This window comes from Sturnira hondurensis, unplaced genomic scaffold (assembly GCF_014824575.4).
Source record: "Sturnira hondurensis isolate 20B ecotype Veracruz unplaced genomic scaffold, ASM1482457v3 Scaffold0006496, whole genome shotgun sequence".
Lineage (NCBI taxonomy): Eukaryota > Metazoa > Chordata > Mammalia > Chiroptera > Phyllostomidae > Sturnira > Sturnira hondurensis.
In genome coordinates, this window is record NW_028079127.1 from 12058015 (window position 1) to 12202193 (window position 144179).

General features: G+C 42.2%; 1 protein-coding gene, 1 long non-coding RNA gene and 3 pseudogenes across 3 annotated transcripts; 2 read left to right on the forward strand and 3 right to left on the reverse strand.

Moving 5' to 3' along the window:
* Positions 1-21556: 21556 nt before the first annotated feature.
* Positions 21557-37620, reverse strand: LOC118989589 (glutaryl-CoA dehydrogenase, mitochondrial-like; annotated as a pseudogene).
* A 3968-nt stretch (positions 37621-41588) lies between these two features.
* Positions 41589-54342, reverse strand: LOC118989364 (KRR1 small subunit processome component homolog). Of its 2 annotated transcripts, XM_037049477.1 has the most exons (10): positions 54062-54342; positions 50488-50660; positions 48980-49114; positions 48646-48771; positions 48473-48556; positions 47393-47449; positions 46070-46240; positions 44018-44095; positions 43827-43920; positions 41589-42375 (listed from the first exon to the last, which is right to left on the reverse strand). In XM_037049477.1, exons 1-10 carry the CDS (start codon positions 54144-54146, stop codon positions 42236-42238), a joined length of 1143 nt encoding a protein of 380 aa, XP_036905372.1. In that variant the 5' UTR covers positions 54147-54342; the 3' UTR covers positions 41589-42235. The 2 variants fall into 2 exon arrangements, with proteins under 2 accessions (XP_036905372.1, XP_036905373.1); XM_037049478.1 differs by lacking the exon at positions 48646-48771.
* Positions 54343-79004: 24662 nt separating this feature from the next.
* Positions 79005-79098, reverse strand: LOC118989696 (uncharacterized; annotated as a pseudogene).
* A 30490-nt stretch (positions 79099-109588) lies between these two features.
* LOC118989590 (ribose-5-phosphate isomerase-like) lies at positions 109589-110412 on the forward strand (annotated as a pseudogene).
* A 1410-nt stretch (positions 110413-111822) lies between these two features.
* On the forward strand, positions 111823-117021 carry LOC118989636 (uncharacterized). The gene is made up of 3 exons (XR_005067029.1): positions 111823-111833; positions 113190-113194; positions 116940-117021. It is a non-coding gene; the product is annotated as an uncharacterized LOC118989636 (long non-coding RNA).
* Positions 117022-144179: the final 27158 nt, after the last annotated feature.

A 144179-nucleotide genomic window follows, 5' to 3' on the forward strand; every position in this document is an offset into this window, starting at 1 on the left:
AACCTTGGAGAAATCCTTTGCCTCAAGTCCTCCATGAAGGTCCCTCTCAGTTCTGAAATTCTATTATTCAAATCTACATAGAATTGAAAGTCCAAAGTGCCTTGGGAGGAATTTAACTATTGTATGTTAACTGTTGCAGAGGAATTTCCTTCTAGCCTACCTGCGTTAGTTTATATTGCTGCTATAACAAATTACCACAAATTTAGTGGCTTGAAGCAACACAAATTTATTATCTTACAGTTCCAGAGACCAGAAGTCCAAAATAGACGTCAGTGGGCTAAAATCAAAGTGTTGGCGGGGCTGCATTGCTTCTGGAGGCTCTATTTTCTTTCCTTTTCCAGCTTCTAGAAGCTGGCTGCATGTTTTGGCTATGGCTGTCACCCCATAATTGCATCACTCCAGCAATATAAACAATATAAAATCAAATATTTAGGAAGAGTTGGAAAGGAGTTGGAAAGGAGGTAAATAAAGTTTGCTGTACATCTACTTCTCTGTATAAAGGAATTATTTCTCCACTCTGTTGCACATAGCTATGCAACATAGCTGTGCTCCAGAGTTTAAATCACCACCATTTGAGAAAATGGCCATGTATTTTAGTTTAAATTATAAAATCTAAAGAGAAAGCAACTGTATACCTCAGTTTTTATAAAAGTCTACTTGTCCAATTGAGTTTGTCTAAGAGGGCAGGAACACAGAATAAGAACAGGGCTCACGAATTCTACTCTTGAGTTTGGAAAAGGTGGAAAATGGTCAGAGAAAGATGGTTACTTTGAGCTAAGCAGACATGGTAAAGGTTGTCTAACACATTCTCCCATTGGATGACATAGACAAAAGCCTGATGGTTAGGGAAAATCCATAATCCATAAATATTTAACACATGCTATCATACTAACTTACTCCAAATAAATAAATGTCATTATCACTGTAGGAACATGACTTTGGTTCTAATGCACTACAAGCCATGCTTTAACCATGTGGTCCCCAGACTTTTAAAAACTCTCACCTCTATTAATATAATATTTGTAAACATGCAATCATAACATACATAAATACATACATTTTATTAGGGCATTTCATATTACCATTTTATATATCATGAACATACATACAAATATAACATTTTATATAATGAAATAGGCAAGATTTTTAAATGTCTTGCTAATCATACCTCATATCATCATTAGTGGACATAAATGCATATTTCAAATAGTCTTCTTGAAATTTTGGGGCCCACTCTTGTCACATCTGATTACATTGTCATTGTTTTCATCTTACTGTGGGACTCACAAGAATTCGTACTAGAAGCATACAAATGTTGACTGCTGTTTTCTTGTCTTTCATTTGTACTTACGTTATTACTATTAGTTGTGAACCAGGGTTTCTCAGGATACTTTTTAAGACACTTGGGCATTTTGTGATGGTTAGCTTACTTAAAGATAGAAAATAGATTTTTTAAAATATTTTATTTATTAATTTTTAGAGAGAGAGAAAGGGAAGGAGAAAGAGAGGGAGAGAAACAACAATGTGTGGTTGCCTCTCATGCTTCCCCTACTGGGGACCTGGTCTGCAGCCCAGGCATGTGCCCTGACTAGGAATCAAACCAGCAATCCTTTGGTTCACATCCTGTGCTCAATTCACTGAGCTACGCCACACAGGGCTAGAAAATAGATTTTTTAATCTATATAACTGGGCTCATAAACTGCCATGTATCATAATACAGTACAAGTAAAGTATGTTAAGTTCCTGTTTGAAGGACTCCCTTTAAAATCCTCTCCACCGGGGGAGAAGTCCCTCTCTTTTTTCTGGATCACACAACAGGGGGGATTATGTGGGAAGCGAAAGAAGCTAATGATTCAAATCTCCCCAATTCATGGGCTCCTTGCACAATTGGTTTGAGACCACTGTTCCTTTCCACTCCACTTTCTTCTCTGTCGTACACCCCTGCCTCATGTCAGTTGGGGGCAGAAGTGCACCAGGCAGGCATCTTTTTGAATCTAAGTGGAAGTTGAATGAGGGGGTACATTTAATTTGGGTTTAATGGAAAGTATTTATGTGGAAGTTATTGTTAGCCTTTTTGTATAGGAATGCTTTCCAGGAATATTTTTACAGCCAGTGGGATGACTCGTAGTTTCCTCAATCAATACAAAGATGCAAGGCCAGAGGTCATGTCATAACCTAAGCAAGTTCTACTATGCTAGGCACTAGATATGGGTAGTGGAAGAGAAACGAAGTTTGAAATCACTGAATAGTATCTTAAATCAGATACTATTCTTTAGAAAGTTAGTCTAAAGAGACAGGCAAAATTGCAAATGGAAGATATGCTTCTCATTGATGCCCAAGTCAGAAAAGAAGTCTCTGCTGGCAGGTGTACACTAAATAATGATTTTTCTGTATATGAGAAAATCACAGGAAATTTAAATTCCTGTTTCTTTTCTTCTAAATAACAATTTGCTTTCATACCTTCTGTATTCATAAATTTTTGTTTTTTGTTTCAGAAAGCTCCCAAAATATAGGCATATCAAGCCTCAGAAAACTGAGATTCATACCTGCCACAAATCCTAGTGTCATAAAACTACTTGATGTATGAATTGAGTGAGAACACTAATATCAGTTCATGTAATAAATATTAGCTAAGTTTAATTTTTCAATTTTTAGCTAAAAATATAAAAGTACATTATTGAGTATCTTTCCCTCTCCCAATAAATATATTTATATACTCCATCTATTTGAATGATAATTGGTTAACAATTGACAGCTATTCGGTTTTGCTAAATAAGAAAGACTTCTTTGCAGGCCCAGAAAAAGTGGGGCATTACACTCTCTCCTGCTCTTCCTTGAATCAATCAATTCCACATTTTAGGTATTGCAGTTCCTACTACGAAATTCTGTTAGAATGAACCATATAAAATTAAAATTTTATAGGTCAAAATGGTTGAACATTGACAATTTTATAGGTTCACCTTGGTAGACATTTAGGATGGATTCAGCTGCAAGTAATAGAAACAAGACTTAAATTCACGTACACAATAAGAAAGTGTATGGTGAGGGTATCAGTGAATTCACAAAATTGACTGAATGACTTGAGAATCAAGTTTGGAAAACCGGCAGAAACCAAAGGAGGCAACACTGAGTCTGGATCGAGCTGCAGAGATGAACAGTAATGAGAGCGAAGTATACACACTGTATTTTGCTGTGTAATGTGCACCCACATTTCTGGCTCAAACTGTCAGGAAAAAAATCTGTTGTTTTAATTTTTAAATTCAATTTTGTATTCATATTTAGGAAAGAAAACAGTTATCATATTCCCGGGCACTATTTTGTATACAGATATTGTTAGTGCTTTCTAGAGTTACGCTTTTAATACATAAGCATAAATAAAAGAATTAAAAATATTATATAGATGTGGGATTAGCACTACACATGTATAAAATGCACCTTTATTTTCCCCTCAAATATTTGGGCAAAATAAGTGCACATTATACACGACAAAATATGGTATTAGTTAATTATGTGTTAAGTTTCTGCATGGCCAGTAAAGTGATTAAATTGGTCAATAGCACATATAAATTTTTATAAAATGTCACCTCATCAATCAAAGTCAAGAAGGAATGTTTCATCTCAAGAGCTAGGTAAGCTATTATGGAGCAAGAGGTCTGACTAGCAAGCTATTGTATCCCCAACTCCATCTCATTTTCATTATTACCTCCTAAAATGAAGGTAATCCTGCTACTCACTCATTTTTTTTTCTCTATGCTGTCTCCTTAAAAAACCAACTTCAGATGGTGCTCTGGGAGCAAGCTCGTGTATGTTTCCCTTCCCCCTCTTCTTCCCCTACAGGCATGCGTTTCTTAAACTCTACGGGGTCCCACAAGACTTGCAAACAGGGCAGCAATGTGCAGCTGCAGCTCACCCCTGCCTAACCCTCTGACCCTGTCTCCAAGGCCTCTTTTTTCTGTGACTTCTCAGCAAGCCGAAGCAATCCCAACTAGACACTCTGCTGTTGCTTCTTCTCTCCTAAGCACTTCTTGTTTCACTGTCCCCAGCTTTAATAAATGTACTCTCAAGTATAAATAAATAGATAAATAAATAAATAAATAGAAACGTCCTCAAATACATGGAGACAGGAGTGGAAATACCTAAGGTGAAAATACAAGCTATCTCTGCACCAGGTTCCAACAATGTTATGACTGACCTTGTAAGCAAGCAGGCCTGAGGTAAAGAACATAGGTAATGATGGTGATGGTGATGATTATAAACCCTTATATCACATTATTATACTGTGAATAACAACCACATTTTCTCACCTTTGTGTTTTCACAGAATCTGGAAGGATGCCTTAGTTGTATAAAGTATTCATTCAGTGAGCCCTGGCTGGGGTAGCTCAGTTGGTGAGAGCATCCTTTCTATGCATCAAGGTTTTGAGCTTGAACCCTACTCAGGGCACCCTACAAGGAGCAACTAATGAATGCATCAATTAGCAGAACAACAAGCCTGATGATTTCTCTCTCCCTCTGTCTAATCAATACCAAACTTTAAGTAGTTAATAAACTTTGGCTGAATTGAATTGTTAAAAATCAATGAACTTTAGAGCTGAAAGGAGCTATGAATCCAACTCCTCTACTTTGTTTACCAACAGACAAAAAAACTAATTCTAAATAATTTGCTGGAAGTGCAGTGATGGTCATACCACATAAATCTTTGAATAAAAGCNATCAACGTTTTGAGCTTGAACCCTACTCAGGGCACCCTACAAGGAGCAACTAATGAATGCATCAATTAGCAGAACAACAAGCCTGATGATTTTTCTCTCCCTCTGTCTAATCAATACCAAACTTTAAGTAGTTAATAAACTTTGGCTGAATTGAATTGTTAAAAATCAATGAACTTTAGAGCTGAAAGGAGCTATGAATCCAACTCCTCTACTTTGTTTACCAACAGACAAAAAAACTAATTCTAAATAATTTGCTGGAAGTGCAGTGATGGTCATACCACATAAATCTTTGAATAAAAGCAATTGAAAATAATATATAGCTGTTTACTAGGTAGGGATGAAAACAAATGCAAATTATTAAAAAGGCTGGGCTCATTTACTCTCAAAACTCTTAAACTTTCCTTTAAGTATTTCTCAAATACTTTCTGCTTTGCTATTGTTATCCTGACCCAGGCCCTCATCTCCACACATTATCAACAAAGATAATGTAGTCCAATGTGCTAATTTTACAATGGAGGAAAGTGACTTGCTCCATATCATAGTTTCAAGGGACGCATTTTGTTCCCAAATGAGCCATTTTCAAGTTTTGCTTAAAATGGGAAGGGATCCTCACTTACTGGCAAACGCTTTGTTGCCTTAATTTTCCTAGCTTCCTCTGTAGTTAGGATAACATTGTGATGTTATCCTCTGATGTTAGGATAACATTGCATGGTTCTGGTCAATGCAACCTAGTTGGAATTCTGCTAATACAATATGAGAAAATAAATAAAGAGTTATGTTGTTAAATTGTTCAATTTTATTATTGCTAATCTCTTACTGTGTCTAACTTATAAGTTAAACTTTCTCCCCATACTGTTGCTTGTTCTGCTTGAATGTAAATGTGATAGCTGATGGAGTTTATGACAATCATATTGTAACCACAAGGCCGTAAACATGTTGGCAAGAGCAAGCATGATAAAGTTGGTAGAACAGATAGAAAAAGCCTGCGCTAAGGTTCTGTTCTGAAGTACCATAGAACTATTGAATAACTTCAGACATTGTTAGAAAAAATGTGTTAAATTGTTATATACGTTAAATATGTTATTCAAAAACTAAAGGTAACCTCCAAAATCAGATATAATATACAGCCTTCACACCAGGGAGGAGAAAGGTGGGAGACAGACATTTTTCACTAATCTAACAGGACAGGAAAAAAAGAAAAGAGAGAAAAACAGAAGTATAAAAAGAAAACACAGAATAGGATGGTACTTTGTGTCCAAAAAGTCAGGACACACCCAGTGCATAGCAAACTAAACTAGCCAATTAAAAGACCTACATTGTCAGAGTCAATATGATCTTGAAATTATACTACCGGAAACATGCCTCACCAAAGACTCACAGAAGGGTTAAAAACAAAGGGATACAAAAAGGTGTAGCAAGCAAGTACAGGCCCAAATCAAGCTGGCATAGCTATGCTAATATCAATAAAAGAGAATGTAAGAAAATTTAACCATTAATAAAAAGAAAGATAGCAATGTATCGTTAATGAAAGGTTAGAATACATAAAAAATTATAAGATTAAAAAAGCACTGTGTGGAGGCAATCACTATTAACATGTCAGGTACATTCTTTGAGTATTTTCCTTTGCTTTTTTGCCTAACTGGAAATAATTATGTATTTTTATTCCATTAAAAATTAATATATGATGATTATAGAAAAATTTAGACAATGCTGAAAAGAAAAGTGAGAAAATAAAAATTTGCCTTATACAGAGATAATTCTATTTAATTTCATGTATGTCCCCCTAGATATTTTGAGGTATATGTATATATTTGTTTTTAAAACTGGCATCATAATAGCCCTGGCCAGATGGCTCAGTTGGATAGAGCATCATCCCAATATGTGAAGGTCGTGGGTTTGATTCCTGGTCAGGACACATAAAAGTATCAACCAATGAATAATACATAAATAGGGGAAATAACAAATTGGTATTTCTCCCCCTCTCCCTTCCTTTCTCTCTAAAATCAATAAATAAAAAAGTTAAAAATAAAATTGACATCATAATAGGTATTTTCTTTTTACCCAAGGATACAATGTAAATATCCTTCTATAGCAATAGATATTCCTTTGTATCAATTCAATGCACATAAAATATCCATTGTGTGACTTTACCCTAATATTTCTTAATGCATAATTTTACAGAGTTGAAATTGTATTGTGTATCATCTTCCATCTTGCCTTTTTCATTTACTATAAAATAAGCAATGTGTCATGTTATTAAGATTTTTCCCAAAGATAAATATGAATTGTCAAATAATATTTTATGTCTGTGTATAACTTAGCTATTGCTCTATCTTGAATATTTAACTTCACGATTTTCCACATATAGATGCTGCAAATGATGATCATTTTTCAGAACAATTTTTTTAAAAGATTTTATTTATTTATTTTTAGAGAGAGGGGAAGGGAGGGAGAAAGAAAGGGAGAGAGACATCAATGTGTGGTTGCCTCTTGCATGCCCCTACTGGGACTTGGCCCACAACCCAGGCATGTGCCCTGATGGGGAACAGAATCTGGACACTTCTGTTCGTAGGCCAGCACTCAATCCACTGAGCCACACCAGCCAAGGCTCAGAATAATTTTTTAATAAGACTTGAGTTCCCTATATTTTCCCTTTATGCTATTCTAAATACAAGAAAGTCATCTGTAAAGCATTAATTCAATGTATGATTAGTAATTAATATTTATATAATTAGCATATTTCCCTGAGTATATTGAATTTATGATTTAATAATGTTGAATTAAATGTGCTGATTATAATCTTCATACTGTAATGTCTTCTCAGGAAATCTATGCAAATAGGATATTTATTTCTGTCTTATGAGATGTGAGCAGCTTATTACAATTTTTAGGTGTTATAGACGTTTCTAGTTCTCTTTGCTTTTTAAATATTTCATGGGTCAAACCTGTGGTTTATTTGATGCTGAGTCTTTGGTGACATGATCCCCCAACCACAACATTGTTCTTCCCTGAATCCCCGCTTCCCTTAGTCATAAGGACCAGCTGTGCTAGCAGGAAAGGTCTGTTGCCGGAAGCTTGTCATGGGAGTCCAGGGAGAATGCCAAGCCCAGAGTTCCATGCAGAGCTGGGCTGAGTGAGCTGGGGAAGAGAATTCTGAATCTACACACTGAGGGTGAGGGGCAGAGGCAGGTGTCAGAAGCCAAAGAATTGTGCCAGGAATGGGAATGCCAGGGATAGAAGAGTGCAGAGAAAGATAGATTTGGTGAAGGGTCTGCAGTCTGGGCCTGACCATGTACCTGGTTGGAAGCTCTTACCACTGGCTTGATGGCGTTTACCTTTATGCAGCGCAAGGCCGTGTGTTCAAATAGTCAGGAGCAGAGCTCTCACCAAGGGGACCTCTTCCCACCCCTCCCACATACTTCCTTCTCTGGGTTCAGTAGTATTACAGCTTCCCTATATTAACAAGTAGATGGTTCTTGTGCTAGTTTCCTATGGCTGCTGTAACAAATTACCACATACCTAGTGGACTGAAACCGTACAGATTCATTAACTTACAGTTCTGTTGGACAGAAGTCTGCAATGGACTTCACCGACCTAAAATCAAAGTGTTAGCAAGAGCTGTATTCTTTTCTGGAGAATCTGCTCCATGCCTTTTCCATAAAAGATCAGCCTCAAGACTTAAAAAATGTCCAGAGAAGACCTTTGGTTGTATGATGACTTGCACAAAGGCCCTCAAGCCTGTAACACAGAAGTCCCTTCTGAAAACTAAACAGCCCCCGGTGCGGCACATTCTACAAAGCCTACCTCAGATGTGGCCGTAAGACAAAATGTGGGGTCATGGAGAGGAAGGGACAAGGATTCAGGAGAGAGGTCTCCACTCCCCTCACCCGCTCACTGCCAGGCAGCTAGAATGGCACCTGCCAGACTGGGTAACCGAGGAACTTACTCTACTACAAGGGAATCTTTGCAATTACTGCTCCACAGGACGTGATGATGGCTATGAATCAGAGGCTGCTGTGTTTTTCCCATTCTTGTCTTTTACAGATAGATATAATGTGTGTGTGGGTGGGTGGGTGCTATTCCATTGCTGCTGTACAATTTCTAACAGGAAGATTTGAGGTAGATAACTTGCCTTTTAGTTTATAGGCTATCAGACAACGAGGAATGATATGTGGTTCTCATAAAGAGGACCGAGAACTAACCAGAGATTGTGAACTTTGAGGTTGATGCAGAAACTGGATGGGACTTCGGTGGCTTCTGCCTCCAGAGAGTAAACAAATGTGTGGGAAGAAGGATGCACATGATATTTGGGTACCTAGGAGGACAAAATGGGCCAGAGATTGAAAGTTGCCCCTCAATATCTCTTCTCTTCTTTCTCATTATTAGAAGTCTTTAGTTTGGCACATGGCTACCCAGAAGGCTGATATAATTCCCAGCCTTGCCTTCAACTGGATAATTCACACATCAAGCCCTGGGCAATGGGATCTGAATGAAAGTGATGTTCGTGACTTCTGGGCTGCACCCCTTTTTTTTCTTTAAATATTTTATTTATTTATTTTTTAGAGAGAAGGGAAGGAGGGAGAAAGAAAGGAAGAGAAACATCAATGAATGGCTGCCTCTTGCACATCCCCTACTGGGCAACTAACCTGCAACCCAGGCATGTGCCTCGACTGGGAATTGAACCAGTGACCCTTTGTTAGCAGACCAGCACTCAATACACTGAGCTGTGCCAGCCAGCGCTGGGCTGCATTCTTAAAGAGAGTGGCATACTCCTTTCCTCTTTCCCTTCTTTCTGGTCAAAGTGTGACATGATATTAGTCACCTGGGACCACTGAGACCAAGAGAGCACCACAGGAACATTGGGACAACAAGATAGAAGGAACGTGGGCCCCTGACACCATGCAGGGATATATTGGACTTTTACATGAAAGAGAAATACCTTTTCTCTTGTAAAGTCAGTATTATTTTAAGTCTCTATTTATGTAGCAAAATATATATGTAGTGTGGCTGAATATATCTTAATTTCACAAACATGTTGAGGTGAGGTGCTTTTAAAAATTTCTTATGAAAAATGTCAAATGTACACAAAGGTAGAAAGAATAATGTAGTCATTTTGTGTGTACTCACCTACAGCCTCAGCAACTACCATTTCATCTATCTGATTTAAGCTAAACCCACATCCTCCACCTTCTTTCCACTGGAGTGTGTTGAAGCAAATTTCAAATAAATCATTTCTTCTGTTAACATTTTAGCATGGATCTCTAAAAGATAAGAATTCTTTTTTTTAAGGAAGAGTGCCAAATGCTTTTGAGTAGAATAAATACAGATTATCAATCAGACGGTTGAGCATATTTCTGTAACATTCAGGACAAAGGTCGGTCCTGAAGGCTCATCGATGGTATTTAAGGACTTGGTAGTAGATGAGATAACCTAGGGAAAGTGGTCCTCTGAGTTTGAAAAAGAAAAATTACATCAGTTTAGATAAGCACAGGTTTCTTTCGCTGGTGTCAGGTAGCCTGGGAAGTTGTGAAAGGTAGAATAAGTGCGCATGGGTGGGAAGGTTTTATGAACATCGTTTTCACTACCCAAAATTCATTTCTCATCTTGTTTTTCTTTGGGGTAGAAACTACAATCTCAAGTCCTAAAAAAACAGTTCTTTGTTCAGAGGTGGTTCACACATCTTAGTCACAGCTGATGAGCCCCAAGGACCGTTTACTGAAGCCTCTTGGTTCTTTAGGAACTACTTGCATCTGCTTGGGCGGTGTGGTGTGGTGGGATGTGCTGAAACTGCTACGGCCCTTCTGTTATTGTGAGAAGATCCCCGAGCCACCCCGAGTGTGGAGACTGAGGATGAAGCCAACACCGAGTGCAAAGAGGGAGAGAAACCCAGTCCTTGACGAACTGGTTTGTGCTGCAGGTTCAAAGCCTTTATAGCCAGCCTTCACTCTGAATCTTTAAAAAAATAAAATAAAATAAAACAAAGCAACTTTTTTTATCCTCCCCAGAGGACATGTTATCATTGTTTTTTCAGAGAGAGAGGAAGGAAGATAGACTGGGTATCAAACCCACAACCCTTCAGTTATAGGACAATGTTCTCACCAACTGAGCCACACCAGCCAGGACTTGACACTGAATCTTTGTGTTACCAATTTGCCATTGTTGTTTAGATCATTTCGAGTTGGATTTTCGGTCTCTTGTAATACAATGTGTTCTCTCTGGTAGAGCAGGCCATGAGGTCAATGTTTTTCAAGACCTGGAGGAACCCCAGTTCTAGTCACCTCAGCTTTAGCCTGGGCAGGTGATATGTTTACACAAGAAAAATAATTAGCCCACATCCTCTACTCAATATATTTTCTTGGTGTTCAGTAGCAGTAAAAACATATAGCCTTGTGGCAGATAGGAGAGTTGCCTGCAGGCTTTCCCTAGTAGCTTATGGCTTCTATGGGAACTGGCCAGTTGCCGGGAGCCATGGTCGTGCTTAAAGGTATGGAAAAACAGGAGATTTTTTTCAGCTGCTGTGGAAAAAAGTATTCTAGGTAAAGAAATGCAGTGAATTACATGTACAGTCTGCTTTGGTTATATGATAGATCTTGCTACTCTCTGCAGAAGCACAGTATGGAGTGTTGTTCTATAAGACCTACCTACTATATGCAACCAGGTGAACAGAAGGATGCAACATTATATCTTCTCTAAAAATATATTATCAATTCATTTTTAGAGAGAGGAGAAAGGAGGGAGAGAGAACATGGATATGTGGTTGCCTCTCCCACACCCCCAACTGGGGGCCTGGCCTGAAACCCCAGCAGGTCCCCTGACTGAGAACTAAAATACATCTTTTTGAACCATATTCTTCACAACTGCAACGAAACTGGTGTGGGTAGTTTGTAGAGGTGGCTCCTTCTCTGACAAAATGTTGGGGGGCACTCATGGAAGGCTGGAGCAGGAGATGAAATGTCCCACGTTGATGGGAGATGACCTCAACCTTCAAGCTCGTATTGAAGTCACAGGGCCATCCTTACCTGAATGTGGTTTCATTCCACAGCACTGACACTTTGAGTAATCATTCAGCAAAGAGTGCTCAGTGACAGAGGATGTGGACAATTACTACTGTCACCCCTAGATGATTTTCTTGTATGTGGAAGGGGGAATCTCTTTTCCTTTCTGCGTTCCATTGAGAAACAGTGGCAGACATGAGGACGATTTGCCAGGAGAGCACTCACACTTTTGACAAGTGATTTGCCAGAGAAATGAGCTGAAGTTATGTATCTCTTATTAGGTAAACAGAAGACAGCATATGAATATTTCAAACAAGCGTATTTTACACCTATTAAACTTAGTTCAGAGTACTACAATTTGTTAAAACTCCATAGACAAAGGCTGATAGAAGTTCAGGCTTATTTGCATTTTTAGTGGTCTAGAACCCAGCATTTAGGGAAGCCAGACGGGATTTATTATTTAATTATAAAGTATTTGTGAATATTGGCATTAGAAAAATCAGGCATCTTCTTTAAAATCTAGATGCTAGGATAGTGGAATAACTACTTTTGCTAGTGTTGGGATGGAGAGGGGCAGCTCTCTTAGAAAAAGAGCAAAAATCTGGAGTGGTAAGGTGAACTCCTGGAATAAGAGTACAGAGCCCCCTGCTGGCAAAGACGAGCAAAGGAGAACAGAGAAAAAAATGAATGAATGAATGAATGAATGAATGAATGAATGAATGAAAGCATTCACCCAAACTACCAGAAACAATGAAGTAGGTCAGAACGTGAAGGTTTAAGGTTGACATGGTAGATGAGATCTCCTGTCACGATGGCAGGAGAGACTGGAAATTTGCAGGATTGGAGGACCTTGGTGTGTCCTGTAAAATTGACCCGATTGGCACAAACAAAGATTTGCTGAGGACTGAATAGGAGTCAGAAAAGAACTTGGACTAGCAGCCTCAGATCAGAAAGTGGAGAATGTTGGTTTGCGAAGGGAGAAATGTTGTAGAAGTTGCAATCCATGTCCGAGGGGCAAGTTTCGCCAACAGTTTCTCTGGAGTTAGAAGGAGTTTTTGAGATGGTATCACCTAGAAGTTTCTGGCCAGGAACTTAACATGTGCATTCATCAAATATCTACCTTCACTCACCCGCCCCAACTGCCAGGCTATTTATGAAAATGATTAGGGTATCTGGCTTTGCAGTGACTAGGGGACCCAAAGAGTTTGCTATTTGAAATGGCTGTCCGCTGCTGCGGGGACCCAAACTCCTGAACCACCCTTGGGCCTTCTACTTCCTCCAGGGCAAGGACTGTGGTATTTAAAAAAAAATTTTCAGCTCTGACCCTTCCTAATACAATGGCTGGCTAGTGGAAGGCATATCATTTGGCGATGCCTCAGATGGGTATTGACTTATGTATTCATCTACTTCTTACTTTATTTCTACTATGTTTTCTTTCACAAGAGGTTTGGAAATCTTAATGGAACATATATGATCAAATAGAAAACATGAACAATAAATGAAGCCAGGATCTTTAGAAACATATATTATAGGCAAATACAAGTCAACAGAGTGGAATGAGTTATGCAAGCAGTAGTACCCCATGCAATTAATTATCTGAGCCACAGAGTCAGATCTGAATTTTCTGCTGAAAGAAAAAAGTGAAGGCCAGTTATGAGTCTCTTAATACAAAGGCAAAAGTTTGTAGTTTCTCAAGAGTTTACTGGAACTCAACTCTAAAATAAATTTCTGGTGCGCAGCTTTATATCTGGGACATTGAATGATATGGTAATGTCCTCAATGATATTCTGACAATGAATCTAATAGGGCTTTTCTAAAGCTGTGTCTTATAGCCTGAAATTTGAGACATGTCCCATAGTGTAACAGTTGAAAGGAATTTTATGGGAGACCCCCAAAATTAAGACTTAAGACCGAAACTTTCTAAAATTTTAGCTAAATCAAAAAATCCAACTAGAAAATCCAGAGGAGTTCAAGTCCTTCAAACAATTCTCCATTAAGATCACCTCTCTTGCCCTGGTTAGTGTAGCTCAGTGGATTGAACATGGGCTGTGAACCAAAGGGTTGCTGGTTTGATTCCCAGTCAGGGCACATACCTGGGTTGCAGGCCAGGTCTCCAGTCAGGGCACACAAGAGGCAACCACACATTGATATTTCTCTCTTTCTCCCTCCTTTCCCCTGTCTCTAAAAACAAATAAATATAATCTATTAAATTTTTTTTTTAAAAGTAAAGATCACCTCTCTTGCAGATCACCTCTCTTGCCCTTGCCCATGTGGTTCAGTTGATTGGAGCATCATCCTATACCCAAAAGGTTGGAGGTTCGATTCCTGGTCCAGGCACATATGGTAGGCAACCAATCAATGTTTCTCTCTCTTTCTCTCTTCCTCTTTCTCTAAAAGAGGTATTTTTAATTTTTTTTAAAAAAAGATCATCTCTCTAAAGCAGACTTTTCATAAGGGTTATTGGAGTTTATATCTTCTCCCAAGCCCTGAAGAGTGATTATTTTCTGTTCATTTAGAGTAGGAACATACATTATAGTTATCAAATAAGATTTTTGAAAGGGTATTATGGAAATTGAGGTATCTAACCAAAACCTTTTGCAAGATGGATGCCTAGCTAGCCCTCTGTTCTGGTCATCTATTGTTGTTGACCTTAAGTAGAAAACCAGATATTTCTCCAGAAAAATGGGTTTATTTGGGAAGAACAAAGAATTGCAATCCAGGACATGCGGTATAATGACAAATCATGCCAAGTCCAGAAAAACAAAGGAGAAAACTACTCTTTTATGAACATGGGTGGGACTATTGTAAATGAAGAGTCCATTGCAGGTAACTGAAAGTTCAAATATAGTAGCTTTTCATTGGTTGAGTTATAGCTGAGCTATTACTGAGCAAGGAGAAATCTTTTCTTCCTTCTGCTAAGATGGTAAAAATAGAATCCCTTTCTATGGGAGATGCAAGGTGCATCGATTTCTGTTGGGGTCAGCAGTGTACGTTGAGTGAAGTTTGTGAGATTTCTCTCTTTTAGCCCCCAGACTATTTTAAGTGAGGTTTCTGTTTTTTAATTTTCACAATGCCTAGCAAACTACTTTAAGACTTAGTGACTTAAAACAGCAATGGCCATTATCATTAACTTTCTTGGTTATGGGGGTTGACTGGGCTCAGCTGGGCAGTTCTTGCTCAGCTTTCCTCATGCAGCCACAGACAGCGACTGGGACTCTGATTATCTGAAGTTCTGCTCACTCACATATCTGGTACCGGGCTGAGAAAACCCAGTCGGCGAGGGGCTGGAACAGCTGGGCTCCTTGGGTAACTCTCTCTGTGTAGCCTCTGCCTGTGGTCTCTCCAGCAGCATGGCTTCAGGACAGCTGGACTTCTTACATGGTGGCTGAGAGGGAGAGAGAAAGAGAGAGAGAGAGAACTAGGTGGAAGTCATATTACCTTTTCTGACCCACCCTTGGAAGTCATGAACTGTCATTTCTACCATGTTCTATGCATTGAGGCATGCTCAAAGTTCTGTCCAGCTTCATGAGTAGGGCATGCAGAGTCCAAGAGGTACTGAGGGGAAAATATCAGGGTTTGGAAGAGCACATGGGGCCAGAACTACGGTTGCAGCCATTTTTGTAAAATACAATCTGCCACACCCTCCACATTCCAGAGGCCCACTAAGAGAATACCTATAACCAAGACAGAATCATATTTTTTGTTTTTTTGCTTGTTTGTTTAAAACATGTTTTAAAAAACATGTTTTTATTGTTTCGAGGCACTTTTCAGCTACATTTTTTAAGATTTTATTTTTCAATTATAGTTCACATTTGATATTACTTTGCATTAGTTTCGGGTGTACAGCATAGTGGTTGGACAACCATACACTTTACAAAATGTCCCCCCCTGGTATTTCCAGTGCCCACCTGGCACCATACATCGTTATTGCAATATTATTGACTGCATTTCTTATGCTGTTACTTTACCTCTGTGTGACTATTTTTGTAACTACCAATCTGTACTTCTGAATCCCCTCACCTTTTTGGTTTAGTCTTCCACCCCTCCGGCAACTATTAAAATGTTCTCAGTATCCACGAGTCTGTTTCTACAATATTTTGTTTGCTCATTTATTTCGGTCTTTAGATTCTACATGTAAGTAAAATCATATGGTACTTGTCTTTCTCAAGACAGGATCATTCTTAAGGACTTATTCTGGGCCTTCAATAAGTGAACAAATTCAAGTCCCCCAAATTTTTATCACACAGCATAGATGAGATGACTTAGCATTTTCAAGGAAGCTTTTACCAATCACTCACCGCAGACAAAGGGAACGCTGCGTAATGTTCTCAAGAAAGGCCCAATTTTCAGCAACATTGAAGCCAATCTCCAGCTGGGAGGGGGGTGGGGAATGCAGCCCAGTCATCTAATAGTTTCCTTTCAGTCAAAGAGCAGTGTAAGAAGAAAGGAAGAAAGTGTGAGAAGGAGGAAGAACATAGTGCTGCTTCAGGCCCCTCAGTGCAGTTGTCTGGTTTGTCAGGAGACAAATCTGTCAGAAGACTGATACTAAGATGTTAAATGCAGCTTTGCGTAATAACCAGTAACTAGGATTTAATACTGTGCTCAGAAGTTTACCCTGGAGTCACTTTTGTCTAGTTGTAAAGGCAGAGAAGAGGGAAGCTGCTAAAAAAGAAAGAAAGAAGGAAGGAAAGAAAGAATAAAACCAATTCTATATTCACTTATTTAAGTTTTTAAATTATGCCCATTTAATTTCAAGAATGTGAGGTCACTAACAATCTATTGCATTATTCTTGATATTTTTTCATTAGATAATAGTAGAGTATTTGTGTCTGAAACTCTATGGAATATTTATTTATCCCCAAACCCTCTGTGTGACATATTTTAAGGAAGAATGAAGCATAACACTTGGATCTATATTTTAGAGGAAGTGATTTAGAACAAGCTTTGAATAAGTTTCATAGCACAAGGTTTTTACCTTCTGCTTTATTTAAATTAAGGCTTCAATGTCGTCTTAGGATGATACTAGCAGGAAGAAACGGAGGCCTCCCAGTTGTCAACCCAGATTTGTGCATATTTGTGTCTCCAGATCTAGCTTCTTTCTTGGCTCTGGCAGTAAATATCGAAGCTTCAGTGTTCACCAAATTTAGGAAATAGGTTTAAGGTTGAGGAGATTCTGCCTATTCTTTCTGCGTTGTTTTTACACACCACTGCACCAACGCAAGTCATGATCAGAGGAGATCCCAGGACTCCAGCCTCCCTGAGTGGTGGACGCCCTGAGCCGAGGACTCCTCAGACGACCCTTCTTCAGGGGCGGTTCGGAGGGAAATGCACTCCAGGTGGGGTAGGCAGACCGGGAACCGCTGTTCTCAGACCTTCTGGAGTGGGTGTGGCAGATGTTGCTTATGGATTACTCAACAGTTTCTTGAGAACAGAACCCCCTAGTGGTTCTTTAAAAAAAAACTTTTATAGATGTTATTTATTTATATTTAGCGATGAGGTAGAGAGGAAGGGAGAGAGAGAAACACTGATTGGTTGCTTCTTGCATGTGCCCCCACTGGGGACTGAAACCTCAACCAAGGTATGTGCCCTGGTTGGGAACCAACTGGCGACCCTTCACCCTGCGGGATGACACCCAACCTAGGGGACTCTATCCTAGTTATGTTGACATATCCAAAAGTCATCATAGTCATTGACAAGTTTTTCTGTTTGCTTCTAGACAGTTTATTGTTTATCTTGTTCTTTTAGTTGTGTAATCCATCTCGGGATAATTTTGTGCGTGATCTAAAGCAGGGGTCAAGGCCAAATAGGAATAGGGCCTGGTTTGAGGCAGCAGTATGCTCAGAGAAGATGGGGCTTGGCCTCTGTCCTGAGGGATGAGTCACAGGCTGATACAAGCCAATCGAGATAACTCTGTTCTTTTCATTTTTTGAGCAAGTATTTGTTGACTGCTTACTGTGTGCCAAACATAGTCTCGGCTCTGAGAAAACAACAATAAACAATACAGGTACTGTCCCTGCTGACATAGAATCCCCCTTTTGCAAGTCATTGGTTGGAAATTAGATGTGTGAACCAGTTCTGGGCAATGGGTCTGAAGGGAATTATGCTGTGGACATCTGTGGAAGGTGTTTCTCCTTTTTTTAAAAAAATATTTTATTTATTTATTTTTAGAGAGGGGGGAAGGGAAGGAGAAGGAGTGGGAGAGAAACATCAATGTGCGGTTGCTTCTCATGTGTCCCCTACTGGGGACCTGGCCTGCAACCCAGGCGTGTGCCCTGACTGGGAACTGAACCAGCAACCCTTTGCTTCACAGGCCTGTGTTCAATCTGATGAGCTACACCAGCCAGGGCAAAGGTGTTTCTCCTTAATACAAGGGAGACTTTGAGAGTCTCCCTGCCTTGCCCATAGGAGTACATGATAGCTGGTGCTGCAGCAGCCATGTCCTAAAACTCAGGACACCCAGAGAAGGACACCCAGAGAAGGACAGAGAAGACAACTCAGACCCCTGCAGTCTCTGGGTCCATTTATGAACCAATTCTATAATGGCCTATGTTCACGTTTATTAGGTGACATAATTAAATATCCTTATTGTTTAAGCCATACTGAGGGATTCGATTACATGTAGCCATACGAGGTATATAGACAGATTTCTTGGCATGACACTAATGCTCTCTAAGACTGTGCCATGACTCCCATCGGTTCCTTCCATCATCCGCTCCAGCCTTAATTCTCCTTCCATGTGAGACACACGCTGGAGACTTCCAGCTCCCATTCCAACTGGCTTTGGCCTTTAATAACCAAATCAATCCCTTCTTCCTAGGTCACTCTGCCCCCAAATTTCCACCTTGGAACTATACCCACTTCAACATTGCTTCCACACCCATCTTTCCTTCCTACGTTGACTTCCACCTCCCCAACCTCCCACACGCCAAGCCCTAAGTGAAGAGGTAGGCATTGAATTACGTGGTGTTCAGGCCAGAGTGGGTGCAGTTTTGATGAAATGTGATGCTGAGGGGGAGCAGAAACTAAAAGCCTTGTACAGAAGCTAGACTACAGAGACCGAAGTGGACGCACAGCAGAGCTGAGGGAACATGCTGTCTCAGAGACAGAGACAGACAGAGACAGCTGCCTGATCATTTCGAGTTACCATATGGCCTGACTATACTTAACTGCAGTTGAGTTCCTTGGAAGTCCTGTCTTCTCATAAGAAAACTCTTTCTTTAAAATTTAGCCATGTTTGTTTCTTACAAACAAATCACCTAGACTATGTGGTTTTGCAGTCCCCAAAGGGAGACTTACCCTCTCAAGTGTACTATTCCCTCTGTTAAAGAGTGTTGCCAAGTGTTTGGGAGTTAAACCAGGTCTCTGTCTGTTAAGTACACTTCCAGATTGTCAGCAATGCCTTCTGCAGAGTCTAGCTTAGGATTCTGAAACAGGGAACAAATCCAGTCTCAGGGTGGGTCCCACATTTCCTAGAGTTCCTTTTCACATTTAACTCTTCTGTCTTAATTTGGGTTGTTCTTCTCCAAAGCACAGCCTGGAACATGGACTCAGTTAAGGAGGGAAAAAGCAGAGCGACACAGGGTGGGAGGGAAAGGTAAGTGATGCATTGTGGGGCTGGTTACAAACGCAGATGACTGGGTCTCAACTCGCTGAAAACCCGTGTAGGATGTGCCCCAGAGTCCACCTGCTCTTTCTACCATTGGTTGCACTTTGTGCCCAGGGTGTTAATTCCCCTTTACAAATTTTGTGTTATTCTGTACAAGGAATGGTCAAATTCCTGTGGCTTCAGAAACACCCCAGAGACAGAAAGGCTGAGAGTTACACTCGGGGTGGGCACTGGCAGTGAGCATGGGAACTGCTCTCCTGCAGCCGAGGTCACAGGTGGGCTGCGGGGGATGTGTCAGACATCTTCTGTATCCTCTCTTTGGGAAAAGGGCTTTATCATTAGACCTGGTTGCGGGTTCTCAAAATCATGGACCCTGAAAGTATATATGGCAATATTCTGTGACAGAACTACTGTCTGCCAGCCCAAAATCCATAGTTTCTTCTTCCTGAGTATTCTGCTGGCCTGTTTCCCAGCCTCCCATGCAGTTAGGTGTGACCAACTCACTGAGTTCTAACCAATGAAATGTAAGCAGCAACAAGGGGTGTCACTACCAGGCCTGGCCCTTAAAATTCCTCCCAGGCACACTTCTCCAGGTTCTGTCCATCTCTGCTGGCTCAAAGCTGAGTCCCAGGCGACTTTCAAAACCACACGTTCAAGACAGCAGAGCCTCTGCCAGCCTGGGTCCTCGCACGACTGTGAGCAACAGAGCGCCTCTCACTCCCCCTCCTCCCGTTTCTCCAGCCTCACCTCCTTCACCTGGGACTATCTTGCTCTGAGAGAGAAATAAACTTCTATGGTGTTTGGGCCATTATACATTTGGGGGTTTCTTTATTACAGCAGCTGGCCTACCCTAACTCATCTACCCACCACGACACCTTACCATCGCCCAGAAACAGAAGTGATTTTCCAGGTGTCTCTGAATCATCCTATTCATAAAATACTTGAAAGTTTAGGAAGACAATTATAAAAGTAATACATGGACATGTAAACAATACAAGAGGGTTTAAAATCAAAGTAAAATCAAAGTAAAAGTCTCCTGTCTTCCCCCTCCTCCTATTTCTAGCCCCGTTCTCATTTGGTAACCGTTTTTAAACTATTTCTGCCTTTATTTTTCTGACTCTTCTATATAATCTCCTCATCTTATTAATGTTAAAAAATATTTAGTGGCATCCTGCTGGAAAAAATGAGTAGTTAACAAAGCTTTTGTTTTTTTAATGTAAAAAAGTGAAAAAAGTGTCAAAGAAAACTAGGCCAAAGAAATTATGTGGCGGTTGAGGGACCTCATATCTGTTTGAATTATGTGAAGAAGAAGCACCGTGGTGATGTGGGGCAAACGCAAAATTCGAAACCACATTTGTGTGGATTTCAGCTTCACCTGCTTGTTTACAAGGTTAGGATGCTGTTGTGGGATGAAACAGTGCCTCTGCAGGTGTTTTGCTATAGGTTCATCTCCAGGAATATTCATGGGGTCTTCACATACCACCATACTACATGGTGGGTACCAACTAATCTTATTGCCAAATCTTGTAATTCGAACTGTCTTGGAGGGTAACCTGTGCGGGGTGAAGTGCCTTGGACGTCTGTTATAGGCTGATCTTCTGCTACTGAAAAACAATTCCACTTGAGCCAGCACCTCTCGCTCCACCCAACAGAGGGCAGTACGAGACAGAGTGTATTTGCTTTTAGAAAGGAAGATCTTTGTTAGAAACCAAACCAAAGTCAGACTTGAATTGCTGTCAGCCTATCAGTGTTGGCCAAAAGCCCAGAAGTGTATAAAATCATCCTTCTCAAATGACAGATCATCATAAAATAAAACGAATTCCATATTAATTTAGAAATAATCAGGCTACATATACAGACACATTATTCAACCACCAGCTATCAGCCATGAGAAGATTATGGCCCTGTTGGTAAGAAGTTCCTATATGAGGAAAAGAGCTCATTTTCTCATTCTTTGTATTATGTTCAATGGATCCTTCTGCTGATTCATGTTACTAAACAAACGACATCATCTGAAATGTACCACAGAGTGTTCTTTAGTGCAGCTCTTCTCCTTCATCTGACTAAATGGTCCACTGTGGAATTTGTTCAGATTGAAAAAAATAACAAGCTCCTGTCTGACTACTCAGTAATGGAAATTTTTACAGAGAAGGGAAGGGAGGGAGAGAGAGAGGGGGAGAGAAGCACTGATGTGCAAGAGAAACATTGCTTGTCCCTTGCATGTCCCCAACTGGGGAATTGGCCTGCAACCCAGGCCTGTACCTTGACCAGGAATCAAACAGGTGATATTTTAGTTTGCAGGCTGGCGTTCAACCCACTGAGCCACACCAGCCAGGGTTCTTCTTATACATTAATTTTTTAAATTTATTGATTTGAGAGAGAGAGAAACATCAAGTTGTTGTTCCACTTATTCAAGCATTCGTCGATTGATTCTTGTATGTGTCCTGATTAGGGATTGAACCTGCAATCTTGGTGTATGGGGATGATACTCTAACCAACTGAGCTACCTGGCCAGAGCCTACTGGAAGTTTCCTTAAATGCACCATTCATTCTCATTTTTTCTGCAGGTATTGCTAGAGCTTTCTTGATTGGCAATCTCATCGACCCTGTGGGTTTACATATTTAAGTAGAAAAGGATAACAGCATCCTTCAAATATCTAGAATTTCTTAGGTATAAGTGTTGGGAAAGGTAGTTGCCTTTTTAGGCAAAGCTCATCAGGAGGCAGTATTGTGAGGTGGTTATCAGATAGGGCAGATCTGGTCTCTGACTTTCTCTCTGCTGCTATTTATGTGGTCATGGCAAGTCACTTTGCTTCTCTGTGCCTCAGTTTCCTATCCCAAAAGTACGGATAATGATAAAATGCCCATGTCACAAGGTTGGTGTACTTGAAATATGGTAAACACTCAGTCAATACTGTTTCATTTTGTGTCAGATATCATTTTTGAGTAAATACCTAACAAAGGTCAGCGGCCAGCATCATTATCTTGAGCTATAACTTCAGTGAATATCAGTTATTTAATATTCCAACCAGTGTTCAGTCCTCTACTACCTGCATCTGCACACCTAGGGCTGTCCACACACTAGTGCTTGTTTCTGCTCTGACATGAATTTTATAGTGTTTGTCATGACTAATTGTCCTTGATAGGAATAGTCAGTCAGTGCAGACTGGAGAAGGCCAGGATGGGACCGTAAGCAGATTCATGGTTAAGCCTGCAAGTCTGAACTGGGAATAAGCTCAGGGGACCTCTGTTTAAGACTGAATTTGGGACATCAGCTTACATGGAAGAGGGAGGTAGGGGTGAGGGGAGAAAGAAGTAAGGTGATACCATTAGCCAATTGTTTATACTGATTCAGGATCCTGGGTACCTAGGACTTGAGACAGGCAATCAATAGGACTTCAATCACCAATACTGGGACATCTTTATATACAGCTGGCATTTAAGATAGTCATCAATTGATATTAGAACCTCAATCATGGGGACCCTGGGATTTAGAAGCAAGCAATCCAAGATCTCTGGTGGGCTTTCTTGTCCAGTGCTCCTAATTATATTGACCATATTGCACACCTTAATTCAGTCAACACAGAGCTATAATCCTCAGTATTCTTGGAATCAAACAAATAGGTTGTTTGACTTCGAGACCAGCCATACCCTTCGGCAAAAAGTATTCTGTGGGCTCTGGTTATTTTTAAATCACAAAGTAAATGAGAGTTAACTTGGTTCAGAAAATTTAGAGAAGCTTTAGAATGTTATAAATTAGATGGAAAATAACTGCTGTTGAAATATCTTATTCCTTTAAAACAAGAAAAACCTTACAGAATACTTAGCACCAGTCCTCTCTAAGAGCTTTCCTGTGCAGTGACGCAAATGTCCCAAGCACAGGAAAAGTGTGCTGTGGGCAAGAAGCTCTGAATTCCCACACTGAATTTCCTCCCCTTGTTTTCTTCTTTCCATTCTTCCCACCTTCCCTCTCCTCCTTCCTCCCTCCTTCCTTCCTTCCTTACATTTATTTATTGTAGTTCTTAGATGGCTTCAAGGTGCTCCTGCTGCAGGAAAATAGAATAAGTAAGCAACCAGGATACTTTTTAGCCTCACAAATCTGACTTTTACTAGGAAAAGAAACTGCTTAATTAGGAGCAACTACTTTATCTTACAAAATCCTCCCTCAATAAAGTAGCCATCGAGCAGTTTTCTAAGTTCCCTCTGGTAGATGCTGGCCTGTGAAACTAAAAGCCTTCCTGTGACATTTTAAATGTCACTCAGAAAAGCTGACATTTTAATATTTTTTGTGTGTGTAAAAAAGCTTTACATTCATTATCTCCTTGGAGCCTGACACCAAGCTGGTGAGGGGCAAGGCGTGTAAGTCTAGCCCCACTTCCATTTTCTGTTTTACAAGTGAAAGACTGAAACTCACCTTACGTGGCTCTGTGGAAAATGCACGAGTCAGAATCAGGACCCGTTCCAGGGTGCTGGGGTTCACAAGTTCTGCTTATCACTACTGAACTGTGAAAAATTTCAGTACCTCGCACTTATTATGGAGTACTGTATTAGTCTGGGTTCTCCAGAGAAAAACAGAACCAATAGGAGATTTGATATGGAGAGATTTATCATAAGGAATTGGCTCACACACTTATTAAGGCTGAAAGATCCCGAGTTCTGCAGCCTGCAAGCTGTAGACCCAGGAGAGCCGATGATGTAATTCTAGTCTGAATCGCAAAACCTGAGAACCCGGAGAGCTGATGGTGTTTCATTCCAAGTCCGAGCCTGAAGTCAGGAGCCCAGTATCTCAGGGAGAGGACAAATTCCTCCTACTTCACCTTTTGTTCTATTCAGGCCTTCAGGGATTGGTTACGGACCACCCCCGTCGGAGAGGGCAATTTGCGTTACTCACTCTAACAAGTCAAATATTAATCTTATTTACAAACACCCTCCTGTACACACCCAGAATAATATTTCACCAAATGTCAAGGTACCGCCCCGGCCCTGCCATGTTGTCACATACAATTCACCATCAAAGGACCCACACAACTGTGTGTACATCTCAGGGCTAGACGCTCCTGGTGCCACCCGTTCTGTGTCACTCCCTGGAGGTCAGCAACCCAAGCTTCCCCTTGGATCCCGCATGACTGACCGTGGAGGATGAGTCGTTTCATCTCTGCGAGTCTCAGTTTTCTCAACTGAACAATAAGAGGGTCAGGTTTGGATGACTTTGTAGGATACCTACAGCTCTAAAATGGTGCTTCCGTGATTCTATAATAGAAATCTAAGACTTAAAAACGGATGCAACTTCCATTTTATAGACATGCAGACTCTTTATTACTTTTTTCCTCCCCCTCATTCTGCCCCAAGGTCCAGTGTAAGGCACTTATCACCCAGATGGGAGGTCAGAGGGCACACAGGGAACTTGAGGGGAGGGGAGTCGCTGAGTGAGACACCAGTTTTTGCCGCTCCCAGAAGCAAACAGAGGTTGCTTCTGTGTTGCTCTCTTTCCTCTCCCTGCTCCCTGTCAAGAGAAGCCATTGACCCAGGGAAAGCAGAGTCCATTCCCATTAATGGTTAAAAGTAGATTGAGAGATAAGTGGATAAAACTACTATGGAACATTCACACAATGGAATTCTACTTAGCCATAAAAAAAGAAGAAAATTTTACCCTTTGCAACAGTATGGATGGACCTGGAGAACGTTATGCTAAGGGAAGTAAGCCAGGCAGTGAAAGACAAATACCATATGATTTCACTCATACGTGGAATCTAATGAACAAACTGAACTGATAAGGAAAATGGGGACAGGCTCCAAGATGAAAAACAGATGACAGCTAGTGGGGGAGGTGGAGGGTGAAGGGATTGAGCAAAAAGGAAAAAGGACTCATGGACATGGACAACAGTGTGGTGTTTGCTTGGGAGAGGGGGTATAAAGGGACTAAATGATAATGGGAAAAATACAATAAAAAATTAAAAACAGTAGATTGAGAAACTTAGTGCAAAGAGTCTCATCTTTTTAAGGAGCACATTTGAGTGACTTCCAAAGGGAAAATTTGAAATTTAAAAATCAGTGTCTTTCACCTCCCATCATAAAAATTGGCTCCATCTGCTCCCTTCCTGAGCAAGCTCAGAGCACAGTGGCTCCCTGGGAAGGCATTCAGGACCACCCCGCTCCCAGGTGAACTGTGTTCACTTGGGTACCTGGATCCCTGCGGTTGCCCTTTCGAGGATCTGAGTGTGAGTGTCATGAGTACCTTCATAAATGTTCACGGCTTCCAGGTTCATGGCATGTCAGATCACGATACTAGTCAGAAATCTCCTTTCTCCCAGCATGTCTCAGGTGTGGTGGGTGATATCCAGGGCCTTCCCACAGTTACTCCATTCCAGCTGGGAGACCACTTCTGGGGCGGCCTTGTCTTGATCTTTCAAGCGGCTAACTACAGGCAGGCCTGAAGGCACGACATGATTGCAGTGAGCATGTCCTCCAGCTTCTTCTGAATCATCCAGTTCCTGCAAGGACTCAGCAAGATGCCAAACTGTGTCCTGCCCGGGGTGTACTGCTGGGCTGTGTGAAAACAGAGCTGAGCAGCTCCAAGCACGTCCCAGGCGAGGCCTTACCGGGCATTATTTAGGCAGCCAAAGGGACAAAGCAGCACGTTCTTCTTTGGTCCCTCCACACCATTCATGACAATCACGCCCATGGCTGAGGCCCTCAGGGAGAACTTACTCCTGATCTTGGGGGCTGAGAGGCCCCACAGCATCCCCTTCTCTAGCAGGAAGCCCTGAATGCAGTTATCTTTGCACTGAGCCCACACTACAAACAGGCTGGCCATAGGCGAGTTGGTCATCCAAGTCTTGGCCCCATTGAAGGTAGCTCTTGTTAGACAGGTTGTGTTGGGCTCTGGTCTCCACGCTGCCAGGGTCACTTCCATGGTTGGGCTCTGTGAGCTGGCAGCAGCCCAGGAGTCCCCTTTGGCCAGCCTGGGCAGGTACTTCTGCTGCTGCTTCTCACTGCCATGTAGCCACTGTCCACTCGCTCCAGCTCCCGGGCCAGGAGCCCATACACCATAGATGAGACTCCAGCGCAGCCATACTCGGGTGCCTTCCTGCTCCCCTCACAGGCCACTCAACTTCTGTTTTGTTCACAGCTGTGTTCTGGCTTCAGGGAAAACGTGAATAGTACAGGCACTCACCCATCAAGTAAAATGCAAATGAAGGCAATAATGCTGTGTGAATGAGTCCATAAACAAAAACGTGAAAAAAATGTCAAAAACTATACTGAGCACCATGATGTATATAATATTTGCGAATATATTATTTATATATAACATAAAACATAAAATATATATTTTATAATATAAATATATAAATATATAATATATAAATATTTATATAATATATAAAATATATTATATATTATATAAATATATAAACATATATTTATATTATATATATTTATATAATGTATATCATAGTATTATATATAATTCTATATATAATTTGTATATTATTATATATAAATATATAAAATACTGTCCTTGCACCAGGGATCTTACCACCTGTTGGAGAGATTAGCACATAAGAAATTCTGCTATGATTTAGAGTGAAGTACAGACCCAACAGAGAGAGAGGTCAGTGAGTAAGACTTCCCCTGAAGTAGGAAGTAGGACTTGGGCTGGATTTAAAAAACAAAGCAAAACAAACAAACAAAAACATGGAAAAGATTTGGATGCACAGAAGCAAAAGAGGACTTTCTGGGCCAGGGAAGAAACCCAGAGCAGGATAAGCAAGACTCATTTGCATGACAGTGAATGAACCAGACAGATGTGTTTGGGTAGGTGGGGCAGCCAATAGAACAAGGCACAACAAACGTAGTATTTGAGGAAGGTGTCAGCTGATGGCAACGAGAGCATGGATGGAAGGGGGGTCTCAGAAACTACTTCCTCTTCCTGATTGCCTAATACACGTGTCAGGCTCTGTGGTAGGATTGTATATATATTTTCTCGAATCATTGCAACAATCTAAAAGGTAGGTTTCATTGTCTTTCCGTTTTACGGATAAGAAAACTCAAGTTCAAAGATACTAAAAAAGTCCAAGGCCAGTCAGCTAAGGCCACAGGCTCAGGAAAAATTCTAACCCACTTTGGCAGGACTCTATAATAACCCTTTATTCTGCCATCTCACACTGTCCCTCCCAGAACCAGGAAGCTGCTGCTAGTGCCAGTCCCTCAAGTCAGCTACAACTTAATCATTTGGTGGATTTTGCCCTTGTAGCAGCCAGTTGAGCAATTGATTACCTTGCCTGGTGGTAGTCTGATTTAGGTTGTTCTATATGTCTAAATAACTCAATCAGCCACTTTGTGGTTTGTCTTAAGGACAAATCCTGATCCAGTGTGTGGCCGGCAATGTGGTTGGGGGCAGAGAAGGCAATCAGACTGAGAGCTGCTCTCCTTACTGACTCCCAGAGACAAACTGCAGAGGCAGGCTCTGTGAGTGGCTGCTGTAACCACAGACCAGAGGACAGTCCTTTATTCTTGCCTAATATGGAAAGTCCTGGTCACGCGCCAGTTGTTTCTGTAACACCTGCACGTCCATGGCCTTGAGCACAAATTAAAAACCAAATTTTAATTCAGACATTCAAGTTATTTACAAGAACTGCTCTATAAGAAGACGAGAGGGAGGCACAGAAGCTATGTTTTATAATTCACACGTGTCTTCTGTTAGTTGTTTGAAGAAATCAGAAGAGGGAGAGTCATGTGTGTGTTTCAGGGTGGAGGAAGGGATCCTATTTCCGCATAAGAATTTCTTTTAAGTTATATTATAAAGGCAAGTCATTGTATAAACCTTAGTTCTTGAAGACCTAAGTCTTCTCTTTCTTTAAAAATAGAGATGGAGGTAGGAGGTGGGGATGGCTGGGCTGGGTTGGGGGAGAGTGGTGGGGGAAAATGGAGACAACTGTACTTGAACAACAATAAAATCTTTTAAAAATAGAAATGGAGTTGATACTTCACATTCCCACATCACTGATGTAGTTCAACCCAGACGTAAACAGACTGGTTGCATCACTGCTATACACCCAGCTGGGACCTTCCAGGGAGTTAATTGCAGTTGTGAATTAATCACTATTCTAACTGAGCCGGGCTTTTAATTGCCTCTTGAAGCTTCTCATTAAGTGTTCTTGAATTGGTTAATGTGAGGACACCATCAATGCAAATTATCATTTAGCAATATGCTATGAACATGCACAACTGGTTTTATTCTGCACTTTCTTGTGTGGGATTTTAAATGTGGAGAGGTCATAAGCAACCACTTATTCTAAAACTCTGTTTTCACTGTTTATTATGGTTCATCTTTGCGAGTTCTGGGTTTCTGTCAGGATCTCCTTTCCCTTTCACACTCTGGAATCGGAGATGAAAGCCGTAATGGTTTGGGCGTAGCTGAACACTATCCACTACTCGAAACCCTTATCTCTTGGCTCCTTGAACACCATTTCCTACCTTATTTTTTCTTCCTCTTTCTCTGAAAACATTTCTTAGCCTCCTTGGTAGTTCTTCCCGGTCCTAGATGTTGGGGTTCCACCAGGGTTTCATTTCTAGCACTTTCTTTTCTCACTCTACTTACTCTTTCCATTGGATTTATTGGCATACAATATATATTCATTACTGATTTGAAAAACACGGATCCATAATGTTTTTCTAATTAGTAATGAGTATTTACTGTATGCCAAGCACATTACGAAATGCTGAAGCAGCAGTTGACCTTGGAGAAGCTTTACATTGAATGAAGATGATAAAACACGGTGGGAAGTACCTGGCATCCTGGGAGAAAACGATCGAGTGGAAGGGCTCTGGAAGGGGTCTGGAGTGATTCTAGATTTCGAAGGTGCTTGGAGATGAATGCAGGTTAAGTCTATGTTCAAAGAAAAAGGGGATTTGGTGTCTGAAGGAAGATGGGAGCAGGAACCATGGAAGGAAATCACTCATGTACAAGATTTTAGAATGAAGATGATGCAGCAATGAAACACGTTTGGAGAATCCAATAGGGTTGGGGTAATGCCTTACATGAAGTGAAAAATTGACTGGGCACATAGGGTAATTCCATTTTTTAAAGCTTCCTATAAATTTAGAGGGCATTGTAGAGACATGTTGAGTTGCCATGTTCCAATTAAAAACATTTTCCTGTTGATATGATTGGGAAGATTTCATAAATATGCATTGGTTGCTTACTAATATATTTTACAAACAAGCACACAGAGTGGCGGGGTACACAAATTATTTCCAACACTTCTTCGTTGTGGTGGGAACCTGGGCACGACTCTTGTGCCCCAAAAATATTTGCTGAAACACTGCACTTGGGAACAGGCCTCTGCTTTTCGCAGACAGAAATGTTAAGACAAGGACTTGCACTGGGATGCACCCCAGAAACACTGAGTCTTGCAGAATGTAGTGTGTTCAAAAGACACCCTGAAGAGATGTCTCAGTTTGGTGTGGGCTTCTATTGCTGACAGAACTACGAACCCTGTCGCTCTCATGCCATTTCTCACAGGGCCACCAGCGGGCAGTGCGAGTTGGCTGGGACAATGACACTCAAAAGGTCTCATACTAGCTGGCCTTCTTCAGAAGGTGTTTTGTGACCTCGGAGGATTTCCTGAAGGAAAATTTACTTGGAAGCTCTTGAAAATCTACTACCAGTCAATACCAAATATAGGTCGAGCCACTGAAAGGAAAATGTTCCTTGTAACTAAACCAGACATGAAAGTGATGCGTCCAACCCGTCTCTGTTCACTTCTGTCCTTTTAATCACCTTTTTAGCCATGTATAAGCCTCTGGAAAAAACAAAATTGACCCTCTGTGTAAAGCATTAGAGATGACTGTCCATCACGTGGCTGCTTCTTTCTGATATGAATCTTTGAGTAGCAAGTGACCTGTCTACTCATAAGATTGAGGAAATGTCGCTGACACTCTGGGAAGCTTGTTGAATATGTTGCCCAGATCTCTGTGGAGGTCTGTTCAAGTGGGAAGTCTTTCAGCACAGCCAAGGTTGGGTCCATAGTCTGTATTACCCCCAGCACTGAGTGAGTCTGTTTGTCCTGGGACATGTGAACCAAGTCCTCAGTATTCTAAGAGTATCAGGGTCAGAGTATGAACATGGCCATAATGGCTGCATAAGAGAGATAAGGTTATGGTTTTAATGACCCAGCATCGTGCCTATAGCAGGTCCCTACTCTGTGTGCCATGGTTACCACTGCCCACTTGTCTGAGAGCAGAGTCCACACCCTGGTTGTGGAGAGTTTCAGGACCCCAGCCCAGCACCTGAGCGTGAAGACGTGTCACGTACTGCGCAGTGAGTCAGTTTGGGATGCAGATCACAGGCTGGAGACTGTATTTGAAATTGAGCCACTCTGGAGCTGTTTGGATGTGAGATTGTGAAGACCAGGCTGCTGTGTGGTCTGTCAGGCCCTGTATACATGTTGTCCTTCCCAGCACACCTCAAGCCAGGACAGACCTGGTCCCAGGGATCTCCCAGAATCACCGATCCGCTTTGCCTTCTCTTGCTTACTCTACACTCCCCCTGCCTGTCCTGGTAGGTGGTTATTCTCTTTAGGCTCCAAGGTACTCCGCCAATCCCTTCGAAGAGCCCTCCCTGTGCCACCTCTGCTCAGCCTGTTGTCACGGTGCCCATGGTTTGTTCATGATTGCTGAGTCACCTAGGACTCCAGGGGAAAGACAGGTCCTGCTCTCTGACCATAAACACACACACACACATGCAGAGTGCTGGCTCAGATGACCACCAAAGTAGGACGAGATGTGACAGATTCAGGACCTAGCAGGCACATTGCTGCAGGTAAGAGGCCCATCAGCAGCCCCAGTTCCGCTCTGCAAGCCCTGTCCTGGGTTGTACCAGGTCTGTCTGGAAAAATTCCAGCCCTTGTTAATATAACAACAATGGTTTGCAGGTCTTCGATGTAACCTGGCAGCCAAGGAGAGTGGACTGGAATGCGCATGTGTGAACAATGATGACTTTGTCAGTGGGGGTGGTAGATGCTGTTCAGTGAGCATGTGTACCATGTGGCTGTTGCATTCAAAATGAATGAGTGAATAGAGCGATGAATCTGCATCAAATGTTGCATTAAGCTCAAACATTCCTCCATGAAAACTATTTGGATAATTCAGAAGGCTGCAGCTGTGGGCAACTGGTGATTGGCAGCTTCATCATGACAATGTGCCCACTTTGTATCCTGTTGTCTGCAGTTCTTTTGCGAAGCATCAAATTGCTCAGGTGTCTCAGTCCCCCATAGCCCAGATTTGCACCCTGTGACTTCTGGCCTTTCCCAAGCCTAAAATCACCTTCAAAAAGGAAGAAATTTCAGACCATGGATGAGATTCGGGAAAATACAACCAGAGAGCTGATGGAGATTGGGAGAACTGCATGAGGTCTCAAGGTGCCTACTTTACAGGGGACCGAGGTATCATTGTCTTGTGTGCAGTGTTTCTTGTATCTCGTATCTTCTTCAATAAATGTCTCTAGTTTTTGTATTACATGGTTGGCTACCTTCTGGACAGACCTTGTAACTTGGACAGGACACCAGGTAATGAACCTGTTCTTGCTCAAGGTGGGCCCTGCGTTCATGTCCCTCTTCCTGGCACCTAAATGGGACTCTATAAAAGCTCCCACAAAGGGCTCACATAGGTAGCCTGGCCTGCATTGGCCTGTCCTTTGTTGCCTAGTATTACCTTAGGGGATTCTGGAAAACAGCCAGAGATTTTGAGGACAAGGGTCTAGCTGACGTCTTCAGCATTACAGAAGGTCCCCATGGTGGAGTTTCCAAAACCCAGGCCTCTGGGAATTCTCAAAACAGCAAGACCACATCTTTCTCTGTCTGTGTCTCTTGCCAAGTAAGAGAACTGGCTATGGGGCTGTTACTAGAATGTGGGTGCTTGGTAACAGGGGTTCCAAGTTCTGTTGCAGTCAGTTACCAAGGAAATGACTTCACTTCCTGAAGTTTCTTTCCTGAGTCTGATCCTTGAATCACAAGGATCCAAACACTCCTCTCAACTCCTGACTTCTAAGCCCCCTTGTTCCTGCATGATCGTATTTTCACATATCGTCCCCAACGTTCCTTTCTTCACAGCTGCCTGGGAAGGTCTGGTGCAGCCAGGGTCTCAGCTTTGAAACAGACTTGTGTTCAGACTCAACCCTCATTCTTTCCTCTTCTGGATTCTGGACAAGCCAGGGTGTCTCTCCTGGACTGTGTGTCTCCTGTCTGCACAGTGGTGATTATTTTCTTCTAGCTTGTACTCTTTAGCGATGTCCCCAATCATATGTAAAATACTGCCTATAAAATTGTAGGGGAGCTGTCACATGTAGTAGTGCCTCCAACCTTTAATTTCTTCTTGTTAAGTCTGGTATATGCTCCTCTTAGAATCTTAAACCTAGTCCTCTCATCGAGTGTGTGTGTGTTTGTGTGTGTGTGTATGTGTGTTTGAGGCCAATGATCTCTATGTCTAAGAAAAACAGCCTTACCTAAGGAAGAATAGGTTGTGGCTTCCCAAAGCATTTGGATTTCTGATTTTTAACACCAAACCTGTGGGAGGGGACAGAGCCTTAACCTGGCAGGTCGGAACAAACCCTTATCTGGGGTCTGCTTGTCACATTCCCTGTCCAGGCCCAACTTCTCTGTGGGCCTCAGTTTCTGAAGTGTGGGATGAGGAACAACATTCAGAACTGCCTACGTGTGAGCTCAGCATAAAGGGGCCCCAACCGAATCGGCACTGGGTGAGGAGTTGGCGGGGGGTCATGCTCTCTCCCTGTCTGCGCAAGGTTAAAGCAGCACAGCCTTTCCCGAGGCTTCTGGGAAGCCTGGGGCCACCAGTGCTCCACTTTGCTAACACAAGGCAGGGTTCATACCTGGGTCGGCACTCTGACCTGTCTGTGGTTCTGGGCGAGGCATGGACCTTGCAAGCTCTCCCCTGGACTTCTCAGCACCTGCCTATGGTCCCCATGGGATGGTTGGCACATCCTCTTGTAATTGTCTCCCCTTGAATGCAGACTGGTTTATGTGACTATAAAATACATAGCAAAATAATCCAAAGTCATTTCCAAAATCCAATTATAAAATGAGTCACGGCCAAATTGGTCAGTCACTCAGACCTGCTTTCTCTCTAGAACTTTCTCAGACCCGTCAGCCTGGGCAATGAGCTTCCATGTTGCGTGTTGCTTACCTGGTGAGAACCACGCAGCCTCAGTCTAAGGCAGATGAGGAGAAAGAGGAAGTCAGGTCTTCAATTGACACCACCCTGCGAGTACCCGAGTGAGCTGAGACCCTGAGTGAAGCCATCCTGCCCCAGCTGAGCCCACAGCCCCAGGGAACTGAGACCCTGGCAGAGGCGTCCACTGGGCTGTGTCAGGTTTCCTGTCCAATGAAACAGTGAGAGAATGTGTGTTCGTTGGTTAAGAAACCAAGTGTGGGGGGATATTTTTACATGGCAGTCGATCACGTGCACGACTGTACCCATACCAGGTCCTAACTCTACTCACTTCTGTCTACTCCTTTCCTCTTTCCAAGCTCCCTACATCCACAGTGGCCTGCTTTCTGATTTTCTCTCATTCCAAACACATTTTTCTTCCCAGTCTCTGCTCAGTTGTGGACTTTTCCCCAAGTTAAGTATTCTATGACCTGTTTAGGGATCTGGTTCTTTTTTTTTTCTTTCTTCCTTTTTTTTTTTTTTGGCCATGCAGCTGAAAATATAGCTTTCACCTCAGTGGAGTTTTTTCAGACTCCCACACCTGAGGGAGTCCCACAGTCTGGTGGCAACAACTACTGCATTCCTAAGTGGCACCTGCTCCTTTGGGTTGTTTTTGCTCAGTGGATTTGTCCATTTTCCCCTCCAGACTGTGATGGACAAGGATGTTCCTTTAGCATGGGCCACTGTTGATTTATTTCAGCATGAGAACATTTCACAAGCTCAGGGCACAGTTGCTGAAGCAAAAGATAAGATGACATCTGACTACTAACCAGGGCAGATATTAGGAAAGGATCAAAAATAAATAAATAAAGGGCATACCTCATGCCAGAGTGAGAGAAGGGCACCAAGGAGCCAGGTGACACTCCTCTTTGGTCCAGCTGAAACCACTGCCCCTGGTGGCGAGTGCTAGCACTGCACCCCTAGCAGGGAACCCAAGAGTCCAGCACACTGGCTTTGGGAGTCTCCAGGTATGGGCTCTCCTGGTCCCAAAGGGACAAAACAGCAGGACCTGCAGAATCCACTGGGTTTTGAGGGTTATCTTAGAAGCTTCCCCTGTCTCCCTTCTGTCCGCATTGCTCTGGGATGACTATTCCTTCAAGAAGCCTTCTCATCAGGTCCAGGGCAATGAATCAGGCCCTATTTTCTACATCCTTGCCCTCGGACTCAGAAAGATCACCAGAGCTAGAGAGTGTACTCCATATCTTTCAGAGTCTAAGGTGAAAAACCAACAGTGACATTCCTGAGCCTGTGGGACTCTGGGGTTTTACTGCAAGCTCTCCAACTTTTATGGGAGGAAACATGGTTTTCTACTCTAACCCCCTCCACCCAAGGGTGGTAATTGTGTCAGACAGGATTATCCTAGTGGCTTCTACCTACATCTGTGGATTTCAGATACCAGGATCATGCCTTCCACGGCCATGGGCCCCACCCAGGCATAACCGGGGGCTGTGGGGGTCCCCATGTGCATGGTCCTTCCTTCTCCCTGCTCCCCATGCTGCGGACCCTGATCAGATCCTGGGAGAATGGAGGCTGCTGTCTTGAAGCAAAGCCGCTTCCAACTTCTTTCTCCTTTTGTCTTTTATCAGTTGCCAAGGCTTCACTAAGACTGAACTCATGCCTTAAGGTCCCCTCCTCCTGTGTGAGTGGTCGTGTGTGGCCATGTGTACCAGTGTAGATTCCCAGTGGAAGAGGTTCCACCGGGGGTGTACTGGGCTGGGGTCCACATGGCTCTTGTTTGCAGAGCTAGTCACATTGGCAAAGTTCCACCCTGCCCTGGTGGCCTTTATTCTCCCTTCATCTAATGATTTGAGTGGACTTGACCTCTCTGTGTGACTCTCAGGGCTTCAGTTTTGTCATTGAAAGTAGTAGATTATACAAGGAACTGCTAAAACTTGAATCCAGCCAAAGGTGGTCCAGGGTTGCAGCTCCTTGTGATGGCCTTTGTGGGGGCGCCAGGAGCACCGTCTGTCCTTCCTGCAAGGCCTGCGGGTGCTCCAGTAGCTCTGTGAGCGTTTCTGTTCTGCACCCAGTGAAGGATTACCTGCCTCATTTGTGGGTTGAGAGTTGTTCCCTCCCAAAGAAACAGTGGCTCGGTGGCTGCTAAAGGATGGCGTGGATGTGGAGTGGGCCACGGCTCAGGGTCTTCAGAACCTATTGCATCCATGGCAGGGGGCAGCCCTGATCCCAAGGATTTCCCAGAATCATGGACCTGCTTTGCCTTCTCTTGCTTACTCTGGCTTCCCCCACTGTCCTGGTATGTCTTTAGGCACAAGGGTGCCCCTCTGACCCCCTTGAGGAGTACACTCGATCTTCCAATCCTGCCCTGCCTGCTGTCACCATGCTCTTGGTTCCAGCACTGTCTGGACTGCTTAGTCACTCACAACTGCGAGTAAGAGACAGACTCCGTTTTCTAAATGTGGAGACCCAGACCCAGACACACACCAGTTGGCTTAGAACTCCCCAAGAGGGAATCAAGGTTACAGCTGGTGGCCCAGGAGGGGCACCGGCACAGGCTTTGGGGATGAGGGTTCAGCCTGCCTCTGCAGCCTCTGGGAAGGCTCTCATGGTGCAGCTTCCTAAAGCCAGAGCCCTAGAAATTTAGGGAATAGCAAGACAACACCTTTCACTCTCAAGTGTTCCTTGCCAAGTGAGCTGGCTGTGAGGCAATTACTAGAATGTGGGCACCTGGTAACTGGGGTTCCAAGTTCTGTAGGCGTCAACTATCCAGAGGTGACTTCCCTTTCTGGAGTCCCCTTCACTGAGTCTCCTTCTTGAATCACAGCTGTATAAAGTCTGGGCTCCCGACTGTTCAGTTCCCCTGTACAAGCAAGACCATACCTTTACTTAGGGGTCGTCAACCCCCCTCTCTCCACAGTCTCCTGGGGAAGTCTGCAGCCACAGACCCACATTTGAAACAGCCTGTGCTCAGACTCAACCCTGCTTCTTACCTCCTCTGGATTCTGGGTAAGCCATTGTGGTTTTTGGGAAACCATAGCTTATCACATGGTCCGTCTCTTGTCTGCACAGTGAAAGTTATTCTAGCTTGGGCTCCCTGGGGATGTCCACAGTCACACGTGGGATACTGCCTATAAAAGGGGAGGAGCGCCCTCCCAGGTAGACGGCGCCCGAAACCTCTACTTCCTTCTTCTTTGTCACCTTGTGTGTGTGGTCTGGGAGGGGCCGGGCAGGGAACCCACACTTTTACCAGTGTAAAAAAATACAATTCTTTCAAACTGCTCTTTTCCTTGCTCCTGATTTGTAAACACTTAACTCTCATCTTTGGGTGAAGCCACGCTTCATTGACCGGCTCTCTGAGCCAGTCATTTCTCCCCAGTCCAACCATTTTTTAATTTCACTCACATCAGTTTTGCTAAGAGAACTTGGTAATGTGTAGTCCATGTGCAACAGATCTTTTATCAAAATATGAATATATTATTTTTTCCTTTCATGTTGCTACAACACTAAAAAGCATATTATTATTATTTTTCCAATTTAGGCTTTACGACACAGGAGTTAAAACTGTAGTCTTTAGAAACAATAGACCCAGGCTCCAGTCAAGATGGTAGAGTAGGTGAATGGTGTACTTGCCTCCTCCCACAGCCACATCAAAGTTACAACTAAACTACAGAACCACCATCGATGAGAATGCCTGAATTCTAGCTTATCTAAGGATACACAGAGGAAGCCACATCTGGACTGGTAGGAGGGGCAGAGGGGTAGAACTGGCCAGTCCCACGCCCACATGTGGCAGTTAAAAATCAGGAAGGAAATCTCAGCTTCGTAGGTGCGCCCTGAGGAGCAGGAGTGTCCCATCCCCACAGCAGGCCTCCCAGCCCTGGAAGAGAAGTCCCCACGACTTCTGGCTGTGAAAGCCAGTGGGGACTATGGCTGAGGGAAATGGAGGGCTTCTGGAGTCCCAGACGTTTCTCTGAAAGGGCCCGCATGGACTTACCTGGACTCTCACTCTGATGTCCAGTCCTGGAGCAGGAGCTCAAAAGGTACCGGGGACAATAGGAACTGAATGGTCTTAGCTTCAGGACAAGGGCTGGGTGGTCAGCTTCCTTAGTCAGAAGGGCTGGCATTTGTCAAAGCCTCCCCTTGCAGCACAGGCAGCTGCCACATCTGAGTTTCCACTGAACTAGCACTGTTCACACTGCCCTGGTGATTCCCCAAGATCCCACTCCACCCAATTTGTGGGCCCACCCAAGCCATTTCTACCACACAAACAGCCTGTTTTGCCCTTGCTTCCAACTTTCCTAAATCTCTCAGAGTCATAGACCACAAACAAGCAGCATCTGGACTTGGTTTACAGCTGACCCTCTCCTGGGCACCTCTGAACCAAGCACAAAAGGTCGCCAACTGCAGATCACTTTGTACCTCATACCAGGTAGCCCCTGGCAGGTGGCTGATCTTGGTCTGTACCTCTCAAGAGGCCTCAGAACCAACACATTCAGTGGCCAGCTTAAGACTACACCAGAGCACCACCCAACCACCTCCACAAACAATACATCGAAAGGGCAGACTCGCCAGGCACCAGAGCTCTGCTAAGGCACATCCTGCTCCGTAGGGTCAGCCCTGCAGAAAAGTAGTCACGGCCAGTCCTCACTGCTAATTAGCATGAGGGTCAATCTGTCCTACTGATGCGCCAGCTGCAATCAAGGCTCAATTGCAACAAGAGGATATGCACACCCCACACAAGGGACATACCCAGGGAACCAGACTCAGGTGATCGGGGTGACTGCACCACTGGGCCAGCCCCCCAGGACACCTACTACATTAGCCTCTCTACCATGACTGGGAGAAGGAACACCTCTACCTAATACATAGAAACGAACACAGGGGGGCAGCCAAAATGAGGAGATAGAGAAACATGACCCAATGAAAGGTGTTTTGACCTATTTCCTCAATAATAAATTGTAGATGATAAACCTCTTCACGGGTTCGGTGAAGCAATCCAAAGAAAAACAAAATACGTGTGTCTAGAACATGAACTTGGCACACTCAAATAGTTTTCTACTATCCCCAAACTCATCCCCCTTGTAATCCCAAATCTTGAGTCTACCCTTGGTGCTTTGGTGTTATTTTTTTTTTAAACCCAAATTTTTAGCTGGCATTTTTATGCCCATGAACAATCCTTATCTGCTTCCTTAAAATCAGTGATTCGGGCCCTGGCCAGTAGCGCAGTTGGTTGGTGTCATCGTCCCAATATGCCCAGGCTGTGGTTTTGATTCACGGTCAGTACACCTACATGAATCAACCAAGAATGCATAAATAAGTGAAACAACAAATGGATCTTTTTCTCTTTCTAAAGATGAATCAGTAAAAAAGTAAATAAAATCGGTAATTCAAACTGAGACAATTACTTTAAATTATATAAAAAGTAATTTAATTGTTGCTATTGGTTCGTCTTCTGTCTTTCCCGCTAGACTAAATTCCAAGCATATAGGAATTATGCCTATTTAATTCACCTTTGCAGCCAAGGTTCCTAATCTGGTTGGCAGATAAGCACTAATAGAGTGAATGTTTCCCCCAAAATCAAAAACAAACAAACAAACAAAATCCTTCCTTTAAAAAATTTAGATAATTAGTAACACAATGATAACAACAAGAATATTGATGAAGTTTTAGATTTTGATGTAGGAGATACTGCCTGAGATGCTCTCTAATCTTTGGAATACGATTAAGAAAACTAAGTCTATAATCCAACAATAAAAAGGCCTTGGGCTCTTAAGAAAGATGAAGAGGAAACACATGTTAACTTGCATGGGGGTAAGAATTAGATAAAAGACTTTATTCAGAGTCCCCCTCTAACAAATCATGGCAAACACTGGAAGAAAGACTCCTCTGTGGTCTCCTAGGTGCTGCTGGCAGGTTCAACAGATCCCCATGGAGGCCAACCAGGGCGGTTTTGTGAAATGCGCTGGGCACACTGGATGGTACACGGGTAGGTTTTAGCTAGTGCATGGTTGTATTTGTCTCAACACTCAAGTTGATATTTAACATTTACACTACATATGTAAGGAAAAGTGGCACATCACATTCTAGACTTGGAGGACCTAAGTGCCCAGAAAAGTTAAAGGAGCAGCAGCTTCACAGTAAGACTACAGAAAAAGCCCGAAGACAAGTATGATGTTGAGGGATGCTAGCAGCGCCCAGAGGGTCAGCTCCTAGTTGGTTCCACCACAGGAATCTGACAGCAGCTGGAGCAGAACTGGCGCAAACGCGTCTAATAAAAAAAGCACCAAGAAGGCTAAGGCGGATGCGGAGTTCTCTTCCCGGTGCTCTGAGGGCCCCACTCTGAATGCAGCCCAGTGGAGGGAGAGGAGTGATTATGCCTTTACGGCAGCCACACACCCTATCGATAATTTGATGACATTCCGGAATGGATGAGATGCCACTGTCTCTTTATTGCTGCCTGACCATTTTTCTAAGAGAGGAACTTATTTTCAGAAAGGTATTTTAGTTAATTGCTCACATTGCTCTAACTGGTGTGGCTCAGTGGGTTGAACATCATCCTGCAAACCAAAAAGTCACCAGTTTGATTCCCAGTCAGGGCACATGCCTGGGTTGCAGGCCAGGTACCCTGCTGGGGGTACGAAAGAGACACGTGATGGATGTTTCTCTCGCACATCAATGTTCCTCTCCCTCTCTTTCTCCCTCCCTTACCCTCTAAAGCAAATAAAATCTTTAAAAAAAAATTAAAAAATAAATAATGGCTCACACTGAGTACTACTATTTAATTCTTTATTTTAAAATTCTAATTGTTTAATTTTAATTGTATTCATTATCTGCTAGATATGGTACATAAAATGCCTTTCCATTTACAGTAGTGATACAAAGTTTGTATATGAAGTTTACATAAAATGTTGCTTTAAAAAGATCAACTTTGTGCAGGTAGTACAATAAATTCTTTAAAAATTAACCACTGAAAATCACTGCAATGAAGCCAAAGCAACAGTAAATGGTTAGAAACTTGGCTTTTTAGAACTAGTCTTTTTGTCTCCTTTTCTCTGACTTTATAGCTAGTCCACAGCAAGACCAAGTCACACACATGTACATAAATCTTGTTTCATTAAGGTCTTTGTGAATCATGTTACTGCATTATGAGAAATAATGTTTTAAGAGGATACTGTATGTCTGCTTCGCAGGTCACTACTCCACCGCATATCCAGACTGGGCTGAGACGCCGTACTTTGCTGTGCATAACGCGCTCCCATGTTTTTGGCCTGAACTTTCAGGGAAAAAACCTTTTGTTTTAATTTTTTAATTCAATTATTTATTTATATTTAGATCCTTGTTTTTTGTATTACAAAGGAATTTTAGCATTTATTTTTGAACATATTATGGTATAAGAAATTTTATGTAATAAATAATCATGAAACACAAGAACAGATACAAGGTATTTCGGGTACTACCCATGTATAATGTGCATCCTTATTTTTCCCTCAAAAATTTGGGTAATAAAGTGCACGTTATACATGGCAGGATACGGTCTTCATGTAATAGATATACAGCTCTCATTGTCAGTTCACCGATACTAACACTGAGTGCTCGGATTACCATTTTGGTCAGGACAAATAACCTCATTTAGTTCTTCTGGACTAATACAAACTAGAAAAAAGTTTACAAATTCATTTACATAGGACTTTCTAAAAATTACGCTTGGGTGTATTTCTAATTTTAAAACATTCCAGAAAAAAACAAGTTGCTGCAGTAAAACCCTGACCCAAAGCAGCAGCTGTTTAAACACCCTGACTCTGCAGGATAAGCTCACGTCTGCTCTCCACTCTTCCACGGATAAGCACTGTATTCAGGCTGCCACAGCTGTGCCTTTCAGTAACGCAAAACCAGCCAGCTGGATTCAGGTGATTGTAAGTTCGCCCACTGGCCTTCAGTAGTAAAACATTTCCACATAACTTGTTGCATGCTGACTCAACTCTAAATATCTGGCTTTATCCACTTGCAATTTGATGTCTTTCTACTTCCCCAGACTCAGAATAGAACAGTAATTAAGAAATTTGACCTATCAGGCCTCAGGATTTGTTTTGGCTTATGGGTTGTTAAATGTTGGAACAAAATGTAAAATAAGATTACAAGAAGGAATAATCCTAAATGTTTGTCATCAGTAGAGAGAGCACTGAAAAATCTGCATTTATTTTCCTTCAAAACCAAATGCTGGGACACAGCTATACAGGGTGGGGCAAAAGTAGGTTTATAGCTGTTCATGTGAAAAATAATACAATAATTAATAAATAATACAAGAATAAACTCTGCTTCACGTACTCACAACTATAAATGTACTTTTGCCCCACCCTGTATTTAAAGACTAACCAATGTCATCAGACATTCAATTTAATGGATAATTACAACAGCCACATTCCAAAACTCTTTATATAAACAACCTAAAGAATTACTCCTAAAATTATGCTAGACCAAGCCTGCCTGGAACAGATTAGGTACAAGGTATACAAAGACATATATACCACTCTCTAGTATAAAATTTTTCAAAAAACACACAAAGAACATTGTTTGTAAAGAACAGCTGTATATATAAACACTCTTATAAAGAAAACAAACTCAGAAAAAAGTAATCAGAGTATTCCTTCTTACACTTAAGGCAACTAATGCCCTAGTATGTCAAAGTCCTTTACAAAAGGAGGTATCAATAAATTCTAGTTCAGTGTTTTTGTGTGTGTATTACTTTTTCTTCTTTTTCTTTTCATCTGCTTCCATTTTAAGCTTAACTTCTTCAGCTGTAAGAGCTCCAAGCTTCTTATTCTTTGCTTTCTTAACCTTTTCCTTGATGGCAGCCACATCAATTTTAGTTTCAGTAGAAGCTAGACAAATTAAAAACACAATATAACACAAAATATGTAATCTTTAGTTATTTACCAAATACAACATAAAGAACATGTATTTTGGACAATAACTTCAGAATACTGTCATAACTGGCAGGTCGTGTTTAAAAATATAAAACACCTGCCATGGGCCTAAAGGAAAGTTAGAAATTTCTTTAAAAGAAAAAAAAATCTTAAAATACCTTAAGAATACATTAATGAAAGTATACATACAAAGGGCATTATAATTTAGCTATTTCAACTAATTGCAAGTTAAATTTTCCCAAATTCATTAGTTCAATAATGACCTAATGTAAAATGTAAATGTAAAATTTTATAAAAACGATAACCTGAAAGTATTTAGAAGTCCTCCTAATAGAACTCAACCATTTAATCAATGTCAAAGCTTGAACAAAAGCAGTGAAAAAAATACAATGTTTCCTTACCATTTAGGAACAGTATTTAGAGCATTAATAATTCACAAGATAAAATATCATACAAACTACCCAGCAACTTGAGGAGCAGAGTTCAAGGGCTCACTATAGTGGAACAGCTACATTTTAATCCTAATAAACCGAGATGAAACTAGCTACTGAACTACCTTCAAAGTGCCTGACTGACATATTGTACAAATTGGAAATAGAATGCTTGTGATACTTCTAACTTTTACATAACTCATTTTCTACAAAGGATAGTATTTTTACTGCAGTTAACACTAACATAATGTAAGTAAGACACTATGTCAAATGGTCCTGCTGTATCTGGCTGTGACCAACAGGTCATGGGCAACGCTGCCAGTGACACCCTCCCCTCACGAAGCCACTGGCCACTTTGCAGAGTTGCTTTAGGAATAAAAAGCACAATGTGACTAGAGGAAAAGCACATGCAAAGAGGAGAGGATGAGTGAAAATGAGACAAGGAACAGAAGAGAAGGCATGAGAGTGTTTCCTCTGAGCATCGGTTTAACAGCCCCTGAATAAAACCCTCCCATATTTTGTTGGTGTCCCTTAGCCCGAGGTGACGGGAATCCGTGTTAACAATACAGGATCAAATTTTAAGCCACAGACGACAGTAAGAGCAGCAAAGCACAACTTCTGATAAGCTCTTTCTGAGAGGCACGGGAGCAGAGCTGGGGGATCTCAGGGCTTTACTTTGATTTTTACTGACTCACTGTGCCATTTATCTTTCAAACTAAAGGTCCTTCCCACACGCCCAGAGGTCAGGAGAGGACTAGCAGTCTGGGATGCTCTTAACACAGGCGTCGGCTGCTGCTAACCTGTAAGTTACCTCAGTGGTCTCTTGTCTGTAGGATTCGTGATTAATGAAATGCTATGTGAATTAACTGAAGATTAGGTTATTTCTTAACACTCAGAGAGATTTAGATAAACTCACGGAGGGTATACTTTTAATGTAACAGACTTTACCATCGAGAATTGGAAATCAAGTTTTACCTTCCTTAGGCTTCACAACTGGTTTTTCTTTAGGTGGAATAAAAGCTTTGTTTCTCTCCTCTTGTCTCTTAGTGAGAGCTTCTGCCTGTTTAGCCTACATTATTAAAACACATGAGTAAAACACAACTTATAGTTAAGAATTCAAGTTTCTGTGAACTTAGCAATTAATGTTATAGGCTAGACAGTCTTACCTTTATTGCTTCCATTTTCTGCCGCTTCTTTTGACTTGCCTTCAGAAAGTATTCACCAGTAGCCAATTCTTTATCGATCTGTCAAAATCAGTATTTACAATCACATCAGAAATAATGTAGATAACAGTCACTTCCTAAGAAAGGAACGTGCATGAGGTAAAAACACTGGGGTCAAAAACCTATGATTAATCCACCAAGGGAGTGAGAAAGTAAGAAGGGAACGTACACTAAGCTGAAGGGAAAACCTGCACAAAAGCACAGAGGTAGGAGAGTAGGCAATGTGTTTGCTGAATACACACAGGCTTTGTGGTAGAAGGTTGATGACTCCGAAAAGTGCAACAGGAAACTGGAAAAATAGTTTTGAGGAAGCCTGAATGTGAGGTGAAGAAGGTGGGTCAGGATTTAGAAACGACTGAAGTTTCTGAGAAGAATGAAGAGACCCACGCAGCATTTGTAAGGTATAGAAGAATGGAGAAGCAATAAAAGCCTGAAATAAAGGCAGTAACATGCAAAATGAAAAGCAAGAATCATCGGGATTTGGTGACTAATGAACACTGACTAGAGAAAGCTACAGCTCATTCATTCACTATCTAGTCGACTGATAATTTATCTATCTTGCACATACACAGCATTATTATACCTAAGACAATGTTCTAAACTCTTTACAGGTACAAGCTCTTTACAATGACTAATTCATTTCTCATTAATAATTCTTTGATATAGGTGTTACCATTACCCCCATTTTATGTGTGGAGAAACTGAGGCATGCAGAGGCTAAATAAATTATTTGCAAATGAGTGGCAGAATAAAGCAACTGAGGCATCACTGTTTAAGGAGCATTCGGTTGTCAGGGAGAAAGACATGAGGAACACTGACCCCGGGACTGACCCCAGGACAGGCCACAAGAAGTAAAGCAGGCACTGTGGAAGCACGGTTTAGTAACTGGATCACTCCCCTTTCCCCAACCACCACTTCCTTCCTGTCTTCACATCCTTCCCCTTCCAGAGGAGACCTCACAATTCAGCATCTCTGCTGTTTTTTCATCATCGTTCTTTTCCCTTTGACCTTTCATCAAACCTTCCCTGAAAAACTTCAAACACAGGGCTGTGGAGAAGACAACACCCAGAAACGGATGGTTCACGTGCTCAGGACAAAGAACTAGCAGAGAGGGAAGAGTTTCCAAGGGAGGGAATAATGCAGCAAGACCCTTCCCCCAGGAGACAGGTGAAGATAGAACTAAAAGAGCAAGAAAGGATACAGATGAAAAACATGTAGGTGAGAGAAGAGGAAGTTGGAAGAATTCTTGCCTGATGGTCTCAAATATTTCAGTAAAAGAAAATTCAATGTCATCTGCCAGGAGAGGAAAAATTCAATGTCATCTGCCTAAAAAATTAAGAGGATTCACAGAACTGCCACAAAATTCTGAGGATCTATCAGAGGTTGGAAACATAAATTTGTAGTGGGTAGAACCCAAAGGTATGGCTTTCCCCACCCACGTTTGGTAACCACATTATGGAAAAGACTTCATTGTAGGGCTGATCCGAGTTTAAGAGTTTTGCTGGGCAGGAGGGACAGAAGGAAAAGGGAGCACGAAGGAAAACGATGATGGGCAAGATGGAAAAGGAAATTTTGGAACAAAAGTGAATCCAGAAGACAGTGAATGAAATGAGAGGCATTCATAACTCGGAAAAAGCGTGTAATATTAGAATTTAAGATTTCAAAACTGGAGCAGTCATATAGCTCATGGTCATAGGACTGAAGATAAAGCAGAACAGAGAGCATTTTGGGCTAAATTGTTGAATTTTTTAGTGGCTACAGGGACACCAATCTCACCTTGATGTAGTTTACACTAACAATGTGAAGCCCCCACCGCCATGCACGTTGCTCAAAATAAGCCTATTTACACTTACGTTCAGTTTTCTTCTGTCTCTACATACTCAGACACACACAAACACACAGCAATTCCACCTAAAATACTCTCAATGAAGTTTCTGACAAAACTGATTATAACAGTCCCCCCTCATGTAATGAAATTCAACATGTGATACTGACCTGACTTTCTGGCTGTGGTGGTGGGAATGGTGTATATTCTTTTTTAACAGTTTTTTTCTTTGGTTCCTTGCGCTTGTTTAGGTTTTTGTGCTTGAACTGTGGCAAAAATCTTTCCCAATTTTGTGATCTTAATTCAGAATCTTTTGCCAATTCTCTTTTAATCATTAAAGTCTTTAGCCATGCAACATACAAATAATGTAAAAATTTCAATTTCAGAAGTCATACATTTTTCAAACTAAGACATTATAAATATTGTTCTTATAAATCCTACCTTAGTCTCTTAGGTAGGACTAAAGCAATTCCATAAAGAAAAAAACATGCAATCTTGATTTTCACCCAAGGATCATAAAACCATTGGCAATTTACATTAAGAAATTCAGGATTGTTAAAATAAATTGAGATGAAAAAGACTAATTCGGCTTTTCAACCATTATTTCTTTGAACCTTAAAACTCAATTTAACAGCAGGGGAGCTCTTTATAACACTCCCTGCAAGCAGGAAGCTCTCAGCAGCACCTGAAATATCAGTGGGAAAAGGGCAAGCTTTCTCATGACCAGACAAAACCAACAGTCTCACCTTTTCTCCACAGGTTTGAATTTTATAGAGATTAGAACATCAAAGGAGGCAAACCAGGCATCAGACACATGACTTTCTTTAATGTCCCGATGTACCTCAAAATTGCTCTTCCACTCCAATCTAAGAGAGACTTTTTAACTTAACCTCATCATATCTAAGTGGACCGCTTTAATAGATACCCATCAGAAACAGCCCATTATATCGTGGTTACATTTCCAAGTATAGTCATGAGCTCTATACGCACAGGGATATGACAGATCTCTCTCAAAAGGCTGAGCTATTTTGGGTGAACTAAATAATGGGTGTTAAATTCCTTCCCACCAAAAGAAAAAGGTTTTAACGTAATCTGAAGTATTCCAGGCTTTATTTAATAGAAAAAGACAGAATTCTGAAAGACCACATCTTTAAATCTAATACATGGGGTCACAATCTAAGAAAACAGAATTAGTATCATCCATGATAAATTGTGTGGAGCCCTCTTTGTACAAGAACTACATAACGCACCACAGTGTCCCTGTGACGTGTTACCTAGGAGCCCCAATCCTGGGCTCCTGAGCTCCCAAGGAAGTAACCACAGGAATGGGGTAGAGTTGAGGGAGCTGAACTCCACCTCGAATTTACCCAGAATAGTTCTGCTTTATCTGTTTTGTGTATTAGACTTTTATAAAAATTTAATTTCAAGAAAGGTTTCTGTGGCTAAAAGAAGCATGACGACGACTATTATAGCAATATATAATTAACACTTACTTTAATATTGTAAATTGGATGAATATTCTTCATAGTATCTAGGACTACTTTTCGAACCTGAAATTTGCAAAAGAAAATGAATTAGTCACTTATAAAGATTTTACTGAACTAGGTAGAAGATAGATGATTAGTATATTGCAAAATATCCCACAAACCAGGCAATGGCTATCAAACTGTATATAACAGTTCCTTCAGCTGCTCTTAGTGGCTGCTGGATCTTTCGGGTAGTCAACCTCCCCTGGATACAATAAAGTTACTCAACTGTACTGTGACGTAGGGACCCAGGACAACACACTGGGGCTGTGATTTAGGGGGGAAGAGGGCTGGATTTAGAGTCAAAATGTGGGCTCAAATAATGAGACTGCCACTTTTTATGGGCAAATCACTTAATTTTGCTGTTCCAGCATTTTCATTTTTAATGTGAAAATGAAAATACCTCACTGGGCTGTTGTAAGAACTGAACATATTTAGACTTTACAGAATTATAAAGTATTCAATGTATTTAAAGTTTTAAATTGCCCCATGAGAAAAGAGCAGGTAATCTACAAGAATGAGGTCCAACCATCAAAGGTCCCAGAAAGGAAGAAGACCTCACAGCCAGATCCAGACAACAGTATCAAGATGTTTGTGAAAACATTAAATAAACATTACAATAAATTCAAACAAAAGAAAATATATGTTAAAGGAAAAAAAATTTGAGTTTGGTTTCTACTGGCTGTGTACATTCCTGCAAATAACAAGACCTGTTCACTTCCCTAATGTTTGAGCACAGGAGACCACCTCAGTTTTTCTATGTGTTACAGACTAAGAGGCACCTAAATACCCATTTAAAATTTGCAGGGAAAGGAGTGATCGTGTGCAGACCGTCTGACTGAGAATCGGATGTCTCTACAATTGTCAGAGGTCGGCCATAATACGTTAGGGTCTGGGAGTGATGACTCCCTCAAATTCCAGGAAGTACAGAGCATTTACAAATAGGTAATCAAACAAGGCACACTAAAAAAAAAACAATAATCATACAACAATATAACCAAATTATTCTCTGCTGAAAATTAACTAAATATAGTAAGTAGTTCTAACCTCTTTTAAGCCTCTAAATGGTCCAATGGCTGAAACCGTGTTTCCCTGAACCATAATGTAACAGTGTGTTAAGAGTTCCAGCGCCTACATCAAAAGAAAAGTTGAAATTCAGTTGAAATATACTGGAAAACAAATGACAGAAGACACTCAAGTTTTCTACTGATAAAAAGTACCTTCAATGTAGATCCTTTGGGACCAATCAGCCGTTGTCTTCTTTTTACAAACCTTTCTTTATTTCTTACTAAAGAACCTATTTTAATGATGTCACATGCAACATCATCCTGAAGAATTCGTACTGCCTTTTGAAAAAAAAACAAAGAAAATGTGCCACCAATATCCTTTACAAATGCATTCTTTTCAAAGCCCACAATGGTGTCTAAGCAGAATAATGAAAACTCTAAGAATGGAGGGGGGAAGAAGGGAAGGAAGGGATGGGTGGACACAGTGTAATATGTTGTCTCTACTGTTGGCACAAATAAAACAAAATCTCTTTAATTGCAAATTTACCTGTTCAAATGAAACACTCCTGGCTAACAGTTTTATTAGGTCTCTGGCCCTAATGATGATGTATGGATCAAAGGTCTTCTTTGTTGTGCAGACCGTCATGCTGCCCTCGATCAGGTCCAGGGTTGCGTTAACGTGCTACAGAAAGGAAAGCGCAAACAAGCAGCTGTCTAAAAATGCATTCAATCTTAGATAATTATAGAGCCTTTCCTAATCTAACTATTAATTACTGAGAGTTAAGCTCTCTCTAAAATTCTATGAACTCCCCCCTTAAAGAAGCTGGGTAGTTAATGTAAAGAATGTGTGATTACTTTCATCCTTCAAAATATATTGAAACTCAAACAACTGAAACCATTTATACTTATTTGGCTTTAGAATACTTTGCACTTATTGAAATAGAGATTAACTCTAGTTAAAAACTGTATCTATCCAAGTGAGGCCATACTTAAGACCTAAGGTAAAAACATAAAGCTGTATGGCCTCCCTATCCCGGACCCAGCTCTAATCCATCATCTGCTCCTTTAACCCTTTACAACTTTTTTCAAGTTAGTTTGAATTACCTAAATACAGACAAAGTAAAAACAAATTATCGTAGGTTCAGAAAGAAGCAATACTTGAAAAATTATGTATCAACTCTCAGTAGAGAGCACCAGATTTCAACAAAGCCTGTAACACTGCTATTTTCTGATATTTGGGCATATTTTGAAGAATATTTCAACATAGTGCGTAATGGACTATTCAACATAAGGTTGGGTGGCTATGAGTTTATAAGAATGAGAGTGAGAGCAAAAGCCAGAGAGAGTGAGCGAGACAGAAAGTCCAACCCCAGGTGTAGACAGCTATAACATACTGCCTGCAGTTTGCCAAGCCACCCTTATACCTAATGGGCACAAACAACTCCAGAATAGTGCCTCAGTTTGAGAAATATATTTATATCACAATCTAGCACCCATATACATATACACACATAAAAATGAACCAAAAGCTTCATAAAATGATACCACATATAGTACATTCATTTTTTTAAAAGACCTGTTATAGACACTAAATTGACTTCTGGATCCACTAACGGATTTCAACCCCCAGTTTGAGTAACAAAAACAAACACTGCTATTGAGCGTGGCAGCAGCAACAAACGGGGAAGTCGGCACACCCACAGCTTTCATTTAAAATAAAAACTAAGCAACTCAAACTGTACAGGTACACGGCCACTACCATTGCACAGAGCAGGCATTCTGAAACTTGGAGTTCACAGATGAGTCTCAGAAAGTCCATGAAATCCCTATAATTTAAAAGGTATATGACTTTTTCATAGTATTCAATTACTCACAAAATTAAAAACAAATGGATTACAAGAACAAAGCTTATCCAGGATGTTTAAAATACCAAAGGAACCAAATTAATCAATTATGCTAGCTGGTGCTTTAAAAAATAATCCACCAGCATATACAACTTACTTAAAATGTATAAACATGAGCAAAGTCTCAAAGAAATATATAAAATATACATACGTGTTCATTCAGTGCTTTCTGCACCAATGGCCAGCACTCTTTCAAGTAAGCCTCTCTGTATTTTGGGAACAAAGTTGCGAAACTGCTCTCCTCCAAGAGTCCTCTGGGATTGTCCTCTTTGGAAAAAGCTGGTTCCTTCCAACCATCAGGAACAGTGAGAAGTTCTGATTCATCTGCAGGAAAAAATGTACACATCAGATTTTAACCTACTTTTGGACATTAATATGCATGCATTTATAACCTTCCGTTACTCACCTTGCATTTCTTCTTCCTATGCTTTTAAAAAAAATCCTCACCTGAGGATGTGTTTATTTTTTTAAATCTTTTAAATTTAATTATTGTTCAAGTACAGTTTTCTGTCTAAGGATATGTTTATTCATGAGAGAGACAGATAGAGACAGACAGAAAAACATGGATCAGTTGCCTCCCATCTAGCCTGACCGGTGATTGAACCTGAAACCTAGGAATGTGCCCTTAGTGAAGACTGAACCCACAATCTTTTGGTGCACAGGATGACACTCCAACCAACTGGACCTCCTGGCTAGGGCCCTCTTCCTATGCTTTTTAGATTGTTCAACAATCAAAAAGCAGGCCTCTATCATTATTATCAATATACTATACTAAAATTATTTGTACACATTTCAGTTGCCTCATAAAGCAAAATTCCTTAAGAGAAGAGAGCCTCTTGGATCCACACTAATCAGCATATGCCTGACAGATAATGGGTACTCAAGGAATTTCCACTGTGTTAAGAGTTAAAGATTCAAATACCATTTTGTTCATAAGACTATTTTAATATAAGTAACCTTTCAAATTTTACTAAAACCTGAATATGTGTATACTATATACTATATGTATGTATATACTATATTTGGATGTGCATAATAATTTTAAAAATATTTTATTTATTTTTAGAGAGAGTGGAAGGGAAGGAGGAAAGGGAGAGAAACACCAATGTGTGGTTGCCTCTTGCTCACACCCTACTGGGGGCCCGACCTGGCCTGCAACCCAGGCATGTACCTTGACTGGGAATCGAACCAGCAACCCTCTGGTTCCCAGGCTGGTGTTCAATCCGCTGAGCCACATCAGCCAAGGCGCATAGAAATTTTTTTAAGTTAATACTTTGGTGTAAACTTTCAGTTAATAGCCACTGGTATAGGGTTTGGGGTTTTCCAAAGAGTTTTCATGTGCCTTACTTCTGTATACCTTTCATGACAACTATGAAAGGTAGAAGAACCAGTATTATTTCTCCCATTTTATGAAAGACATTGAGCCCTGGCTGGTGTGGCTCTGGGGATTGAGTGCCAGCCTATGAATCAAAGGGCCAGAGGTTCGATTCCCAGTCAGGGTACGTGCCTAGGTTGCAGCCAGGTCTCCAGTTGGGAGCACTAGGGAGGCAACCACACATGGATGTTTCTCTCCATTTCTCCCTCCCTTTCTCTCTCTCTCTCTCTGGAAATAAATAGAAAATAATAAAATAAAAAAGACATTCAGTCCTCTCATTAAGACAAAATGCCTCTGAAGGGCCATAAATGATCTCCCATATCATTTATTAAAACTCCTGGTTCTGGATTTCAGGAGCCTCTTACATCCAACAGCTATAACTTCAATCAGCACTACTCAAAGGTACAATCCACAGGCCTGCAGTGTGAACGTAAACTGCGAAGGTGTTAGAAATGCAATTCTTGGCCCCCCGCTCCAGATCTACTGAATCTGAATCTCCGGGGTGAGGCTGAAGAATCTCTGTTTTAACAAGCTCATCAGATTTGTATACACACTAAAGTCTGAGAAACATGTCTGTATAGTCCATGTTAACTACCCCAGTCAGGTAAACCCGCTTTTATTTCTTACGCTCACATCCACTTTGCTATTTCTGGTTGAAATCACAGAGAACTAGCTAATCTTCATGTATCATTCACTTCTCAGTATCCTAAAAAAAAAAAGACACTCAAAATCTACTATGGTCATTGCTTAAAATGCACATCTGACCAAGTCCCTACTCAATTTAAATACTTCAACGGCTATTAATTGAAAAACTGGCAAAAAATACAAAGGAGTTTCACAATAAAGGAAGTACAAATAGCCCCAAAACAGGTGAAAAGATGTGCAACCTCATTAGTAACAAGAAAAGTTCAAATTAAAGGCCCACCTAGGTACCATTTCATACTTACCAAAAAGACAGAAGTTCATAATTTAGATAACACCAAGTGTTACTATACTATATTTGTAGAGCAGTGAGATCTCTCATAGACCTGCACATGCCCTACACTTCAAGGATTCCAATGCCAAGTACATAACCTACAGAGACTCTCAAACATGTAAACTGAGATATATACAAAGATGTTTGTAGTGGCATTTTTCCAATAGCAAACAATAAGAAAACTGTAAATATCCACCATGGTAAAATGAAAATATAATTTAGCACATATTCATACATGAGAACATCATATAGTACTGAAAAGAAAAAACTAGAGCTTCAAGCTCTGCCCTTGACTAAATAACAAAAACAAAGTTAAGCTTAAGAAGCAGGATACAGAACTATGCCTACATTCCTCTTGCATTCATATAAAATTTAAAAAACATGCAAAATCAAACCGCACAAAGCAAACTGTACAACTGCACAAATCTTTACCACCTTTGTGCAAAGGTGGTAAAGACTATGAAGAAAAAGAACAGAACGATTAATATGATTTAGAACGGTTACTTCATGTCTCAAAAAGAAAAGGAATATAATGATCTGAGGTGCTTGTAGAGGGTTTTGGGGTAGAGTAGCGCTTTACTCTGTCTGAGTGCTCCTTTCCTACATGTTGGTTTTAGTCTGAAAGCCTGTACATACACTGTACTCTGCTATGTATGTTAATAATTAAAAAACAAAACACCTGTAATAACTTTCTAATGCCCATAGAATGAGAGTTCGAGATTTTTAACACTTTCAATAAGTATGACTGCTGAAGCCCTGGGCTAATTCTTTTGCCTCTTCCTATCATTCATACTGAAGACAATGGATAAAACCAGCATAAAACAGAACAGGACAGCAATTTAAAGCAAGGCAGTTTAAACAGCAGGAGCCGTATCGTATAATATTTTAGCATTCTGACAAAAAAGAATACTAAATCTTTCAAAATTTCTTCACGAACTGACAAACTAGCGTTAAGGAGACACTCCAGTTAACTCCTTCTTATCACTATTATCTGTCGCACTCCTTCATTCTCTGTTCACTCAAATACTTAAAGACCTTCTACCGCATCCCTCATTTCGTTAAGGACGTCTAGCCAACGCCGCCAACTCTTGCAACGCCCTAAAATTTCTTAATTCCTCATCATTTTACAGAAAACGAATTCCGCAACAATTTCATTTTGAGGTCCCTTAGCCAAAGCGATTAGTTAGGAACACGTGACCGACATCATATCTGCCAGACGATTTTCGTAGGTCAGGCCAATAACACTAAAACCCAGCAATTACAGGTACACAACTACATAACAGACTCAAACCGGGGCTACACGTTCCCAGCAAGCGAAGCAACCAATCGCAACTAAACATCCAAACCCAGGCTTCGGTTCTCACACAGTCTTACCTTGATTCTCCTGCTTCAGCTTCTGGTTATTAAATTCTTTCTTCCCAGCCGCTGTAGCTTGCTCTTTCAATTTGGAAGGCGCCATCTTTCAATCGCTCCCGGTGTTACCGGAAGTGGAACGGTCCTTAAATCCGTCCGGCTAAACTTCCTCTACTCAAAATAAGTGCCCTAGCACTCAAACGAAAAGATCTGCGCCATCTCCGTGCGTGTCTGCGCTCGAACCGCGTATTTTCCCAAAATATAGCTCTTCTCTTACGGGGCCAAGGGAGAGCCAGAGACTTTTTTCCCAGGGCGCGGGGCAACCACAGAGTTCGAATGCATCCTGGGAATTGTAGTTCAGCACTGGGAGCAAGCTGGAGATGGGTTTTGTGTTAACTTTTCCCTGACCGCAGTCTAACTCCGAAGGACTGAATCCAGTGTTGGGCCTCAGAGTGCAACCTATCATTGTTGTTACTCATTTGCTAAATATTTATATGATAGCTATGGGGTAGGCATTGGGAGAAGGTACTAATACTAGAATATATGGTTCTCAATCGTAGGAAGTGACGGTAATAGCCACACCATTTACTGTGACATTACTTTGTGCAGGGTACTTTATGTGCATTCTTTCTTTTTTAAAAAAAATATTTTATTCATTTATCTTTAGAGGGAAAGGGAAGGAGAGAGGAAGAGAAACATCAATGTATGGTTGCTTCTTATGCATCCCCTGCTGAGAACTGGTCCCTGCCGGGAACTGGCCTGCAACCCAGGAATGTGCCCTGACTGGGAATCAAACTGTGATTGTCTGGTTCACAGGCCCGCACTCAATCCACTGAACTACACCAGCCAGGGCTATGTGCATTATTTCTAATCCTTAAAACAAAACCAATTATAAAGTGAGAAACCCAAAATTAAAACAAGATTGATAATTTTTTTGGAAGTTAAATATTCAAAGTTCTTGCTTCTGATGGTAATTTCTTAGGGTCTTCGTATTTCTTTTTTCTTTTCTTTTTTTAGCCAGAGGGACAGTGATTAAGCAACACTTCTGAAGTATTTCACCTAGACTAAGATTTCCCAAAATAATTAACCCCAGGCAACCCAACACTGCATATGGCTGACTTCAAGATGTGAAGTTCATCACTACTATAAACCTTTATACTTTTTTACTATTCTAAAAGTTCAAAGACTCACTAAAAATAACAACTCTGTTGATGATTGGTCTAACTGTTGCCTTTAAAAAATTTTTCAGCAAAATAGAAAAAGTCTTTGAAAAAGTCCTCACATCTGTGACATGGGAAACAATGATCTGAAATCCACCCTTGTGTATCTCCTATAAAAGATTCTTATGAGGTGCATGTTGAAAACATATTGTTACTTAAGAACAGAAGATCCCAATACACTGATTTTGGGGGCTATGTTGTTATCTTCTGTGCCTTGTAAATGACAGGCAGTGATTTCATTCCTATATTCTTACAATTTGCTCAAAAAATCACAAATCCCTATAATAGAACAAATATCAGGTGAAAGTTATAAAGTGTGAAGCAGTTCCTTCAATGTTCCCAGAAACCCTATGAAGCAGGTTGTTATTCTTATTTCAGGAACTCAGCCACTAACAAGACTTCCAGTCCAGGCAGTCTGACCTCGTAGCTCTGTTGCAAGGAAGTCTGGGTTTTCAACCTCATAGCTTTTGGACTTGAGCTGCACCAGTAACCCTTCTCTGGGGTTTCAGTTTGCTGGACCACCCTGAAGATTTTGGACTTCCCAGGACTTCATAATCATGTGAATATACTCTTTCTATATCACTTCTCTGGAGAATCCTGAATAACACAGCAATTTACAGTAGAGCAAATCCAATGGCTGATAAACATATTACTACCTCATTACTATCAGCAACATATATCTGTATGCAATATTGCTTTTGACCCACCAGATTGGCAAAAAAGAAAAAAAATATTTAAAAATGATAATCTGTTGGAGGAAAGAATTATCTTATACAGGCTGGTGGAAATGTAAACCGTTACTGCCTTTTTGCAAAGCAATGTATCGATATAAAATATATCATATTCTTCCATAATAATTTTGCTCTCGGGAAACTGTCAACTAGAAGTAAAGCACCATTCCATTAGGACACTTGTACAATTGTGTTAGTTACTGTCTTGTATAGAAGCAGTTCATTGAAAGGTACTTTGAAGCCACATTGACTAGTTTAGTGCCTGCTGGCTGTATAAGCTTGGGCAAATTTGTTACCCACCCCAGTTCAGTTTCCTACAGGGAAGATAATAACCGTAACTGAGTGACTTTAAACAAGTAAAGTGCCAAAAAAAAAGTGCTTTGTATTTGGTACATGCTCATTAGGTGTTAGCTATTATTTACTTATAGTGGCAAAAAATAAAAGCATCTCGATGATCAATTTGAGATAAGTAAATTGATGTTACCTTCCTATAATCATGAAATATTAAGCAACCGTTAATAATAATTAATTTAAATATATGGAGAGAATACCTAGCATTGAGTGATAAAGCTAGATACAGGAAGATGGGATAATTATATATAATGCAAATAATTATATAAAAATTACATATATAGCCCTGGCTGGTGTAGCTCAGTGGATTGAGCATGGGCCTGTGAACCGAAGGATCATGGTTTGATTCCCAGTCAGGGCACATGCCTGGGTTGCAGGCCAGTTCCCGGCAGGGGACTCACAAGAGGCAACCATACATTGATATTTCTCTCCTTCTCTCCTTCCCTTCCCCTCTAAAGACAAATCAATAAAATCTTTAAAAAAATTATATATATATATATAATTATCCTATTTTATAAAGCAAATCAGTAATTTATTCAACAAATATTTACTGAGCATCCATAATGTTTCAGGCACTGTTCTAAATACTCAGCCCTGTTGTGTATGTTGGACATAATAATAATTATAGTTATTATTTTACTTTACATATTACTAATTTGATGTATATGATTATATGTGTATGTGATTGTACAAGGAAAATTATTTGGAAGGATATATTGACAAAAAAAAGAAAGCAGGAAAAAGACTAAACACAAGTGTTCATGATAAAACATCAGGCTTACAATCTTCTCTACGTGAAACTTTCTCTGTGTGCACCTGCATAGGAAGATCTATGAAAAGACAATCAACAAAAATGTTGACTATTACCTCTCAGCAGGGAGACATTTCAGAAGACAGCAATTTAAATACCAGTACAGTTGTAAATCAATCACAGTTCATTTCATTTTATTTTAACATCCTTGGTAATCTGAATAAAAACATTTACTCAGATCTGCAAGGTTATTCCAAGAAATTGCACAAATAATGCTGAAAAAAATCGCCATCTCTACAGAGTTTGTTCACATAAATCTGGGTCACAGCAATAGCAGGCAGATCAATTTTGACTGTGACGTTCCCTCTCTGTGGCCTCTCAAGCTGTCTAGACCCAGAGGCAGCCCTCCTCCCTCAGATGCGTTTCACCAGCCCCTGCCCTGCTCATTCAGTTTCCCATGCAAAGCAAGTTGGCCTCGCAAGTCTCCTTTGGACTTAGAGGCTTTAGTTCCCGCACAATTAACCCCAAGGCTATATAGGGCAGAGAAGTCAGGATGTGGCTTAACAATGCCAGGGAGGGAGTGCAGTTATCTTTTATTTTAAAAAGCAGAAACATTTGCTGGGCAAATAAGCAGTAGTTTATTTTTTATTTAATATTTTGTTCTCATTTACCAGAGATAAAAATGATTTTTGCACAGAAATCTATTTTTTAATAAAAATCAAGAGCATGTTTCCTCAAATGAATAGAGTTGAATATCTTTTATTTTCAAACATACATAAGCTGCTTTCTATTCTAGTCAACCTCACAGTAAGCTTTTAAATCTTAAATTAACATACATCTATCAGCATCAGTAATAATAATAGTTACTATGGTTGTAAAAATAAGGGTCTTCTAACTCCAAGTGATTGCATAATAAAATAGGGATCTAATGATTGCAGTCAAGAAGAAAGAACACAATAAAGCAGCCTCATTCTAAACTAATCATGTTATTAACATACTTTTAGAAAAATAATGTCAATAAAAATAAAGTGTTCTGCACAAAAGCTTAGGAAACCTGGGAATCTAGACTAAATTTGGTCTGATAGGTTGGTTATCTCCATTTTGTTTAGTTCTTTTTTTGGAGTTTTGTTCTGTTCTTTCATTTGGACCACATTTCTTTGTCTCCTCAATTTGGCAGCCCCCCTGTGTTTGTTTCTGTGTATTAGGTAGAGCTGCTTTGACTCTGTCTTAGTAGCGTGGTCTAGTCTAGAAAAGGCACCCATAAATTGTGTGGGGTGGAGCCCTAGATAACCACCAGAACAGGGCAACCCATTTCACTGCTTTGTGGCTGTTTGTGGAGAGGGCTCAGAGAGGGGGCAATGACACTGCCTGGCTTCTGAAGGTGTGCCCAGCACTCACCCTGTTTCCAGTCACTTTACTTTTTCCCCATATGTGGCTGGTGTTCTTCCAGGTCTTGCCTTGGTGCTGAATCCCAGAGGAGGTGTGTCTGCATTAATTCCTAAGTCCATGGGGGCCCTTTAAGAGGAGTCTCTTGAAAATCCAGCAGTTCATTCTACCACCCCAAACCCACTGGTTTTTACACCCAGAAGTTATAGGGATTTACCTTCTAGGTGCTGAAATCCCAGGCTGTGTGGTCTGGCCTGGGGCTGGGATGCCTCGCTCCTGAGGTATCCTTCCCAATTTTCATCTACCACATGTGAATGTGGGACGACTCATTCAGCTGCCTCTCTGTGCCACATAGCTTCTCTGCACCTCTTTGCACCATTGTCTCCATGTCTCTGTCCCTCCTACCCATCTGGGTGAATGTGGCTTCTTTAAATGCTTGGTTGCTGGACTTTCATGCAGGTCAATTTTCTGACAATTCAGGGTGATATTTGTTTTGAAGTCTAGTCGTAATTGTTTTCTGTAGTTGTGCAAGGAGGTGAAGTGTGCTTACCTATACCTCCATCTTGACTGGAGGAGATCAAATTTGAGAAACTCATTCAGCCAGTCTTGGACTGTTTCCTGCTGTGCAGCAGGATGTTCCATGTGTCATTACTGTGGTGGGTGCTGAGATGACATACCCCTGCAGGATAGCCATGTCTTCCTGCGAGGACACCCATAGCAAACTCTCTGGAGGGGGAGACAGGGTGTACTGCTTTGGCTGCTTACCAGCTCTTTGACCTTGGGTAGGCAGTACTTAACCAGCCTCTCTGACCTGGAAGTGTAAGGTGAGGGAGTTGAGTTAGATTGCTATTCCTCAAACTTTAGCCAACCTCAGGATCACATGAGAGGTGGCTCTGCTCTCACTTTATAGTCAGTAGGTCTGGAGTAGGGCCCCAGGATTTGAGGTCCCGACAAAAAAACTATCCAACACAGAAATGTCAATCCTTATTTCTGTGATTCTACTTCAAAGGGTCAGTAAGTGCTTCACTTCTAAGCAGGCATGCCATAAAGGCAAAGTTATTTTCCATTCTTTTTAGCTACTTAGAGCAGAACTTGCCTGGGATCAAAAGCCAAAGTTTCCAGATGGTTTCATTATTATGCTGGGCTCTGCTGTGGACAACTCTGCTCAGTGTCCCTCAACTCTGCCTCTGTCATTCTGAAGTCCTGTTGTCTCATGACCCAAACAAACAATGCAACTGGTATGTGCACTCGGTGCTTGGGGTCTAGAGACACTCATTACTGCTTGAATATTAGTCTCTCCAGGCTCCAGGCCTATGAGACATTAATATCATATTTCATTGGGAGTCGAATCTAGCCTATTTTGCTCTTTTCAGGGCAATATTTCCTCTTTCTCTTTCTCTTCCTGACTGTTCTTATTGATAAGCCACAGCTTTGCTTTACTTTTTAGTATAATATTCTTCTCCCTAAAGAGAAGCTGGAACACATGTATGGTGTTAGGTTCCCCATAGCAACAGAAGGCTTTTTAGTGCATGCATGAATATCCCAGATTTAACCAGTGGCATGTGAAATGTATTGATACTGCTGGGAATTATTATTTTATGCAAATAGAACAAGCAAACTACAGTCTTTTTTATTTGTTTACATGATATTGGGGGAATATTTGAACTTTTCTGGGAAGCAGATTTCTAGTTATTTGTTAAATCTATATATTCGGCCCATTCTTCAAGTAGTAGTAGTAGTAACTGCAGGTGGCCTGTGATGAAATGAACTTTTAAAATCAAGTACTTTAAACCTGTAATGATTTTATATTTAAACAAGTTATTTCATGATGTCACCATTTCAAAATGGACACATTGCTTATTCTCAGTTTCTGATTCTGTGATTAAAACGTCTAGCACCTGACACACAGAAAGTTGAAAACTCAGACGTAACCCCACACTTGTGCCTGGGTCACTCAGTAGTGATTTTCACTTTTGGTTTATTAGTCGCTTCACTAATGTGATGAACCTGATGGGCCATTTCCCCAGAAAAGCACAGATATTCGGGTACACATAACATTTTACCCACAATTTGATGAGATGATCACACATCTGTCAGGCTCTTTCACAAAACCCTAGGGGGTCAGGCTAAGGACTCCTTCAAGCAGCACAGGGGAGTGTCTCATGCCCTGGACCTGATCTTATGAGACTTGAGTCCTCTGTTCTTACAGTTCCCCCGGAGAGCAGAGGGGTTCGAGGGGCTCCTTCACCTCGACTAATAAGCACCGGCTTTTCACAATGAGAATTTTGGTATGACTTAGTACTTGCGTATAGGTACACCTCTCAAGATTCCTTTGACTGCAAAGTTATTGAAACTCAAAGTAACAAAAAAGTAACAAAATTTAGTGTCCTGCATAGCTGGGATTTGGACCTAGGAGCTCAACAATGTCTAGAGACACTCAAGCTCTTCATCAATTTCTCTCTCTCCCTCCCCTCCTCCTGCCACCCCCATCCATGGTTTGGCTCTGCTTTTCTGTGCTGTCTTCTGAAGCAAAGATGTCTACCAGCAGCTCCAGAATTAAGTCCTCAGCAGAAGGAGTTTCTTCCCGAGAGTCCCACCAGAAGTCGCAGGAAGACTCTGGGAGACCAGTGGTGGAGATAGGTCACACCCATCCACATCACATAGGCTGGGAGCGGGGAGGAACGTCCCTGAGGGAAAAGTGAGAGCTGCTGCCAGGGGAAGGCACCAGACGCAGGAGGGAGGGGCCACAGCCCGGAATGTGCTGCGCAGTAAGTGCAGCGAGTTAGCCAAGGGATTAATACATTTTCATGTTCTGTTTATCACCATCCTCATTCCCATGACACCATTTTATTAAAATTAAGCCACAGACTTACAGAATTACTTAGACCCAGTCACAATGGGAGGGATTGTTTGCTAATATTTTATTTGGGGGGAGGGGTAAATAATTCTTCCTATTTGCTGTGGGGTTTTGAAACATCCATTGATTAGTCTAATACATTGGCTTCTGTTTCCCCAGGCACATGTCGAGATTCTGAGAATGTGATCAGCTTGAGTGCAGTGGCTTGGTGCGTCTCCCTTTAGTGATGCTTATTCTCAGGAAATACGTTTCCCTACAGGAAATGGCTATATTTTTTTCTCCTAATTTTGGGAAAAAAGAAAAAAGTGAAAAGCAAGGAACTATGCAACTATTATCTAGGCCCCTCCATCTAAAATTACTAAGTGTTAACATTTTCTTATTTTTACTCTAGCTTTATGCAAATATGTGTATAATATAATCATGTATATGCAAAATGAAGTCACTCTGTCTATAGTCCTGTTTTGCTATTTTTTCTTCTAGAGGAAATAACTATATGATTTGATTTTTAAATAAACCCTTCAGACTTACAGAAAGGCAGATAGACTAATATAACAAATGCTTTGTAGTCATAATCAAACTTGAGACATAAAATGTTATCAGGTAAAGGCCCCTGTGTGTGCCCCCCAACTTTATTCCTCCCCCGCCCATCAGAGGCGATCATTATGCAGGCTGGGAGTTTATCACTTCCGTGGACACTTTGTTTGTGTGGTGACCACACACACACACATGCACACAATCTTTAAACAAGATAAGTAGGCTTCAAATGTTTTATGTATGATACATTTACACATTATACATGAACAAACTTGCATATAATTACATAAGTATTTTATATTAGTTGTATACATGTGGAATATGTATATTATGTATATAAACTCATATATATGCTAATTTTTAATATGCTGTGTGTACTTGTGCAACTTGCTTTCTTTGTGGAATAGTTTTGAGATTTATTCACATTGAGTCTTTGTAATTCTGGTTTATTCATGCATGGTATACAACTTGAAATTAGTTTGTAAAAGACATTGCAGTTTCTGCCTTAGTCTCTCTCCCTCACTCTCTCTCTCAGATGCTCTATGGTCCTTGTATGGTCTGTCTCTTTCCTGAAGCCGCACTGTTTTATGTGCACCAAGTTGGGCGGGGATAACACTCTGTGTTGGTTCGTAGTGATCTGTTGCACCTTCTGTCCAAAGGTGCCACCTCAAAAGGTTGTACCCTATCATTTTCTCTCTTAAGTAAACAAGAGGACTAGCAAGAATCCCAAATTATTCTTCCTAGACCTTTTATTACCCAAATAAGAGATGAGTCACATACACAAACAGAGATGTGGAGACAGCTCTGTTTTTCAGAGTTTCTAGGGTAGCTATGAAAATGACTTCTTTAGTCAGTGCTGTAGTGTGGTCCTTTCAGTGCCTTTCCCACTCTTCTCTCCTGTCTTCTCTCCTATGGAGGCTCGTAGGTATATAAAGAACATTTTTTATGTGATCAACTGAATGACTACTATGAAATGAGGTAAAAAGAATTCCCATGGGTAACTTTTAAATCATACTGCATTTCTGAAAAGCCAAACACAAGAGTCATCATTAAAGCGAAAGCCCCAGTGTCTCCGTGTTTCTGAGTTCCCAGGTCTTGTTTTGGGTACACCGTTATTAGCGTTATGAAAAGACCTCAAATTGCCTAGGTTCTCTTTGTTTTTTGTTTGCGTTGTTCAGTGTGTTCAAGGGGGACAGTAGTGGTCTGGGCATTACATTTAAGCCACTGGATTATTCACTGAAATCTACTGTTGTCAAGTAGAGTAAAGCAGAAACATAGGACAAGAAACAGATTTCTTCAACGCTCAATGAGCTAATTTTGGGTTTCTGCTGACCTCACAGACAGCAGAAACATAATAAAGTACCTAGGCACTTTATTAACAATGGATCAACACTCTTAAATAACAATCTAAACAAAAATCATAAAAATGAATGTAAACAACATTATGAAAAATATTTGGTCAACAATAGGCCTTATTGGGAATTTTTAGACCACAGTTGATTGACATGGATTGGTCATGAACACAAAATATAATCAAAGGTGGAAATATAAACTGATAAGAGGACTGAGCTCAACAGATGTCCCTAGAGTCATGTCCCTGATGACTCTAGGCATGCTTGAGGTTAGCCAGAAATTCTTGCAAAGAGAGGCAATAAAAAGATGATTTCAGATTCTCTCATGACAGAGCAGGAGGAATAAAGAACTTTTTGACAATACAGAATTACGAATTTCTGAACTTAGGCTTTGATAAAAAGCTGATATCTGCCATTTTGTTGACATTTAACATATTCTTAGGTACTACTATGTCTATTATTAATTGCATTAGTTTTGTTTGGTTACAAGTAAAAAAAAAAAAACAACCAACAAAAACCCAAGTAGCCACAGCTTAAACTAAATTTCCTTTCGTGTAGGAGAGTCCTGAGTTCAGTGGTCCTAGACTGGTGTAGACATTTTTAGTCACCATTTTATCTCCAGAGCTAAAAAGAAGCTAATATGTTTTTAAAAGAAGTTTGGCAGAGATGAAGGATCCCATGTGATTAAAATAAACTTTGGGTTTTGTATTAAAATGAACTTTACATGGCTCTCAGCTAATTCCAAAACTCACATTCACTCTTAAATAACAAAGTTTTGTCACAATTTAGGATATTTTTAAAAAGTAATATAGAATGCTACATCAATTTAGGGATGATGATATATCTCATTAAACATTCTCATTTTTCCCCTAATGTTTTCAAGATTTTCTTTTTACATTTTTTATCTTAATTCAACATGAATTGATTTTTGTGTGTGGTGTAAGGTGAAAATCAAATTGTGTTATTTCCAAACAGAAAACCATTTGTCCCAAGATTATTGATTAAAAAAATCCTTTCCCATGGCCCGGCAATGCCTCCTCTGTCATAGATCAGGTTTCACTATCTGGGCTGACTCTTGACTTCCAAGATCCCTTGTTGTGCAAATGGATTTCTCATCCAAAGGAATGGTGAGGGAAATACTCACGTTTGTTGGTTAAGAAATGGTGAGGGAATACTCACGTTTGTTGGTTAAGAAACCAAGTGTGTGGTGATGTTTTTACACAATAGATTGCATGTGTGGCTAGACCCCCACCAGGCTCTAATCCTGCTTGCCTCCCTTTACCCCCTTCCCCCAAGCTCCCTGCCTCCACACTGATCTTTTTATTGACTTCCTTCTGTCCAAACACATTTTTATTTCCATTCTCTGCTCAATTGTGGCTTTTATTCAGGATAAATACCCCCCAATACGTGTAGGGCACCTCTTATTTGCCATGCAGCTGAAAACGTAAGTCTCACCTTAGTGCATTGCAGCCTTGTCAGACTCCCCCATCCGAGGGAACCCCACTCCTGGTCGCGCCCATACATTCCTGAGTGGCACCTGTGCCTTTGTGATGTTGTCTTTGTTTAGTGAATCTGTCCATCTATCCCTCCAGATTGTGAGTGCTTACAGGGAAGGGGTACTGTTGATTTATTTTAGCAAGGGCACATTTCACCTGCTCAGGGCTTGGTTGCTGAAACAAGACATAAGATGATCCATCCCACTACTAACCAGATCAGATATTAGAAAGGCATGCTAACATTAAGTGGAGCAAATCATGCCTGAACAGGAAAAGAAAAACCAGGGGCCAGGTGACACTCCTGCTACCATCGCTTCACCTGAACCCACTGAACTCACGATGCCCCTGGTGGTCAGCACTAGCACTGCACCGCAATCAGGAAAACCACAGAGCCCAACACACCTCTTTTGGGGGGTCTTTAGGGTATGGGCTCTCCTGGGCTGCAGGGGACAAAACATCAGGACCAGCATTATCCAGGTGGCTTGAAGACATGTCTCAGAAACTTCCCCGGTCATTCTTCTGTCCACACTGCTCTGGGATGACTAGTTCATTTATGGGGACTTTTCATTAGGATTGTGGCAGTGATGCGGGTCCTCTTTCTAAAGCAGGTGCTGAGACTCAGACACAGTAATCTTTACCTGAATCCAAGGATGAGCAGTTTAGTGCTCTGCCACTGGCTACTACAGACCCAGTCCTCGACTTCCAAGGCACTAGCCTGTGCTCAGAAAAAACTCCAGAGCGTAGAAAGTATATTCTATGTCCTTGGGGGCCGTGGGGTCATGGGCAGAGAAACTCTGATAATGTTCCTGAGACTGTGGGATGCAGGCTTCACCTGTAAGCCCGCATATTTTTAGGGGAGGTAATGGAGATCTCTGCACCAACTCCTTCCACCATGAAGGTCGTAGTAAAAGAGCAGACAGGAATTATTTGAGCTATTTTTATGCAGATTTGTAGATTTCAGTTCTCTCATCTTCTACCTGCCCTGGGCACAATCTCCACCAGGCCAAAACCCTGGGGCATTGGGGGTCTCAATTCCTGTCACTCTTGCATCTCCCCACTCCCCATGCTGTGGGCCCTGGTTGTGTCCTGGGAGAACATGCTGCTTCCTCAGAGTAGGGCAGACTCCAACTATTTTTTAAATTTTTATGTTTCTTTGATTACAGTTTACATTCAATATTATTTTCTATTAGTTTCAGATGTACAGCAAAGTGGTTAGACAGTTGTGGGGGAACTTTGTCCAGCAGAGCACCCCCAGCCATCAGATGAGAATAAGTCTACCAAGATATGATCTGCTTGGGGAGGAAAGGTGGCTGATCTCTCAAAGGAGAAGGGCCTTGAGCCTATTCTTCAATGGGCTTTTATTGGGTTCATTTTGCACAGGAATACAGGTAAAGCTCACCAATCATTGTCAGGCAGTAATGATCAAACAATAGATAACATTCGAAGAACTATGAGGGCTCATTCTGAGTCAGGGTCAGATAGCTAAACAGCCACAAAACTTTGGGAAACAAATTCATTTTATGTTTGGATCCTTATCATTTAAATTGAGGATATTCTTAGCAAAGCAGATTTCATGGGATTTCCTGCATTCTTTTCTTAGGCCTGATTGCCCTGGAAACCTGCCCTTTCCAGCACAGGGCTGCACCCACCTCTGGCTTTGTTTCAGGCTTAAGTCAGGTGGGGAAAGTGGGCAGCCAGGAAGAGTTTGTAGGAGACTTCTTACCGACAGAATGAGGACTCAGGCTATGCCAAAGCCAAGGGGTCATGGCCCATCATCCCCTTTTTCTATAGCCCCCTAAGTCCTTCCCTGATCACCCCATTGGGACCATACCTGTTTTAGGTTGTCCCTCCCTTGAGGAATCTTACCTGTCATTGGCTAACCAGTCATCCTCCCAGGGCCAAGCAGAGTGAAGTAAAGGGGGCAGAGGCGGTGCCCCTGCTGGGGAGATAAGCTTTGTCTCTTAGTGGCTTATGGTCCCAAGGTCTTTTTACTCAGCCCTAGCCATAGGGGGTTCAGCTTCTGAAACCAGGTAGGGTGGTTCCCAACAGACAACCATATATTTTACAAAGTATTCCCTGATATTTTCAATACTTAAGTGGCACCAGACATAGGTATTAGAACATTATTGAGTATATTTTTCTATGCTGTACCCAAATGTTTTTTTTTCCTTTGTCTTTCTTATCTGCTCAGGCTTCATGCTTACTCTGAACTCATACCCCAGTGACCTCTCCTATTACATGAGTGTGGCTGTGTGTACCAGCGTGGGCCCCCAGTGGAAGAGATTCCACCTGGGGTTGAGTAGGCTGAGGTCCGTGGTGATTTTGTTTCCAACCTAATCACGTTGGCAGAGTTCAACCCTGCCTTGGGTGGCCTATATCACTTAATTGTACATTGGTGGGCTCAAGTTCTACAATGAGCTGCTAGAACTTGCATAAAGCCAAGAGGCTATTATGTTTTCAGCTTCCTGGGACCATGCTGCAGGGGCACCAGGAGCACCTTCTCTCCTTTTTCAGAGCATACAGGTGCTCCAATGGCTCTGTGGGCCTTCATGCTTTGCAGCCAGTGAAGGATTTTCTGCCTCACGTGTAAATCAAGGGAGGAAGTGTAGTTCCCCATAGAAAAACTGTGGCTCCTCGACTACTGGAGGATGACATAAATGTAGAGTGCGTCCAAGCCCAGGGTCTTCAGACTACCTTGGCAGATGTTACCCCTGCATCCCCTATGGTGGACACAGAGATGTGTTCCGGGAATGGAAGGTGACTCATCCAGCTTCACACAGTGTTTTAAAGCAAAGCTAGTAGTTTCCTTCTTGCTGGACTTTTCTGCACAGAGCTGAAAACCCTGGGTGATACAGGCACAGGCAGGAGGGTGAATCCTGCTGCTGTCATGGGAAAGAACTATGGACATGGGTAGTTCCTGTGGGGTGCTGACTGCCTTCCCTGATGGGGGGCCATCGTCCTTCTTTCTGCCCAGCACTTACCAGCAGGCATCCAACCACAAGGCTGTGCCTTGGCATCCGATGGCTGCCAGAGGAGTCGCCTGAACTGGCGCTACATTCCAGGTTATGCTGTGTGACCATGTGACTCCTATAATTTCCCAGCACATCACTACATACATTTGCAAATACTGTTGCTGGGTGAGTGTTGAACTTGGAGACACTGTACTCTTTCATATGCTCATTCAAGTTCTTTCACCCTGTGGCTCTCCATTCCTAGGCATCTGTGCCTTCTGCATCTATTAACAGAATTGGGGGGACCATGGAGAAATGTATGAGCAAGGACAATACAGGCCAGGGCTGCAATGGCACATGAGTCTCTCTCTTCTTGTTTTAGCAACAAATGGAATTGTCACGTGGCCACATGGGAGTTTGGGAGAGGCAGTTTGGCCTTGGACCTCGAGAGAAAAAAAAATCATTTCATTGGAGAGCTATGTTGTCTGCCACAGTGAGTAGCTCATTCAGATTTATAATGTGTTCCCAATTAGTAATGAGTATTTACTGTATGCCAAACACCGTACTAAGGGCTAAAGTGCAATTAGACTGAGCAGCAGTGGGCCTTGGAGAAGCACCACAGTGAATGAAGACGACGGTGGGAAGTGCCTGGCATCCTGGGAGACAACGATCGAGTGGAAGGGCTCTGGAAGTTCAGTGAGTGATTCTAGATTTGGAAACAGACTGGGATGACTGCAGGTCAAGTCCATGTTCAACGAAAAAGGGGATTTGGTGGCTGAGGGAAGATGGCAGCAGGAACCACAGAAGCAGGTCACTCATGTACAAGATTTTAGAGTGAAGCGGATGCAGCCATGAAACACATGTTTGGAGAAACCAATAGAGATGGGGTAATGCCTTACATGAAGTGAAAAACTACCCAGGGATATAGGATAATTCTGTTAGAAATAACTGTAAATTTAGAGGGCATCATAGAAACATGTTGAGTTGTAATTGTCCAATTTAAAAAATGTATTTTCCTGTCGATATGATTGGGAGGATTTCATAAATATGTTTTTGTTGTTATACTAATAATATTTTGTTTAAAACAAGCACACAGAGTGGTGGGGTAGTTACTTCTAACACTTTTTCTTTTGCTGTGGTGGGACCCTGGGCATGACTCCGGTGCCCAAAAATAATTCCTGAAATACTGCACTCGACAACTGTCTGATGCTTTACCATGAGACATGCCAAGACAATGACTTGCACTGGGACAACCCCATGGATGGTGAACCTTGCAGAATGTAATGTGGTCTAAAGGCGCCCTGAAAAGATCTCATTTTGGCGTTGGCTTCTATTGCCAACAGAACCATGGGATCTGCTGCACTGGTGCCATGTCTCACAGGGCCACCAGGGGGCAGTGCATGCCTGCTGGGATAACGAGGACGACACTGCTCTGGCTCTAAGTTTCCTATACTGGCTGGCCTTCAAGAAAGTGTTTTCTGACCTCAGAGGATTTCTTAAATGAATTTATGTACTTGCTTTTCTTAATGAATTTCATATGGAAGCTGATGGAAATCCACTATCAGTACCAAATACAGGTCGAGCCAGTGAGGAAAATATTCCTTGTTACAAAAACAGACTGGTAAATGATGTGTCCGAACTCTGTGTGTGCCCACCTTTGTCCTTTTCTCCTTCCCTCCAGTCAGGTGTAAGCNCACGGTTCGATTCCCAGTCAGGGAATGCAGGCCAGCTCCCAGCAGGGGACTCACGAGAAGCAACCATACATTGATATTTCTCTCCTTTTCTCCTTCCTTTCCCCTCTAAAGATAAATAAAATCTTTAAAAAAAAAAAAAAGGTCTCATTTTGGCGTTGGCTTCTATTGCCAACAGAACCATGGGATCTGCTCCACTGGTGCCATGTCTCACAGGGCCACCAGGGGGCAGTGCATGTCTGCTGGGATAACGACGACGACATTGCTCTGGCTCTAAGTTTCCTATACTGGCTGGCCTTCAAGAAAGTGTTTTCTGACCTCAGAGGATTTCTTAAATGAATTTATGTACTTGCTTTTCTTAATGAATTTCATATGGAAGCTGATGGAAATCCACTATCAGTACCAAATACAGGTCGAGCCAGTGAGGAAAATATTCCTTGTGACAAAAACAGACCGGTAAATGATGTGTCCAAACTCTGTGTGTGCCCACCTTTGTCCTTTTCTCCTTCCCTCCAGTCAGGTGTAAGCCTCTGGACAAAATAAAGTTGACCCCCTGTGTAGTGTATTAGAGGTAGCTGTCCACCACGTGGTCCTTTTTTTGTGATACAGTTCTTTGAGTACCAAGTGCTCCAGTCATAGCGTTGTGGAAATGTCACTGCATCTCTGAGGAACACAGAGGACGTGTTGGGCGGGGGGCTCAGAGGAAGTCTGTCCAAGTGGGGGTCGCCCGTCAGCACAGCCAGGGGTGGGGCCAAACTGTCTGCCACCCTCCAAGCGCTGAGTCTGCTTTGCCCTGGGGATGTGAATTGAGTTATTTCCATCCTAAAAGAGCAGCAGGAGCAGAATAGCATAAAATGGTTGTAGTTGTAGTGAAAGAGAGATAAGGTTGCGGTTTTAATGACCCAATGTCCTCCTACAGCAGGTCTCCACTCTGTGTGCCGCCCACCGCCACCACTCTCTTATCCGAGAGCAGAGTCCACATCCTGGTTCTGGAGAGTTTCAGGCCCCCAGCCCAGCACCTGAGTGTGAAGACGTGGCAGGTACTGCGCAGTGAGTCAGTTTGGGATGCAGATCACAGGCTGGAGACTGTATTTGAAATTGAGCCACTCTGGGGCTGTTTGGATGTGAGTTCATGAAGACCAGGCTGCCGTGTGGTCTGCCAGGCCCTGTACACACGTTGTCCTTCCCAGAGCACCTCAAGCCAGGACGGACCTGGTCCCTAGGGATCTCCCAGAATCACCGATCTGCTTTGCTTACTCTTTCTCTTGCTTACTCTACACTCCCCCTGACTGTCCTGATAGGTAGTTATTCTCTTTTGTCCAAGGGTACATTTTTGGTCTCCTTGAATAACCCATCATGTCTGCCACCTTAGGTGTGCATACCATCACCATGCACATGTTCTGGCACTGTTGTGATTGCTGTGTCATCCACAATTCCAGGTAAAAGACAGGCCCTGCTCTTGATGGTGAAGATACACACACACGCAATGGTGTTGATGCAGACATCCATTGAAGAGGGAAGAGACATGGCAGCTTCAGTGCCTTGCAGGCTCAGGTGAGAGGCCATCAGCAATCCCCAGTTCATCCCCACAAGCCCTGACCTGAAATGTGACTTGGACAGGACCACCAGGTTATTATATACTGCACAACAATCTGTTACTGCTCAGGGCAGGCCCTGTCTTCAGTCCCTCTCTCCCGCACGTAGAGGGGATTCTGTAGGAGGCCCCACGAAGGGCTCACAGAGGTAACTTGGCCTGCATTGGCCTGTCATTGGCTCTGAGTCATTACCTTAGGGGTAATGCCTTAGAGGTCATTGCCAAGTGAGCTGCCTCTGGAGCTGTTAGTGGAACGTGGGTGCCTGGTAACAGGGGTTCCAAGTTCTGTCAGTGTCAGTTACCAAGGAAGTGACTTCACTTCCTAAAGTTCCTTTTCCTGTCACTTCCCCAAATCACAGCTCTTCAAGAAGTCTTCTAAGCCCTTCCCCTAGAGTACGGACAGAATTAAGTGACCCCAGAGAACATTGCAAAGTGATCCAATGCCATTTTCAAAATGTGGTTATGAAAAGCCGGTGCCGAACTAGTTGGTAACTCAGACCTGTTTTCTCTCTGAGACCCGAAAACCCATCAACCTGGGTAATGAACTTCCATGTTCTGCATTGTTATCTGGTGAGAAGCATGGGACTTCCATGCCCCCTTGTCCATGCAGGACATATCTTTACATAATTCCACTAACAGTCTTCTCTCTACAGCTGCCTGGGAAGGTCTGGTGCAGCCAGTGTGCCAGCTTTGAAACAGACTTGTGTTCAGACTCAACCCTCATTCTTTCCTCTTCTGGATTCTGGACAAGGCAGGGTGTCTCTCCTGGGCTGTGTGTCTCCTGTCTGCACAGTGGTGATTATTCTAACTTGTACGCGTTAGGAATGCCCATGACCATACACAGGACACCACCTGCAAAATTTGAAAAGTGCTGTCATGAATATAAAGTTCCTCCAACATCTGTTTTCTTCTTGTTACTCCATGTGTATGTTCCATTTCAGATTCTACCTTTAATGTTTATTTCTAGAGTAAGTGAGTGAGTGTGTGTGTGTGTGTGTGTGTGTGTGTGTGTGTTGAGGCAAATAATGTGGGTGCCCAGAAGATGCAGTCCCATTTAAGGAGGAATAGGCAACAGCTTCCCCCAAAATCTGAATTTCTGAATTTTAATACCGAACTGTGGGAGGGGATAGAGCCTTAACCTGGCAGGTTGGAACAAACCCTTATCTGGAGTCTGGTTGTCACGTTCCCTGTCCAGGCCCAACCTCTCTGTGGGCCTCAGTTTTCCAAGCATTGAATAAGGAACATAGTGGGCTCAGTGTAAAGTTGTCCCTGCTGCATTCACACAGGGTGGGTTGTTAGCAGGGGCGCATGCCATCTGTGTGCCTCCACGTGGGTACAGTAGCCCAGCTTTTTCCAGAACTTCTGATTTGGCCTGGGTGTTGCCAGGACTCCATTTTGAGATCACAGAGCAGGGTTCATACCTGGGCCTGGATTCTTGACAGTCTGTGGTTCTGGGCGAGGCATGGACCTCCTGGTTTTTCTCCATGTCTCCTCAGTGGCTTTCTGCGATTTCCATATTCTTCTGCAATTGTATCCCCTTGAGTGCAGACTGGACTAAGTGACTCCAGAGGACACAGAAAAATGACCCAACATTATTTTAAAAATGTGGTTATTAAAAGTCATGGCCAAACTGGTCGATCACTTGGACCTGCTTTCTCTCTAGAACTTTCTCAGACCCGTCAGCCTGGGCAATGAGCTTCCGTGTTGTGTGTTGCTACCTGATGAGAACCACGCGGCCTCAGTCTGAGGCAGATGAGGAGAAAGAAGGAGTCAGGTCTTCAATTCACATCAACCTTGAGAGTACCCGAGTGGGCTGAGACCCTGAGTGAAGCCATCCTGCCCCAGCTGAGCCCGCAGCCCCAGGGAACTGAGACCCTGGCGGAGGTGTCTACTGGGCCATGCTGGGTTTCTCTAATGTCACTGTCACTGGCTTGATCCAGGTTTCCAGGGTCTGTTAAGGCTTAGGTTGAAGGCTTAGGTGTGTGGCTAGTAGCCATCTATGATTTGAAAAATATAGATAAACCAAAGAATAAGATAAATTACTTCTGTTATTTAAAAAATGTATCCAGGGTCACCTTGGCCCTGGCCAGGTTGCTCGGTTGGTTAGATCATTACCTCAATACACCAAGGTTGTGTGTTCAATCCCTGCTCAGGGCCCATTCAAGAATCAACCAATGAGCCCTGGCTGGTATAGCTCAGTGGATTGAGCTCGAGTCTGCGAACCACAGGATCGCGGTTCGATTCCCAGTCAGGGCACATACCTAGGTTGCGGGCCAGTTCCCAGCAGAGGACACACGAGAGGCAACCACACATTGATGTTTCTCTCCCTCTCTCCTTCCCTTCCCCTCTAAAGATAAATAAATAAAATCTTAAAAAAAAAAGAATCAACCAATGAATGTACAAATAAGTGGAAAAACAAATCAATGTTTTTCTCTCTCTCTAAAAAAAAATCAATAAAATTTAAAAAGAAAACAAAGATTATACAATACTTATAAGATTGGAAAAGGTTATATTTTAAAAGTCATCATTTATTTGTACTACCTGAGCTACTACAAATTTATTTTTAAATGATGATTTTTCTGATTTTCCCAAATAATCAAGAAAATGGAAAATTCTTTGTGGGCTCATTTTTCTTTCAATAACAAGGCTTTTACTTCCCACAACTTAAACTATGTAAGTTATATATTTTCCAACAGCTTTTTTCTTTGGTTGAGTCTTCTAAAGGACTTGAGACCAAGGAAGCAAGTCTTATGCGACAAAGATAAAGACGTCATGGGGCAGGAGAGTGCATTCTGGGGGCCAGGAAGGTAAACACGGTGTTTCTGCAACAAACAAAGTGAGTCCCAATACTTAAAACAGCTTTAGCTGGATTGAAGTGTACTCCTAAATATCCCTTTTCTATATTTTCTGATACTTCTAAATATAAATTATCATTGGCAAAAAATCATGATGAAAACTAATACCTTCATTTAATTTCCTGCCAGCTGAGGCCTGGCAGACTTGAAACGTGCTGAACTGAAGAGTGTGCAGTTTCATAACAGCAAATAAACTCAGAGAAGATGGCAGAAAGGTTACCGTGACAACCCGATCCTGGGACCTTGGGTGCAGTGGCATTGCTTCAGTGTCTGGTCGCAGAGGCTGGTGCTCCTGATTCCTGATGCAGGCAGTTTCGGGGTGCAGACAGGGGGTCTCCCTTGTGCAAGTTGAGGAAGAACAAGGACTTTGGAATCTGCAGAAGAGGGTCACATGATCTTCAGTGAAGTGACACCGAGTTCACAGGAATAATTAATAGCAGGAAATAGCATTTAGTTTAAAATGATGCCATAAAAGTAATGGAATTATTGGCTCTGTAAAAATAATTACATTGCAATTTAATAGGTAGGTATAATGGTGTAACTAGTCTTTATTCATTCAAAATACCGACTAAACCCTAGTATGTTCCAGACCCTGCACATACGAGGGGAGACAAAAATATACAGTTAATAAACAATTTGTGGTATTGAATATATTAGAACATCATAAGAACTATGAAGCCTAAATCAAGCCGGGCAGGGGGATCGGGAATGCTGGGGACAGTGGGCAGGTGGTAAGCCAATTTTAACTTGGGTTATCGGAAAAGGCCTCACAGAGAAGATGACATTTGAACAGAGTCAAAAAGGCTCATGGAGGCCTCTGCAGACATTTGGGTAAGAGCATCCCGGGCAGAGGGAATGCCCGTTCAAAGGCCCTGAGACAGAGGTATGGTCGCCACGTCAAGGGATCAGCAAGAAAACCGGAGTGGAGTGAGAAGGGGAGAAGTGAAGGGTTAGATCCAAGTGGGAGCGTGGTGAGGTTGTAGAGGGCTTTGCAGGCCACCAGAAGTGTTTTGGCCTTTAGCTGAAGAGAAATAGGCAGCCAGCCAAAGATTTTAAGGAGAGGAATGCAATGACCAGGTAGGAGGTCATAGCGACACATAAGGGGATCCATTACAGTGACTGGGGGCTAAAACTAAAAGTGAGGAAAAGTGGTCAGAGTCTGTGGATAGTTTGAAAATAGATAGAAGAGAATTTCTTGATGGATTTGATGTGGGACGTGAGAGTCAAAGATGACAAGGTTTCGGCCCCAAGCGACTGGAATAATGGCATTGCCACCACCTGAGACGGGGAAAAAGCTGTAGATGGAGTGGGTTTGGTGGTGGAGCCGGGATGCAGTGGGAGAGCAAAGTTTGCGGTATTTATCAGACGTACAAGTAGAGAAAGAGAAGACGGTTGGGTATACTAATCCAGAGTTTAGGGGAGAGGTCTGGGCTGGAGCTATAACACTGAGAGTCTCAGGGCAAATAAAAGACACAGGACTAGGTGGTTGGACCATGGGACGGAAGAGAGACCAGACTGAGCCCTAGGGCACTGTATCAGTAAGAAGATGAGAAGAAAGGATAAAACAGCAAACGGCTGAGAAGCTGGAGAGATAAAAGCAACACCAAGAGAGTGTGGGGTCCTAGAACCAAAAGAGGAAAGCATTTCCAGAGAGCGGGATGGTTCAAGGTGCTAATGGCTGCTGACAGGGTGACTGCCTTTGATCTTGGCACGTGAAAGTCACTGGTGCCTTTGACTCAGCAGCTATGAGGGTGAAGTCTGACTGGAGTCTATGCAAGAGAACCATCAAGCCAGAAATTGGAGACAGAAGGTTTTCTTTTTAGATAGAGATTTAATGTGAATAAAAACAGCATGTTTTTATGCTATCTGTGCATAAAAATATTATTCGCTATTTCTGATTATTTTGTACTGAGGTTAATTAATCTTTCAGATGCTATCCCCTATCCGTAGGACCTCCGATGAGCCAGATCTTTGCCCTTCACTTGGGATACTGATGCCTCACTGGCTACCTTGGTGTCTTTATTCAGCCTGGATAACACGCTCAGTCCTTCAGTCCGAATTCCTCACCGACATGAACTCTGAATGCCCTCTGCCCAGTGAGCCACTTCAACACACATTCTCAGCCTCTGTTTCTCGTCTCCAGTTCCACAGTTATGCTGGAGGAAGAGGCAGAACACGCGGACGTGATCTGCCACTCACCTGTCATGTCCAGCCCCCTCCAGGCCCTCGGCAAGCTGCTATATTTCCTGTATCTCTCGTTAGTTACATTTTGAATGGGTGCCAGTGACTGTTTTACTCTAGGCTCATGGGAGCATTCGCTGGCCGCGTGCTGCCTAGAAGTTTCCCCTTCCTAGCCCAAGGATGGGGTGGCTGTAAGACCCAGCAGCATGACTGCAACCCAGCACAGGGGCAGAGTTCACAGGCAAGCTAGAGAGGGGTGTGCCTTTCACACAAGGGCAGCAGCAGCTGGCGTTTGCGGGAGGACTCACAGGAACAATGCATATCAGTTTAGAAATATAGTGGGATGATCCTCTTTAAGGGTGAGCCCTGAGGAACCACAGGCAGACACTGAGAGTCCCCTTCTATATGTACAAAACCCCTGTTGCTGGTGATGGTTATTCACAAGCTGAAAGGCAAAGGGTGAGGCCCAGGGGGTGAGTAGATTGTGTCCAATTGGGCTGAAGAAAGAAGAGGATCCACATTACTTAGGGACTGAAATTTTCCTTTTGCTGCCCATGGGCCTCAGGTGTAGAGTTGAGTTAATCATACTCCTTGGTAACAGGGTTGACAATGATGAACTAAATTATTGGATGGCAGGCAGTGCCCTCTTGTGGTAGCTCCAAGTGTCCACTGGTTAGCTGAGTTAAAGGGTGTGTTCAGACCTGATCAGTGTGGCTCATTTGGTTGGAACATGATTTCATAACCGAAAGGTGGCAGAGTCCCATTCACATTGATGTTTCTCTCTCACTTCCTTCCTTTCCCTCTAAGAGCAATGAAAAACATGTCCTCGGGTGAAGAAAGGAAGGAAGAAAAGCAGCAAGTCTTGGGCATTGTAGAAGAATATTTGGGGAAAATTATGCTGAGAGTTTTAATGAATTCAAATGCAACATTAGTGTATTGCTCATACCCATTGAGCACTTTTGCATGGCCTATTTAATTTCCAGAAAATGTATTCTGTCATGTAGGAAATTCTGGTAGAGTCCTCCTATATTACCTGGCTCCTGTTGCTTATCACTTCCTGGCTCAAATGCTAGGACCCAGCAATACTAAATGCCATTTACTGTCTCAAATATGCCATGCTCTTTCTTACTTCTGTTTTCCTTTTGCTGTTCCTGAAATAGTGCCTTTACTCCTGTTAGCGGAGAAACCCTGGTTCTTCATGATGACATAGTAAAGAACTACAGATTGGCAAGCCTGCTAGCGTGCAAGCCAAGTTTATTGGTGCTAAGTTCTAATGGGAGAGCAAAAGCAGGGTGGCCAGAGGCTGAATGGCCACCACCCAGGTGGCCAGAAAGGGGTGGTTACAGGCCTGTGACCAGAGGTCCCCTGGCCAGGGCCCACTGTATGGCAAAAGAGACGAGAGGGCCAAGAGTCAAGAGAGCGAGTCCTTTGTTCTGAGGATTTATGTCATTGGTGGGATGGGGGTGAGGGAGTTACATATTGATCAACAGGTAAAGGCGGTGCCAGCTTTCCCCTGGGGAGACGAGACTGCCCAAATGTAGGTATGGGTGGGAGTCTGCTAGCCCACATCCTTACTTTGCCCCAGACTCTATTCATTTTGTGTACATGACGGGAGGCAGGCAGTTAACCAAAAAATTGTTGTATGGGCTTTTCTTCAGGCACTGTAGACCCCTCCCATTCCCCCTCCCAGGCCTTGGGATGAACACACAGTCCCAGGGTTTTCCTCTTTCCAGCTGGTGGAGGTGATGCACACGGGCTTGCAAGTGCACTATCCTGTTGTTTGGAATGCTCAGCAGCCTTACCAAATCAGGCTCAGGACTCCCTCTAGCCTCCTGTGTTAAGTTCTTTGTTAGACTGCAGTGGTCAGGGCCCTGCCTTTGTTTATCCTCTGGCTGCTCATTCTACCATACCACTCCCACCTCTTGATTATTGGTCTGGTAATTTCTACTGACCCCTTACATTTCCATGCGGTAATGTGGGAAAATGTCCCTAACCCACATGTCCAGTAAGGCGACCTCCTTATGTGCTTTCATAGCCAGAGTTTCTCAGGGGGCCCACCTAAGAGTGTGCAAAATGTCACTGGAAACCCAACTCTCACATAATTGAGCACATGCAGGGTCTGGCACAAATAATGCCCCCCCCCCTTAAATGACAAAATCTTTTATTGCAAAATCACAAGCGTGTAATTCTGTAACATAACAATATCACACTCAAGCACACGATATGACATTTCAGGTGAAATGTTCACATTAAAACTGTAAATTATCACACCCATATTATCACCCTACCAACCACACTCAAGCAGGCCTTACTTCTGCCGGACCCAGTAGAAATTGGTTCCATGTCCACTGCAAACAACACTCCTGAGTGCAGCATCTAAAGAAAAGTTAAGTAGCTGCCCTCTTTACTGCAGACCAGTTTCCATTCAGCATTTTTGCAGGAGCAATCAGGGGAGCCGACATTCTGAAGCTGACTTATATACAGTCTAGTCATATTTACAGTGAATGAGTGATATATTCTATTTTCTGAATTTAAAAAAAGTGGTTTTTTCCCCCCAAGAATGTGTGGGGTTCAGAAACCCAAAGGCAGATTTGGGAAATACTTATAAAAAAATGAAAAAAAAATTAAAATTTTTTTTTTTCAGAACTTTGATTTGCTCTGGACTTTAGCTAGTGGAAGTAATGCTCTAAACACAATTTTTGTTAATGGAGTATTTGTTTCACTAAAAAAATTCTATATGTCACAGGGCATATATCCTTGTGTAATAAAAGTGTAAAAATGTAAGTGTGGGAAGAGAGAACAAAGCTTTCAACTCCATTTGTAGGAGGTTGCTTTTTTAAAAGTTTTATTGAGACATAATTGGCATATTATTATATCTGTATTAGTTTCAGGTGTACAACATAATGACTCGACATATGTGTATGTATTGTTAAATGATCACCACAGTGAGTTTAGTAAACCTCCACCCCCTCACATAGCTAACAAATTTTTTCTTGTGGCGAAAACTTTTTTTGCCGTGTGTCCAAGGTGTGAACCAGTTACGGGCACAGACCAAAAGCCAACCTGGGATAAACAAGGAGATACTTTGTTCCTGGCTCATATGGGACAAGTTGTGATGAAAACGTTTGAGATCTACTCTATTAGCGGGTTTTAAATACACAGTGCAGTACCGTTAACTATAGTCCCTATGCTGCTGTGACATCCGGGACTTACCTATCTTATACCTGGAAGTTTGCTCCTTTTGGCCACCTTGACACATCATCCCCACCCACTGTAGTGTTTTATTTCTTAAGTGGTGTAGTAGCTATATTTATTATCTTATTCTTTGTTGTTGTTTGGTTGGCTTAGTCTTTTAAAAATAGTTTTAAAACCTATTTTCTCACATCCCTCACCACATACATTTAAATGTGTTGCGTTAATTGTCCCTCCAGGAAGCACACGTCTCTTTCTTGCCATGCCCACGGCTCTTGTACTTCCCTTCTCTCGGCACTGATGACACTGGACTGCATTTTAATTGCCTGCGCATATCTCTTTTTCTATCTCTGCCAGTGGACTGAGAACCCTTGAGGGCAGAGGTTGCTGCTTCTTCACTGTGGTCTCCGTAGCCCCAGGTGCAATGCTGACACAGAATTGGTGCTCAGGAAGGATTTGTTGAATGGGTAGGAGGCTGGATGGCTAAGGGGTAGGGTAATGTCTTCAGAGCAGTGAGTTGAGCAGTGCCGAAGTTCCAGCACATAGGTTTCCACCACTGGCTTCTTCTCTCACCCTGCTTCCTCCTAAAAAATTCTCAAGGGGCTGTTTGAGTAATCGGTCACATAGAGAATATGCTCAAATGACAAAGCCTTATCCACAGCCATTATTCCCCAAGGAAGGGCTGTCCTGGGGGGGCCCATAGAGACTCGGGTTAGTCTCCTGAGTGACTTTGGAGGAGAAGGCTAGAGGAACTCCCATTTATTCATTATCTACCATGTGCTTAGAGCCATGCTAGGCACTTCTACATACAAAACTCATTCAGTTCTCACAACCTCACCGTAAGGTAGGCGTTACTATCCCCCCATATGTGGATGAGATCGTTGAGCCTCCGAGAGGTGGTGGACCCCGACCACGTTACAAGCAGTAAGAAGTGGAGCCCAGGCTTCCCCACCCTCAGGTCTGCCTGGCACTGAAGCCCAAGTACGTTCCTTCTACCATGTACACCATGGAATGCTTTGACTTGAAAAGAAACATAGAGGTTGTTCACATAACCCACCTTTCGGTATTACAATAATGTTTTTTAAAAACGTAATTTGGGAACATTTCTTTTGCCAAATAGGACTTGTAAATTATGATTTTGCCAAGAGAAACAAAGACTGCTCAGTTATCTTTCAAGTCTTTAATTGATTGGCAACTCTTAAAATTAGCCAGGAACCTGTTTGGTGGACTGGGCGAGTGGGGCAGGCCCTGCCCTTTTACGTATCTAGGGCATGAGTCCTGGCTTCGTTCCCTGAAGCACAGGGGTTACTTTTGTTCATCTCCAAGGGTAGCTCCCTGGCCTGCTTCCCCCCTTCTGCGCCCAGGTCAACTCACTTACTTATTAACTAACATTTATGGCATGCTTGCTGTTTGCCAGGGCAAGGGCTAGGCAGTTGGTCTGGATTATCTCAGTTAATCCTAACTGTGACCCTATAAAGAGTGCCATATAATTTCAAACCCCGCTTTATCTTTGGGGAAAATGTGATGTGCCCACAGAGGCTGTAATTGGTGGAACTGGAGTGGGACCCACACCTGTGTGGTTAGAGAGCCAGTGTTTGCCCAGAGATGGCATTGCTGTCGTGGCGTATGGCGGAGATGCAGTGCTCTCTGAACGGCTGGCATTGTCACCTTCTTCTGGTCAGCATCTCCTCATAGCGCTACATGGGACAGGTTGACTTTTTTTTTTTTTTCAGTAACAGAGCTATGGTTTATGGAACTAGGCACATCTCCAGAATCACAAATCCCTTTTTTAAGTAAAGGTATTTCCTTTGTCTGAATTTTTTCAAGAGACTTCCCTTAGAAAGACCCCTTTTGTTGGGCAAACGCAGAGAATTCTTTCTGTGTTCAACAGGGGCCCTTGAGAAAAGGAACACAAGTCCTTTCATGTGAGTGGCTGTTGCCAGATCGCTCTATAACATAAGCAGGATGGTCAACGTTGAAGCCATTTTCGGAAGATCTTAGTGAACACGACTAATTTGGCGAGATTTATGTTGTGCCTAGAACTTTGCCACCCTGCATTGTTTATTTGTTTTTAAAGTAAGAGAATTTATTTCTTAGGTAACACAAGTAGAAACACCCTCAGGACTGCAACTGGAGATGCAGTGGTATAATGGAAACAGCTGTAGGAGCAATTTTTGTAGCTCTGTTTATGATCACATCTTCCTTTGGGGAGATGCGGAAGGAAAAGCAGATGTCAGCCTGTGAAATATTTTACAGAGAATTATTTATGATTATGTCACCTTGAGTAGAAGGAGAAGTAAAAAAGATACTTTATGCTTAGTTGAAATATAGGATGAATTGGGGATTTTTGGCACTGGTGAGCAAGATCTGGCCCAGTGGGTGATTAAGCCAATAGCAGGTAGGGAAGGGGGATTAGTGAGAGATTGTCGGTGCTCATATGGACAGGGGTGTGTGCGTGTGAGATGGGAGAGAACAGGGCCTGGTGCCAAGTACCTCCTAGTACATCTCTCTTAGCCTGTCAATTTTCTCCTTTTAAACAGATGGTTGTCCTTTTTTATATCTATCTCCTTCTACAAAAACATCTCCAGCTAACTCAGAGAGGCCATCTACCATGGAGCTCTAGAGAAATCCAGAGACCCCAGGCTTTTAGCCTCTGCCACTAACAAGTTGTGTGGCCTTGAGCAAGTCACCTAAACTCCCTGGGCCCTAGATACATTATCAGGAAAGTGAGTGGGTTGGTAAAAGCATAGTTCCTAATGTCTTTGTCAATACTAAATTTTCAGGGCCAGCTTTTCCATGAAATTCCATGAGATTTCTGTGCCTGTTTATATGTTGCATTTCAATGGTCATGGATGAAACTTGGTAGAGGACAGTAATTCGGTGTGGGAGAAAGTGTGGGTCTGCAGTACATGGTTTCTGTCTGCAAGATTGGCTACACTTACTGCACATTGCTGAATGTGACCGTGTTTCTTTATTCTGTAAGCTGAGCCCTGACAGACATACTCCTATCTCCTTAAAACAAATATTTGTGGAAAATTCCTGGGGTTGTTCATTCATAATAATTTTATTCCTTTTAAAAGCAACATCTATTAAATAGTCTCATAGTATTGGATAATCATTTGAATCTTATTGCATTTTAAGATCTTACTGCATATGATAATGAATGCAGCCTCTTTATATAATCATTGTCTCACTTCATTATCACTTACCTGTTTTCAAATCTGCTGTGCCAACCAAATTGTGAGGCCTTGAAGGTAGAACTTATGTATTTTTTTTCTAGTCCCTCCTGTTGAGTATAGTATTCTGACTCAGTAGTTACCATTTTTTAAAATCTTTACCTGAGGATATGTTTATCGATTTTAGAGAGAGAGGAAGGGAGAAAGGGAGGGAGAGAGAGGGAGAGCCAAAAAGAGAAGGAGCCCTGGCTGGTGTGGCTCAGTGGATTAAGTACTGGCCTCCGAACCAAAGGGTCGGAGGTTCTATTCCCAGTCAGGGCACATGCCTGGGTTGCTGGCCAGGTCCCTAGTAGGGGCACACAAGCAGCAACCACACATTGATGTTTCCCTCTCTTTCTCCACCTCCTTCCCTTTTTTCTAAAAACAAATAAACAAAATATTTAAAAAGAGAGAGAGAGAGAGGCAGCAATGTGAGAGAGAAGTATTGATCAGTTTCCTCCCATACACGCTCTGACGGGGGATCAAACCTGCGCCCTGCCCTGGCTGGTGTAGCTCAGTGAATTGAGCACTGGCCTGTGAAGCAAGGAGTCGCTGGTTCAGTTCCCAGTCAGGGCACATGCCTGGGTTGCAGGCCAGGTCCCCAGTAGGGGACACATGAGAGGCAACCACACATTGATGTTTCTCTTCCTCTCTTTCTCCTTCCCTTCCACTCTCTCTAAAAATAAATAAATATTTAAAAAACCAAAAACAAACCTGCAGCCCTTCAGTGTGTGGGATGGCGCTTTAAACAACTGAGCTACCTGGCCAGGATCCAATAGTTATCTTTTGAATAAAAGATCATTAACTCACCACTCTTACTTCATGTCACCGTTTAGACTTCGCTCACTCCCTCCAGGCATTGTGTTGAGAAGGGCACAGCAGTGTGGGTCTCATGAGCCTCACCTGAAAACCTTCTCCGGCTCCTCCTCCCTCTCACTCGTGCACTTAGTGGTAATGGAAGTGGTGTATTTCCAAAAGACCCCACAGATGATTATATCATATATATTTCTCATCTTCAGAAAGGAAAAGGAAACACACTCAAAAGTCATGCATTTCCTGGGCATTCCTCCTGTGGGTTCTGGGCTCTGTAGTTCCCAGGTCGCTCGAAACACTGAAGGGATGAATGGCAACATGCTTTGGAATAGAATGGAGACAGAGGCTTTCCCACTGTGCCAGCCTGCACGGGGACAGAGAGAGGAAAAACAGCACCCCCTCCTCTGAGTGCCTGCTCTCCTTCCCTCCGTGCCAGAGACCACATACCCGCAAACTGAAGTCTCATGCACCGGGAGTGAGCATGTTTTCAAGGGCAGTTTGTTGATGCAGCTGAGACAGATATACTGAGGAGAAAAAGGGAGTAGAGAACTATTTTATGTAAAAATAAATCTTACCAACCAGCCTTTCAAGCAATATAGCCTTTCAAATTAATATAGAACTGTTCACAAAGAAACTTTGCCAAAAGGAGAACACTTCAAGTATTTGGAAATGGCAAACCAAAGTGATGAAACTGCATGAAGTAGAAACACTGGGATTGAGTGTTAATTGAAAACAAACTGGGGCTTCCATTAACTTTGTGGAAGTTAGAGATCTTCAGCTTCAACGCCAGCTCCGTGGGGCACTTTCCCTGACCACCGGGTCTAAGTCGGCCTTCCCGTCTTCAATCACTCCTTCTGTCCTGTCACTGTCTCTCGTCATATTGCCCTGGTCCATTTTTTCCCCAGAAGGTACTATCTGAAATTATCTTATTTATTTGTTTTCTGTAGAATGTCCTCGAGGCAGCCTCTCTGTCTTACTTTCTGCTGGGCCCCAGCTCCCTGGCACGAGTAGGTGCTTGGCAAAGACTTATGAACTAAATGACAGGATGAATATTGTGCATGGTCATTGAAGACTGTTCCTTAAAACTATTTTTCAAGATGGATAAACTGTCAGGAAACAACAACAACAACAACAACAACAACAAATCACTGTTTAGGATTTGCCTCCAAAGAATTCCTGGAGAGTTGCCCTAGCAGAGAGGCAATGACACAGAGTGCAGTCAGAATACCTGACTGTGTCTCCTGTAGAACTCAGAACTGCATCCCCTAAACATCGATCCAGTGAAAGTTTCGGGATTTAGTTCCAGTTTGTGCTGACAGCACTAGGAAACACTATTTACTTGGAAACACTCATGCAGAGGGGCCCAGAATGTAGCCTAAGGATGAATATGAGATTCTTTTAAAAATAAATTTCATGCTTAAGGAATGCCTATATTTACTAACCTCAAGAATTATTTTCTTCTCTCTTCCATGAAAACACAAACATTGAAGTCTTTAAAAATCAAAGATGGCACAAAACCTGTCCCCTGGTTGCTTTACGCAGCAGCACAGAAGGCGGAGTCAAAGATGGTAGTTCTGGTTCAAACTTGGTCATTTACTAGCTTGAGTAAATCACTTAATCTCTGGGAGCCTCACTTTATTTTATTTGTTAAAAATTAAAAAAGCAGTAATTACAAACATTCTTTTTCTATCCAGGGTGGCGGACAGACTCCAGGGTTATAACCTATATGAAAATGCTTAGTAGTAGTGCTAACTATTAAGGGCTGTGAAGATATGAGCTGTGATGATAGAAAGGTGTGTCAACCTAAATAATGAGGTAAACTGAGGCAAGCTCCAATGACCAAAAATTGAGTTGATTTGGGAGTATAAAGAGGAATTGCCACTTGGGAAATGCGTGCTTTACAAGCTACAAGGGAGTCAGTGGCGGGTGTGGGGTGGGCAGTGTTTGTGGGCCGGGAGCACAAAGGGAGGAGAAGGGATTAGCTTACTGCACCAAGGTCCAAGTAGTAAGTTAATTGGCTTGAGGGTGGGGAAGGATTCTTGCTAGATGTTGATAAATCAGGAGATAAGTCTCAGTCTTCCTTAAATTGGGCATTTAGGGGATATCAGCCTTTCTTCAATCCTTAAATTCTGTTCTTCTGAAAGTCCCCATTTTTATATTCTTTGGTTCCATTTTCCATTGAAATGCTTTCACAGATGTAAGCAGATTATGACTTTGTGACTGGTGGAGAATTCTATTTCAGTGATTACAGTGAAATACTCAGCTGCCTGAAATAGTAACACTCTTTGCCTTCCAGATGAAATAAAGTGGTAAATGCCAGAAATAATGACAGAGCGGAAGCTGAAGTTATGGAGCCATTTCTGTGCTAATTGGCCAGAGTGTTTATCAGAAACTTAGCAAGTGAAATAAATACCTAGAAATCTAATTATATGGTCTCAGTATAGTAAGAGACACCAAATGGGAAAATTATGTTCTGATCCCTCCTGCTTATTTTTATTAACATTCAAACAATTAAATCTTTTCTTACTCTGCCCCTTCTCTTCCAGTCCATCAAGACTCCCTGCTTACTTTCAAAAGTCCTAGTTTCCTCATAAAAACTTTTTCATTTCTTCAGCCATCAGCCTTCATCACTTAGAATAGGCTAAAATGTTAACAATGGGTACTTCTGGGTCATAAGATTATGAGTAACATTTTCTTATTATATTTTGCTGTACTTAACAATTTTCCATAATGAGCATTAGTTCTTTTCATAGTAATAGAAAAAAACATAAATAAATAGATTTATTTGGGCTGCATTACTCAGAGTATTCTAGATACTACTAATCTTAGGAGATACCTTGCAAGAAATAAGATAGCTGACCAAATAAATTCAGGAAATACTCCTTTTCAGAGAGTCCCAAAAGACAATAGTATTTTCAACCCTTGCAAGATCCTGCAAAAAAGAAGCCTGCCTAGCTTTGTTTATCCCAGCATTTCTCCCCCACAAAACATGTTTTTCATGTAAAATCTTGAAGTATTTTGTGAAACTAACGACTCACAGAATAGGCAATGTTTTAGTATAGAAATGCTCTATCTGGGACATCGTTGTACTAAAAATTATTGGTTATTTATCTGAGATTGAAACTACCTCAAATTTATTAACACTGGGCCTATGGAGCACACTATGAGTAATGCCCCTTTATGCAACGTGTGATGGCCCACGGCCCATTCGCATTTCCTGGAAAGCTCACGAGAAATGCACAGTGTCAGGCTCCGCCACAGACCTGCTGAGTCACAGGCTGCATCGTGTCAAGATCGCTAAGTGAAGTGCCCACATGTTCAAGTTTGAGAAACCCTGGTGAAAAGAACTCCTGACACGATGTTTTCAACTTTGGCTGCACAAGCTTTAAAAATATGCAGGGCTAACACTCAGAGCATCGGACTTAGGTGATCTGAGGCACACTCTTAGGCATTACTATTTTTAACACCCCCTCACTAACACCCCAAAGGATTATAACATGTAGCTGCAATACTATGATGTAAAGGAAATATATAAAATTTCAAAAAAAGAAATATATGTTTGGTCATTCAGACAACCAAAATATATTTCTCATATATACAAGTATATTTGGTCTTCACCCATGGTTCCTGACTCAAAATTCCCCAAACCCTTGGAATTTCCTGAGTGATGAGAGCAATGAGACCACCTTTTGTTATAAACTTTGGTCTCTTGTCCTCAATTCCTGGAAGTGCTTCGGAGCTATAAAGGTGGTTTGGGTGTTATTCATAACAAGCCCCTCTCTACCACAACTGGGTTCGGGCTAATGATGTGACTCTTGGAAATCACTAAAGATGGGGGACTGGTTGTCAGATGAACCACCCACGTGATTCGAGGGTTGGAACTTTCATTCCCACACCACAGCCTCTGAGAGGGGAGAGGGCCTGGAGGTTGAATGGGTCCCCATTAGGCAATGACTTAATGAAAGCTCCATAAGAGCCTAAGGAGAGGGTTCCGACAGTGTCCATGTTGGTGAGCGTGTGGAGGTGCTGGCAGAGTGCTCCGAGAGAGCGTGGAAACCCCGGGCCCTTGTCCCCATGCCTCGCCCTATGCGCCTCTTCCATCTGGCCAGTTCTGAGTTAAATCCTTTTCTAAGTCACTGGTAGTATGGTAAGTAAAATGTTTCTGAGTTGTGAGCCACTGTAGCAAATTAACTAAACCTGAGAAGCGGGTTGTGGGAGTTTGATTTATAGCTAGACAGTTGCCAGTACAGGGGGGACCTCTACTGGCATCTGAGGTGGGAGGGAGGGGGCCAGTCTTGTGAGACTGAGCACCTAATCTGTGGTATCCGATGCTATCTCCAGGTGTATAATGTCAGAATTGAATTGAACTGAAGGACACCCAGCGGGTGTTGGAGAATGCGAGGAACTGGAATTGGGTATCGAGACTTTAGTAGCCAAGGTGCAACCTTTATTTAAAGTTGGGGACTCAACCAAGATGGTCTTTATCAGAACTACCTGTGGGGAGTCTGAGCCCAACCCAGGTCTAGTGAACCAAAATCTTCAGGTGTGTCTGCAACTTCAGAAAGCATCTGGTACAATTCTGCTATAGACCCTCTCTCCAGTTGAGAACCATTAACATGTCGGACCCCTGAAATGGAGTTGCTGCTACCTGGCCACCCAGTTATTGAGGGAAGAAGGTCCACCCATGGGAACGCGGCATTCAGCTTAGGTTAGTCTTGATTTCCCCCCTGTTCCCCTGGCACCTGCAGAGCCACAAGTGGGAGGTCACAAAAAAACAAGGCAGCGTAGCCTTCAACCACCAGAGGGAATTCTGTGAATGTTCTAATTTCTGTGAAGAACTGCTGTGATGCCTGAGGATGAAGGTGTTTACTGTCTTCTACCAGATTAAATCATTTGTTTTGACTGTTGGGATGTGAAATGGCACCCCACAAGTGTATTTAGAGTACTGAAAGAATTATGAAATGGTTCTGGCAGAAGTGGGGAATGATTGAACTAATCCTGGTGTGTATTATCCAGTGCAGATAATGCAAAACCCAGCTACAGGGAATGTCAGAAAGTGTCTGCCAGGTACGTCGGATCCCTGGGCTGACAAATGGGCTAACAGTGATAGTTAAAGAATCTTATCTTTTTCTCCAGCAGCACAGGGTAATTGAGTGCGAATCTTGAAAAGAGGCAGACAGAATTCTAGTCAAAGAAAATAACGTGCTAAATTGATTAAAATCATGTGGATTTCTTCTGAGATTGAGCCTTCAAAATGTCTTAGTCTGTCTTTTAGTTAGTTATTTTGCCACTTCTTTCAGAAGAAACTGGATGCCAGTTTAGGGCAGGAGAGTCAGAATCTGGGGAAATTCCTTGACAAGATGAATAAGGGCAACTGAGACTAGATACTTAAACAAGGCCAAACAATTTGAGCAATTTACAGCCAGCTAATGAATCAGAAGGTTTTATCTTCCTTAACCAAGGACACTTAGGAGCAAATGGTTTACACATTCCAGACCATCTCAGGACAGAATGTCCTAGGTCCTCGTCCCCCTTTGATGACATTCTTTAAAAAAGAACTAACCAGAAAATAACCCCTGGCCCCACAGTACACACATTTTGTTGGATCAACACATTGAAGGACACACCTGAAAAGCTAATGAGTATTCTGTTAAGACACTCCCCTGAGATTTCCCCCTAGGATTCCAGCTGGCCAAAGGAAGATAAAACACTTCAAGACAAAGGACACCTGGAGGGCTCGCACTAGAGCATGACCATGCCTTGAGTTTCTGCTGTTTTTCTCCTAAACTCTAAGGGACCCCCTGAGACTTCCAACCACAGGAGCAGTGGCCAGTGGCCACTCATCCTGGGCTAACCCTCTGAACCTGTCTCCAAGGTCCCCTTTCTCTCTGACAGCCTCTCTCCTGTTGCGTCTTCTACCTTAAGCCCTTCCTTTGTTTCACTGTCCCCAGCTTTAATAAACATACTCTCCCTTCCAAGTGCTAATGAGGTCTGACCCTGCTTAGCTTCTGAGATCAGAGAAAATCAGGCATGTTTAGAATGGTATGGCCATAGTCAACATACTCGTGAAAGCACCTGGACTTGTGTCATCAAATCTTTTCTGCAGGAAGTCAAGAACCCACCTATCACTGGGAAGCCCGAGGCAGACCTGCTGTGGGCCCAGGCCCCATCTGGTAATAAGCTAATTAACACTTTTCTCATTCTTGGATTTGCTTTCCTTTTAGTTAAAAGAAAGAAATGCTTGAGTTCCTTGAGGAAGGATAAGAAGTGAGATATAAATGTAGTAATAGCTGAGAAAGTGTCTTTGTTAGAAGCAAATAGGCCTGTCTCTGGGCTTATGACCATGTTGATGGCCTGGAGGCTTAAAGGCAAATTCTTGTGGTTGATGACATTGATACAAGGCAGCCAGGGGACCATTTAGTTCAAAGGAGGTAAGCTGTACTTCTATTCCTTTTTAGAAGTTCCATTCAATTGCCCCCAAGGCTGAAATGTTTGAGGGTTTTATTCAGGTTAAATGCGTGTAGTTTACTATCTTTATGTTGTGTTAAATCCTCCTTTAACTGCAAAGGTGCTTAAGGACCATCTGGGGATCTTGTTAAAATGCAGTTTCTGATTGAGTAAATCCGATGTGGCCTGGGGTTGTGCATTTCTAACAGGCTCCTAGCTCCTGTCAGTGCTGCTGGCCTGCAGACTTGGTTAAGCTATGTGTATCAGTTAGGGTGTTCTAGAGAGAACCAACAGTGTAGATGTGTGCGCGCGCGCGTGTGTGTGTGTGTGTGTGCACACGTGTGTGTGTGTGTGTGTGTGTGTGTGTGTGTTGACAGAGAGGTATTACTTTAAAGAATTGTCTCAGGCTATTGTGGGGGTTGGCAAGTTCAAAGTTCATAGGACAGAGGCTGGAAATTCAGGCAGGAGTTAATCCTGAAGTCTCCAGGCAGAATTCTTCCCCAGAAGATCTCAGTTTTTGCTCTTAAGGCCTTTTAACTGGTTGCCTGAGGCCCACTCACATTATTGAAGGTAATCTCCTTTACTTAATCCCCTTTACTTAAGGTCAACTGATTGTGGATGTTAACCACTTCCACAACATACCTTTACAGCCACACCCAGATCAGTGTTTGAGTAAATGATTATAGGGCAGCCACTTTGATCCATAAAACTAACCATTGCACCTTGTAACTCTTCCTTGAAAGGACTGTTTCCAAATACGTCTAATCAGCAAAACAGATGAAATCCTAAATACTCTGTTTAAATTAGGAACCTGATCCTGGAGCCTGGCCACTCATTCCCGGGATCCTGCCCATTCCCAGCTCCTACCTGCTCCCCTAAGGAACATCATTTCAAATCATTGCCTTATATTTCTTCACCTGTAAAGTGCAGATAGTAAGTAGTACTGCTTGACTCAGGATTCAATTAGAGCATCTGAGGGGAAAAAAAACCCATTTAACACAATGCCTGGCACTATTGTGGGCATTTTTTACACATCAGCAGCTTTTGGTACTATTGATATTAATCAGAACAATTTCAAAATCATTCTTGCAAAGACATAAAAACTTGAAATATTTCAGTATAAAGCTTAGTGGGCTGCTAGGATGTATTTCCCCCTCTCCTTTTACTGCTGGCTTTTGGTGGCCAAGTGGTCCAGCTTCCCTTACCGCCACTGTTTAAGAAAGTTTCCATTCAATGTAACACATTTCTAACCTAAATTATTCATTGCAGCTATAGTTAATGCCAACAAGAGCAGAGCAGCACGCAGGCAAGGTGGAGTGAGTAGCTATGAGTGGTGATGCCAACATTTGGTTTTAGACAAATTTGGGCTCAAGCTCAAGTTCCAATTAGTTACTGAATGCCTATAAGCCCTATTATTATTTTTGTCTATAAAGTGTAGTAATACTTCATAGGGTTGTTTTGAGGATTGAAGAAAACAAATCATGCAAGCATTCAGTAAGTGTAAGTTACTGCTCTTGGGTTAGGAAAAGAGAGCTGGAGCGAAGCCAGGCCCAGGCCCTCCCAGGGATCACCGGGCGATGGTGCCCATAGGATACCACACGGAGGTTCTAAGCAGAAGAACAATAAATCATGTGCAGCCCTGTTCAAATTGTTCCAGGGGTTTCCTGGGGTACATCTCCCTCACAGCTGTGATGCTGTAGGCAAGGTCATCTCTCTAAGCTGTTGTTCTCTGTAACTTGGAGTCCCAGAACCTACCTCATGGGGACTTTTTTCTCAATAAACTTTTAATTCTGGAGTAATTTTAGATTAACAGAAAAATTGCAAAGATAGCATAGTTTTCCCTTAAATCTCTCACCCAGCTTTCTCCATTGTTTACATCTTATATTATCATGATACATTTGTCAAAATCAACAAACTGACACTGGTAAATTATTATTAAGTAAACTCCAGGCTTTGTCTTGATTTCCCTGGTTTCAGCATTCGTGGCCTCGTTGCATTTCAGGACCCAATCCAGGAAACCACATTTAATTTCGTTGTTTTTTTTCTCCCCAATCTCACCGTATCTACGACAGCGTCTCAACATTTCCTTATTTCCCATGACCTTAAGAGCCTTAAGGAAAATTGTCACAGAACCCTGCCTGTGCCGTTCGGGAACAGCTGTGGGGTTCCACTGCCTGCCTCCAAGAAGTGGGCCTCCGGGGGCAAGAGTTTGGTGAGAAAGGGAATGGGTTGTTTATTTAAAGGTTATACAGATTCAGAATAATGGCGGAATTCTGCTGTTAAGTCCCATTCCCTTTAAAACATCCAAAAATACAGAGTCCTGCCTCCCTTTGCCAACCCAGGCCGGGTTCAGGATATACCAGTTGAAGGTACCGTCTTTCCACACAGCAGAGGTCCACGGGGCAGCATTTCCCGTCACAGCTGAGCATTCCGGGCGTCCCCCCCCACGAATCCATGCTTGATTGGGCAGGTAATTCCCAGCACCGTCAGCCGTGCTGCCCGCGTTCTCCAGGCAGGTTTCCCAGCGGCCTCCTCTTTCTCACCCCAGGTCTTAATCCAAAACCACGTGGCAACTCCTTGCACGCCAGACCTCATGGTGGACGTGGGTGGAGGGCCCTCTACAACTTTCAAGTTGGATGCATGGCTGCACCCTCATGGCTGGCCCCCTTCTTGGCTGCTCACCCTTATTTTTAATGCTCCCCAAGAGCTTCCTACGAACCTCATACTCGGCACTATACTTTCTGAAAGTCACCTAACCTTTCGCTGGGTGGCAGCACAGCTTCCCTTCAGGAAAGACTTGCCACGGTGATGCACAGTATCTTAAACACCGTATGGTCGCTCTCCCTTCCCCCATCTCCCAACCATGGGCCCTGGGGATATCTTTGGGAACCCCTCACTCTGCACCCTGTTTCAGTATGGCCAGGTATCTTATAGAATGTCCCCTAGTCTAGGTTTGTCTGATGTGTCTCTCAGGGTTAGACTGCCGTTACCCCATAGAGTTCTCATGGAGAGTCTCAATGAGAGAATCTATAAAGCACTTAGGATCCTATTTGGCAGGTATTTTTATTATTGATGTGCATTTTCAGGACAAAAGGGCAAAACTGAGTTGTGGTTTTGAAAGCAGGGTCGGCTGCCAGAAGCCTGGGCCCAAGTCCTGCAGCTCTCTACCTACGTGCCCCTGGGCACGTTATTAACCTCTGTTTTGCTCTTCTACCAGTAACAATAATAGCACTTTCTTCACATGGTCATTGTGAGGAGTGAATTAATGTACATGCAAACTGATTGATGTAAAGTGCTTACTACGTTCTGGGCACCTAACAGGCTCCTTTACTTTCTACTGCTAACTTCACTGATAATAACAGTGTGAGGTCATCTCTACCTCATTCATCTTTGAGATAATTCTGCATCTTTGTGTAGTTATACATCTCCAGTGCTGATGCCTGTGGAAGACAAAGTGCTTTGAGAGTGCCAATCCAAAGTGTTGTTGTGAACACAGGTCCTTTGGCAGATTTCAGAACCACAAGAAACGTCTTTCAGTAGCAACCCTCATGAGGTTCCTCGCAGAATTCTCTGCTTCCACGTCAGCCCCATCAGAGAGGTAGAGAGGGTCCCGGATCAGGCAAACACCTGGAGGAGAGCAGCGGTGCAGAGCAGGGCCTCCTGCTGCAGAGCTGGGAGCCTGGGCTCCGTGGGGCTACCCCACATCTTCTCATCATCACCAAGGTCAGATTTCAAGCAGGGGTCTATTGTGCAGTCACATGGAGGACGACTCAGTTACACAACAGTGTAGTTTAATCCTGGGACAACCTTAAAATTATGCAATTAAAGGCTTCACTTGAATGAAGTGTCAGAGCATACTATTTAACAATAAATCAAAAGGGATAGTTAAAAAAAAAGTAAAGGGAAAGAGTGAAACAATAAGCCTGGGAAGAAAAGGAAAATTGAAACCCGCAGCCTCCCTCTGCCCACTTCCTGCGGTCTCATTCCTGTGGGGCCTTTTTGTCTAGTCTTATTTGTCTTGCTCACATGATAATGCCCTGGGGCAAGAAGGGTGTCACCTTGATTTCAGTGCAGCTCCCACACTGAACAATCCCTTGGACGTTAAAAACGGCAATAACAATCGCATAGCACTCAGTTTCGTCCTAAGGGGTCTTCTTTACCTCTTAATATTTTACCCATTCTTGATGCACTGTTTTGAAGTGTGTTATACATTTGAACATTTTAATCTTCCCAGATAGCTCAGGAAGTGAGGGGGTGGCAGGTATTTATTGTTTAATAAATACTGAGTGCTAGACACTTGAAATCCCTCAGGAAGAAAACAGATCGAGACAGACAGCACTCATGCGCGAAATGAACAAGTATATTGTGTGGTGTGTGAGGAGGTGAGAGGTGCTATGGAGAAGAGGACAGCAGAGGGGCATTGGGAGCAGGGAGGGGTGAGGATGGAGGGGTGGCTTCTCTATTCTCCCCATTTGCCAGTGGGGGCGCTGCATTAGGGGAAAAGCACTCATCTCTCTCCCTGACTTTTCCCAGTCTTAGCTCTAAGTTTTGTCTAGCTGTCACTGACCCCTTGTTATATTTCCCCCACTTTTAAAAAAGACCTTATTTTTATTTATTTTTAGAGAGAGGGGAAGGGAGGGAGAAAGAGAGGGAGAGAAACGTTGATTGATTGCTTCTCACAGGTCCCCAACTGGGGACCCGGCCTGCAACCCAGGTATGAGCCCTGACTGGGAATCAAACTGGTGACCTTTGGGTTCGAAGGCCGCTCTCAATCCACGGAGCCACACTAGCCAGGGCATATTTCCCTTTTTAATGGGAAGAGTGTTAAATGCAGTTCAGTACTTCTCACTGGAGCCAAAGTTTCTGTAATTGATTGGTACCTACCTCAGTGGCATGCTTGTCTGTGTGACCTTGGGCAAATTAACTTCCCTTTGCTTTGACCTCCCCAGCTATAAAACTTATCTCCCTCACAGGGCTATAGAGAGAACTAAACATGCTTAGAGATGTGTCTGATACATAGCAAACACTCAGATGTTAGCTTGAAAAATGTGGTGTCCAGCCCTGATTGGTCGTAGTTCACTTGGTTAGGTGGTGTTAAGCAAAAGGTTTCCTGGTCAGGGCACATGCCTGGGTTGTGGGTTCGTTCCCTGGTTCCCTTGTTACTAGAGGCAACTGATTGATGTTTCTCTCCCTCTGTTTCTCCCTTCCTTATCATCTCTCTAAAAAATATATAAATAAAATCTTTTTTTTTTTTTTTTTTTTTTTTTAAAGATTTTATTTATTTATCTTTAGAGGGGAAGGAGAGAAGGAGGGAAACATCAATGTATGGTTGCCTTTCGTGCGTCCCCTGCTGGGAGTTGGCCTGCAGGGAACTGGCCTGCAACCCAGGCATGTGCCCTGACTGGGAATTGAACTGCGATCCTCTGGTTCGCAGGCCTGTGCTCAATCCACTGAGCTACACCAGCCAGGGCAAAATAAAATCTTTTAAAAAATATGGTGTCTATATACTGTGGGGAGGGGCAGAATCGGGAGTAGGGGAGTGTCTGCTATTCTGTAAATGAGGGTGGCAAGAAGTACAAGGCCCATTTCTGTCTCTAAATATCCCTACACACCCCCAAACCCACCCACATGGGTCTCCCTCCCTCAAGAACCCAAGGTATGAGCTTGGTTTTCCCTCTTACTCATTCAACAGCTGCACTGAGACATATTAATACCGTGTTTGGGGCCAGAGGCTGCTTCAAAACTAAGCGGCTCCACTTTTACCCCTGGTTTGCTCCCAAGAAACACTCTTCTTTTCTGATTGTTTTCTGTATTTTTTAAAAAATAAATTCTCACATCACTATTTCATTTCTAATTTAAATTTAATCACATAAAACATAGGCATTTGGTTTATCGTATGGTTGCTGTATGTCAGATCATTTTCTGATGTTTGGCCTGTATTTTGTTACTATTAACAATGATACCCCACACCCCACTTTCATAAAATAAAACAAGTAGCAAAACTTAAAACATTGAAAAGGGATGAAATAGGTCAACCATTTTGGATTGGAGAGAATATTCATCATTTAATCTGTTCCCAGGATTTTTACAAATATAGTCTACTCTAAAACAGAATATAATACATTGAAGTCAAAACTCAAAAGGGTAGCTCAAGAATTAACACAGACTAGCAAACAAACTCAGTGTATCTAGGCATACTGACATAGCTTATTTCCTGAGTGTTGAGTCTCAAGGACTCTCCTATAGGAAATTATTAAGCTTAGTTCAAGGTCTAAGATTGAGATAAAAGAAAAAAGAAAAGAATGTTCCTTGAAGTGGAAGGTCAAACACATGTAATGCATCTCTGTNATAGAGAGAACTAAACATGCTTAGAGATGTGTCTGATACATAGCAAACACTCAGATGTTAGCTTGAAAAATGTGGTGTCCAGCCCTGATTGGTTGTAGTTCACTTGGTTGGGTGGTGTTAAGCAAAAGGTTTCCTGGTCAGGGCACATGCCTGGGTTGTGGGTTCGTTCCCTGGATGTTTCTCTCCCTCTGATTCTCCCTTCCTTATCATCTCTCTAAAAATATATAAATAAAATCTTTTAAAAAATATGGTGTCTATATACTGTGGGGAGGGGCAGAATCAGGAGTAGGGGAGTGTCTGCTATTCGGTAAATGAGGGTGACAAGAAGTGCAAGGCCCATTTCTGTCTCTAAACACCCCTACAGACCCCCAAACCCACCCACATGGGCCTCCCTCCCTCAAGAACCCAAGGTGTGAGCTTGGTCTCCCCTCTTACTCATTCAACAGCTGCACTGAGACATATTAATACCATGTTTGGGGCCAGAGGCTGCTTCAAAACTAAGCGGCTCCACTTTTACCCCTGGTTTGCTCCCAAGAAACACTCTTCTTTTCTGATTGTTTTCTGTATTTTTTTAAAAATAAATTCTCACATCACTATTTCATTTCTAATTTAAATTTAATCACATAAAACATAGGCATTTGGTTTATCGTATGGTTGCTGTATGTCAGATCATTTTCTGATGTTTGGCCTGTATTTTGTTACTATGAACAATGATACCCCACACCCCACTTTCATAAAATAAAACAAGTAGCAAAACTTAAAACATTGAAAAGGGATGAAATAGGTCAACCATTTTGGATTGGAGAGAATATTCATCATTTAATCTGTTCCCAGGATTTTTACAAATATAGTCTACTCTAAAACAGAATATAATACATTGAAGTCAAAACTCAAAAGGGTAGCTCAAGAATTAACACAGACTAGCAAACAAACTCAGTGTATCTAGGCATACTGACATAGCTTATTTCCTGAGTGTTGAGTCTCAAGGACTCTCCTATAGGAAATTATTAAGCTTAGTTCAAGGTCTAAGATTGAGATAAAAGAAAAAAGAAAAGAATGTTCCTTGAAGTGGAAGGTCAAACACATGTAATGCATCTCTGTGATATGATAATCTCATCTATCCTTTACACAATGATAAAAACAGAGTCAGACAAACAAAGCAGAGTCGTAATGATTCCTTCTGTAGCTCTCTAGTTCTCACACAGGTGCTTGGGTGCTTATCTTGACCTTGTCTCAAGTACAGGAAGTCCTCTTTGTCAAGAGAAAATTAAGGAGCTCCAAGTTTTCAGACCAGGTTTTATAGTACCTGGTCAGTCTTGCTTGAGGCATTCACTAATCTTGTACCCCATTTTTCTATGGTTAGCTCGCTAATTTGGTTTCTTAATTAGTACCTCAATTCCTCTGACACTGGACCTACGCTGCTTGCTTCCATACCCTTCCGTAGGCTTACGTCCTGACCATGTTGAGGGAGGCCTTTTTGGTTCAGCCTGCCTAGGTCTGCACATGATGTAGCTCTCCAAGACCCTCCATCACTGTTCTGTCTGCTTGCCAGGACTCCCTCCTGTCATAATCCTCTCCAGCCCACACTTGGCCATCTCGGACAACTTCCTGCCCCTAAATCTCCAGAGAGCACTCTCCGCGTTATGTCTGGATTTCCTCTATTGCATCTGCACCTCAGCCCCTCTGATCTAGCAGATTTCACTGCTCACCAGATTCCTTTCCTGACCGGAGAACTGGAAACTTAAGTTGTAGAAGGCAGGAAGAAATAAGGTTGTATGGGTTGGAAGTTTAGTTCAGAATGTCGGTACCTCTTCCTTACGAGGTTGTTGAGGGGGTATGTATCTAGGTGGCACCTTAGAGAGAATCTGAGCCTGAAAAGGACTTACCCAGATGTGGAGGAGAGATGGAGGCTTTGCAGAAAGAGGGAATGGCCAAGCAAAGCCCAGATATCAGTGTCCAGATATCCCTGGGTGCCCCCACAGGACCAAGAAAGCTGTCTATTGCTGTGGACCCCAGGGTTCTGAAATTTGAGGTCTTCTCAGAAGGGTCCCAGCACAGGAGACTGCCAGCCATGTTTTGTCTCACTTCCTTCCCAGCTAATCCTAGACATTTTTTATTAGACTGTAAGGTGCTAATTAAAATCACCAAGTGAGCCACTTCCCATTTACTCTTAATTTTCAAGCACCACCATAAAGATGCATATTATTAAATGTGTCAAATTAGTTTAGCTCTAAATTTAAATTTACTGTGACACTGAACTCCCTGTATGTGAGTTCCTCTCAGTGGACTGTTCACATAGCAAGACGATATTTTGCAAAATTGTGAGCATTGGTTAAACATGAGTCCTGCATTCAGCTACTCATTGTTTTGTCTATCTACTTATAAGTTTAAGTAATTCTTTATGTAACCAAACGTCCTGTAAAATCTAATCCATGTGCTTGTTATCTGCCTTTCCCCCCAGGAGCATATTAATTTATTTACTATCCAGCAGGACCTAGAATAACATCATTTTATTGCAACATTGATGAAATGATATAGGAATTTAACTCTCGTTTAACATAGGTTAGCCTATGATAACATTGTCATTTTGCTTGAAATTTCGGAACCTATTGACAACATTAAATGAGGACTTAATGTATATTATCTTGTTTTTTTTCTTATGCATATGTTGTAGAAACTAGTAGAGAGAGGAGGAATGTTCAGTATGAGAACGTTGAGGTGCGTGACTATTTTGTAATGAATTTAGATCACATACCTAGTAGCCTTCTCACCATAATCTCTAAGGGTGAATAAACTTACCTACATTTCCTGTCCTATGTCTTTACCCTTCTTCTCTACGCTTTAACCCTCACTGTGTATCTGTGTTGCTGCAAGATAAAAATTCAATTCTGATTCATTCATACAGAGGTCCAAGGGCTCTCGTAATAGTATGTAGCACAGAGCCCCTTGATACAGCTCACACTAGCTATCTCTTGGGTTGGACGAGTTATATCCACCCCAGAATTAAGTAGAGTTGATATGCTTTTGAGAATGTGACTGGGTTCATATAAAAACCATGTTCTAATGAAACATAAAAAGTTAAAAGATGGACAATAAATGCAGAAAATAAGTATATGTTATACTGATGGGCAAGGATCAGTACCTTATTATACAAAGAACTGTTTTTGAGAATTCATTTATCCAGTCGGTCTTCATGCATTCACTAATTCAACAAAATTCCATTAAGCACTGTATGTGTTCAGTCTCCCCTGAACACACTCACATGTTGAAACCCCAGTACCTCAGAATGTAACCTTACTTTGACATAAAGTCTTTACAGAGGTAATCAAGTTGAAGTGAAGTCATTAAGGTGGGCCCTAGTTCAGTACCATGGGTATCCTTATAAAAAGAAGCCATTTGAACACAGAGATATGCTAGAAGGAAAACAGCATGAAGAGACACAGGGAGAAGATGGCCAGCTACAAGCCAAGGAGAGAGGCCGGGAGCAGATCCCTCCCTCCCGGCCCTGAGAAAGAACCAACCCTGCAGACACCTTCATGTTGGACTTCTACCCTCCAGGACTGTGTGACAGTCATTTTCTGTTAAACTACCCAGCCTGTGGCCCTGTGTTAGGGCAGCCCTTACAAACTAATACAAGCACTCACTCTGTGCCAGACACTGTCCTAGGTGCTGGGACACATGGCAGTACAAAAAACTGGCAGCATCTGTCTTCCTGGAACTCACATTTTAGCATGAGAAACAATCATCAAGAACACAAATAGATTAAAAAGTAGCATGTCAATTCAAGATCTGTGCTGTGAGGAAATATGAAGTCAGTTAAGGAGACAGAGTGATGGTGTATGTTTTAGACTGTGGGGGAGGCAGTTCAAGGACAATTTTTCTGAGGAAGTGACACTTGAGCAGACACTCAAACGGAGGAAGGGAGAAAACTATGTGGCTATCTGGGGAAAGAAGTTTTCTGGCAAAGGGAACAGCAAGTGCAAAGGCACAGAGGCAGACATATTTCTGACCCTCTTGCTCTTCCTTGAAGCTGTCAATGTGTTTGGAGCACAGCAAAAGATGAAAAGGAGTAGCAGGAGACTATGGGGTCAGAGAGGAAGGCCAGTGTCAGACAGTACAGGACCAAACCTTGTAAGGGCTAGAGGTCTTATGCTGTATGATGGGAACCATCAGAAGATGTTAAGCAGAGGAATGATAGGCTTTGATTACTTTTTAAAGGATCACCCTGGCTGCTGTGTGGAGAATAGATGGTAGTGATGTAACAATAAAAGTAGACACATTATATAGTAAGAGGCCGTTGCAACAATTCAAGAGAGAAGTCCTAGTGACAAAGACCAAATTGACAACAGCAGAGTGGATAAGAATGGGTAAACCTTGGATCTATTTCATAGTTAGAATCTATATGACCTTCTGGTAGAGTGGGTATGAGATGTTAGAGAAAGAGTCAAGGATGACTTCGAGGTTTGGTGCCTGCAGCACCATGAATCATGATGTTATTTATTGAGAAGGGGACCACTAAGGAAGGAACAAGTTTGGGAAACAGAATGAAGGTATCTATTGAACATGCAAAAGCCATTTAAGAGAGAGGTAGGATCTAGACATGTTAAACTGGTGAGTTTTAAGGATAAACATGATTTATCCTTAAAAGATCCTGACACCTAGAAAGTGATGGTAGAGATAAAAGAGATATGAACCCCGAGTCTCCACATAAGAGAAATGAAAGAGGGGGGATCCATCCAAGGAGCCTGAGAATGAGCAGCACTAAAGGGGGAAAACAAGTTGCCCCAGAAATCAAGGGTAAGAGCATGTCAAGAACAAGCTGGTGACAAACTCTGTCAATGGCAGCTCACAGGTTGAGTAAGATGAGGATTAAAAATTGCTCTTTGGTTCATTTGTTGACTGGGAAACCATTGGTGACCTCAAGTGGTATGGCTTTGGTAATGTGGGGAGATGAGCACCTCATTGGTGCGGGTTCCAGAGAATGAATGGCAAAGAAGGGGTATAGTATATCTTCTCATCATGCGTTCAAGGCATTTTTCTACAAGGCAAAATGAAGCAGCAACCAGAGGAAGTGAGCTATAAAGGTTTGTTGTTTTTGTTTTTATTATCACTGTTCTAAGCTGGGAGATACTATATCTATATTATGTCATTCAGATTTTATGCTGAAGGAAATTATCCAATAGAAAGGGGGACAATTGATGATGTAGGAAACAGGACTCTTGCCGAGCTGGTAAGGGGAGTGGAATCCACCCACAATTGAAATACTGGTCTTAGCGTGGTGTCTGTTCAGGATGATTCGCCCAGGGATATGAGAGCAGATGCAGATAGATGGGGAAGTGAATACTTGATTTGCTGAGTGAAACAGGAAGTAAGGTCTTCAGCTGAGGATGAGGAGAAAAGAAGGCCTGTTGGGGCGATTGATGACAAAGGAGAAGGTGTGAAACAGTCTTCTTAGGGAGGGGGTGAGTAGATGGTCTAGGAATGTATCAATATGTAAACCTGCTAGATGGGCTTCCTTGAGGTTTGTATCTTTATTTTACTTTATTTTTTGAGATTTTATTTATTTTTTAGAGGGTAGAAGGGAGGGAGAAAGAAAGGGAGGGAAACATTCATGTGCAAGATACATTAATCTGTTGCCTCTCACATGCCCCCAACTGGGAACCTGGCCCTTAACCCAGGCATGTGCCCTGACTGGGGATCAAACCAGTAACCTTTTGGTTCACAGGCTGGTGCTTAATCCACTGAGCCACATGAACCAGGGCTCACCTGATGTTTTAAAGTGAAACCAGTTGGCATGGTTGTATGTTTTTCCTTCATCTGTGTCTGGATACTTGGGTATAAACACAAGAGTAGGAAGAGTAGGAAGCATTATGGACTGAATTGCGTCCCCCACCCAAATCCATATGTTAAAGTCCTCACTCCCGAGGTAACTATAAGAAGATAGGGCCTATAAAGAAGTAATAAATGCTAAATAGGGTCATAAGGATGGAGCCTTAGTCTCATAGAACTGGTGTTCTCATTAGAAGAGGAGGAGACACCAAAAAGCTTTTTCTCTTGTGTGTGCAAAGAAAGGCCATGTGAGGACATAGTGAGAAGATGCTGTCTGCAAGCCAGGAAGAGAGCTCTCACCAGAAACCAGCCCTGAGGTCACTTTGATGACCAGCTTCTAAACCTCCAGAACAGGGAGGGAATTAATTTCTGTTGTTTAAGCCACCCAGCCTGTGGAGTTTTGCTATCGCTGCCTGAGAAAACTAATACAACCAGGAATGGAGTTTTCCCAGATGAATGTTACAGAAGATGGACCAAGGAATGATGATAAAGGTGGAGTAAAGGAGAAAATAGATGTAGAATGCTAAGTCTAAAGTGCAGAATATGGCAACTGCTCAACCAATGGTAGGTGCAGCCCGCTGCCTTCCGAGTACTTGCCTCTCTTCTGTTCCCACAGTGACAAGTACTGTGTGAGGAAACAACGTGTAAGCAGTCAGGGAGCTCACACCCAAGTGGGGAAAACAGAAACTGTACAACATAATCAGCCCTGTCATAAGAAACTGATAGCGTTCTGATCCAGAGGAACTGTCATGGAGGAGGCGATGTTTGAGCTGAGCACTGGAGCTGAGGGAGCAGAAGGTTCAGCAGGACAACTGGGAGAGCAAAGCATTTATTAAAGCCTCAGTGCCGGCGGTGCGGACGGAGTGTGGTGGGGAGGGAGTGAGAAGTGGCTTGGTGCAACCAGAATGTGAAAGGCCTGGAGCTGATTAAGCAGTAAGCAGAGGAGTGATGTCACAGGTTTATTTTTAAAGAAAGATAAAAGCCTGAAAGCATTGTAGATGATAAATTAGAATGAAAAAAAAAACTTTTAGAAAGTATTTGCCACAGTCCACCAGGGCCTGAACATGAGACTTAAAGGAGCAACATTTGGGAAAGAATTCAAGGTTTAGTGTGGCCTGTTGGAGCGGGATGTGCGAGAGAGGTACGGTATAACAATTACTCCAACTTTTCGGGCTTGGATGCCTGGGTGTATCATAACACTATTAACCATATAATAACAGATGAAGACAATAATAGGTGAAGACAGGATAAATATGTTTGGAGAGGTTGGGGAAGGGTGGTAGGAATGGTGTTAAGGAGTCCAGTTGTTGATGTGCTTGGTTTGAGGGGCCTAGAGATATCAGCAGATGGTTAAAATACCAACTTGGCTCTTAGGAGAAAGCTCAGAGCTGGAACAATCCATTTGATCATATCACACAGGAACTGGCGCCATGCATGTGGTTGAGAAAAAAGATAGCTATCACTTACAGAGTGTTCCTCATTGCTAAGCACTGCACTTTATGCGGATTATCTCATTAAGCGCTAGCAACAATTTCATTTAGAAGATATTTTGTTATTGTTGTTTTTCACATGACTAATCATGAGGTTTAGCAAAATTAAGTGATTTGTCCAAGTTCACATACAGTGGTCCCCTTTATTCATAGGGTATACATGTCAAGACCCTCATGGATGTCGAAATTGTGGATAGTATCAAATCCTATATACACAGTATTTTTTCCTATATATACATAAGCTTTACAGCTTCTCTTTGGCAGCATCACCACTATTGCACTTGGGGACCATAATGAAGTAAAATAAAGGTTACTACAACACAAGTACTGAGATATTGAGACAGTCAGTCTGATTTTATTTTCTCCGGAATAACAGAGACGGCTTCTAAGTGACTAAAAGGCAGACAATACATACATCGTGGAGACACTGGACAAAGGGACAATTCACGTTTAAGGTGGAACAGAGCAGGACACCATGATATTTCATCATGCTCCACAGAACAGCGTGCAATTTAAAACTTCTGAATTGTTTATCTCTGGAATTTTCCATTTAATATTTTTGAACTGTGGTTTACTGTGGGTAACTGAAACCTCGGAAAGCATAACCGTGGTTAAAGGGGCCTATTGTAGTTGGTAAGTGGTCTGACCCCAATGTTCTGCTCTCTGCCCTCTGCCTTGGAGATACTTCTGTTTATTAAGCAAGCCAAAGTGGAATCTGGGCAGAAAACAGTTTTTTAAAAAATTGACAGAGAACCCCAAAACCAGATGCAGGGCGTTGAATGTTCAAAGGAATCCAGAGAGAGGTCTAGAGAGACTGAGCTCTGAATTTAAGCCCAGATCAGATAAGAAGAGCATGTTTACACTTCCTGAGAACAGTCTTAGTTGGGTGACAGGGCCAGAGGCCAACTGAAATGCTGAGAAGCAAATGAGGCAGTTGTTTGATGTCCAGGCAGGTGAGATGGCACCAGAGGAAGGAGGGCAGGCTGGCCACCTAGACAAGGATAAAGGTGAGATCACCTTGGCAGATCGACCTCTAATCCTCAGTTTGGTGGGCTCAGAAACCAAGTTTGCTAGCACAGGGCTCCAAGCCCACGAGAGCTTATGTTAAAAAACCAAAATGTTGGTTGATTAATTGGTACTGAGTAATAAACTACCAAGCAAGCCAGATGTTCATGGTTTGCCAATGAGAGCATTACAGCTTTTAGGCAAAGCCTAGTTATAATCAGAATATTGCCAGGAAGCATGAACTCAGCCCAAGGAATCGTCTCGCTACGACTGGTGTTCTCTGTGCTGTGTTGTACATCCATCTCTACTGTGGAATGTATTTGACACAGTTCAGGTGCTCATGCTTATGGGCTGTGGTACCTTCTCCTCGGGCAGCAGTGGAGTTGCAGTGATGAATTTTGTTTCTCTGGATTTTTCTTTGGAAAAACCATCTCATTCCTTTTGGCTCAGTGCCTCCCAAACATGATCATTCTCATACTGTCTTCATAATGTTTACCATACCCTTAAACCACCAGTATGTACTATTATTAGCTTAATTTCTAAGTTAACTTATTTAAAAATTAATATTAAAGTTTTTTAAGAGAAACTTTTTTGGTATGAGCATAAATAGAAATCTCGCCACAAATAGAATGTAAAGGCACAGTTTAACATTTTTTTGACTATCTAGTTTTCCCCCAAATCTTCTTGAATCCTAGCAGCGATGTGCTTACTACCCTCTGGGAAGCATTTTCTCAGACAACATATGGCAGTTTCTAGACATATACTTTCTCGGCCACATTCGCAATTATTGGAACATCCCAAACCATCACCTGGGCAGGGGCAGATTTACTGGGAAGCTAATAAGGTTTGAGTTTCAGGACCCATGACTTTTACCTGTCCTCCCACATTTCTACCTTGCATATTTGTACCTAATCTTGTGTTCTTTCTACAAAGAGAACCCCGCCACCACAACCTTGCATAAGGTCTGGGCCCCAGACCTTATAGAGCCCCAACCAGCATCGTCTCCTACTTCTGGGTCACTGTAGATTGGATGACTTCCCACTAAAAGTTTTCTTTTTCCTCATTTTATAACCAAGGAGTAAGTTTTTTTCAGGGTTGGTGATGTTTTTCAGTTTATTCATGTATCACCTTTGTAGGTAGAAAGAGATTTGATGAGACTTGAGGGTAGGTTTGTGTGAAGGGAAAGGTTGTGTTTAGGGTAGAAGGACTTGAATGTGTTTGCGGAGAAGTGTGGATGGAGGGAGCCTAAGGAGGTCTAAAAGAGGAGGAAATTGATGGAGATGGGATTTAGCTCACAGGAGAGGGGCTTGACCTTCAGACAGAAGAAGCCCCCCCTCCCCTCTAATCTAACAGAAAGGAGGCAAGAAGAGATGTATTTCAGGTGGATGAATGAATGCAGGATGCTCTGACTCATGTGGCCTCCATTTTCTCTTTGGACTCTGAGAAGACATCGTATACCAAGAGTGAGGGATGTGGAGGTTGTAGGGGATGTTTGAGGAGAGGTCCAGGTTTAGAATTTTCGACATGGAAGCTGCCAGAGGGAGCTCACCAGAGGCAAGAGAAGGCACTGTGGAGCAGCTTTGATGAGCCAAGCCTGTAGGGGTGCCAGGCAGCGCAGAGATGGGCTGCTTCCCCTCACGACTCTGAAGCCCTCAGCCAGCGATTCTGCAAGGATGGAAGTTGGCTGAGGAAAGGGAACAAAGAGGCCAAAGAGACAGAGGAAATGGAGTTGCTGATAAACTTGTCATTGAAGGAGCTAATCAGAGAACAGGTTGTTTATAGATTGTAACAGGGGACTACAGGGCTTTGTGAGGTCAAAGAGCATGTTCAGGGAGAAGAACACTAGGCAGGGGAAGAATAGGCAACTGTAGTCTGAGCAGGATTTCTGAAGGTGGAAAAAAGCAAGGAAACAGATGATTTCCTAGAGGCCCCAGAAGGAACACAGCACAGGCTGACACCTTGATCTAGCCCAGTGAAACCCATTTTGGGCTTCAGACCACCAGACCTGGAAAGTTATAATTTTGTGATGTTTTATGCCACTTAGTTTGTGGTAATTGTTACAGAAGCAATAGGATACCAATAGTGATGGGAAGCTGATAGATATTAATTGTTTTCAAAGAAAAGGAGTTTGAAAGAATATGCAAGAGCAGTACCCCATGGGAAGAAGCGTAGAGACAAAAGAAACTGCCGTGTCCATCAGGTAGAGCAAGTGTGTGAGGAGGAGCTCTCTCCACCTGAGAGGCTGTGGGGGACACAGAGCCCTCCAGGGCAATCCAAGTCTCCATTAATGCCCCGAAGGAGAGCAGATCATGAGTGAAAAGAGTGTAGGAGACTATTTAATTTTTTTATAGTAGAGCAAAACTTTCAAATAAGCCAATCAGTGAAAGACAAATACCATGTGGTCTCACTTATGAGAGGAATCTAATGAAAAAAAATAAACTAATGAGCAAAATAGAACCAGGGCCAAAGAATCATGGAACAGACTGTAAGAGAGGAGTGGGGAGGTGGGGAATAGTGGAAGGAAGGGGAATGAATTCGTCCAAGAACATGTATGGAGCACTTATGGACATGGATAATGTTGAGGAGACTGACTATGGAAGTGGGGGGCAGGTTGAGTGGAAGGGGCAGAGGGGGAAAAAGTGGGACAACCATAATAGCATAAAAAATAAAAGAAAAAGTGTACAATGTAAATAGTTAGAAGTCAGATCTTTGAGAGCAGACAAATTGAATAGGAATAAGAGTGTTTAACAGAGTCCGTGGCCTCCAGGGATAACACACTGTGCACGTGCCATGGCCGTTCCTGAGAACCACAGGAAAAGGGGGGCAGGGCCTTGAGGAGGGTAGCAAGGCTAGAGACAGAACTCTGCTCAGCAGTTTTAATGAAATGCCTGTTGGCCTCCCCTTCAATTTAGCTGGCTAGTTTTGTAACATACTGCCTGTCTCTGCTGGTCTTAGTCAAATTCCAGAATAAAACTTTTGCTTTGTAAAGACTGAGACCAACTTTAGCCAGAAGAATATTCTCAGATTCAATGTTACCTAATGAGTAACTATCATAAACAAGTCAAAATAAACTTGTTTCTTCACCAGCTATAATAAAAAATTTGTTTTTTTTTAATACAAGATCAGAGGTGTCTTGCCCATACTAGACTTATAAGTGCTTATTTGTTTAAATGAACTAAGACAAGTCACAAAGTGCCGTAAAGCTTGGATTTAGCTACATTCAAGAGCCAAATCAAAGACTCATGAGAGAGCTACATGGAAGGTTTCTGACTATAAGACCTCAAACTGTGGTGGCTGGGCTCAGCCACATGTGGGTCAAAGGCCCTCCTTTGGCACCTCTGGCAAAGACCTGGAACAGAAGCAGGCTTGGTAACTTTCTACGAGTCCTACCCCCTGAATCCTGGCCTTTAGATACTACTATGTCCGTGACAAGGGGAAGCAGGAAGAGCAAACCCAAAGACAGAGGAAAGAAAGCATTTCTCTAGAGGAACTGGAGCAGAGCTGGCCTTAGCCACCCGCCATTTGGTTTTTACCTGTGGACATCCCTTCCAAGCAAATGGTCACCTCAAGTGTCTCTTACCATAGTAGCTGAAAAGATAAGAAAAAGGGTCCAAGAGAAGCGACGACAAAAAAGAGAGAAATCCAGGAGACCAGCCACCAGCAAGGCAGAGCTTTTAACCTCTTTGTTAATCACATGAAAAGTTCCAGTCCTTCACACCACAGCCCCATTATGTCCTTGACTTTCACTCAGGCCAAGCACTCCCCATCCTGGGGTGGAGTGAGAGGATGGGGAGTGTGTGTTTCTCCCTACAAACCAGCAATAAGATTCCCTTTCAAAAGCTAAGCTCCTAAACTAAAAGTTACTGATATATGTTTGTTTCCTCCATTTTTTTCTTCCCATGTACAAAGCTAATTACTTCTTTAATTAAGCACTCTTCACTCTTATTAGAGCTGTTGGCATATTCAAGAACATTTGCGGCCCTTGGTTCCCCAGTGGACCAAGGCATGCATTTTCAAGAACCCAGGGTGTCTGGCTGAACTCAACTGATTATGATTAGAATCACCTCTAATCAGATAGCTGAAGATCGATCTTGGCTAGCTAATGGCCTTCAAAGCCAGACACAGAATAAGCTACCTTGGAATCACTTGCCTATGAATCCTGAGAAGCTGCACATGGAGGATGAGGATCCTTATGATTTCAGGGGATGTAGAAATAGGATTGAGACACAAAGAATCACCACCTTGTCCTCATGCTGGGTCACTATGATGTTCAGTCTCCTAAGTTATCCTGGGTGTGGGAAAAGCACGGGGCTTATTCTGAATTATCTGACCACTTCTCCTTTCAAAAATACTGAGCTAGGTCCTCTCAGGGGTGGCCTTTTTTCTTCCAGAGACCAGAATTTCCAACAGGGCCGACTTCATGAATGTACAACCTGCATATCACGTAGGACCTGCACTTAGAAGGGCCTGGTGCTTGGTTTAGGGCTCTCTTGCTGCTGTCTTGAAAATCTTAATAACTTTTAGATAAGGGGCTCAGCATTTGCATTTTGCACTGGGTTCTGTAAATTATGTAGTCTGTCCTGGTCTCCAATATGATTTCATTGGTTGAGAACCTCCTGATTTTGGGGTTTCTTCTTTAATAGCCTATAATCTCCTTTTGCATCCATTTATTTATGTGTCTGTATTCAGTTTTCAGACTGCTGGTTTCCCAAGAATGCAGGCTTTCTGACCTCTTTTTTCTCCAGGGCCTAGAAGAGTGCTTGGTAAATCATACATGGTCAGACAGTTTGTTGAATGATCGAATGCTGTATAGAGGCCTTGGTGATATTCCCATAGCCAAGGTAACAAGCAGATCATTGGGATAGTGCCACATTTGGTATCAAGTTCACCATAAAAGGGGTCATTAGCTCTGGACACTCCCTCCCTCCCTCCTCCTTAACCACTTCTCTCTGTCTGAGCTGTAAGCTGCTTTAATGCTTGATTGCTCACATGCATTCTCTGTTCACCTGGTTCCATAAGCTGAGCAGGGAACCTTGTACTGACCCAGACAGCCATGTTAATGGACCAAGCTGAGCTACTGTTGTCAGGGTTCAGAGAGACAGTTTTGACCTTGGGCTTAGGCATGCCTTCACCCTGGCCAACTGAGCTGCAGAGTCTGAAAAAAATACGTGAGAGAACAAGCATCAGGACTTCCAGGAAGATTATATAAAGTGGTGCTATACTGTGCACCCTCTATGGGTGGGTCCTGGCCCCACTGCCATGGTGGGCTTGGGCATCCCAGGCTCCCATGTTCAGCCACTGGGGTACATGCTGCCTGGGCTTCACGAGGCATGGGCAGAATAAGCTCCAAAGGTGGAGAAGCCAACAGCATCTTCCTGGGCCCTTCCTGACATCCAAGGCCGAGGAGGCCAAGAAGCTCGCCAGCCATGGGGTGGTGGAGAATCATGTGAGGAATAACCAAGTGCTGGGAGCTGAAAGTGGTTATACAGTCGTCCATGTTGTGCAGCGAATAGCTGAAAGAGTGAAACAAAGGAACCTGAACTTCATCTGCATTCCCTCTTTCTTCCAGGCCTGTCAACTCATCCTGCGATACGGTTTAACTCTCAGTGACCTGGACTAACACCCAGAGGTTGACCTCATTGTAAATGGTGCTGATGAAGTAGATGCTGATCTCAATCTCATCAAGGGCAGTGGAGGCTGCGTGATCCAGGAGATGACTGTGGCAGGCAACACCAGTCACTTCATGGAGATCGCCCATTTCAGGAAAGAATCAGAGAACTTTGGGGATCAGTAGCACAAGGGCATCCCCGTCAAGGTTATCACAATGGCCTATGTCCAAGTAAGCTGAGCTGTGATTCAGAAGTTCAAGTGGCTGTCAACAAGGCATGTCCCTTGGTGACAGATAATAGGAATTTTATTCTGGACTAGAGGTTTGGCCGAGTACACAAGTGGAGTGAAGTGAACACATCTATCAAAATGATCCCAGGTGTAGTGGACACAGGCCTATTTGTCAGCCTGGCTGAGAGAGTCTACCTCAGGATGCAGGATGCTCAGTGCATGTGAGGGAGAAACCTTTCCATTGACCCTGTGGGAGTGGAGCATATTCACCTTGAGTCCCCAGCCCAGAGCAGGTGGACATGCCTCTCCCAGAGCCATAATGTGTGTACCAGGAGAACAGCTGACAGGGTGGTTGGAGAGTTAAATCCAGTTTTCTCAAGTATTATTATTAAGTGTCATTTTTAAAATTTATTTTTAGAGAGAGGGGAGGGAGGGAGAAAAAGAGAAAGAGAAACACCAGTGCATAAGAGAGCATCATCTATTGGCTGCCTCTCGCATGTGCCCCAACTGGGGACCAACCTGCAACCTGGTCATGTGCCTCGACCAGGAACTGAACTGTTAGGTAGCAGCCAAGAATGAGAGGCCAGAGGGGAAATAAAGCAGGCCTTCCCCTTTACAATCTAGTAAGGAACATAAAATAGGAGGCTAGAAACAAAAGGGAGACATGTCTCACCCCTTGACCCAGCAGTCCTAAACGCAGTCTGATAGGATTGCCAGGCTTTCTGAGGATCATGAGCAAAACTATAATAGTGCAGGAGGTGGTAAGCCCTTGAAATTCTGTGTGTATCATCCCTAAGTGGGAAAGACAGCTTTTCTAACTGTCCCAAGGTCTGGAAGGGAGAGGAGGAGGGAGAACCTAGAAACTGACTAAAGTGTATAACCCCTGACCCCCGACAGTTGGCACACTCAGATTAGCTAAGTGCCTACTCATAGCCAGCCAGTTGCGCAAGTGTATAGAACAAATGTACTAACAAACTTATTAATACTTTATTTTCTCTCTATATTTTGTAAACAAACTTGTTATCTCATTTCCACTATATGTATTACCTGTCACTTGTGAGAGGTAATGTCTTGTGAGCAAGACAAGAACTGAGGAGAGGTGGGGAGACTTCTGACTCGGGTCTCCCTGGTAAAAGAACAAGCAGCCTTTCACTTTGTGGGAAGACACTCAACCAACTGAGCCATGTTGGTCAGGACTTAAATGTCTTTTTAAGACATTTAAAAAGAGAAACATAAATATATATATTTTACTATTAAAACACTGCTTTTAAAAAGAAAGTAAAACTCGATTTTATGTTTTGTATAAAACATATACAAAAAAAAGGAGGGGGCTTTTAAACTTACAACTTGACCCTGCTTGTTAAGCTTCTGAATATTGAGTTTGTTGAATAAATTATAAGGTCTCTTTAAACTGGTGAAATGAACTGCCCAGTCAGCAATGACTCCCTGGCGCCTTCCTGGAAATGTTGGAGTTTACTCTTCTACCACACTCCAGTTTTTAGTTTTTGTCGTGATCACGTACAATGCCTTGTTCCACACTACTTTAAGACGAGGTTTATAGCAGCCGGTGAGGGTAGCAGTGTGGTGTGTAGTGACTCAGGGTAAACTATCAAGGTGAAGACGTGGCGGTTCTTTTGATAAGATCAGGGGTTTCATTCAGACGTCTGTTTTCATAAGCAATTGGCCAGAAATACTTGCTAATACTGCTGTGAAAGGGGACTTTGAAATAACTGTGTTTTTGTTGTTAATATTTTATCTCTTTCTTCATTATTACTTGCATGCTTCGGCATTGGAAGTCATCACCTCTTTATATTGTTGGAGGGTTGAAAGAACATAGAATGGTGCCAAAGAAACCCCACAAAAAACCAGAGGCACCATCGTACCTGCCCATGGCAGTTGGACCATGAAAGTGGAGGATGTGGGCGCCGGCAGCATCGGAAGGGCTGCATCTCTGCTATGGACCATCGGGAGGTATTTTCCTTGCAACATTTAGGTTGCCAAGTCCCACAGTTTTTACTGTGTTTTAAACACATTTGAGAACTTTTTAAAGGAACCACCTATGTCTAGGGAACAAGATAGGATTCATTTCCATCGACTGCCTGGAACACAGTGTTGGATGTTGTTCTAAAACAGAAAGAGTGCAGTGATCAATTAGTAATGCCTGCGCAGGCACCTATGCCTGCATTTACTGTGGCTCTGGCACAGTATAGAATACATAGTAAATGTTCTGTGCACATTTGTTGGCTCGATAACTAGATCAGTGAAGACTTGCCATTGAAAGGGTGGTTCAAACGTGCTATTGCCAGATATTCCCCTTTGGCACATTATTTTAAGCTGAAGTCACCTGAGAAACAGCAGATGAAGGAAGCGGTCTCTGACCCCCACTTTTCTACCTAAAAGCAGGTCATAAAATTTCCCATGAAAAAGACACCTTCCCTGTTACAGGAAGAGAACACTGTTATCACCAGAGACTGGGGTCGATGCCTAAAGGACTTGCACAAACAAACCTACTAAAATAGCCCTGATCTCCCATTAGTTTCCCCATATATTTTCTACTCACTCACAATTTACTGGTTCCCAGCCCAAGCCCCTTGGTCTTGTCACCTTCCCCAAATTTATAGTTTCTTGTGTAAAATACAAGTTTTTCGGTCTAATGGCTTCTTTGAGTCTTTATATTCCTTGTGAAGACTCTTTGTACACATAAAAATATTAAATAAAGTTTGTATGCTTTTCTTCTCTTAACATGGCTCATGTCAGTTTAAGTCTTAGACCAGCCACATGAAAATCTAGGGGAGCAGAATAAAGTTTTTCTTCCCCTACACCATCAGCATTCTGTGTCTGCCCCTGGACAGACTTGCAAACAAGCTCTTTGGGATCAGCTTCAGTTTCCTTAGCTATAAAAAGACTTGAAATCTTTTCTGGCCCTAATATTGTGTAATTATGTCAATATCTTTGTAAAATGAAGACCATTTGTGTTGGGCAGTGCTCCCTGGCAACTTTACATTGTCTGTGTGTACTTAAGGCTCTGTTTCTCCAAAGCCCTACTGGGGGGCTTGTCATTTTTTAATGCAACAAAAGGTGCAATATGTTTTTCATAGAATTGACAGAATACACTTTTTTTTTGGTCTGGATTGTAGCAAATCTGGACTGTGGCTAATGATGAGAAATGGAGATTTCAAGAATTCCATCTTGAAATAACCACTGTGATTTAGGACCAAACTCACAGCCATGTTTCTTTAATGTTTTGTAAATCTAAGAGACATATGTCTTCTCTAGAGATTTGTGATTCTGTGGAGGGGGCTGAGTTAAAACATAATTAATTGCTTACTACATTTTTCTCTTTCCTCTTCCCACTAACTATCCCCTACTTCACACTCCCCCATCTCATACCCAAACAAATGCTCCCTTCTGACTTTAAGAGAGGCTACCCAGGGAACTTCTTAAGAGAGTGACCTACAGAATCAGACAACTAGAGAGGGTAATTGAGTATTTAGGGAAAACTACAGAATCCCAAATAAGATGAACCCAAAGAAGCCCACACCAAGATGCATCATAGTTAAAATAGCAAAGGTTAAAGACAGATAATCTTAAAAGCAGCAAGACAAAAGCAGTTAGTTACCTACAAGAGAGCTCCCGTAAGACTATCAGCTGGTTTCTCAACAGAAACTTTGCAGGCCAGAATGGATTGGCAAGACCTACAACCAGGATTACTCTACCCAGCAAAGTTGTTATTTAGAATAGGACAGACAAAGAGCTTCGGAGACAAGAAAAAGCTAACGAAGTTTACCACCACCAAATCAGTATTACATAAAATATTCAATGATCTTCTGAAAGAAGAAGAAAAAATGATAAAAAATACGAATAATAAAATGGCAATAAATACATATCAGCAATTGAACTTAAAAAACATAGTAAGTGAACAAGCAGAACAGAAACAGACTCATAGATACAGAGAACATTATGATAGTTGCTAGATGCAAGGGGATTTGAGGGAATTTGTGAAAAAAGATGAAGGGATTAAGAAGCACAAATTGGTAGTTACAGAATAATCATGGGGATGTAAAGTACAGCCTAAGGAATATTCTAATGACTATGTACGGTATCAGGTAGGTATGAGAGTTATTGGGTGGTCACTCAGTAACTTATGTGATGTCTAATCACTGGGCTATACCCCTAAAACTAATATACTGTATGTGAACTGTAATTGAAAAATAAAAAATTATTTAAAGTAAAAAAATCAAATAACACAGAAGATATCAAAGCAGCTGCTCTCAGTCTTAATATTCCTTTCTCTTTGTCCCACTTCTAAGAGGAAGCCACTTTTAACAACTTCTGCTTTAATTTTTTTGACAGTTCCTTTTGTATCTATAAATCATATTTCTGGACTTATCAACTTGACACATTGCCTCTTTCTGTTCCAGCAGGTAAGGACCTAACTTCCTCTCACTGCCTGCTGGGTACCCACTCTCCCTCCTGACTCAACTGTAGCACCACTTTCAGTTCCTCCACTGGTCATATCAGAACCTTTGAAGTGCCAACTCAGTCTCCACTCCTTGTTCCATCAACACAAACTGTGTCTCTCAAATCTCTTGTTTTACAAGACAGTGATAAGGTAGTTTTACATGTCCCCCTCTTCTGTATGAGACCTCCATCAATTTTTCATCCAATTACTCTGTGAAGCTAGAAACTCTGACTCTGCCTCTCTGACAGGCACTGGCCACATGTGTATGCGCCATTTTTGAGAGCACTGCTGAACCCCACTTCCCAGGTCCCATCTCTGTTAGGCATGGCTGGTCCAATGTGTGGGGAAGCAATGTCCGACCTGGTCTGGCTCATGTAGTTGATACCTTCTACTCTTTTCTTTGCTGTCTGGAGGTTTTCAGAACTGTTTTTCCTATGTGCTTGCTGGAAAGAGCACTATGTAATTCCCCTTGACTCAAGAAGGGAAGTCACAGCTTCTGAAGGGCTTGTTCCAGAGAATGCTCTTACCCAGTACATGGGTAATTACATGTCAACTTGGTGATGCTGTGGTGCCTCACCATATAGTCAAACACCAGCCTAGATGTTGTTGTGAATGTATTTTTTTTAGATGTGATCTGCTTCAAGACTGCAAAATAGAAAACCTGCCTGAGTTTCCAGCCTATTGTAGTTTTTATCTTACAGATTTTGAACATGCAAGCCCTCACAATTGTATCAGCAAATTGCTTAAAATAGGTCTCTTAATCACCCTATCTCCTCGCATGTCTGTTTGTCTGTCTACATCCTATTTGTTCTATTTCTCTGGAGAACACTGACTAGTGCACCAAAGAAAGCCAATTTCAATTCCCTTCCACATGATCCTTTTAACATTCCTATCACCAGGTCATTCTGAGACTGGATTAAGCTGTGTAATTACACATACCAGACACTGCCCAAAGACAGAGATAAGCCACAAAGCTTTTTAAAGAATTAAAACCTAATGGACCCTTTCCCACCCCATATCCTGAGGATAGGACTCCAATAAAATGTGCATGCAGAAAGTTGGATTATCCTCTCAGAAACATCCTATTTCTCAACTTCTGTCTGATTCCATAGGTGTTCAAGGAGCCAGAATGAGGATTGAGGTGGGATAGAGATACCAACATACCCCACAGAAAGTCACTTTTGTCTTGATTAAGGCCTAAGGTTGCAGATTGGATATAGCGGCCACTTCTGAGAAGTCAAATGCTAAACAAAACAAAACAGAAAGAAACACTTGAAAGTTAGCTCCTTGCCTGAGGCATTGGTGAGTGAATGTGGGAACTCACCCAAATTAATATCTCATCTAGTTCTGAGGTCAAGGTACTATGGTGGGACCTGGGTAGCTGGAAGGTGGGAAATACCTTAGACCTTCTGCTGGCTGGGGGGAGTTTCTTCCCGGTCTCTGTCTGGCTCATTGCCATAGCGCCTGTGGAAGCAGTTGTTTGGAAAGCCTTCCTCTGGGGCTCTGAGATTAGCCTTTGATCTGCTCATCTCCTTTCTGTTCTTTTCTGCTCCAAAAGCTCATTTGCTCTTATGACTTCAGTGTTCACCTCTCTGCTGCCAGCTGCCACCTCCTCTTCTCACACCGGTGCCAGTCCCCTCAGTCCTGCTCCCTAAACAGGCTGGGACTCTTGGTTTACTTCAGCCCAGCTCCTCTCTGGGGTCCTAGCTTGCATCACTCACAATGGATGCCAAATGCCAGATGTCGGACCAGCTCTTGAAGGTTTACACAAACCACCTTCACTTCTTGCCTTCAAGCCAGTTGTCTCTACCTTCACTCTTCACTGACCCCATTTTGTTTCATTCTTCCAAACACTTCATCTGCTCCTGCCTCTTCCCACGTTTTAACTGCAGCCCAAATTTCAGATGCATAGTTCATGAATTGAATTATGGCAATTATCCTCCTGGCCCGATTACCACAGCCTCCGAACAAGACATTCTCATCTTTCTCCCTGAACCATCTCTCTGGTTGGGACTATTTTTTACCAGCCTCCCATGAAGGTAAGAGGTTCAGAGATATATTTGGCTCTCACACCCCCATTTCCTAATGTCCCAAATCAAGATCATCTCCCTCCAATACTCTTCCCACTCCCAGTTCTTTTCTAACTGCCAAGGTTTGAAACTTAAAAGACATTTTATTTTATTTTTAAAGTTATGACTGTTGATATTTCAATTGATTTCACTGTCCTTTTATAAAAGGATTAAAGTAAAAATAACTTAATTACAATAGTTTATTTTATTACCATCAGGATCACAGAAGTGATCCTGTGAGTCAGCGTATCTTGCCCAGTCGAATGAAAGCTTCTTTGCTTTGATTACTTAATGTGCTGTTAATTGCTCCTAGCTTGTTAGCTTGCTCAGTCTTCTAATTCTTTGATATTGTTTGCCACTTTCAAGTACTTACTGGAATCCCTAGCTTTATTTCTGACTGGAATTTCATTCCGGACCAAGGCTCCAAGTGACAGCCTTTTATTGATTAAGGGCCATCTTCTGCCCAGAAAGGAGACGGCTGCTTCAGATTAACCTTGTAATCACAAAAGTAGTTTCACTCTTGCAGTGTTTAAAATTTTATTTGGGGGAAGATTTGGAAGGTGTTACCGTTATTGATGCTGTCAATATCACACAAGACATCGTCCGGGACTCCAGTGACATTTCTGGAGGTCGGAAGTCCAAATTTGATCCCTCCTTCTAGTTGCTCTCTAGGCAGTGATAGATTTCCCTGACCCATCCAGTTTCCAGAGGCCACCTGCATTCCTGATCTTGGGACCACGCATCATATCGTCACGTCTTTCCTCCCTCGGCTTCCGCTGTTGCATGCCTTTTCTTTCACTCAAGACATTTAAAATCAGCATTTTTTCCCTTTACGCTCTAGTTTGATATAGCATCAAACTCCAACACTTCTGTGATTCGACTTCATCTCCAACCATGCTCTTATCACCACCTACACAGGGCTTTCCACTCAGTCTCCCGGCCTCAGTTTTCCCCTGCCATGCAGCCTGCATACCACAGCTGTATTAATCTTCTCTAAATACCCCCTCCAGACTTTTATCCACCTATTCTACAGACATCCAGGCTGACTCCTGGAGCACCATGTCCCCTCGATGTCCCCTGATGCACTCTTGCCGAGGAGGGTCAACGCTGAGCTGGGATACAGCTAGAGCTCTCCTATATATTAATGTTGGGACTAAAAACTGGGCAAGTTAATTAGTGTCCCTGAACCCTAGTTTCCTTACCTGTACTATGGTGATAATGTGAAAGCATCTTTTTAATGCAATAAAACACTATATAGACATGAGGCATAATTGGGGTATTAACATACTCCTTTGTCTGGGTTTTAAGATTCTCCATAAACTGGTCCACAGGCAGTTGGGAGATTCTCTCTAAATCCTGGTCTTGAGAGTCTCGATGCAGAAGCTCCCAGGACATAGCTGGAGTGCATTAAATTGCTTCCAGATGCTGAGTTTCTCCAACTGCGACATTCCCTATTGGTCTTATTCAGGGTTACTAAAGAGGCTTTAATCTGGGAAGAGGTGACTTTGGGATCGGAAATTGGACTTCTGTGATCCTTCCACACAAAGGTGGTGATTAAAGCGGCTGCATGGAATGAGCACACCAAGACAGAGGCAACGGGAGAGGACTGAGGACAGAGCCTGGGGCAACACTGGCATGAGGCTGAGCCGTTTATTAGTCTTCTAGAGCCTAGCTCAGTGCCTGAAGTATAGTAGGTACTTGATAAACATTTTTGAAGTTGTATACCATTAAATAGTATGTATATATATTTTTTCACTCATTGAGTCCTTCGCTTAGTAAATATTTATTAAACACCTAGAAATGATTAGTTTATGTGCTGGTACTGAGAGTACACTGATAATCGAAATAAGTAGTGTCCTGGGAGCCTACAACTGGGGGTGGGAGGGTGGAGACAGACCTTAATCAAATAATCCAACAATACAATCACCAACAAAATGTAAACTGGCCTAGAGTGTCAGGGAATGTGTGTCTTAAAAAGTGACATTTAAGCTAAGCTATCCAAAGAGTGGCTGAATTAGGGAATATTCAATAAATTCTTATCAGCAATGACAGACGGCCTCTGCTAGCTGCCTCGGAGGAGAGGCTCTGACATGGAATTTCTGGGGGGAAGAAATGGGAGCTGTGTGAGATACAGGGTGCTGGACCCTGTCTGCACGTGTGTCTCCCAGGGTTTTTAAACGACCCTGTGCAGGGTGGTTTTTTTTTCACGGGGTGCAGAAAGTTGCCTTACTTAAGAGGTAGTATTAAAAACCCGAGCTTGAAAAATCTGAACTTGGAAAAATGTCACAGAGGCACATGCAAAGTGTAAGCCCCATTTACACAAACTTGTCCTCCTAAGTTACCTTTGTGGTCACGTCTTTGGGACCATCGCAATGGAGACACCCCGTGCTTCGAACCTGTCCACCTCAGCGTCTGGCTCCATGCTGTCTTGGGAGAGCAGAGCACGTGTTCAGCCTCAGGCACGAGATTTCAGCCTATAGACAGTACCTCCTTTTTACATAACTCTACGTCTTCAACTGCTGGATTTGTACACTCTAGAATGTTATTAATTCTCTTTGCTGCTTGAAAGGACATAAGACTAAGTAGGTGAAGTACTAAAGAGAGTACAGGAGAAAAGCATTTTCTTGTTTCATTTCTATAATTTTAAGAGAAAATGCTGCTGAGGAAGATGGGATGGAATCTCCCAGCAGAAACCACAGGATCAGGCTGCGGTGGAATGGAGTGCCATGGAAAGCGCTCACTCAGCCCCTCCATTAACAGGCATCTTCTTGTGGATGCTAGAGCTTTCCAAGGCTTTCCTCAGGCTGGCTGTGAGGCTGTGTCCTCGAGGTGTTTCTAACTCCCCTCCTTTAATACCTTGTCTAATAGAATGTTCTAATCATCAAGCAGTATGTACATGTGAAAATTGAAAAGTGAATTATGGAAGCAAATATGATATGTGTGAGAAAAAGGGACCATGCTATTTTATGCTTATGTTTCCCATTCTGTATTTTCATCTTGCAGATTTTTAAATTAATTTTTTTCTCACCACAGAACTTTTGGGAATCCATCTCTTCATTCATCTTTCATGCTGTTTCTTAGAGCAATTTCATATTTGATATTTTTACATTTTATAACATTAAGGGAGAGAGTTGCACAAAACATTAATTTCTTCATATAATACAGAGCTGTGATATCTTCTAAATAAATATCTAGGTCACGGCTAGATTATTAGACCACTTAAATAGTTTAAAAGGGCACTTTTCTTAACATTTGAAGTTATTACTCTATTTATTTGCCTTTATTTTCTGCTCTTTCAATGACTAGATTCTTTCTTTTATTTAGCAAAGAGATTTGTTCCTCCTGTCTTTCTGTGTTTGCAAGTCTGAAATCTCTATCAAGCTGGAATGCACACAGCTCTGAAAACTGGGCTGGATTCATACAGCATCTGGCTTGTCCTTGATCTTCACAGTTATGACCCTTCACTCCAGGCACTGTTTTTTTTTTCAGTCACTAGTTTTCTGGGCCCAAAAGTCTCACAGGGATACTCATGGAAACAAAAAAATAGCACCCCAGGGTTTGGAGAACATCATCCCCGGTCAAAATACTTTTGTTTTATGACTGCCCTTGCTCTGAAAACAGCATGTTTTCAAAAGGCAAGAGGCTGAAGCAAGGAAATGAAAGAAGACAACTGTTAAAGCATTGAGAAGATAAAACTGGCCATGATCAGAGAAAAAAGCAGGGAAAGAAAAAAGGCAATTGAGGCTAAAGTTTAGCAGGAGATCCCATCATCTCCTATTTTTAGAACCTTTCCATTATTTGCTGTATTTAGTATTTAAAAATTTGGTATTTGCAGGGTCAGTGTGGTTGGAGGTGCTTGGATGGAACGGGTACAGGGCACATGGAGTTGGCCTCCTTTCAGGAACTGGACATGAATTCTTCTACTCCATGACTTTTGTGGGCAAGTGAAAAAAAATATTCAAACTAGCTTTACTAAAAATGTGAAATCCACTTGAATAGGTATTAAGACGTCTCACAGAAACCAAGGTAGGAAGTGGGAGGGGGAGGATGGCTGCAACCAGACATCTAGGGCCGTGGCAGTTACTCTCACTTGGCCGCATTCTCTCTGTATCTGGGTCCACGTGATTTTTTCCTTGTGTCTGCACATTGCTGTTTTATTCATCTCGCTTTCTCTGTAGAGATGCTTTCTGTGCTGCTTTGTGCACTGGGGCTCTCTCTGCGCCTTCTCAGTTCCATTGTCCCTGGTAAACGGAACTAGCCTCTCAATACCCAAACTGCAAATGTTCAGGGTAGAAAAGCTTTTGGCTCATGCCCACCAATGAATGTCTTCCCTCGAGTCAGTCATTCACTCTTATCCAGTTGGTTGAAGCCCAGTGGAAGGGGTGGGGTCACATGGTACAAAGTCAACTTTAGGGACCCGCACCTGCATATGTGGAATTGTTTTCAGAAAAGGAGGATTTGGTGAGGCAAAATCTCTGAAAGCTATTCATTACATTACATGCCAAGGCTTTATTTTTCACTTAATGTAGCAGCTCTGAGAGGGAAGTAAGAGAGTCCTGGCTTGTCCACTAAAATTCTTGGCACAGAATATTCAGATACTGACAAACAAAAAATAGAAAGGTGGCAATCAGTGTAGGAGAGGAGAAGCAGAAGGGCAGTAAGCATGGATGATAGTATTTAATTTCATAGTCAGTTTCTTCCTATGGCCTTTTAAAATTATACTCATTTGGAAATGATTCCAAGTGACTGCTGTACCCTCACACAAAAACATCCATATTTAACATGATTAGACTTCAGGAAAATGCACATGAAAGCCACACTGAATATCATTTCATACCAGTAGAATGGCTAAAATTAATAGGACTGACAATGTGAGTGTGAGGATGTGGAGAAAGGGGAAGTCTCTATACTTTTCATGGCAGTATAAAGTGGTACAGCTTTGAGAAACTGTTTGGTTACATATGAACCTACCCTCTGACCCAGTAATTTCCCTCCTGCATACAGGGTGGGGCAAAAGTAAGCTTACAGTGGTTCATTTGGTAAAATAATACAATAATTAATACATAATAATACAAGAATAAACTGTGTTTCACATACTAACAACTGTAAACTTACTTTTGCCTCACCTTGTATATACCCAAACAAAATGAGTGCCTATATTCAGCAAAAGACTTGTAAGAATGTTTATAGAAGTTTCATTCTTAATAATCCCAAAGTAAACAACCCACCTGTTCAACCATAGTAAAATGGATGAACAAATTGCAGAATAGTTCTATAATGGAGCACTACACAGAAATAAAAAAGAATAACAACCGCTACATGTAACACTGATGAACTCATAGATATATTCTTGAGTGAATGAAGTTTAAAACAACAGCATACTGCATGATTCTATTTATATGAAATTTAAGAATTGATTAAAGAGGACTTCCATCAAGATGGAGGTGTAGATAAACAAGGCTTGTCTCCTCACACAGCAAAAATTACAACTAGACTACAAAACAAATATCACCCAGATTAGTCAGAAAGTCAAGCTGTATGGAATTCCAACAACCAAGAAGTTAAAGAAACCACATTCATCCAGATGCTGAGACACACGGAGAGGCACAGAGAGGTGGTAAGGCGAGGAGAGGTGTGAAGACACAGAATGAGTGGTCCTGCATCCCATGTGGTGGATGAAAATCGGGAGGGACACCTCAGGAATGAGGGATCCTGGCCCAACATGAGACCACCCAGACTGGGGTTCCAGTACCAGGAAGGTAAGTCCCCATAATGTCTGGCTGTAAAAGCCAGTGGGGGTTGCAGCAGCAGAAGAAGCTACAGGATTCTCAGGAGTCTCCTTTTAAAAGGCCTGTGGTGGACTTAGGACTTACTCAGACTCACTCCCTCTGGGACTCAGCACCAGGACAACAGCTGGAAGAACACCAGTGACATACGGGGAGAAATTGAAGTGACTGGCATCAGGGCAAGTTCTGGGAGACAGGCTCCTCCTGGACAAAACTCCAGAGGCCAGGCAGTGGCATTGTTCCTGCTCTGAGCCCTCCCCCACACAGCATCACAGAGTGGTGACACACGTTGCCCTGTCCTGGTGATACCTAAGACTCCTGTTCCATCCAACTCACTGGTGAATTGTCTAAAATAGGCCACACTCCTAAGACAGGGAGTCGAAGCAGCTCTCCCTAATACATAGAAACAAACACGGGGAGGCTGCCAAATTGACAAAACAAAGAAATATGGTCCAAATAAAAGAACAGAACGAAACTCCAGAAAAAGAACTAAACAAAATGGAGATAAACAATGTATCAGATGTAGAGTTCAAACACTGGTTATCAGGATATTTAAGGAACTCACTGGGTACTGCAACAGCATAAAAAATACCCAGGCAGAAATAAAGGTTATACTAAGTGAAGTAAAGAAAACTTATAGGGAACCAACAGAGGAGGGGATGAAGCTGAGAATCAAACCAATGATTTGGAACATAAAGAAGAAAAAAATATTCAATCAGAGCAGCAAGAAGAAAAAACAATAAATAAAAAAAAAGAGGTTAGGCTAGGAAGGCTCTGGGACATCTCCAAACACACCAACAGCCAAATCTCAGGGGTGCCAGAAGGAGAAGACAAAGAGCAAAATATTGAAAACTTCTTTCAAAAAATAATAAAAGGAAAATTCCCTAATTTGGTAAAGGAAATAGACATAAAGTCCAGGAAGAACAGAGAGTCCCAAACAAGTTGTACACAAAGAGGACCACACCAAAACGCATCATAATTAAAATACCTAAGGTTAAAGATAAAAAGAGAATCTTAAAAGCAGCAAGAGAAAAGCGGAGAGTTACCTACAAAGGGGTTTCTCATAAGACTGTTGGCTGACTTCTCAAAATAATCTTTGCAGGCTAGAAGGGACTGGCAAGAAGAATTCCAAATGCTGATAAGCAAGGACCTACAACCTAAATTACTCTGCCCACCAAAGATATTATTTAGAATGGAAGGGTAGATAAAGTGCTTCCGAGACAAGTTCAGGTTAAACGAGTTCATCATCATCAAGCCCTTATTATAGGAAATGTTAAAGGAACTTATTTAAGAAAAAGAAGACCAAAACTATGAACATTGAAGTGGCAATAAATTCACAACTGTCAACAATTGAATTGAAAGAACAAACTGAGCAAACAAGCAGAAAAGAAACAGAATCATAGATATGGAGATCATTGGGAGGTTTTTCAGCTGGAAGGGGGAAGGCAGAGAATGGAGGAAAAGGTGCAAGGAGTTAGAAGCATAAATGGTAGGGACAAAATAGACAGGGTGGTGTTAAGAACAGTATAAGAAATGGAGAAACCAAAGAACTTATATGCATGACCCATGAACATGAACTTAGGGGAGGATTGCTGTAAGGAATGGTGGGTCCTGGGTGGAGGGGGACAAAGAGGGAAAATTGGGACAATTATAATAGCATAATCAATAAAATATATTAAAAAATAAAAATACAGGCCCTGGCTGGTATAGCTCAGTGGATTGAGTGCAGGCCTGCGAACCAAAGTATTGCCAGTTCGATTCCCAGTCAGGGCACATACCTGGGTTGCAGGCCATATCCCCAGTATGGGGTGTGCTAGAGGCAACCATATATTGATGTTTCACTCCCTGTCTTTCTTCCTCCCTTCCCCATCTCTCTAAAATAAATAAATAAAATCTTTTTAAAAATAAAGAAATATATATAAAAAGAGGAATAAGTAACAAGAAAAAAAGAATTGATTATAGATTACAGTTATTTTTGAGGGTTGTTGACCAATAGGAGACACAAGGGAGTCTTGTGGGGTGACAGAAATAGTCTATATCTTGTTCTGAGTGGTCATTACACAGGTGTAGACATGTAAAAATTGACCAAGCAGCACACTTAAGACCAGTGAAATACAGTTAAAGGCCAGTGAGTACACTGAACTATGGACCATGAAATAAAATGGGATCTGGGATTTGCTTTTAGACACTGAAGAAAATGGACATGCGTGTGGTGGATAAATGAAACAAGATTGACAAACTGTAGATTATTGTTAAAGTGGGTGATAAGTACTTGGCAGTTCATCATCTTTTGTAACTGTTAACAACTTTTAAATTAAAAAAAGTCAAAGGCACGGAAATTTCCCAGTGATAAAGAATTAGATAAAAATCTCCTTAAACAAACTAGAAGGTATACAAAGAAGGTCATCTAATCTATCTTACTGTTATAATTTTGTTAAAAAAACACATTGAGTATTTCTAACGAGACACCTCAGTTTAAATAAACAAAAGTGTCAATGTAAATGGCTCTCAAAAGTCTATGCATTTTGTTTAGTCACATTGTTAAATGGAGGCCGGGCAGAGAAGGAGGGGAAACCAAAGAGGTGTTGTCGTGTGGGGAGGGCTGGTCTAGTTCTCCTACAGAAAAAGTGAGGCCAGTGGGAAGGATGCTACAAGATACAACTACAGGACAGAACCATTAGCGAAGTTTCGTGAGTAAGTATTGCAATAGGAAGGGTGTCTCAGAGAAAGAACACATAGAAAATGAGAGAGAAGGCAAGGGAGACTGCAGGGAATGGTGGAAACAAGGCCATTAAAAATAGAACAAAACCTCCTAGGGCCGCTCAAAGAGATTTCACGCAAGCTTTTGCTCGAACCCACCATGTGCTGCTCCCATTCCAGAAATCAAGATGATCCTTGCTCTGTGGCGACATCCACTCCTGGGAGTGGAGCACGGCACCTCGTGAGCTCACGTGAGGAAGATACTGTGGAATTGAGGCAAATCCCTCAAAGTAATTTGCTCTTTCGTTCTCATGGAGCTTAGATAGAGGGGCTCAAGAAGCTTAGTTATTTAACCTGTGTCAAGAAACAGGATCCAGATGCTTTGGAGATTAATTAAACAGGCCCACCCTGAGGTTCACAAAGAAAGGCTAAATCTTGCCGGGACCTGGAAACTCATACGAAGTGCCTGTCAGGGACGTGACATGGTGCTGAGGAAGGCCCCGGCGGACACAGAGTGTGAGGCGAGGTTACTGCTCTGGGTGTGCTTACTGACTGCTCCTCAAAGGATGCTGTAAACATATCTCCTTAGGGAAAGCGCTGAAGATGAGGAAGAGCCCTGCTGTCCTCCAGGACCCTGTGATTACTGCCTTGCACAGAGACTCCTTCTGTCAAAAAACAGAAGAAGGTAATTGTAGAGGGTGCCAGTATTTCTAGCCTGGACAGGCTTGGAGCTAACTAACATGCCAGTGGAAATCTGTTTTTGCTGTCCCTGAATAGTCCCCAAGGCAGAGTGGAATGTGTGCCAAGTGTACTGTACCCTTACCTCCCCCACCATCTGCATACCATGTTGCCAAATGTCAAGCAGTACTGTGTCTAGTCTACCACTCCAGACAACACTGAAGGGAGAGTCCTGTTACTTGTTCATAGGGTCTCATCAGCCCAAAACATGTAGAGGCAGCATTCTGAAAAAATTCATGGTGTCAGGTTAGTATGTTTGAGGGCCATTCTCTATGGCTCTGGAGAAATCCTACCAAAGGTCTTTTGACATGAAAAGAGTAAGTAGCCCTGGCCGGTGTAGCTCAGTGGATTGAGTGCAGGCTGTGAACCAAAGGGTCGCTGGTTCGATTTCCAGTCAGGGTATATGCTGGGTTGTGGGCCAGGTTCCCAGTGGGGGCCATGTGAAAGGCAACCCCATATTGGTTGTATCTTTCCCTCTTCTTCTCCTTCCCTTCCCCTCTTTCTAAAAATAAAATAAATAAAGTGAATTTTTCTTAAAAATTTAAATATAACACAGTGAAAGGTACTTTTTTTAAACCTAAAAAACTATGTATTTCTTTTAGAGAGAGAGAGAAACATCAACTTGTTTTCCACTTATATATGCAGTCATTGGTTGATTCTTGTATATGTCCTGACCAGGGATCGAACCTGCAACCTTGGCATATCAGGGCAATACTCTAACCAAATGAGCAACCAGCCAGGGCCTCAACATTCATTTAGAGTGGCCTTTAACATTCACAAAGAAACGCAAAGGTAGAATGTATTAAAGAAACCATTAAAAACTTTCATAAAACTGTCCATTTTTTGTGGGTAAATTTGTTTGGACATGTGAAAAAGCAATTTATTTATAGGATAGTTCTGTTGTATTTCAGAGCATTCCAGAGCCTCAGAGAGAGGAATTTGTAATAAAAGGCATGTATTATTCAACTAACATCGATTCTTAGTGTTTCCCAGATATATCCACTTACCACAGGGTTTCTACACTTCTTGAGACCCATGGACTAGAACCAAACACGACACTTTAAATAATTACTGAAAAGGAAGATGGCCATCCCACATTGTACTCTGTGGTTTACAACCAGTGGGGCAACTTACTAAGAAGTCTAAAATATCTTCGTTTTTAAAACATTAAGCTCACCCCGTGCCAAACGGTTATTTGATGTTATAACATTCAAACAAACCAGAGACAATGGAAGGCACTATGCATCAGTAGGTCAGAACCAAAGAATACCAACGGTAGTTCTTCTGTCGGGTGTGTCCTTATCCCTAAACTCTTCTGTGCTTTCTTCTCCAACTGAGGTGAGCTGTTTTTTAAGCAGGTCTGGGGTCCCAGAATGAAAACCTTGTTAAACTTAGACAAGAGAGGTCATAATGGTTTCTACTATAAAAAAGTTTTATTTACTCTGTGTGAATTCTTTCCTCTTTGAATAAATCTGTGAGCTGGAAGCTGGGAAACGGGCCTTTGGCTTGCCTTGTGTTCCCCTCTCTTCCTTTGAGGGTGGGGGCCTAGAGAATGGCCCATCTTCGTAAGGAGTCTCAGGTCAGTGGTGGAGAGGTGAGGGTTCAGCTTGCAATTGGAGACAGTGGCAGCTCCTGACAGTCTTACGTGAAAGGGATTTAAAAGGCCGTAGTCTGAGGGTTTGTCTCAAACTGTATTTTTCTAGTAATTTATATAAAATGTAGACCCCTGGCTGGTGTAGCTCAGTGGATTGAGCTGGGCCTGCGAACCTGAGGATCACGGTTTGATTCCCAGTCAGGGCACATGCGTGGGTTGCAGGTCTGTTCCCAGCAGGGGACTCACGAGAGGCAACCATACATCGATATTTCTCTCCCTCTGTCCTTCCCTTCCCCTCTAAAGATAAATAAATAAAATCTTTTTAAAAAAATGCGGAACAGAGCTCAACGCTCTGCCGCTGCTTTGTGTCTACAGGCCGGTGGAATCCCGTAGTCTCTTCTCTCCGCCTCCATTTCTATAGCAACTTTCAGCTAATTCTCTCACAGGAGTCTTAGATAAACTTTGCCTTTGAATGAACCCATAGAGAGTAGAGACTATTATTACTAATTTACTTATATCCTGCTTATTCCCAGTAATTTGAGGCTTAGAATATCCATTTGTTCCCAGCTTTTTAAAAGACGATGCTCTTGACAGTGAATTGTAGTCCGCATGCACAGGTGCCACTGTTAAAGCTAGTCCAGGACTGCTCAGCACTCACAAGATGAGGTTTCTTTGGTTAGAGGTCTTTGGAGCTAGTAGAAGGGCCTTATCTGCCATTCTTTCTAGATTCTCTACCGGGAAGATTATTGTCTCAAAGCAGAGGCTCAGCCTGGGTCTGGGCATCATGAGGATTTGTGGACCCCTGAAATTGTAGGCCAGATTTATCAGGGAAGGACTTTTTTCCTGGAAAGTCTACATTTTTTCATTAGATTCTCAAATGATTCCATCTCCCCCCCCCCAAAATCCATTGTTTATGATCAAGGTTCATAGATGGAATTTAGGGAAAACTCAGAGAAACTTTTGCCTTCCACACAGGTCTTCATTACTCATCTGTCACTGTCCCATTACCCCGCACAGCCTGAGAGGCGAGTCATCTGTGTTAGCTTGGGCTCTCAATTAGTTGTTATCAAGATAAGAATCCAAAAGGGACTTCTTAACATTGTCAGAAAAGCTGCATATCAGTTGTGGAAAGCTGAGTTTCTCTACCAAGGGCTTGTCAAAAATTCCAAAAGCAGTGAGCCCACTTACAGGGCACTAGCATGAATTTAATGACAGAATGTCTACTTCCATTTGTTTTGTAACCCATGGATTTCTAACACATTGAGGTATTTTTAGCACTATGGTTAGTTGGACTCAACAACTGTCATTTTCTGTGAACGCTGAATTCTCTTTTATCAAATACACACACAGCAAGTGAGCCAGCCACGTCCCTGACCTATTTGGGCGGATGACCAGCATTTCAAAAACTGTCCAGGAACATGTATGAAGGACCCATGGACAAAACCAAAGAGGGGTAGGATTGCAGGTGGGGAGTGGAGGTGGGTGGGGCAGGGGAAGGTGATGGTGGGAAAATGGAGACAACTGTACTTGAACAATACATTTTTTAAATTATCCACAACAATGTTCACCTCCATGGATGTACATAATTAAGAAGTAGGTATCACTATGGATGACAAGCTTTGAAAAGGCCTTTCATCCAAAAAGCTGAAGCACAGGCACACGCTGTCAGCGCCATTCCAGTGTCACCTGAGGTGTCCGCAGAGCAGGCGCCGCGGAGCCTAGGCCTTCAAATTTCCGACTCGGCCTTGATGTGGTTTGTGTTTTGCTTTTGATTTTCTGCTCCACAGTCCTTAAGTTTTTGCTGTTGCCAAGCTCTGACTGTAAAAAGGACGCCTGATCATCGTCCCGCTGAACACCTTTTCAGAAAGGCACTGGAGCACCTGCAGCAGCAGACCTCTGGGCGGGGGTTTCCAAATTGCAGCCCACAAACCTTTGGTGGGTGGTGAAGGCGAGTGACACCATTGCCACGTGGATTTATTATTTTAAATAAAATAGTAGAATATAAAATATCAGAGGGAATCATCGATAGTAATTATAATTTTACAAAACTTTCATTTATGTGTGTGTTTTGGCAGTGGTGTGCTAATAAATGTTTAATAACTCGGTCTCTGTGAAAAAAGAGGCATGTGTGTGTGTACATGTTCATAAATCTATTATAAATTTTACTGATAGAAAGTGTGTGTAGCTTACAAAGTACAAATCATAAATACACAATACTCTTTATTATAAATTTCATATACCAATTTACTTCACAGAATGCTTTCATTGATTTTTGCCAAATTTTTGTATACATAGCCACCTTATGGTTGCAATTCAAGTCTAATTTGAGGAAAATTAGACTCTGCATAAATGCTTGATTTCTATCAAATTCAGCAAAGTAGTCCCTCACACTAGTGATGAGTGAGTGTACTCTGACATGACTGTTAGATGATATTTTTATTTAAGTTAAAAGATGGAAATGAAACAATAAATATATGTCAGGATTTCATGAGTTCACAGATCACATGAGTAAATCTTTGTTAAATCTGATCATAGATCATAATTTTCAAATACTCGAAGAAAATTTCCTCAGTTTTTTGGTGCTATTTGTAATGTAACAGCTACAGACACTTTTAAATGCAACCTGCATTATAAATATTTTCTCATCACCTTCATGAGAAGCGTATCAACAAAACCATTAATCAACCCTGGTTTATAGTGTTTGCCACTTTCTGAGGTGTAAATATTCCCACTGTGGCTAGTTCAGGCTCTCCCAGTGACATCACAGGACACAGTGCTGGAAGGAGGTACCTTGGCACATCATTATATGATATTTCTATCACACAGATGCAAGAGATACAACCTCATGAGCAGAGAAACTAGTAAAATGTTGTAAGATCATTAGGAAGCAATGATTTTGAGTATCTGTTACTTTCGTTTTTAATGGAATTTAATGATAAATTTATGTAGTTTAATTTTTACTAATGATTGCATCTAATAACTGACTTACAATATTTAGGAAAATGGAACAATCAGCTCTCAGGTTCCCACACAAGCTGGCTCCAGCAGCCCACGGCCCAGATGGCCTCTCTCTCTTGGTCTTACATCACTCAAGCCACAGGGGCCTTCTTTCCATCCTTTGGGCGTGCAGGGCTGGATCCCGCCTCAAGCCTTTGTGGGGCTCTTCCTCTGTCTAAATCCCTGCCCCTCCCTCTTCACAGAGTTGGCTCCTTACCATTCACACCTCAGCTCCAATATCACCTTCTCCGAGAGGGCTTCCCAGACTACTCGCTCTAAAATAGCACACTTTAGAGGCAATTATAATGATCTTGTTCATTTATTTGTCACTGTGGGTCATTTCTCCCACTGAGGGTGAAAGCCTGAGAAAATGGGAACGTTCTTTATTTAGCACTCTACCCTCAGCACTCTACCCTCTATCAGAGGATAAATGGCTGGCAACCTACGTAGCTCAATTGTAGCCTAAACTCTTCAGTATCACACTTTTAGCCTTTCATTTGTACATGAAACACATTGCACACAGCCCCAAAGGAACTATAATTTAAATAATTTTTTTCTCATCTCCTGAGAAAAGTGTCCATTAACTTTTCAGTCACGGGCTTCTCGGGGCTTCGCAGCAGCCTTTTTACTGTGACTCCTAAAGATCATGGAGGAGGAAATGGGCCCCCAGCTTGTTTGAACAAGCAGGGCAGATTATTTTAAGAAGATATACATTTTCTAAACAATGCCATTCACAGATAGATTTTAGGGAGGGACACCGTAGGTGACATAAACCTCCCTTTCTGAAAAGGAAAACCCAGTGTTGGGTTGTGATTAGCGAAGGGAACACAATTGGTTCATCTGAGCTTTCCTCTCAGATATGTCTGCTGACCTGCGTTAGCTGCCCAGAGTCCAGCCCATCCCCTCTCTCCGTCACGATTCTCAGGTTCACATGGAGAAGAAAGAAAAACATTCTCAGATCTTGTATCACTTTTGAAAATTCGAGTTATTACTCTGGGAGGGCTTTCTCAGAGGTAGAATAAGCACTATCTCAAATTTCCCATGGGGATGCCAGCCATAATGAAAGGTTGCTAAGAAATACTTTTATTTCCATCAAAGAACTACCAGTACTTCGGGGAAGTGGAGCCATGGGTGTTTCCCACTGCCCCGGGCTCTAAAGCCCTCCCAAACAGGTTCATTTTAGTTCCTTGTGTATTAGCTAGAATCATACTGGAAAATCTCTATAAGACAAAATATTAATATGTTCCTAAATTATGAGCTTTAAGCATTTAAAGTAGCTTCGTGAAATAGCTGTGGGCAAACATTGCAAGAGGTCAACGCTCATTGCCTTGCCTCTTGTTGAGCTGATGGTCCTTCTCATTGCCAAGATTTCCTACCAATATTATATCATTTACACAGCTCCTCACTTTCCAGCAATTTCTTCCACCAGAAACTGGTTTAAGACAAAGAGGAGAGGCTTGGAGCCTGGGATGCTTTAAGGAGGGTACAGGAGAAAATAAAGTCTGCTGCTGTTAGGAGAAATATATAAGGCACTGCAAATATGTTGAACATATTCTGATTTCCAAATCCTATTTCAGAGTTTCCTGGCTGATGCCCAGCAGTGGTTGGAAGGTACAGAGTGGCAGAACTGTTTCATACTTTTCTTGCATAGCTTTGCTCAGCTCGAAGGTCAGTCACTGCTTTGGTCCTGGTGCCAAGTTGCCCATCACAGCACAAAATGTTAATACTCTCTGTTCTTCTCATACCCTAATGGCAGGATTATGACAGGGTAGGCATTTTTCACCTTGTTCTTACCTTTTTAACTTCCTAGGGAACATCACACGGCCTCACTTCACCTTATCAGATTGGCAAAGAATGAAAGCCTGAAAGCACCTCCTGTTGCCAAGGATGCAGAACAATGGGAATATTCACACAGAGCTGATGGGGGTACAAACTGGTCAGCCCTCTTGGAAATCAATTGGTCAATATTTAAAATAGTTGAAGACACCCATGGTCTCAGATATAGCAATACTACTTCTAGGAATAAACTCTGAATATTTGTATAAAAAAGACTTATAAGAATGTTTATTATAGCCCTACTTATAATTGTAAAAATTGGAAACAGGACAAATTTCAATCAAAAGCACAATAGATAAATTGTATATTTAATTCCATAGAATACTCTTTAGCAATTACAATGAACTACTTAGAGCTGCATGTTTCAACATGGACACATCATTACAATATAAGGGTAAGCAAAATTTAAAAAGCAAGTCACAGCCCTGGCTGGTGTGGCACAGTTGGTTGTGCATCATCTGTAAACCCAAAGGTTGCAGGTTTGATTCCCAGTCAGGGCACTTGCCTGGGTTGCAGGTTCACTCCCCACTCAGGCCGCGTATGAGAGGCAACTGATCGATGTTTCTTCTCACAACAGTACTTTTCTCCCTCTCTTTCTCCCTCCCTTCACCTCTCTCTGAAAAAAAAAAGTTGCATGAGGATGTATATTGTGAAATGCTATTCATATTGTTTAAAAATAACAAGCAAAGCAATGACCTGTCCTGTTAACAGATGCAGTGTTACATAGAAAGGTTATAAAAACATGAATGGAATTGGCAGACACCGAATTCAGGGTACACAGAGAGGTTTTTTTCTGTGTAGGTTATTTTCATTCAATCAACTGGGGTGAAGATCTTCTGTGAGTCAGGCATTGCGCTGACTGCTGGGAGTCAGGAAGCCCCCATCCTCAGAGGGCTTAGACTCTAGTAGGGGCTGGTCCGGAAACCACTCCCTCTGGCCTCATAGCAATGAACTGGCACCTCTGTTACCATCCTCTGCTGGTTTCAGGTTTCATTACACCTTCCCTTCTGTGGCAATGATATCCAGTAGAACCTTCTGCAGTGATCAAAATATTCTATATCTGTGCAATCCAATTTGGTAGTCACTAGCCAGCATGGAGCTGTTAAACATTTGAAACATAGCTAGTGTAACTGGGCAACACATTTTAAATTTTAATGAATTTTCATCTACACAAGGACATGTGGTTTGCAGCCACCCTGAGGGCAGAAACTATGTCTTTCTCATCCTCATGGCCCTGCCTCGGGTCCCACCTTCTTGCCCCATGGGGCACCTAGCCTGCTGCTGCCACTCACAGAAGACATTTGATAGATATCTGTTGAACTGAGTCCTGGTGATACTGTTAACTAGCAGGTGCTCTAGGGAAATCCGCTGAATCTCTGCGCTGTCATTCATCTCTTTGTCAAATGCACAGTGTACACCAGTTACTCTTCCAAGCTGGGGGGCATCTCAACCTAAATAAAACAAAGCCCCTGTCATGGAGGAATTTATGGTCTTGTCTGGGCAATAGCCCTTTTAGAGGTAGAACAGAGGGTTAATCCTGAAGTTTTCTACGATCTCCTCCAGCTTAACATCCTTTGAATACATTCACTGAATAATTCATTGGTGCCTAAGATCACTTGGAGAGTTCATGCAAATGGACAGTAAATCGATACAGTGAAGCTATCTGAACTTTCGAGAGCCCTTTGGTCTCATTCAGCTATTTAACAAACATGTACTGAACGCCCTCCCTGGATGTTCTAATTGCTTCTTCTGGATCCCATTGGTGAAGGAGGGATTCTTGCCGCAGGATTATTGGGACAGCCAAATGCACACTCACACCAACGCACACACACTGCCCATTGCTGGACAGATGAGATGGAGAGCTGTCGGTCAGTCACAGAGAGTCACAGCTTGGGACGGGAGGGCGCCATGCACCGCGGAGGGCTGCGGAGGGGTTCCGCTCAGGGACAGAGCGAACAGTCAGGTACCGTGGAGGCGGGTGTGCAGTGTCAGGAGAGTAAAGTTCCTTCTCTTTGGCTCCTGTGGGAGGATGTGACTCATTTAAGTAACTCCATGGGCTGGTAGAGACCCACCACGCAAGAATAAGCAGGAACTGTGTCTGCTCCCTTTGTTAAGGAGCGTTGCTTGGCTGGAGGACCTTTCCAGGAGGGCAGCACAGGGCGGGCAACTTGCAGGCAAACCGTTTGGGGCCCTCCTGATTTGTATCTCAGATGTAAAGGCAGCATATAATACTGAGCCTTAATTTAGCCCCTAACCGCAATGGCCAGGCACTATACGAGGCGCCCTCATGAACAAGACAAGAACAAGTGGCTCCTGCCCTTATGGGTCTTATGGTTTAAGTTTCGGGGGCATATTGGTCAAATTAGTGGATTATAACGCGGTGTGCAATAAAGATGTGGCTTCCCATCTCTCTACTCTGTCCTGGGTCCGGGGAGCCGACAGAATGAAAAACGGCTTCTTCTGGCCACTAGAGGGCACTTCCTGCTTTCTGCATAAGCTCTTGCTTCCTTGGGGTTGAGCTCCAGTGGTGGGTTTAGTGCACTTACTGATTCTTAACATCAGAATCACTTGGGAAAATCTTTAAACAGACACCTATCCCCAGTGATTCCGATTCAGCAGGAATAGGATGGAGCTTGGGGCTTTGTAATTTAAACACGTTTCTCAAACGATTTTGATAGAGATGAACAACCAAGTTAGCGAGATAGCCTATATTCTGACTTTCAGGGTTTTAATTTTTCTAGCTTTATTGAGATGTGATAGACATATAACACTCTGTAAGTTTAAAATGTGTTGATCTGACACACACATACTGCAAAATGATTAGCACCATCATAGCATTAGTTAACACCCCCGTCACCTCAAATGATTACCATTTCTTTTTCTGTGGTGAGACCATTTAAGACCTACCCTCTTAGCAGCTTGCAAGTATGTGATGTAGCACCATGCTGCACTTGAGACCCCCGGGACCCACCCGCCGTGTAATTGGGGTATGAGTTTGTACCCTTCGACCGACATCTCCCCAACACCCATACCCCGACCCCAACCCTCTGCCCCTGGTAACCAACATTCTACTCTCTGGTTCTATGAGTTTGGCTTTTTTAGATTCCACATTTGTGATATCTATAAGCATTTGTCTTTCTGTGCCTGGCTTAGCATAAATGCCTTCTTAACGTACAACACATGCTTCTTAAACACAATGCACCGAGCATAAGGCTGCCCTGGGTATGGCTGCAAAACCTGCATTGAGTGTGAAGCCAAGTGAAGGTGGAAGGTTGACTCTACCACCAACCTCGTGCTGTGTTTGCCATGGGGCTCCCATAGCCCGGTACTGAAAAACTAGACCAGGCCCTCTGGCCAGTGGGACCTGGTGAGTACTGGGGACTTGAGGGGACCAAAAGAGACAGAAGGGTTTTATCCGCTTCCTCATCCACTGGGTTTGGGTTTGATGTAATATCCTTCTATTCTACCTCCATACCACCCATGCCTACCTCTCCCCATCTGTGTCTCAGGCCAGACACACAATTCGTCTCTTCTGCTCAAAACAATAACAACAACACAAACACAAAAATACTCTCAAGCATTCGCTCCTGCAACTAATTAGCTGAAGGAGCCGGCAGTCTGCCAACAGTTAGGTCTCAGCAGAGTGCAGCCCAGGTAGGGCACCGTGCCACAAATATGAATATACAGGTTATCACCCTCATCTCCTGACTTGTTCCCATCTCATTCAATTCTGAGAAACAGGAAACAAGGGGTCATAGTCATTGGAAACGTGCGATTTTTCATCACTTTTACCCTGAGTCACCAAGCATTTAATTGTCCTCTTTCTGTTAAGGTTTTATAGTGGTGGGTCTTGTTGTTCTTTGTTTTGTTTTCTGAGTGAAATGGGCTTCCCTCAAAACCTTATTGTTCTTGAGTGATATTTTTACAGTTGCTTGCTGTAAAATAAGTATAATTACTTGATTATAAACATTCCTTGGGAAAAAGTTCAAAGGAAGACTCCAGGCAAAGAGAGCCGCAGAGTTATTTAAGGATTATGGACTTCCGCCCAACGCAGCGGAGCTGAAGCACGAAGGAGGCGCTCGCTGAAGATAATAATGTGAGTTCATCCACAAAAGGCAAGCATTCCACTTTTAGGTAGCTGAGAATTCATTCCCACCCTCTGGTGAGTAAAACACCCACACACCCACACACACAAGCACTATTCTATTTATTAATTGTCAGGAAATTACTTTAAAACTCCCAGGGCTAAATAATAAATGTCCCCTTCCAACTGAGATGATTACATAGAGGAAGCCGGTATGTCTGGTCCTGGGGGGTGGACATCAGAGCGGCTGACTGAGCATGCCGGGACCTTACCAGGCCTAAGAACTACTTGGGCTGTTTTTTTTTTTTTTTTTTTTTAACCCAGCCTGGGAGGCTCGTTTCTGCACCTATGCAAATTAGACATTCCTCAGCGCTTGCTCCTGAATTACTCACTCGTATCACTCACTTTGCCACACAGGAGCAGAATGAGCATTCACGGAATAATGCCTTGAATGAGGTTGTCTGTCCCAATGCCCAAGATATCCAGCGAAGTGGGATGTGCTCTCCAGAAGCACAGGTGTGTCAGGGTGTGGACTCATAAATTACCCTGTCTCGAACTAGATGTGTAATTAGAAATTCCCATCAGATGTGCCTACTTCAGATGGTGCAACCAGAAAGAATAACAACATTTATATTAAAATGATGATAATTTATCATCAATCTTGTCTCCTTTTTTCCTAGTTGTCTCCATTTACAAACCATATTTTCTAGGAAAATCAAACTTCTCAAGAGAGAATAGAAAAAAGTTGCTTTTAAAGCCAAGCAAAAGCCAATTTAAACAGCTGATAGTAACGACTGCCATTTTTCCGAATGCCTACACCTTGTTAGGCAGACTAAAGCTGAACCTCATTTAACCTCCTAACAGCTAATATTTTGGCTATTTTATAGATGGAGAAACCAAGACTCAGAAAGGCTAAGCAGCTCAAGTCACCCAGCAGTAAAGGGTGGATGGGGAGCCCATATACAGTTGGGTAAGTCAGTCACTACACACCAAGACTCCAAGCCGAGAGGATAAATAGTGACCCACCTGTCACTTCGCATACCAGTGGGGCAGCAGCCAGCCACTTTCCTGGTAGGAACAAGGCACTCGGTGGGCTAGCTGGGGCCCTGAGAATACCCTGGAGGCAGACCCGCTGAGCTGACTCCAGAGTCCCCGTGCTTCACACGACTGCTACCTTACTAAGCACGTTTTCCTACATGAAAGGGTCCCATAAACCTCCCAGATTATCCTGTTCCTTTCCCCTGATTGGGCCTGGGGAGGGGCATAACAGGAAGGATGAGTCCACCCCAGAAAGGAAGTGGGTAGATTCCCTGTCGCTTTTGGAGCAGCCTGGCTTTTTGGATTGCTGGGAGAGGTCCTGACTGGAGTGACAGCCACGTGCTGTGCTGGAGGTTTTCTTGGCCTGTTCTGTGGACTCACCCGACCATGGGAGTCCGGCACCTGTGGATGGAGCCTGCAAATGCCCGACAGGAGCCACCACTTCAGTGCCATGAGCCAAGAGATAGTAATTGTCGCCTGACTCCATCACAGACTGGCGTTTTGACCTTTGGCCAGGCTCTTCACCTCAGTGACTTCCGTTTCTCATTTGAAAATCGGCAACAATCATGGGAGCCCCTGAAGTCCTCAAGGGAATGGTGCTCAGAAGTGACACAAGGAGACGTCTGAAAGCAGGTAGAGTTTATCTTTGGTACTTACCTCCACGCGTGCAGTTCTTGTGTTTCTCTTTTCCTCAGTGTTCCCCTCCTTTCTAAGCTTTCTGTCAGCAGGGGGAAAGCGAGCTGTTGAAAACCAGTTAGCATCAGAGATGTTAGGGATTGAAAATATAGACTTTCCCCAAATTATCCTTCCCCCAAAGAGAAGACAAAGGCTTTGCACAAAGGATCAAATCACTGGGTGAATTTTAGTAGCAGATCAATGATCTCGGTCTTTCCAGAGCCTGTAAACCACAAAGATAGTGTGACCAAGGATTAGTTTGCCCTGGGAAGACATTATACAGACATTTGCACAAACAAATGAAAAAATTGCCTGTCCATGTAAATCGTGTATTACGCAGTCATCTTCCACAGGCGTTACTTTTTGGACAAGAAGGAACGTCTCATAGCATTTTTCAAACATTACATGTTTTTTTCTTCTCCTCTTGTTCCAGATATTTAAACATTTTATCTTCCTCCAGGGAAAAGGACTCACAGATTCTTGTATAAACTGCTTTCTTCTTTCTTCTGTAAAAAAGGGAACAATGACAGCTAACACTTATATAGCACCTACCATGTGCTAGCAGTGTGGACAATGTTTTAGCCCTGTTTATTAATTTTATCTTCATAATAGCCTGCTGTTGTAGATAATATCACCTTCACCCTTGCCAGCATCATCTTCATTATACAGATGAAGAAATCAGGGCACAGAGGAGTTAAATAATTGATGGCAGTCCATGGCAGCGCCTGGCTCTGGAGATCACGTCTACAGCACACCGCCATGGGCTCCTACCTCCTCGGGCAGCCTGACTAGCATCTCCCATGACAGACCCTTCATTTTCCGTTAATAGCAAAACAGACTTAGTGGAAAGGGTCATCCTTAACTATTTCAGAGCCTCCTGAATTATCTTTATACTTCTGTCCAAATCTCTCCTTCCTACTCCCTTTTCTCTCTTCTTCTTGATCCAATTTTGTCTATTTAAGACCATTTCTCTTCTGTCCTGTATAGAGATGGTGTTAGGAAACACCTGTGTTTAGAAACTCATGAAACCAAGGGGGCTCAGTGTGTCTCAACCCCTTTCCCTGCCTCTCAGCCCAGTTTTCAGGCTGACAATGCTTAGTCTATATCTTAATTGCAGTTGTATTTAATTATGGCCATGACTGTGGCGGGTATGATGTTCAGGAGAAAACAAATAGGACTGATTTAATAAACATATTTCAACACTCATGAAAGATATTTCCATTACTCACATTGACAAAAAGGACTTACTTGGAAGCTTAAGATAACGGCAAACAGACAATACAGTGTATAGTTAGCAGGTTTGTATCAAGATTCCTTACGGGAATTTCTCATTGGTTTGCATGCCCTTCCTCCAAGTCACAAAGTGTGTGCTCTCTTTTGCAAGTGAGATTATTGAGATTTGAAGAGGTTAGGTGACCTGATTCAAGTGGGTCTGTGATGAGGCAGGACCTAGTGAGCAGCAATGCTCTTACTGCTGGTTCAGCTGCTGGTCCACAGGCCTGTGCAGACTGGTTCCTTTGCTTTTGATGTCATAAGATATAGTGAACCAGACAATCTTCACTTGAAGATTAACATCTTCCTATGGAAAGGAAGCCTTCCTTCTTGCTGACAACCATGCCAAAATATGGGTCATAAATTTCTTTAAGAAACATCAGTTGGCTTGATAAGAAAAATCATCTACCTCACATCTATCAGTGATATTTGATAGGAGTATCAGGTACCAAAGAAATAAAAGCTGAATCTCAACTGCACTGTATGCTGCAACTATATATAAGATCTGTCTGGAAAAAGTCCAGCTATTGTCAACATAACCAGAACAGTTTGCATGACATTGATGTAACCTGGCAGCCAATGAGAGTGGACTAGAATGCACATGCATGAACAATGATGACTTCACTGTATTAGTCAGTGGGGGCAGTAGCTACCGTGGAGTGAGCACGTGTACAGTGTGGCCAGTGCATTCAAAATGACTGAGTGAGTAGAGCAATGAATCTGCATCAAATTTTGCGTAAAGCTTTGACATTCCTTGGCAGAAACTATTTGGATGTCTCAGGCTTTCAGGGATGATGCAATGCAAATAAAAGTGTGGCACAAACGCTTCAAAGATGGTGAAGAATCTTTTGAAAGTGATCCACCTTCTGGAAGGCCTGCAACAAGCAAAGCACCTGAGAATGTTGAATGTGTAGGGGCTGCAATCAACAAAGATTGGTGACTGACAGTGTGAGAACTAGAACCTGATCTGGGAATCCTAGAAACTGTGTCCAAGATTTTGACACAGGATTTTGACACAAGATTTTGACACAGGATCTTGGCATGAACTGTGTCGTGGCAAAATTCACCCCATGGGTTCTGCTACCAGCAGTAGCAGAAGGAACATTCATGCTGCGGTTCCTAATGACTTATTCAAACTGCTACCAATGAACCAGATTTCCTCAAGAAGGTCACAACCAGAGACCAATGGTGGGTCTAAGGTTACAATCTGGAAACAAAGGCCTGGCCATCCCAGTGGAAAGTGCCTGGTTCTCCACTTCTGAAGAAGGCATGACAACATTGCAGCAAGATCAAGACCACGTTTACTGTGTTTTTTGATTGGGAAGGTGTTGTCCATCATAAGTACCACCCTCCAAGCCAAATAATTAATAAGGAATACTACCTCATTGTGCTTGTCCAGTTGAGATGCAATATGACAAAAACTGCCATAGCGGTGGGCAACTGGTGATTGGCAGCATCATCATGACAACGCATCTGCTCATGCGTAACATCTTGTGCAGAGCTTTATGGAGAAACATCAAGTCACCCAGGTGACTCAGCCCCACTACAGCCTCAATTTGGTGCCCTGAGACTTCTGGCTTTTCTTAAAACTAAAATCACCTTTGAAAGGGAAGAGATTTCAGACCATCGATGAGATTCAGGAAAATACGATGGGACAGCTGATGGTGATTCCAACAAAGGATTTTTGCAGAGTGTTTGAACAGTGGAAGGGACACTGGGAGGACTGTGTGAGGTCCCAAGTTGCCTATTTCGAAGAGGACTGAAGCGTCATTGTCTTATGTACAATGTTTCTTGCATCTTGTATCTTCTTCAATAAATGTCTCTATTTTTCACATTACATGGTTGAATACTTTCTGGACAGACCTCCTATATGCTATATGATTTATGAACTGTCATATATGTAATAATTTATATGACATATATACACACTGTACATACATACATGCAGGTGGAGCAAAAGTAGGTTTAGAGTTGAGTACATGAAACAGTTTATTCTTGTATTATTATGTATTAATTATTGTATTAATCTCCATATGAACAACTGTAAACCTACTTTTGCTCCACCTGGTACATTGTGTATATATATGCACACACCCACATATATGCATAAATGGAACCATATCTTTTATACTGTATTTCCCCCTTTTTTTTCTTGGCTTACCTCCTCTGGTCCGCTCTCCCTCTTCTCACATGAGTTGCCCTCTACAGGAAGCCATGTTGTTGCCTTGCCTGTACTCTTCCATGGTCTTGTCATTGCTCATGTGATCCTGTTTAAATAAATATTGACACATGTTTATGCATTTTATACAGGCTCATGTTATTTCTTAGGTAACAAAGTGGGATCACATTGCATGCACTTTTCTGCATCATGCTTTCCTCACCCAGTACTTTCTGGTGCAGATCCCTTTGCGTAAACTTGTATAGCTGTAATTCAGTCTTTTTAATAGCTTCATAATATTTTGTGAGTGAGTGGTACCATAATTTACTTGGCCATTCCCCTGCCGATGTTGTTTCCAGATTTTTGCTACCAGGAACAATAGTATAATAAATATCCGTTTACTTATCATTTTATACACTTTTGATTTTACCTCTATAAGCTAAATTCCCAGGAGTAAATTTATGGATCCAAGTACACAGACATTTTTAGTTGATGTTACCTGGTAATTCTCTAAAGAATATTTTTCTGGTCAATTCAAAATAAATTTTTGTGTAAAATACTGCTGACATGAATTTTTCACTATTATTTGCATGAAAATATTTTTCTAGCTATAGAAGTTACCTATTCTGTTCATGACTTCTCTTATGATATCAGTTTTCAATTTTATATTAATATGTCTATATTTTCTATCGTAGCCTCTTGATCTTCCTCTTTACCTCCCTCCCTCTCTCATCTAATCCTTTTTGACTAAAACTCAACTTCCCAGATTCAGCCCAAACCCAGGTCACCTCCTGTGTATCAACTACCTTTCCTTCAGTCCACCCTGGGCAGAGCAACCTCCCTCCTGCACAAACTCACTTAGCACATTGAACTGTGCTTGTCTGAGTTCGTCAGCCCCACTGGACTACAAGCTCCTAGAAGGCAGGATCAGTGTCCTCATCACGTTTATTAAACCCAGCAGCACACACAGTGCTGTAATACAAGCTACTCAATATTTAGTGCACAAGTAACATATTTGCTTTTATGCAAATTTTTACGTTATACGTAGTATAAATAACTTAGTGCTCTAAAAAAACAAGCTGGAAACAGAAGATTGGGTTAACTCAATATTCCTGAATGGGTCACAACAATGCATATTTGTGATGCTTAAATATATATTGTAGAAAAAATGTAGCCTTTATTCATCTCACCACAGACTGAATTACTAGATAAAGGGAATAGAAACCAATGTGTGTTTTTATGGACATTAAGTCCTTGTGCAAAAGTGAAATGTCTTCTTGTGTGAGGTGCATATTTTAGATAATATACAATGCAATCGCTCTTGACACAGTGTTTAGATGGCCACCATCCTGAGGCTACCATGCTGCCTTCTGGGATTTTCATTTGCTGTTTTTCTGTCAGAAAATATCCTATTAGTGGTGGGGGTGGAAGGAAGGTTGAGAATCTGGATGAATAAAATTTCCTGTAGATATGTGTATAATGTCTGTATCAGATCTTGCTTTCATATGTTCATCTTTTGTTTACTTCAATGACTATGGAGGAAGAAAATTTGGGAATATAAACATTAAAATGAAAGGCTTGACTTTGCATAAGTTCTTATCAAAAGTTTATTTCTTGCTCTGGCTAGCATGGCTCAGTTGGTTCAGTGTTGTCCTGCAAAGCAAAATTCATTGGTTTGATTCCCAGTCAGGGCACATGCCTGGGCTGTGGAGGGAGGGTGGGGGGTTAAGGGTGGGAGGGTGGGACTGTGGGGCAGTCCTGGTTGGGGCACTTGTGAGAAGCACCCAATTGTTATATCTCTCACACATCAACATTTTTCTCCCTCTCTTTCCCTCTAAAAATAAATAAAATCCTTTTAAAAATTAAAAAAAAATCAAAAACCTTTTTGTTAACAGAAACAATCATCTTGAAAACTATTAGGTTACAAATATGAAAAGGTGATTACCTTGAAACCTAGAATATTTTATGCCTCTGTAATATTTACTGTTTTGAAGGCAATAGTAAACTCAAATTAATCCTAAACTTAAATTTGCCTTAAATGAGCATGTACTTTCTGGCAGATAATAGGTGCTCCATATTTACTGGATTAGGGACTGATGAATTGTGGTAACTGACAACTTCATTTATAACTTTGTTATATTTAGATGTGGTTTAAAATACACCCAATGTTCTCTAGTTGATGGGTTTTTTAAAATTAAAAAAAATTAATCCTCAAAATGTACATTTGGCAGAAACTAATATTGCCCAAGGACCTTGACAGGAAACCGACGTTTGGCTTCTTTCCCTGGCAATTCTGGGCTAAAAGCAGCTCATGTAAATTTTTGTGGTCGTGGTGCCAAGTGCAAACAAACTAGAAAAAAAACTAAAACTAAATCTAAAAGCAGGTATGTCTCCCAAGTTTGACTCAGGAATATGGACTTTTTCTCCACGTCCCCGGGCCAACAATATGCATTCCAAGGAAGGCATGAAATCTGAAGTGGGGGGCAGCTCTAAGAAGCACAAAATGATTGAAGTCTTGTGCCACCACTTAAGGCATTTGGAAGAAAAACCAGAGAATAGAGCTCACTTGTAGAAACTGTCAAACAATGTATCAATTCCTTAAC

Bases quoted from the DNA above. Each gene is read 5' to 3' on its own strand.
- LOC118989364 (XM_037049477.1), bottom strand. From the start codon at position 54,146: ATGGCGCCTTCCAAATTGAAAGAGCAAGCTACAGCGGCTGGGAAGAAA. The intron at 46,241-47,392 runs GTAAGTGTTAAT...GCATGGCTAAAG, and splicing joins ATCCAATTTACAATATTAAA to ACTTTAATGATTAAAAGAGA. The intron at 44,096-46,069 runs GTCAGTATCACA...TGATTTTGACAG, and splicing joins CACCACAGCCAGAAAGTCAG to ATCGATAAAGAATTGGCTAC.